The sequence below is a fragment of the Eucyclogobius newberryi genome, unplaced genomic scaffold (assembly GCF_026437365.1).
Source record: "Eucyclogobius newberryi isolate DKJ021-1_F unplaced genomic scaffold, fEucNew1.0.hap1 SCAF_53, whole genome shotgun sequence".
Taxonomy (NCBI): Eukaryota; Metazoa; Chordata; class Actinopteri; order Gobiiformes; family Gobiidae; genus Eucyclogobius; species Eucyclogobius newberryi.
In genome coordinates this window covers 1-135,000 of record NW_027316201.1, presented here as the reverse complement: position 1 = coordinate 135,000, position 135,000 = coordinate 1, and the positions used below count along the sequence as shown (strand labels likewise).

The following is a 135,000-nucleotide window of genomic DNA, read 5'->3' as shown; positions in this document are numbered from 1 at the left end:
CAACGATCTCCTCACCTCGGCAGACTCCGGGGCCCTCAACATCCTGTTACTACTGGACCTCAGCGCAGCCTTTGACACTATAAACCATTCCATCCTCCTACAAAGGCTGCGCCAACTGGGTGTTGAGGGCTCTGCACTTGACTGGCTCACATCCTACCTCACCAACAGGCAAGAGTTCATTTCCCTCTCCGGTCACTCATCCACCCTCTCCCCAGTAACGCAGGGGTCCCCCAGGGCTCAGTCCTCGGCCCCCTCCTCTTCATCTGCTACATCTTCCCCCTTGGTCACATCCTCCGCCAACTCAACCTGGACTTTCACTGCTACGCTGACGACACCCAGATATACCTCACCACCAAATCCACCCAAAACCCTCCCCTCAGCCACATTGAAACCTGCATCTCTACAATAAAATCATGGCTCACTCTCAACTTCCTCAAACTGAACAGTGACAAAACAGAGCTCCTCCTCATTGGCACCAAATCCACTCTCAATAAAACTGGTCCCTTTTCACTCAGCATCGACACCTCGACCTTCACCCCCTCTACCCTGGTACGCAATCTCGGTGTCATCATGGACCCCACCCTCTCCTTCACTCCCCATGTCAGCCACATTGTCAAGACCTCATACTTCCACCTCCGCCGCATCGCCAAAATCCAACACTGCCTCACCCTCCCCGCTGCTGAATCCCTCATCCAGGCCATCATCTCCTCCCGCCTCGACTACTGCACCTCCCTCCTCACTGGCATCTCCTCCCATTCCCTCCATAGACTCCAAATGGTCCAAAACTCCGCTGCCCGCCTCCTCACCCACACCCGCCTCCTCACCCACACCCGCCTCCTCACCCACACCCGCCTCCTCACCCACACCCTCCTCACACACACCCTCCTCCTCACCCACACCCTCCTCCTCACCCACACCCGCCTCCTCACCCACACCCTCCTCCTCACCCACACCCTCCTCACCCACACCCGCCTCCTCACCCACACCCGCCTCCTCACCCACACCCGCCTCCTCACCCACACCCACCTCCTCACCCACACCCTCCTCCTCACCCACACCCTCCTCCTCACCCACACCCTCCTCACCCACACCCTCCTCCTCACCCACACCCGGTCCCGTGATCACATCACTCCCGTTCTCCGCTCTCTCCACTCTCTCCCCATCAAGCAGCGCATAAACTTTAAAATACTCCTCCTCACCTTCAAAGCTCTTCACCACCTTGCCCCCCCCTACCTGTCTGACCTCCTCATCCCCCACCGCCCCACCCGAGCTCTCCGATCCTCCTCCTCTCTCACCCTGACTGCACCAACATCCCGACTCAAAACTTTTGGCGACAGAGCATTCTCCCGAACAGCACCCCGACTCTGGAACTCCCTCCCCCAACCTGTCCGCCACTCTCCCTCACTCACAAAATTCAAATCCCGCCTAAAAACATGACCTCTTCACCCAAGCCTATGACCTCCCCTACCCCTAGCCTCCTCTACCCCATTGCCTACACTTCTACCCCCTGTTACATCCCCATCTTTTTCTCTCTACTTCTTCTGTCTTGTTCATTTTATCTGTATATTAATGTGTTCTGTACGTGTTGTCCCCCCTGTCTGTAAATACCCCCCCTTTTTTTATTATGTTCAGCGTCTTTGGGTCACTGAAAAGCGCTATATAAATAAAAGTTATTATTATTATTATTATCCAAATATGTGCCAACTGTGCCAAACTGCTTTATTACAATTTTAGCTCCTCTATGATCATAAAACATACATTTTGATGTTTTGTAGGCCACTAATAGCAATTATAACTGCTAAAAACAATATATGTGAAAATGTGTAAATATGAGTTTACCCATGAATTTCCCATATAGAGGTTAAAAAAAAAAATAATATTTTAATTTTATTTTTGTATTGGTATAATAATACATATATCTAACAAAATGCACGTCCAAAAGGCTAATAAAATCAGAAAACGTTATGAGCAAAATCCTGCCGAGAAATCTGTCTCTTTACAGCCTTCCCAGGGATATGCACGAGAATACAGAAGATTCTGTGTCAATAAGGCCTTTGTCCCGCCCCTCTTTCTAAAGCTTGGACAGAAAAAATGGTGGATGGTCTCATTCTGTAGGAAACAGTCTGAAGAAAAGAAGGATATCCAACATTATCTTATAGGTCAAACAGGTCATTTGTTATGGACGGAGAAATGCGCCGGACAAGCGCATTCTCGTCCGGCGAGAAACGAAGGAAAAAAAAAAAAAAGCCGTTTCGTCCGTCATAAACACAAACAGGACATGCGTTTGTAAAAGTTGAGACTTTCTCACAAACTATTGTCAATTGCTTCTTGGGGCAAATTATTCAATGTAAATCAATGACATATTTGTTTTGTTGAGAAAATAAGCTTTAAAATGATGTATAACTTGCTGGTATTGACCACGGAAATAAAAGTGATGATGTAAGAGAATATTTGAGATATAGAAAATGCTCGCCGGCCACAGGTGGGTGGGAACAGGTTTTAAACAAGTTTAATGATGTTCCAGAGCCTTTAGAGCCTTTAGAGCCTTTAGAGCCTTTAGAGGGTTAGGCTCACCTTCTTGAGGAGTTGCACGGCGCTGCTCTTCTGCACCAGACTTTGAGGAGACACGGCAGGTTTAGGGCTGATGGTCTGGATCTGGACCCCTTTGGTCTGCGTTAGAGCCGGTCTGACCTGAGTGAGTCCAGGTCTGACCTGAGTGAGTCCAGGTCTGACCTGAGTGAGTCCAGGTCTGGTCTGGGTCTGGAGCAGGACTGGTTTGGGGCTCTGCTTTGCCACGTGCTGAGCCACAGTCTTGAGATGCTGCGAGGCTCCGGTCAGTCCGGTCAGTCCGCTCTGAGAGACCACCTGGATCTGAACCGGACCAGACTGGGCCTGGGCCTTGGACACCTGAGGACGAGGAGCAGAGTCAAGTCAGAACCTCTGGATTTCCCTGGAGACTGGACTGGTTCTGTTCTGACCTGGTTCAGAACCTGCTGCAGCTGCCCAGGGTCAAGGCCCGAGACCTGAGTCTGGACCTGCAACAAGAACAAGAGCAGAACGTCAGGTGCAGAACGTCAGGTGCAGAACGTCAGGTGCAGAACGTCAGGTGCAGAACGTCAGGTGCAACATCGAGTAGAGCTGCTGAGGTTTGTCAGGTTCATGTGCAATACTCATACGCAATAATGTCATATTCATGTGCATATAACAGTTGTAAATAAGAGCGTTTACTTTTGCCACTATTATTATTATTTTTGTCTTATGTTATCTTATTTTTATTTTATTTTTGAATTTGTTTCTCTTTATTCCTTATTAAGAATATGTGAGGTTTTGTCTTTAAGAGTTTTTCTATTAAGTGTTTTTTAAAGCTTCCTATAAGTTATCTGTTCTTTACTTCAGTTGCAATACCGAAATTTCCCCATGTGGGACAAATAAAGGCTTATCTCATCTCATATAGTAGACATTCTTTATTTTAGTGTTTGACTTTTTAAACACATTTCTGTGACTGAAGCTTCACAGAATATTTATGAATAAAGTGCTTTATTGTTGAAAATCAGATTTGTTTTAAAGTGAGTATTTCTCCCACACTCACCTGACTGTGTCCGGGCGTGGCCGTGCTCATGACCTGGGTCTGTGTCAGGGCCGGGCTCTCGGTCTGGGACGGGTTCTGGACCAGGGCTCCCTGAAGAAGAGCTGCAGCCTCCTGGTCCGACACCTGAGGAAGGCAAAGATCACCTTCTTCTAACACTGAGGACAAAGTGAAATGCTTCACTTTCACCATCTTGACTCAAAGATCACGTTCTTCTGGTCCAGTTGCCGTCCTCAAAACATTTATTTATTAACCTTTATTCAAGCAGGTAAGAACGGGGTCGGCTTTGGAATGATGGCTTAGTGTGGACGTGTCCGTCCGGCTGCGGTTCTTCCCGTGGAAATAATCTGTTTTTATCACGATGGAGAGATCGATATTTCCACGTGGGAGCGACATATGAAGAGACTGGAGGCTTATTTCACCAAGTGACCAAGAAAAATAAGAAAAACCACAGAGAGAAATTAGGCTAGCAGTGCTACGATCAAGCTAGCAGCCCCCGCGCCGGGCCCCCGCGGCAAGATTTTTTAAGAAAGATTTTGAAAAATGGACTTTTATCTCAGACTTAAGTCTATGTCAAAGGATTGAAACTACAAAAATGAATGTTTTGCCCAGATTTCTCTCTCTGTTCCAGACTCTGTTTGATGATGGAATAAAACTATGTCTAGATTTATACAGAAAGGAAAAAAAATTCAAATCCAATAAAAAAAAAAACTCTACAATTATCAATAGAAAAAGGGGGCGGGGTTTACCTTGTGTGAAAAATTACTGTATTTCAGGTGAAATGAGAGCGTTGCTGGTGTGATCCAGACTCTGAAGCTCAATGGTCTTATACTGAGAGTCATGTGGTGCCTGAGGTTCCTGTACAGGTCTTATACTGAGAGTCATGTGGTGCCGGGGGTTCCTGTACAGGTCTTATACTGAGAGTCATGTGGTGCCGGGGGTTCCTGTACAGGTCTTATACTGAGAGTCATGTGGTGCCTGAGGTTCCTGTACAGGTCTTATACTGAGAGTCATGTGGTGCCTGAGGTTCCTGTACAGGTCTTATACTGAGAGTCATGTGGTGCCGGGGGTTCCTGTACAGGTCTTATACTGAGAGTCATGTGGTGCCTGAGGTTCCTGTACAGGTCTTATACTGAGAGTCATGTGGTGCCTGAGGTTCCTGTACAGGTCTTATACTGAGAGTCATGTGGTGCCGGGGGTTCCTGTACAGGTCTTATACTGAGAGTCATGTGGTGCCGGGGGTTCCTGTACAGGTCTTATACTGAGAGTCATGTGGTGCCGGGGGTTCCTGTACAGGTCTTATACTGAGAGTCATGTGGTGCCGGGGGTTCCTGTACTGGTCTTATACTGAGAGTCATGTGGTGCCTGAGGTTCCTGTACAGGCCTTATACTGAGAGTCATGTGGTGCCTGAGGTTCCTGTACAGGCCTTATACTGAGAGTCATGTGGTGCCGGGGGTTCCTGTACTGGTCTTATACTGAGAGTCATGTGGTGCCTGAGGTTCCTGTACAGGTCTTATACTGAGAGTCATGTGGTGCCTGAGGTTCCTGTACAGGTCTTATACTGAGAGTCATGTGGTGCCGGGGGTTCCTGTACAGGTCTTATACTGAGAGTCATGTGGTGCCAGGGGTTCCTGTACAGGTCTTATACTGAGAGTCATGTGGTGCCGGGGGTTCCTGTACAGGTCTTATACTGAGAGTCATGTGGTGCCGGGGGTTCCTGTACAGGTCTTATACTGAGAGTCATGTGGTGCCTGAGGTTCCTGTACAGGTCTTATACTGAGAGTCATGTGGTGCCTGAGGTTCCTGTACAGGCCTTATACTGAGAGTCATGTGGTGCCGGGGGTTCCTGTACAGGTCTTATACTGAGAGTCATGTGGTGCCGGGGGTTCCTGTACAGGTCTTATACTGAGAGTCATGTGGTGCCGGGGGTTCCTGTACAGGTCTTATACTGAGAGTCATGTGGTGCCGGGGGTTCCTGTACAGGTCTTATACTGAGAGTCATGTGGTGCCGGGGGTTCCTGTACAGGTCTTATACTGAGAGTCATGTGGTGCCGGGGGTTCCTGTACAGGTCTTATACTGAGAGTCATGTGGTGCCGAGGGTTCCTGTACAGGTCTTATACTGATGTGTGTACAACGGTGACGTCATTTCCGGTGAGTGTGTCGCGTTTTCAGAGCTGTTCGTTCTTAGAGCCTTTTACCGATTAATCCACGAATTATACACACTATTTACGCATCATATACACAAAAGTGAACGTTTGATTTCTCCGCAAACAATCTGGAGCCTCAAGCCGCTCGCTTTTCAGTATTTCGTGGATTAAAAAGCCCTCCTCACTCTCTAGCTCCAGCCTGAACTAGCCTAGCGTAGCCTAGCCGCTAGCGTCATGGCTGGATCTACCTTTACCTGTTTGAGCTTTCATATGTCGAGTCAGAACCCTGGCTCCTTCTCTGATGATAGGTGCGTGAAGTGCAGTGTAGTGGTAGTTTTGGAGGCCAGGGTTACGGAGTTAGAAGCGCGGATCCGCTGTTTAGAGGAGCTTAAGTCCAGTTATAGTTCGGTTTTAGCGCGAGGGCTACCGGACCGCGCTGCAGGGCGTAGCATTAGCATTAGCAGTAGCAGTAAGGCCGAGCTCAGCCCCTCAGCGTCTCCCGTGCAGCCGGGACTAGACCAGGAACAGAATAGGGACCATTTTGTGACAGTTCGGAGGGGACAAGGCGCTAAACGCCGAACCTCAGAGCGCCGTGAGCTTCACGTCTATAATAGGTTTTCTCCCCTCAGCGATCACACGCCCGCTGAACACACGAGAGAAACTCTTGTAATCGGGAGTTCTATTGTTAGAGACGTGAAGCTGCCAGCTGCTAGCGTTAGGTGTTTCCCGGGGGCCAGAATGGGTGACATCGAAGGAAACCTTAGGATCTTAAAGCGGAGTAGGACCCGTTTCCGGCGAGTCGTGGTTCACGCAGGCGGTAACGACGCCCGGCGGAGACAATCAGAGGTGCTCAAAGTTCAAGTAGCCGCGGTGTGTGACCTAGCGAAGTCGATGTCAGACACTGTAATATTTTCAGGTCCCCTGCCCAATCGGATCAATGCTGAATTGTACAGCCGTCTCTCAGCATTCAACAACTGGTTATCCAGATGGTGCCCTCAAAACAACGTAGTCTTTATTGATAACTGGAGTGCGTTTTGGGGAAAGCCTGGGCTCATACGCAGGGATGGCATCCATCCGACTTCGGAGGGTACATCCCTATTAGTTCGGAATTTGACCGATAGTCTTAGTCGTGTTAAGTGACCATCTAGGGATGAGCCCCAGGTGCAGAGCAGCAGTTCAAGACGCTCCTCTGTCGCTGAACTCTCGCCCGTTCTGTCACATGTGAAGTGTTCAGATTCAAGACAGATAGAGACTGTGTGTGTCCCTCGTGTCCCTCGTACAAATAATGCCAAAAAGTCACATCTCAGAAAAAATATTTCAGGCTCAGACCAAATAACTTAAGGAAAATAACAATCACAAATGACACAAATACACAAATGAATAAACACGTAAAATGTGGACTGCTAAACATTAGAGCAATTTCCTCCAAATCGCTCTTAGTTAATGAATTAATTAGTGACTATAACATAGATCTTCTAGCTCTAACTGAAACATGGCTTCAACAAGACGACTACGTCAGACTAAATGAGTCCACCCCACCCACCCATGTAAACCCTGCCCACCCATGTAAACCCCACCCATGTTAACTTTCAGACTGCCAGGAGCACAGGCCGAGGTGGTGGTGTGGCAGTGATCTCCCACTCAAGCCTACTCATGAGCCCTAAAACTAACAATGCATTTCACTCATTTGAAAGCCTTATGCTGTCGATCACATGTCCAAATATGAAAAACCAAAAAGGAGTTTTGTTCATAGTTATCTACCGACCTCCTGGTCCCTATTCAGAGTTTTTAACAGAGTTTTCTGACTTTATATCAAACTTAGTGTTAGCCTGGGATAAAATAGTTATAGTTGGAGACTTTAATATCCACGTGAACATGAGTGATGACTCTCTCAGTAATGCCTTCAGCGCCTTGTTAGACAGCATTGGTTTCACTCAGAATGTAAATAAAGCGACTCACACTCACAAGAACACTCTGGATCTTGTCCTAACGTATGGAACAGAGATTAGTGACCTCATTGTCCTCCCTCAAAACCCTATATTGTCAGATCATTTCCTAATTACCTTTCAGTTTATTCTTAAAGATCATCCAGTCCCACAAAATAAAGTTATAATGAAAAGGACAATATCTGAAAAATCTATCTCAAAATTCAAAGAAATAATAGAGCCAATATTCAGTGACATGTCATGTGATCATGTCATGTGATCACGTCATGTGATCATGTCATGTGATCATGTCATGTGATGTCATGTGATCACGTCATGTGATCATGTCATGTGATCCTGCTGAGAACAGTTTTAGTCCCAGTTTAAGTGATCAATGTGTCGACTTGACCATGAATTCTCTGAAGTCTGCTCTTGACGTTGTCGCGCCGTTAAAACAGAAGGTCATTAGGCCAAAGCGCGCCTCCCCATGGTACAACCAAGAACTGCGTTCACATAAACAAAGAGTTAGAAAGTTAGAGGGATTATTTCGTCGCTCTCACACCGAAGAATCCCTAAAAGCATGGAAAAGTTGCCTGCTGTCCTATAAGCAGGCTCTGCGTAAGGCCCAAACCAGATATTATTCAAATCTAATAGAAGTCAACAAAAGTAACACTAAATTCCTTTTCAGCACTGTAGCTAGGCTAACAAACTGTCACAGTGCAGTAGAGCCCTCAATCCCAGCTACACTTAGCTCTGATGATTTCCTCCTATTTTTTAATAATAAAATAAAAACAATCAGAGATAAATTAGATGAAATTACCCCCGCTATTAGCCCTGAACTAGCCCAAGCTGTAAATCTAACGTCCCATATAAATCCACCTGTAAACCTAGAAAGGTTCACAGCTGTTGATCAAGCAGAGATAACTTCAGCCATTATGTCCTCTAAAAGCTCAACTTGTGTCCTAGACCCCATTCCAAGCTCCTCAAAGACATTCTTCCCCTAATTATAGACCCTATTCTTAATATAATAAATACTTCACTCCAAAGTGGCTATGTTCCACAGTCCTTCAAACATGCAGTTATTAAACCTCTTCTGAAAAAGCCTAATCTAGATCCCGACCTATTGGTAAACTACAGACCTATTTCAAATCTTCCCTTCGTCTCTAAAATCCTTGAAAAAGTTGTAGTAAAACAGCTTTGTCGCCACCTGCAGGACAATAACTTATTTGAAGTTTTCCAGTCAGGGTTCAGAGCCCACCACAGCACTGAAACTGCACTAGTTAAAGTCACAAATGATTTGTTATTAGCCGCTGATGATGGACTGGTCTCAATCCTGGTTCTGTTGGACCTCAGCGCAGCGTTTGACCATCGACCACAACATTCTACTGCAGAGGTTAGAATGTGATGTAGGTGTTGGAGGAACAGCCCTCAGCTGGTTTAAATCCTATCTATCTGATAGGTTCCAATTTGTTAATGTAAACCAGAGCTCCTCACCAAGCTCTAAAGTAATTTACGGTGTGCCACAGGGTTCGGTACTCGGTCCAATTCTGTTTACTCTTTATATGCTACCATTAGGCAACATTATCAGAAAGCATGACATTAACTTCCACTGCTATGCAGACGACACTCAGCTGTATTTATCAATGAAACCTGATCAGAGCGATCAAGTAGACAGACTTAGTACTTGTGTGAAGGAGATAAAAACCTGGATGACACTAAACTACCTGCTTCTTAACCCTGAAAAAACCGAGGTCATTGTGCTTGGCCCTAAGCATCTACGAGACGCTCTATCTGAGCAGATAGTCACACTGGACAATGTCAGTGTAGCCTCCAGTTCTACTGTAAGAAACCTTGGAGTCTTATTTGACCAGGAGCTCTCATTTAAAGCTCATATAAATCAAGCTTGTAAAACAGCCTATTTCCATTTGCGCAACATCGCCAAAATCAGAAGAATCCTGCCTAAAAGTGATGCCGAAAAACTTATCCATGCATTTGTAACGACTAGATTAGACTACTGTAACTCCTGCTTGCAGCGTGTCCTAAAAGCTCCATAAAAAGCTTTCAACTGGTTCAAAATGCAGCAGCAAGATTACTAACAGGAACAAAAAGAAGAGAGCACATTACGCCGGTGCTGAAGTCTCTTCACTGGCTCCCCGTCGAGTCCAGAATCAAATTTAAAATTCTACTCTTGACCTACAAAGCCATAAATGACATGGCCCCATCCTACCTCAAAGATGCTATAGAACCATATCATCCAAACAGAGCTCTTCACTCTCAGAATGCTGGCCTTCTGGTGGTGCCAAGAGTCTCTAAAAGTACTGTAGGAGGTAGAGCGTTTAGCTACCAAGCTCCTGTGTTATGGAATCAGCTCCCGACCCATGTTAAATATGCTGACACAGTCTCTTCATTTAAGTCCAGGCTTAAAACGTTCCTCTTTAAATCGCTTATGGTCAGACTAGTTAGGAACAGAAACATAAACCCACAGCTTCAGCTACGCTGCCCTAGGAGTAACTATGCTGGGGGAAGTATGACAGCTTGAGCACTATCCTCTTCTTCTTCTGACTACTTATGCTATCAAACAATATTTATTTTTTGATTCCACTTGTTCACCGCCTTCTTTTCTTTCTCTCACTCCTGAGGACCTGTGGACCCAGATGCCCCTCCCCTGGTGAAGTGGTCCCTGCCCTGTGTGGACGGTCCCTCTTCTGCCTGAAGAGTGGGTCCAGCTCGACTCAGACGGTCCCTCTTCTGCCTGAAGAGTGGGTCCAGCTCGACTCAGACGGTCCCTCTTCTGCCTGAAGAGTGGGTCCAGCTCCAGTCTCCTTGTGTCCGTCTGTCCGTCTGTGAGAGTCGGATCTCTCCTTCACTGGAACTCCTCCAGGTTTCTACGCTTTTTTCCCAAAGAGGTTTTTTTTGTAGTTTTTCCTGGCCGAGAAGGAGAGTCTAAGGACAGAGGACCCTGGGACATCGTCCCTCGCCACCACAGACATTGTTGATTCATTTCTCCCTGTGGCCCTCAGAGGCAACTGTTGTTGTGATTTTGGGCCTTACAAAAATAAATTGATTTGATTTTGATTTGAGAGTCATGTGGTGCCTGAGGTTCCTGTACAGGTCTTATACTGAGAGTCATGTGGTGCCGGGGGTTCCTGTACAGGTCTTATACTGAGAGTCATGTGGTGCCTGAGGTTCCTGTACAGGTCTTATACTGAGAGTCATGTGGTGCCTGAGGTTCCTGTACAGGTCTTATACTGAGAGTCATGTGGTGCCTGAGGTTCCTGTACAGGTCTTATACTGAGAGTCATGTGGTGCCTGAGGTTCCTGTACAGGTCTTATACTGAGAGTCATGTGGTGCCTGAGGTTCCTGTACAGGTCTTATACTGAGAGTCATGTGGGGCCTGAGGTTCCTGTACAGGTCTTACTGCAGATGACAGACGCTTTGGCCCTGTGCAACCATCGGCCCCTCACACTGGTCTGACCTGTGCGCACTGGTCAGACCTGTGCGCACTGGTCTGACCAGTGCGCACTGGTCAGACCTGTGCGCACTGGTCAGACCCACCTGTCATTGCTTCATAAAAGAGGATGTTACGTTCCACATGTGAGTGTGATGCATCATGGGAAAGCTTAGGCCTTCTAGTTTCTGCAGATGTGCACATGTCACACTGTCAGGGCTTCAGAACTTACACTATAGAAGCAGAAACATGAACAAAACATCCTTTTTTTAGTCTCGCCTGAATATTGTCCATGTGTAAAGGTCCTGAGCAGGACAGACTTCATTGTGTTTATGCTGTTCACTGCACATGCTGTTGTCATGACAACAACTGTGTCAAGTTTCACATCTCTAGAACAGAAGCATTTTGGTGCTTTGACCTTTTTGTATCAAAAAGTATATTCAAGTGATCCAAATATGTGCCAACTGTGCCAAACTGCTTTATTACAGTTTTAGCTCCTCTATGATCATAAAACATACATTTGATGTTTTGTAGAACCACTAATACTATTATAACTGCTAAAAACAAGGTATGTGAAAATGTGTCCCATATCGAGGTGAAAAAATAATATTTTTATTTTATTTTTGTATTGGTATAATACATATATCTAACAAAATGCGCATTCATAAGGCGAATAAAATCAAAAAACGTGATGCGTAAAATCTAGTCGCCTCCTGCCCAAAAATCTGGCTCTTGACCGTCTTTTACGCACGAGAATAGAGACGATTCTGTGTGAATAAGCCCTAAGTCCCACCCACCGTTCTAAAGCTTGGCTCATTGGCAAGAATATTATGTAAATCAAAGTGTTCTACGTCATCTCAATCACGTGCTATCTGGGTGTAAACAAAGAAGGCCGCGCGCATCGGAAGCGGCGCATTTTTCCCTCCGGAGGCTGTAGAGGACAAACCCGAGGACAGTGGACGGTCTCATTCTGTAGGAAACAGTCTGAAGAAAAGATCGATACAAACAGCATCTTATAAGTCAAACAGGTCGTTTGTTATGGACGAGCCTTAATCCTGACCATCGTCACAGAAGAAAACTTAGTTTACTTGACAATATCTGGAAATGTGAAAACTCCAGTAAAAATACAAGTGTATATTGTTTTTCTGTGGATTATTATGGACAGAACGAGTCGACACTGAAGGAGTGAACGTTGATGAGGCCGTCATAAGTCACAAAACAGGTCAGACATTTTGAAGAAAGTTGAGACTTTCTCACAAACTATTGGTAATTGCTTCTTGGGGCGTATTATTCAATCAATGACATATTCGTTTTGTTGAGAAAATAAGCTTTAAAATGATGTATAACTTATGGTATTGAGCACGGAAATAAGAGTGATGATGTAAGAGAACTTTTGAAGTATGTGATGGCCCGCGGGCAGGTGGGCGTGAACAGGTGAAGAAATTAATTACCGGTAATTAATTTCATCCAAATGTCATAAAAACAGAAAATACTTCTTTTAGGTTTAGTTTTTGGGAGATTAGATTGTCTGAAGGTCCCATTCTAAGACCCTTAGACCCTCACCAGCTTTAGAGACGGGGTCAAAGTTCAGAGAAGTCCATTCGGTCCTTTGACGGCCACATTTTGCTCCTAAAATTGTCCTTTGATTTAAATGTGAAATAATAATACTGCCTCAGATGCCCTCCTCCCGCCGCCTCAGATGCCCTCCTCCCGCCGCCTCAGATGCCCTCCTCCCGCCGCCTCAGATGCCCTCCCGCCGCCTCAGATGCCCTCCTCCCGCCGCCTCAGATGCCCTCCTCCCGCCTCAGATGCCCTCCTCCCGCCGCCTCAGATGCCCTCCCGCCGCCTCAGATGCCCTCCCGCCGCCTCAGATGCCCTCCCCCCGCCGCCTCAGATGCCCTCCTCCCGCCGCCTCAGATGCCCTCCTCCCGCCGCCTCAGATGCCCTCCTCCCGCCGCCTCAGATGCCCTCCTCCCACCGCCTCAGATGCCCTCCTCCCACCGCCTCAGATGCCCTCCTCCCGCCGCCTCAGATGCCCTCCTCCCGCCGCCTCAGATGCCCTCCCGCCGCCTCAGATGCCCTCCTCCCGCCGCCTCAGATGCCCTCCTCCCGCCGCCTCAGATGCCCTCCTCCCGCCGCCTCAGATGCCCTCCCGCCGCCCGCCTCAGATGCCCTCCCGCCGCCTCAGATGCCCTCCTCCCGCCGCCTCAGATGCCCTCCTCCCGCCGCCTCAGATGCCCTCCTCCCGCCGCCTCAGATGCCCTCCTCCCGCCGCCTCAGATGCCCTCCCGCCGCCCGCCTCAGATGCCCTCCCGCCGCCTCAGATGCCCTCCTCCCGCCGCCTCAGATGCCCTCCTCCCGCCGCCTCAGATGCCCTCCCGCCGCCTCAGATGCCCTCCCGCCGCATCAGATGCCCTCCTCCCGCCGCCTCAGATGCCCTCCCGCCGCATCAGATGCCCTCCCGCCGCATCAGATGCCCTCCCGCCGCCTCAGATGCCCTCCCGCCGCCTCAGATGCCCTCCCGCCGCCTCAGATGCCCTCCTCCCGCCGCCTCAGATGCCCTCCCGCCGCCTCAGATGCCCTCCTCCCGCCGCCTCAGATGCCCTCCTCCCGCCGCCTCAGATGCCCTCCTCCCGCCTCAGATGCCCTCCTCCCGCCGCCTCAGATGCCCTCCCGCCGCCTCAGATGCCCTCCTCCCGCCTCAGATGCCCTCCTCCCGCCGCCTCAGATGCCCTCCCGCCGCCTCAGATGCCCTCCTCCCGCCGCCTCAGATGCCCTCCTCCCGCCGCCTCAGATGCCCTCCTCCCGCCGCCTCAGATGCCCTCCTCCCACCGCCTCAGATGCCCTCCTCCCACCGCCTCAGATGCCCTCCCACCGCCTCAGATGCCCTCCTCCCACCGCCTCAGATGCCCTCCCGCCGCCTCAGATGCCCTCCTCCCGCCGCCTCAGATGCCCTCCTCCCGCCGCCTCAGATGCCCTCCTCCCGCCGCCTCAGATGCCCTCCTCCCGCCGCCTCAGATGCCCTCCTCCCGCCGCCTCAGATGCCCTCCTCCCGCCGCCTCAGATGCCCTCCTCCCGCCGCCTCAGATGCCCTCCTCCCGCCGCCTCAGATGCCCTCCCGCCGCCTCAGATGCCCTCCCGCCGCCTCAGATGCCCTCCTCCCGCCGCCTCAGATGCCCTCCTCCCGCCGCCTCAGATGCCCTCCTCCCGCCGCCTCAGATGCCCTCCTCCCGCCGCCTCAGATGCCCTCCCGCCGCCCGCCTCAGATGCCCTCCTCCCGCCGCCTCAGATGCCCTCCTCCCGCCGCCTCAGATGCCCTCCTCCCGCCGCCTCAGATGCCCTCCTCCCGCCGCCTCAGATGCCCTCCTCCCGCCGCCTCAGATGCCCTCCCGCCGCCTCAGATGCCCTCCTCCCGCCGCCTCAGATGCCCTCCCGCCGCCTCAGATGCCCTCCCGCCGCCTCAGATGCCCTCCTCCCGCCGCCTCAGATGCCCTCCTCCCGCCGCCTCAGATGCCCTCCTCCCGCCGCCTCAGATGCCCTCCTCCCGCCGCCTCAGATGCCCTCCTCCCGCCGCCTCAGATGCCCTCCTCCCGCCGCCTCAGATGCCCTCCCGCCGCCTCAGATGCCCTCCCGCCGCCTCAGATGCCCTCCCGCCGCCTCAGATGCCCTCCCGCCGCCTCAGATGCCCTCCTCCCGCCGCCTCAGATGCCCTCCTCCCGCCGCCTCAGATGCCCTCCTCCCGCCGCCTCAGATGCCCTCCCGCCGCCCGCCTCAGATGCCCTCCTCCCGCCGCCTCAGATGCCCTCCTCCCGCCGCCTCAGATGCCCTCCTCCCGCCGCCTCAGATGCCCTCCTCCCGCCGCCTCAGATGCCCTCCTCCCGCCGCCTCAGATGCCCTCCCGCCGCCTCAGATGCCCTCCCGCCGCCTCAGATGCCCTCCTCCCGCCTCAGATGCCCTCCCGCCGCCTCAGATGCCCTCCTCCCGCCGCCTCAGATGCCCTCCTCCCGCCGCCTCAGATGCCCTCCTCCCGCCGCCTCAGATGCCCTCCTCCCGCCGCCTCAGATGCCCTCCCGCCGCCTCAGATGCCCTCCTCCCGCTGCCTCAGATGCCCTCCTCCCGCCGCCTCAGATGCCCTCCTCCCGCCGCCTCAGATGCCCTCCTCCCGCCGCCTCAGATGCCCTCCCGCCGCCCGCCTCAGATGCCCTCCCGCCGCCTCAGATGCCCTCCTCCCGCCGCCTCAGATGCCCTCCTCCCGCCGCCTCAGATGCCCTCCCGCCGCCTCAGATGCCCTCCCGCCGCATCAGATGCCCTCCTCCCGCCGCCTCAGATGCCCTCCCGCCGCATCAGATGCCCTCCCGCCGCATCAGATGCCCTCCCGCCGCCTCAGATGCCCTCCCGCCGCCTCAGATGCCCTCCCGCCGCCTCAGATGCCCTCCTCCCGCCGCCTCAGATGCCCTCCCGCCGCCTCAGATGCCCTCCTCCCGCCGCCTCAGATGCCCTCCTCCCGCCGCCTCAGATGCCCTCCTCCCGCCGCCTCAGATGCCCTCCTCCCGCCGCCTCAGATGCCCTCCCGCCGCCTCAGATGCCCTCCCGCCGCCTCAGATGCCCTCCTCCCGCCGCCTCAGATGCCCTCCTCCCGCCGCCTCAGATGCCCTCCCGCCGCCCGCCTCAGATGCCCTCCCGCCGCCTCAGATGCCCTCCTCCCGCCGCCTCAGATGCCCTCCTCCCGCCGCCTCAGATGCCCTCCCGCCGCCTCAGATGCCCTCCTCCCGCCGCCTCAGATGCCCTCCTCCCGCCGCCTCAGATGCCCTCCTCCCGCCGCCTCAGATGCCCTCCCGCCGCCTCAGATGCCCTCCCGCCGCATCAGATGCCCTCCCGCCGCCTCAGATGCCCTCCCGCCGCCTCAGATGCCCTCCCGCCGCCTCAGATTGTCCTCACCTGGACCACGGTCTGCTTGGACAGCTGTTCCAGGATCAGTCGCTGCTCCTCTGCCGTTAGCCCCGCCCCTTCCACCAGGCTGCCGTCTGATTGGACATACAGGATGGTTGTGTTGGCAAACTCTGACCCCAGAAGCAGGTCTCCAGAGTCCAGAACTGTGATGGTCTGGTTCTGGTCCTGGTCCTGGGTTTGGACACTCTGTTCAGAGACAACCTGAAAGAGCAGAAAGCATGGGTATGACCACCTGACCACAGCACGGGTATGACCACCTGACCACAGCACGGGTATGACCACCTGACCACAGCACAGGTATGACCACCTGACCACAGCACGGGTATGACCACAGCACAGGTATGACCACCTGACCACAGCACGGGTATGACCCCAGCATGACCTCCACATAAATCCTTCATTATTCCAATAAAATAAAAGTGAACTATAAAAACTTTGGTCGCTGACAATGACATGTGGATTTAGAACAAACTCAAACCAAACACACAGAAGACCGGGTAAAGACCGGGTAAAGACCGGGTAAAGACCGGGTAAAGACCGGGTAAAGACCGGGTAAAGACCGGGTAAAGACCGGGGCGAATAACCTGGTGTTGCGTCTGGAGCTTTCTTTTAATCCGTTTACTTTATGTAAAATGTTTTAAATCCTGTGGTCAGACTTTAATAAAATATCCATCCGTCTTGGTCCCGTTTATCTGGGGCCGGGTCAGGGGGCCGGGTCCTGTTTGGTTTGGTGAATAAAACCTGATATTAATAATATTTAAATCATAGTTTTACTTCCGTTGCAGTTTGTGAAGAAATTTTTTGCTTAAAATGACAGGAAGTAGAGCTGGATCCCTCTGTGATGTCATCAGTGTGCGACAGAGACAGTTACACTTATGACACACTTTTCTGACAGTTTAAACCATCATTCAACAAAATAAAGGTGTTTCATGGTATTATTGTGTGTCAAATAATAACTGTTGTGTCATGTGTCATTCATAAGGAGTTTGGCTGTTGTTTACAGTCTGGTTGCTAGGTAACAACTGTGGAATTACCTCTACCTATGTCCTATTTGTGCTCATGTCCAACCACAAAGTACAATTATAAAATGTATAACAAATTTCAACCTGGGACAAATAGAATACATTTAAGTCGGATCTCAGCCTCAGGGTCACAAACCATCTGCCACAGGGTCACAAACCATCAGCCTCAGGGTCACAAACCATCTGCCTCAGGGTCACAAACCATCTGCCACAGGGTCACAAACCATCAGCCTCAGGGTCACAAACCATCTGCCTCAGGGTCACAAACCATCTGCCACAGGGTCACAAACCATCAGCCTCAGGGTCACAAACCATCAGCCTCAGGGTCACAAACCATCTGCCTCAGGGTCACAAACCATCAGCCTCAGGGTCACAAACCATCAGCCTCAGGGTCACAAACCATCTGCCTCAGGGTCACAAACCATCAGCCTCAGGGTCACAAACCATCAGCCTCAGGGTCACAAACCATCTGCCTCAGGGTCACAAACCATCAGCCTCAGGGTCACAAACCATCAGCCTCAGGGTCACAAACCATCTGCCTCAGGGTCACAAACCATCAGTTTTATCATCACAAACTCACAGTCGTCACATCTTATGAACACGTGAATATTCATGTTCTGATCCGAGACCCAAAACAAAGTGAGCACAGACCCTCCGATGCCACATTCAGATCAGGGGTAGGGGTTAAGGGGTAGGGGGTAGGGGTTAAGGGGTTAGGGGTTAAGGGTTAGGGGTTAAGGGGTTAGGGGTTAAGGGGTAAGGGGTAGGGGTTAAGGGGTTAGGGGTTAGGGGTTAAGGGTTAAGGGGTAGGGGTTAAGGGGTTAGGGGTTAGGGCACCTGGAAGCTCTCCCCGGGCCTGAAGCTCTCTCCGGGCCTCGCGTCCTGCACAGCGGCCACACTCTCGGAACCGTGGCCGGGGTCGGAGCTGTGCGAAGCGGGCGGAGCTGTCGCGACTTCCCGGGCCGTGGTGCCGCTCTGCCCGGTCTCCGCGCTCTGCTCTGCCGCTGGAGTTCCATCCCCAAGCTCGGTGCTCTGGTCAGCGGCTGCAGTACTGGTCAGGGCGTCGCTGCTCGGTTCGGGCGGGCTCTGGAGCGGGTCTGCGGCCGGTATTGTTCTGGTCGAACCGCCGTCATCCTCCGTGTCCGCCATTTTGGATGAGGCTTATGTGAAGCGGCGGGGCGAGCTGCGCGGCTCTCCGGGGAAATGCGGGGTAATAGCGGGTAAACGCGGGGTTTGTGGGGTTCAGGGTGGTGCTGGCGCGGGGCTGAAGCGGGAGTGAAGCGGCCCAAACGCGGGGACCGACGGGGGCATTCACGGGTGCGTGTATAAACGCGTAGATCGTGAGGAAAACGGTAACGGGTTAGCGGGGTAGTTTTGAACTAGCATTAGCATTAGCTTCAGCCTTCGGCAGCACAAGAAGCACGGACTGGAATCTGACTGAGTGGAGCCGGAGTCAGAACCCTTAGACCTGGTTTAGACCTGGTTTAGACCTGGTTTAGACCTGGTTAAGACCTGGTTTAGTCCTGGTTTAGTCCTGGTTTAGACCTGGTTAAGACCTGGTTTAGACCTGGTATAGTCCTGGTTTAGTCCTGGTTTAGTCCTGGTTTAGTCCTGGTATAGTCCTGGTTTAGTCCTGGTTTAGACCTGGTTTAGTCCTGGTTTAGTCCTGGTTTAGACCTGGTTTAGACCTGGTTTAGTCCTGGTTCAGTCCTGGTTTAGACCTGGTATAGTCCTGGTTTAGTCCTGGTTTAGTCCTGGTTTAGTCCTGGTTTAGTCCTGGTTTAGTCCTGGTTTAGACTTGGTTTAGTCCTGGTTTAGACCCGGTTTAGACCTGGTTTAGACCCGGTTTAGACCCGGTATAGACCCGGTATAGTCCTGGTTTAGACCTGGTTAAGTCCTGGTTTAGACCCGGTTTAGACCTGGTTTGGACCTGGTTTGGACCTGGTTTAGTCCTGGTTTAGTCCTGGTTTAGTCCTGGTTTAGTCCTGGTTTAGACCTGGTTTAGACCCGGTTTAGACCTGGTTTAGACCCGGTTTAGACCCGGTATAGTCCTGGTTTAGTCCTGGTTTAGTCCTGGTTTAGACCCGGTTTAGTCCTGGTTTAGACCCGGTTTAGTCCTGGTTTAGACCTGGTTAAGTCCTGGTTTAGACCTGGTTTAGACCCGGTTTAGACCTGGTTTAGACCCGGTTTAGACCCGGTTAAGTCCTGGTTTAGACCCGGTTTAGACCTGGTTTAGACCTGGTTTAGTCCTGGTTTAGACCCGGTTTAGTCCTGGTTTAGACCCGGTTTAGACCTGGTTTAGACCTGGTTTAGTCCTGGTTTAGACCCGGTTTAGTCCTGGTTTAGACCTGGTTAAGTCCTGGTTTAGACCCGGTTTAGACCCGGTTTAGTCCTGGTTTAGACCCGGTTTAGACCTGGTTTAGACCTGGTTTAGTCCTGGTTTAGACCCGGTTTAGTCCTGGTTTAGACCCGGTTTAGACCCGGTTTAGACCTGGTTTAGACCTGGTTAAGTCCTGGTATAGACCCGGTATAGTCCTGGTTTAGACCCGGTTTAGACCCGGTTTAGACCTGGTTTAGTCCTGGTTTAGACCCGGTTTAGACCTGGTTTAGACCTGGTTTAGACCCGGTTTAGACCTGGTTTAGACCTGGTTAAGTCCTGGTATAGACCCGGTATAGTCCTGGTTTAGACCCGGTTTAGACCCGGTTTAGACCTGGTTTAGACCTGGTTTAGACCTGGTTTAGACCCGGTTTAGACCTGGTTTAGACCTGGTTAAGTCCTGGTATAGACCCGGTATAGTCCTGGTTTAGACCTGGTTTAGTCCTGGTTTAGACCCGGTTTAGACCCGGTTTAGACCTGGTTTAGACCTGGTTTAGACCCGGTTTAGACCTGGTTTAGACCTGGTTAAGTCCTGGTATAGACCCGGTATAGTCCTGGTTTAGACCCGGTTTAGACCCGGTTTAGACCTGGTTTAGTCCTGGTTTAGACCCGGTTTAGACCTGGTTTAGACCTGGTTTAGACCCGGTTTAGACCTGGTTTAGACCTGGTATAGACCCGGTATAGTCCTGGTTTAGACCCGGTTTAGACCCGGTTTAGACCCGGTTTAGTCCTGGTTTAGTCCTGGTTTGGAGGCCACTCCCCTCAGACAGGAGGCCACGCCCCGCCCCTCAGACAGGAGGCCACGCCCCTCAGACTGGAGGACACGCCCCTCAGACAGGAGGCCACGCCCCTCAGGCAGGAGGCCACGCCCCTCAGACTGGAGGACACGCCCCTCAGGCAGGAGGCCACGCCCCTCAGACTGGAGGACACGCCCCTCAGGCAGGAGGCCACGCCCCTCAGACTGGAGGACACGCCCCTCAGGCAGGAGGCCACGCCCCTCAGACTGGAGGACACGCCCCTCAGGCAGGAGGCCACGCCCCTCAGACTGGAGGACACGCCCCTCAGGCAGGAGGCCACGCCCCTCAGACAGGACCAGAACCTCCTCCCCTCAGAACACTTCCTCTGCTGTTGGACTCTGAACACTTCTTAAACACTGTCATAATTAATCATAACTTAATCACTTTCTGCTCTACATATCTGTACAACTGTACATTTGTCTACATTTTAAGCCTATTTTTTAACTTTATATTTTGTATTATTATAGTTATGACTTCTTCATAGTGTCATTGTTTTGCGTCTGTCACGTGACAATGGAAATAAAGCTGTGATTGTGGTCCTGCCCTGCACCTCTCCTGCCCTGCACCTCTCCTGCCCTGCACCTCCTGCCCTGCACCTCCTGCCCTGCACCTCTCCTGCCCTGCACCACCTGCCCTGCACCTCCTGCCCTGCACCTCTCCTGCCCTGCACCTCCTGCCCTGCACCTCTCCTGCCCTGCACCTCCTGCCCTGCACCTCTCCTGCCCTGCACCTCCTGCCCTGCACCTCTCCTGCCCTGCACCACCTGCCCTGCACCTCCTGCCCTGCACCTCCTGCCCTGCACCTCTCCTGCCCTGCACCTCCTGCCCTGCACTTCTCCTGCCCTGCACCTCCTGCCCTGCACCACCTGCCCTGCACCTCTCCTGCCCTGCACCTCCTGCCCCGCACCTCCTGCCCTGCACCTCCTGCCCTGCACCACCTGCCCTGCACCTCTCCTGCCCTGCACCTCCTGCCCCGCACCACCTGCCCTGCACCTCCTGCCCTGCACCTCTCCTGCCCTGCACCTCCTGCCCTGCACCTCTCCTGCCCTGCACCTCTCCTGCCCTGCACCTCCTGCCCTGCACCTCTCCTGCCCTGCACCTCCTGCCCTGCACCTCCTGCCCTGCACCTCCTGCCCTGCACTTCTCCTGCCCTGCACCTCTCCTGCCCTGCACCACCTGCCCTGCACCTCCTGCCCTGCACCTCTCCTGCCCTGCACCTCCTGCCCTGCACCTCTCCTGCCCTGCACCTCCTGCCCTGCACCTCTCCTGCCCTGCACCTCCTGCCCTGCACCTCTCCTGCCCTGCACCACCTGCCCTGCACCTCCTGCCCTGCACCTCCTGCCCTGCACCTCTCCTGCCCTGCACCTCCTGCCCTGCACTTCTCCTGCCCTGCACCTCCTGCCCTGCACCACCTGCCCTGCACCTCTCCTGCCCTGCACCTCCTGCCCCGCACCTCCTGCCCTGCACCTCCTGCCCTGCACCACCTGCCCTGCACCTCTCCTGCCCTGCACCTCCTGCCCCGCACCACCTGCCCTGCACCTCCTGCCCTGCACCTCTCCTGCCCTGCACCTCCTGCCCTGCACCTCTCCTGCCCTGCACCTCTCCTGCCCTGCACCTCCTGCCCTGCACCTCTCCTGCCCTGCACCTCCTGCCCTGCACCTCCTGCCCTGCACCTCCTGCCCTGCACTTCTCCTGCCCTGCACCTCTCCTGCCCTGCACCACCTGCCCTGCACCTCCTGCCCTGCACCTCTCCTGCCCTGCACCTCCTGCCCTGCACCTCTCCTGCCCTGCACCTCCTGCCCTGCACCTCTCCTGCCCTGCACCTCCTGCCCTGCACCTCTCCTGCCCTGCACCACCTGCCCTGCACCTCCTGCCCTGCACCTCCTGCCCTGCACCTCTCCTGCCCTGCACCTCCTGCCCTGCACTTCTCCTGCCCTGCACCTCCTGCCCTGCACCACCTGCCCTGCACCTCTCCTGCCCTGCACCTCCTGCCCCGCACCTCCTGCCCTGCACCTCCTGCCCTGCACCACCTGCCCTGCACCTCTCCTGCCCTGCACTTCTCCTGCCCTGCACCTCCTGCCCCGCACCTCCTGCCCTGCACCTCCTGCTGCTGCCGCCCGGGGGCGCTGTTTGGTGACTCTTCGGGGCGATGGCAGGTGGATTTGCTCCGGGAGATGCTCCGCGGCCGTGGACCTTTCTGCCCGGACTCTAGAGCCTCTTGTGCGGCTTGTAGGTGCCCGGGACGCCGCTGCTGAAGCCTCCAGGAGCCGGTCGATCCCGCGTAAGCCCGGAAGCCTGCTTTAGCTTCAGAGCTAACAGTTAGCTACACTTAGCCTCACGGAAACGCTCACTTTGCGCACGTTTCCACCATAAACAACAACAACAACAGCTGTTTACGGCTCGTATGACGCACGTGTTCTTACAGTTTAAAGAGCGTTTCATTATGAGAGTGGAACTCTAGGGCCGTGTTTAGTGATGATGACAAGAGTCTAAACCGAACCCGCTCCAGCGCTGCGTCATTTCTCTCTTGCACGTGTGTTATTGTCGACTGTGGCTCATGTCCAGACTTTACATTTGACCAAACAGTTGAGGAGAATCTTCTGCGTGATTCGGCCTCGTGAATCATGAACGTTTCACCCGCGGAACTGAAGTGCACTTCATATTGTTTATGGTTTATCACGTTATAAACATCAAGAGCCCGGATGTGAGCTTCAGTCGGACTTTGCTTGAGTGAAATAAATGCGGATTCATAGTTTTCTGACTTCGTTCATAATTTAAAATCACGTGACTCTTAAAGTCACGTGATTTTAAAGCGAAATTACGTTTAGTTTCAGTTTTATAACCAGTGCGCCCTCTGCTGGTCAATCACAGACTGTACATCCAGTTTACCTCCCCAAGTTCATATTCTCACCTAGTTAATGGTCAGAGGAGAGGCTCAGAGGTCAGAGGAGAGGCTCAGAGGTCAGAGGAGAGGGTCAGAGGTCAGAGGAGAGGCTCAGAGGTCAGAGGAGAGGCTCAGAGGTCAGAGGAGAGGGTCAGAGGTCAGAGGAGAGGCTCAGAGGTCAGAGGAGAGGCTCAGAGGTCAGAAGAGTGACAGTTTTCTTCCTCTTCAGGAGACTCGTCATGGCATCGACCCAGGACTCTGTTCTGAGGGAGTTCTGTCCCTTATACAACCTCCTCAACGCCATCCCAGTCAAGGTACTAAACCAGGACTAAACCAGGACTAAACCAGGACTAAACCAGGACTAAACCAGGACTAAACCAGGACTAAACCAGGACAAAACCAGGACTAAACCAGGACTAAACCAGGACTAAACAGGGACTAAAGCAGGTCTAAAACAGGACAAAACCGGGTCTAAACTGGGTCTAAACCGGGTCTGAACTGGGTCTAAACCGGGTCTAAACTGGGTCAAAACCAGGTCTAAACCAGGTCTAAACCAGGACTAAACCAGGTCTAAACCAGGACTAAACCAGGTCTAAAGCAGGACTAAACCAGGACTAAACCAGGACTAAACCAGGTCTAAACCAGGACTAAACCAGGTCTAAAGCAGGACTAAACCGGGTCTAAACTGGTCTAAACCGGGTCTAAACTGGGTCTAAACCAGGTGAAAAGCAGGACTAAACTGGGACTAAACTGGGACTAAATTGGGTCTAAACTGGGTCTAAACTGGGTCTAAACTGGGTCTAAACTGGGTCTAAACCGGGTCTAAACCGGGTCTAAACTGGGTCTAAACCGGGTCTAAACTGGGTCTAAACTGGGTCTAAACTGGGTCTAAACTGGGTCTAAACTGGGTCTAAACCGGGTCTAAACCGGGTCTAAACTGGGTCTAAACTGGGTCTAAACCAAGCCTTCGCAAAAACAGAGCAATAAGGACAAGAAGCTGTTCAACCCTGTTCTGTCTCAGGTCCAGGACCAGGTCCAGGTCCAGGTCCAGGTCTAACCCTGTTCTGTCTCAGGTCCAGGACCAGGTCCAGGTCCAGGTCCAGGTCCAGGTCCACATCCAGGTCTAACCCTGTTCTGTCTCAGGTCCAGGACCAGGTCCAGGTCCAGGTCCAGGTCTAACCCTGTTCTGTCTCAGGTCCAGGACCAGGTCCAGGTCCAGGTCCAGGTCCAGGTCCACATCCAGGTCTAACCCTGTTCTGTCTCAGGTCCAGAGAGGGTTCCGCTCAGTCCTGGTTTACCTCACGGCTGTGGACTGCAGTCCGGACTTCGTTGCCGTGGGCAGCAGCATCGGCATGTTGTACCTGTACTGCCGACGCCAGGGTCACATGACCAAGTACAGCATCGAGGTAAGCCACGCCCCTTGGTTAGGTGTTAGGGTCAAGGGTCACATTCTTTTTTTTGCATAATTTTCCTCATTTAATCCTGCTGTGTGAGGCAGTAGAACATAAGGAACACTTATGATGAATGTTCTGCCTGTTCTCCTGTCTTTCCGTTCTCTTGTTACATGTTCTTTCTGTTCTCCTGTTACATGTTCTTTCTGTTCTCCTGTTACACGTTCTTTCCGTTCTCCTGTTACACGTTCTTTCTGTTCTCCTGTTACACGTTCTTTCTGTTCTCCTGTTACACGTTCTTTCCGTTCTCGTGTTACACGTTCTTTACGTTCTCTTGTTACACGTTCTGTCCGTTCTCGTGTTACACGTTCTTTCCGTTCTCGTGTTACACGTTCTTTCCGTTCTCGTGTTACACGTTCTTTCCGTTCTCGTGTTACACGTTCTCGTGTTACACGTTCTTTACGTTCTCGTGTTACACGTTCTCGTGTTACACGTTCTTTCCGTTCTCGTGTTACACGTTGTCGTGTTACACGTTCTTTACGTTCTTGTGTTACACGTTCTCGTGTTACACGTTCTTTACGTTCTTGTGTTACACGTTCTCGTGTTACACGTTCTTTACGTTCTCGTGTTACACGTTCTGTCCGTTCTCGTGTTACACGTTCTTTACGTTCTCGTGTTACACGTTCTTTACGTTCTCGTGTTACACGTTCTTTCCGTTCTCGTGTTACACGTGCTTTACGTTGTCGTGTTAAACGTTCTCGTGTTACACGTTCTTTCCGTTCTCGTGTTACACCTTCTTTCCGTTCTCGTGTTACACCTTCTTTCCGTTCTCGTGTTACACGTTCTTTACGTTTTCGTGTTACACGTTCTTTACGTTCTCGTGTTACACGTTCTTTCCGTTCTCGTGTTACATGTTCTTTCCGTTCTCGTGTTACACGTTCTTTACGTTGTCGTGTTAAACGTTCTTGTGTTACACGTTCTTTCCGTTCTCGTGTTACACCTTCTTTCCGTTCTCGTGTTACACGTTCTTTCCGTTCTCGTGTTACACGTTCTTTCCGTTCTCGTGTTACACGTTCTTTACGTTCTCGTGTTACACGTTCTTTACGTTCTCGTGTTACACGTTCTCATGTTACACGTTATTTACGTTCTCGTGTTACACGTTCTCGTGTTACACGTTCTCGTGTTACACGTTCTTTACGTTCTCATGTTACACGTTCTTTACGTTCTCCTGTTACACGTTCTCGTGTTACACGTTCTTTCCGTTCTCCTGTTACACGTTCTTTCTGTTCTCCTGTTACACGTTCTTTCCGTTCTCGTGTTACACGTTCTTTACGTTCTCTTGTTACACGTTCTGTCCGTTCTCGTGTTACACGTTCTTTACGTTCTCGTGTTACACGTTCTCGTGTTACACGTTCTTTCCGTTATCGTGTTACACGTTGTCGTGTTACACGTTCTTTACGTTATTGTGTTACACGTTCTCGTGTTACACGTTCTTTACGTTCTCCTGTTACACATTCTCATGTTACACGTTCTTTACGTTCTCGTGTTACACGTTCTGTCCGTTCTCGTGTTACACGTTCTTTACGTTCTCGTGTTACACGTTCTTTACGTTCTCGTGTTACACGTTCTTTCCGTTCTCGTGTTACACGTTCTTTACGTTGTCGTGTTAAACGTTCTCGTGTTACACGTTCTTTCCGTTCTCGTGTTACACCTTCTTTCCGTTCTCGTGTTACACCTTCTTTCCGTTCTCGTGTTACACGTTCTTTACGTTTTCGTGTTACACGTTCTTTACGTTCTCGTGTTACACGTTCTTTCCGTTCTCGTGTTACATGTTCTTTCCGTTCTCGTGTTACACGTTCTTTACGTTGTCGTGTTAAACGTTCTTGTGTTACACGTTCTTTCCGTTCTCGTGTTACACCTTCTTTCCGTTCTCGTGTTACACGTTCTTTCCGTTCTCTTGTTACACGTTCTGTCCGCTCTCGTGTTACACGTTCTTTCCGTTCTCGTGTTACACGTTCTTTACGTTCTCGTGTTACACGTTCTTTACGTTCTCGTGTTATACGTTCTCATGTTACACGTTATTTACGTTCTCGTGTTACACGTTCTCGTGTTACACGTTCTCGTGTTACACGTTCTTTACGTTCTCACGTTACACGTTCTTTACGTTCTCCTGTTACACGTTCTCGTGTTACACGTTCTTTCCGTTCTCGTGTTACACGTTCTTTACGTTCTCGTGTTACACGTTCTCGTGTTACACGTTCTTTCCGTTCTCGTGTTACACGTTCTTTACGTTCTCGTGTTACTTGTTCTTTACGTTCTCGTGTTGCACGTTCTTTCTGTTCTCCTGTTACACGTTCTTTCTGTTCTCCTGTTACACGTTCTTTCCGTTCTCGTGTTACACGTTCTTTCCGTTCTCGTGTTACACGTTCTTTACGTTCTCTTGTTACACGTTCTGTCCGTTCTCGTGTTACACGTTCTTTCCGTTCTCGTGTTACACGTTCTTTCCGTTCTCATGTTACACGTTCTCGTGTTACACGTTCTTTACGTTCTCGTGTTACACGTTCTTTACGTTCTCCTGTTACACGTTCTCCTGTTACACGTTCTCATGTTACACGTTCTGTCCGCTCTCGTGTTACACGTTCTTTACGTTCTCGTGTTACACGTTCTGTCCGTTCTCGTGTTACACGTTCTTTACGTTCTCGTGTTACACGTTCTTTACGTTCTTGTGTTACACGTTCGTTACGTTCTCGTGTTACACGTTCTCGTGTTACACGTTCTTTCCGTTCTCGTGTTACACGTTCTTTACGTTCTCGTGTTACACGTTCTTTACGTTCTCGTGTTGCACGTTCTTTCTGTTCTCCTGTTACACGTTCTTTCTGTTCTCCTGTTACACGTTCTTTCCGTTCTCGTGTTACACGTTCTTTCCGTTCTCGTGTTACACGTTCTTTACGTTCTCTTGTTACACGTTCTGTCCGTTCTCGTGTTACACGTTCTTTCCGTTCTCGTGTTACACGTTCTTTCCGTTCTCGTGTTACACGTTCTCGTGTTACACGTTCTGTACGTTCTCGTGTTACACGTTCTTTCCGTTCTCGTGTTACACGTTCTTTCCGTTCTCGTGTTACACGTTCTTTCCGTTCTCGTGTTACACGTTCTTTCCGTTCTCGTGTTACACGTTCTTTCCGTTCTCGTGTTACACGTTCTTTCCGTTCTCGTGTTACACGTTCTTTCCGTTCTCGTGTTACACGTTCTCGTGTTACACGTTCTTTACGTTCTCGTGTTACACGTTCTCGTGTTACACGTTCTTTACGTTCTCCTGTTACACGTTCTCATGTTACACGTTCTTTACGTTCTCGTATTACACGTTCTTTCCGTTCTCGTGTTACACGTTCTGTCCGTTCTCGTGTTACACGTTCTTTACGTTCTCGTGTTACACGTTCTCGTGTTACACGTTCTTTACGTTCTCGTGTTACACGTTCTCATGTTACACGTTCTTTACGTTCTCGTGTTACACGTTCTTTCCGTTCTCGTGTTACACGTTCTTTACGTTCTCGTGTTACACGTTCTCGTGTTACACGTTCTGTCCGTTCTCGTGTTACACGTTCTTTACGTTCTCCTGTTACACGTTCTCATGTTACACGTTCTTTCCGTTCTCGTGTTACACGTTCTTTCCGTTCTCGTGTTACACCTTCTTTCCGTTCTCGTGTTACACGTTCTTTCCGTTCTCGTGTTACACGTTCTTTACGTTCTCTTGTTACACGTTCTGTCCGCTCTCGTGTTACACGTTCTTTACGTTCTCGTGTTACATGTTCTTTCCGTTCTCGTGTTACACGTTCTTTACGTTGTCGTGTTAAACGTTCTTGTGTTACACGTTCTTTCCGTTCTCGTGTTACACCTTCTTTCCGTTCTCGTGTTACACGTTCTTTCCGTTCTCTTGTTACACGTTCTGTCCGCTCTCGTGTTACACGTTCTTTCCGTTCTCGTGTTACACGTTCTTTACGTTCTCGTGTTACACGTTCTTTACGTTCTCGTGTTACACGTTCTCATGTTACACGTTATTTACGTTCTCGTGTTACACGTTCTCGTGTTACACGTTCTCGTGTTACACGTTCTTTACGTTCTCGTGTTACACGTTCTTTACGTTCTCGTGTTACACGTTCTTTACGTTCTTGTGTTACACGTTCTCATGTTACACGTTATTTACGTTCTCGTGTTACACGTTCTCGTGTTACACGTTCTCGTGTTACACGTTCTTTACGTTCTCGTGTTACACTTTCTTTCCGTTCTCGTGTTACACGTTCTTTACGTTCTCGTGTTACACGTTCTCGTGTTACACGTTCTTTCCGTTCTCTTGTTACACGTTCTGTCCGCTCTCGTGTTACACGTTCTTTCCGTTCTCGTGTTACACGTTCTTTACGTTCTTGTGTTACACGTTCTTTACGTTCTCGTGTTACACGTTCTCATGTTACACGTTATTTACGTTCTCGTGTTACACGTTCTCGTGTTACACGTTCTCGTGTTACACGTTCTTTACGTTCTCGTGTTACACGTTCTTTCCGTTCTCGTGTTACACGTTCTTTACGTTCTCGTGTTACACGTTCTCGTGTTACACGTTCTTTACGTTCTCATGTTACACGTTCTTTACGTTCTCCTGTTACACGTTCTCGTGTTACACGTTCTTTCCGTTCTCGTGTTACACGTTCTTTACGTTCTCGTGTTACACGTTCTCGTGTTACACGTTCTTTCCGTTCTCGTGTTACACGTTCTTTCCGTTCTCGTGTTACTTGTTCTTTACGTTCTCGTGTTGCACGTTCTTTCTGTTCTCCTGTTACACGTTCTTTCTGTTCTCCTGTTACACGTTCTTTCCGTTCTCGTGTTACACGTTCTTTCCGTTCTCGTGTTACACGTTCTTTACGTTCTCGTGTTACACGTTCTGTCCGTTCTCTTGTTACACGTTCTGTCCGTTCTCGTGTTACACGTTCTTTCCGTTCTCGTGTTACACGTTCTTTCCGTTCTCGTGTTACACGTTCTCGTGTTACACGTTCTGTACGTTCTCGTGTTACACGTTCTCGTGTTACACGTTCTTTCCGTTCTCGTGTTACACGTTCTTTCCGTTCTCGTGTTACACGTTCTTTCCGTTCTCGTGTTACACGTTCTCGTGTTACACGTTCTTTACGTTCTCGTGTTACACGTTCTTTACGTTCTCCTGTTACACGTTCTCATGTTACACGTTCTTTACGTTCTCGTATTACACGTTCTTTCCGTTCTCGTGTTACACGTTCTGTCCGTTCTCGTGTTACACGTTCTTTACGTTCTCGTGTTACACGTTCTCGTGTTACACGTTCTTTACGTTCTCGTGTTACACGTTCTCATGTTACACGTTCTTTACGTTCTCGTGTTACACGTTCTTTCCGTTCTCGTGTTACACGTTCTTTACGTTCTCGTGTTACACGTTCTCGTGTTAAACGTTCTTTCCATTCTCGTGTTACACGTTCTTTACGTTCTCGTGTTACACGTTCTTTACGTTCTCGTGTTACACGTTCTTTCTGTTCTCCTGTTACACGTTCTTTCTGTTCTCCTGTTACACGTTCTTTCCGTTCTCGTGTTACACATTCTTTCCGTTCTCGTGTTACACGTTCTTTACGTTCTCTTGTTACACGTTCTGTCCGTTCTCGTGTTACACGTTCTTTCCGTTCTCGTGTTACACGTTCTTTCCGTTCTCGTGTTACACGTTCTCGTGTTACACGTTCTTTACGTTCTCGTGTTACACGTTCTCGTGTTACACGTTCTTTCCGTTCTTGTGTTACACGTTCTTTCCGTTCTTGTGTTACACGTTCTTTCCGTTCTCGTGTTACACGTTCTCGTGTTACACGTTCTTTACGTTCTCGTGTTACACGTTCTCGTGTTACACGTTCTTTACGTTCTCCTGTTACACGTTCTCATGTTACACGTTCTTTACGTTCTCGTGTTACACGTTCTTTCCGTTCTCGTGTTACACGTTCTGTCCGTTCTCGTGTTACACGTTCTTTACGTTCTCCTGTTACACGTTCTCATGTTACACGTTCTTTCCGTTCTCGTGTTACACGTTCTTTCCGTTCTCGTGTTACACCTTCTTTCCGTTCTCGTGTTACACGTTCTTTCCGTTCTCGTGTTACACGTTCTTTACGTTCTCTTGTTACACGTTCTGTCCGCTCTCGTGTTACACGTTCTTTACGTTCTCGTGTTACATGTTCTTTCCGTTCTCGTGTTACACGTTCTTTACGTTGTCGTGTTAAACGTTCTTGTGTTACACGTTCTTTCCGTTCTCGTGTTACACCTTCTTTCCGTTCTCGTGTTACACGTTCTTTCCGTTCTCTTGTTACACGTTCTGTCCGCTCTCGTGTTACACGTTCTTTCCGTTCTCGTGTTACACGTTCTTTACGTTCTCGTGTTACACGTTCTTTACGTTCTCGTGTTACACGTTCTCATGTTACACGTTATTTACGTTCTCGTGTTACACGTTCTCGTGTTACACGTTCTCGTGTTACACGTTCTTTACGTTCTCGTGTTACACGTTCTTTACGTTCTCGTGTTACACGTTCTTTACGTTCTTGTGTTACACGTTCTCATGTTACACGTTATTTACGTTCTCGTGTTACACGTTCTCGTGTTACACGTTCTCGTGTTACACGTTCTTTACGTTCTCGTGTTACACTTTCTTTCCGTTCTCGTGTTACACGTTCTTTACGTTCTCGTGTTACACGTTCTCGTGTTACACGTTCTCGTGTTACACGTTCTTTCCGTTCTCTTGTTACACGTTCTGTCCGCTCTCGTGTTACACGTTCTTTCCGTTCTCGTGTTACACGTTCTTTACGTTCTTGTGTTACACGTTCTTTACGTTCTCGTGTTACACGTTCTCATGTTACACGTTATTTACGTTCTCGTGTTACACGTTCTCGTGTTACACGTTCTCGTGTTACACGTTCTTTACGTTCTCGTGTTACACGTTCTTTCCGTTCTCGTGTTACACGTTCTTTACGTTCTCGTGTTACACGTTCTCGTGTTACACGTTCTCGTGTTACACGTTCTTTACGTTCTCATGTTACACGTTCTTTACGTTCTCCTGTTACACGTTCTCGTGTTACACGTTCTTTCCGTTCTCGTGTTACACGTTCTTTACGTTCTCGTGTTACACGTTCTCGTGTTACACGTTCTTTCCGTTCTCGTGTTACACGTTCTTTCCGTTCTCGTGTTACTTGTTCTTTACGTTCTCGTGTTGCACGTTCTTTCTGTTCTCCTGTTACACGTTCTTTCTGTTCTCCTGTTACACGTTCTTTCCGTTCTCGTGTTACACGTTCTTTCCGTTCTCGTGTTACACGTTCTTTACGTTCTCGTGTTACACGTTCTGTCCGTTCTCTTGTTACACGTTCTGTCCGTTCTCGTGTTACACGTTCTTTCCGTTCTCGTGTTACACGTTCTTTCCGTTCTCGTGTTACACGTTCTCGTGTTACACGTTCTGTACGTTCTCGTGTTACACGTTCTCGTGTTACACGTTCTTTCCGTTCTCGTGTTACACGTTCTTTCCGTTCTCGTGTTACACGTTCTTTCCGTTCTCGTGTTACACGTTCTCGTGTTACACGTTCTTTACGTTCTCGTGTTACACGTTCTTTACGTTCTCCTGTTACACGTTCTCATGTTACACGTTCTTTACGTTCTCGTATTACACGTTCTTTCCGTTCTCGTGTTACACGTTCTGTCCGTTCTCGTGTTACACGTTCTTTACGTTCTCGTGTTACACGTTCTCGTGTTACACGTTCTTTACGTTCTCATGTTACACGTTCTTTACGTTCTCGTGTTACACGTTCTTTCCGTTCTCGTGTTACACGTTCTTTACGTTCTCGTGTTACACGTTCTCGTGTTAAACGTTCTTTCCATTCTCGTGTTACACGTTCTTTACGTTCTCGTGTTACACGTTCTTTACGTTCTCGTGTTACACGTTCTTTCTGTTCTCCTGTTACACGTTCTTTCTGTTCTCCTGTTACACGTTCTTTCCGTTCTCGTGTTACACATTCTTTCCGTTCTCGTGTTACACGTTCTTTACGTTCTCTTGTTACACGTTCTGTCCGTTCTCGTGTTACACGTTCTTTCCGTTCTCGTGTTACACGTTCTTTCCGTTCTCGTGTTACACGTTCTCGTGTTACACGTTCTTTACGTTCTCGTGTTACACGTTCTCGTGTTACACGTTCTTTCCGTTCTTGTGTTACACGTTCTTTCCGTTCTTGTGTTACACGTTCTTTCCGTTCTCGTGTTACACGTTCTCGTGTTACACGTTCTTTACGTTCTCGTGTTACACGTTCTCGTGTTACACGTTCTTTACGTTCTCCTGTTACACGTTCTCATGTTACACGTTCTTTACGTTCTCGTGTTACACGTTCTTTCCGTTCTCGTGTTACACGTTCTGTCCGTTCTCGTGTTACACGTTCTTTACGTTCTCCTGTTACACGTTCTCATGTTACACGTTCTTTCCGTTCTCTTGTTACACCTTCTTTCCGTTCTCGTGTTACACCTTCTTTCCGTTCTCGTGTTACACGTTCTTTCCGTTCTCGTGTTACACGTTCTTTACGTTCTCTTGTTACACGTTCTGTCCGCTCTCGTGTTACACGTTCTTTACGTTCTCGTGTTACACGTTCTTTACGTTCTCCTGTTACACGTTCTCCTGTTACACGTTCTCATGTTACACGTTCTGTCCGCTCTCGTGTTACACGTTCTTTACGTTCTCGTGTTACACGTTCTTTACGTTCTCCTGTTACACGTTCTCATGTTACACGTTCTTTCCGTTCTCTTGTTACACCTTCTTTCCGTTCTCGTGTTACACCTTCTTTCCGTTCTCGTGTTACACGTTCTTTCCGTTCTCGTGTTGCACGTTCTTTCTGTTCTCCTGTTACACATTCTTTCTGTTCTCCTGTTACACGTTCTTTCCGTTCTCGTGTTACACGTTCTTTCCGTTCTCGTGTTACACGTTCTTTACGTTCTCTTGTTACACGTTCTGTCCGTTCTCGTGTTACACGTTCTTTCCGTTCTCGTGTTACACGTTCTCGTGTTACACGTTCTGTACGTTCTCGTGTTACACGTTCTCGTGTTACACGTTCTTTCCGTTCTCGTGTTACACGTTCTTTCCGTTCTCGTGTTACACGTTCTTTCCGTTCTCGTGTTACACGTTCTTTCCGTTCTCGTGTTACACGTTCTCGTGTTACACGTTCTTTACGTTCTCGTGTTACACGTTCTCGTGTTACACGTTCTTTACGTTCTCCTGTTACACGTTCTCATGTTACACGTTCTTTACGTTCTCGTATTACACGTTTTTTCCGTTCTCGTGTTACACGTTCTGTCCGTTCTCGTGTTACACGTTCTTTACGTTCTCGTGTTACACGTTCTCGTGTTACACGTTCTTTACGTTCTCGTGTTACACGTTCTCATGTTACACGTTCTTTACGTTCTCGTGTTACACGTTCTTTCCGTTCTCGTGTTACACGTTCTTTACGTTCTCGTGTTACACGTTCTCGTGTTACACGTTCTGTCCGTTCTCGTGTTACACGTTCTTTACGTTCTCCTGTTACACGTTCTCATGTTACACGTTCTTTCCGTTGTCGTGTTACACGTTCTTTACGTTCTCCTGTTACACGTTCTCATGTTACACGTTCTTTACGTTCTCGTGTTACACGTTCTTTCCGTTCTCGTGTTACACGTTCTGTCCGTTCTCGTGTTACACGTTCTTTACGTTCTCCTGTTACACGTTCTCATGTTACACGTTCTTTCCGTTCTCTTGTTACACCTTCTTTCCGTTCTCGTGTTACACCTTCTTTCCGTTCTCGTGTTACACGTTCTTTCCGATCTCGTGTTACACGTTCTTTACGTTCTCTTGTTACACGTTCTGTCCGCTCTCGTGTTACACGTTCTTTACGTTCTCCTGTTACACGTTCTCATGTTACACGTTCTTTCCGTTCTCTTGTTACACCTTCTTTCCGTTCTCGTGTTACACGTTCTTTCCGTTCTCTTGTTACACCTTCTTTCCGTTCTCGTGTTACACCTTCTTTCCGTTCTCGTGTTACACGTTCTTTACGTTCTCGTGTTACACGTTCTTTACGTTCTCCTGTTACACGTTCTCCTGTTACACGTTCTCATGTTACACGTTCTGTCCGCTCTCGTGTTACACGTTCTTTACGTTCTCGTGTTACACGTTCTGTCCGTTCTCGTGTTACACGTTCTTTACGTTCTCGTGTTACACGTTCTTTACGTTCTTGTGTTACACGTTCTTTACGTTCTCGTGTTACACGTTCTCGTGTTACACGTTCTTTCCGTTCTCGTGTTACACGTTCTTTACGTTCTCGTGTTACACGTTCTTTACGTTCTCGTGTTGCACGTTCTTTCTGTTCTCCTGTTACACATTCTTTCTGCTCTCCTGTTACACGTTCTTTCCGTTCTCGTGTTACACGTTCTTTCCGTTCTCGTGTTACACGTTCTTTACGTTCTCTTGTTACACGTTCTGTCCGTTCTCGTGTTACACGTTCTTTCCGTTCTCGTGTTACACGTTCTTTCCGTTCTCGTGTTACACGTTCTCGTGTTACACGTTCTGTACGTTCTCGTGTTACACGTTCTCGTGTTACACGTTCTTTCCGTTCTCGTGTTACACGTTCTTTCCGTTCTCGTGTTACACGTTCTTTCCGTTCTCGTGTTACACGTTCTTTACGTTCTCGTGTTACACGTTCTTTACGTTCTCGTGTTACACGTTCTTTCCGTTCTCGTGTTACACGTTCTCGTGTTACACGTTCTTTACGTTCTCGTGTTACACGTTCTCATGTTACACGTTCTTTACGTTCTCGTGTTACACGTTCTTTACGTTCTCGTGTTACACGTTCTCATGTTACACGTTCTTTACGTTCTCGTGTTACACGTTCTTTCCGTTCTCGTGTTACACGTTCTTTACGTTCTTGTGTTACACGTTCTTTACGTTCTCGTGTTACACGTTCTTTACGTTCTCGTGTTACACGTTCTTTACGTTCTCGTGTTACACGTTCTTTCCGTTCTCGTGTTACACGTTCTCGTGTTACACGTTCTTTACGTTCTCGTGTTACACGTTCTCATGTTACACGTTCTTTACGTTCTCGTGTTACACGTTCTTTCCGTTCTCGTGTTACACGTTCTCGTGTTACACGTTCTTTACGTTCTCGTGTTACACGTTCTCATGTTACACGTTCTTTACGTTCTCGTGTTACACGTTCTTTCCGTTCTCGTGTTACACGTTCTTTACGTTCTCGTGTTACACGTTCTTTACGTTCTCGTGTTACACGTTCTTTACGTTCTCGTGTTACACGTTCTCGTGTTACACGTTCTTTCCGTTCTCGTGTTATACGTTCTGTCCGTTCTCGTGTTACACGTTCTTTACGTTCTCGTGTTAAACGTTCTTTACGTTCTCGTGTTACACGTTCTCGTGTTACACGTTCTTTCCGTTCTCGTGTTACACGTTCTCGTGTTACAAGTTCTCGTGTTACACGTTCTTTACGTTCTCGTGTTACACGTTCTTTACGTTCTCGTGTTACACGTTCTTTACGTTCTCGTGTTACACGTTCTAGTGTTACACATTCTCGTGTTACACGTTCTTTACGTTCTCGTGTTACACGTTCTTTACGTTCTTGTGTTACACGTTCTTTACGTTCTCGTGTTACACGTTCTTTACGTTCTCGTGTTACACGTTCTCATGTTACACGTTATTTACGTTCTCGTGTTACACGTTCTTTCCGTTCTCGTGTTACACGTTCTCGTGTTACACGTTCTTTACGTTCTCGTGTTACACGTTCTCATGTTACACGTTCTTTACGTTCTCGTGTTAAACGTTCTTTCCGTTCTCGTGTTACACGTTCTTTACGTTCTCGTGTTACACGTTCTTTACGTTCTCGTGTTACACGTTCTCATGTTACACGTTCTTTACGTTCTCGTGTTACACGTTCTTTACGTTCTCGTGTTACACGTTCTGTCCGTTCTCGTGTTACACGTTCTTTACGTTCTCGTGTTACACATTCTTTACGTTCTCGTGTTACACGTTCTTTACGTTCTCGTGTTACACGTTCTTTACGTTCTTGTGTTACACGTTCTTTACGTTCTCGTGTTACACGTTCTCATGTTACACGTTCTTTACGTTCTTGTGTTACACGTTCTTTCCGTTCTCGTGTTACACGTTCTTTCCGTTCTCGTGTTACACGTTCTTTACGTTCTCGTCGTTCTCGTGTTACAAGTTCTCGTGTTACACGTTCTTTACGTTCTCGTGTTACACGTTCTTTACGTTCTCGTGTTACACGTTCTTTACGTTCTCGTGTTACACGTTCTTTCCGTTCTCGTGTTACACGTTCTCGTGTTACACGTTCTTTACGTTCTCGTGTTACACGTTCTCATGTTACACGTTCTTTCCGTTCTCGTGTTACACGTTCTTTCCGTTCTCGTGTTACACGTTCTTTACGTTCTCGTGTTACACGTTCTTTACGTTCTCGTGTTACACGTTCTTTACGTTCTCGTGTTACACGTTCTCGTGTTACACGTTCTTTCCGTTCTCGTGTTATACGTTCTGTCCGTTCTCGTGTTACACGTTCTTTACGTTCTCGTGTTAAACGTTCTTTACGTTCTCGTGTTACACGTTCTCGTGTTACACGTTCTTTCCGTTCTCGTGTTACACGTTCTCGTGTTACAAGTTCTCGTGTTACACGTTCTTTACGTTCTCGTGTTACACGTTCTTTACGTTCTCGTGTTACACGTTCTTTACGTTCTTGTGTTACACGTTCTTTACGTTCTCGTGTTACACGTTCTTTACGTTCTCGTGTTACACGTTCTCATGTTACACGTTATTTACGTTCTCGTGTTACACGTTCTTTCCGTTCTCGTGTTACACGTTCTCGTGTTACACGTTCTTTACGTTCTCGTGTTACATGTTCTCATGTTACACGTCCTTTACGTTCTCGTGTTACACGTTCTTTCCGTTCTCGTGTTACACGTTCTTTACGTTCTTGTTTTACACGTTCTTTACGTTCTCGTGTTACACGTTCTTTACGTTCTTGTGTTACACGTTCTTTACGTTCTCGTGTTACACGTTCTTTACGTTCTCGTGTTACACGTTCTCATGTTACACGTTATTTACGTTCTCGTGTTACACGTTCTTTCCGTTCTCGTGTTACACGTTCTCGTGTTACACGTTCTTTACGTTCTCGTGTTACACGTTCTCATGTTACACGTTCTTTACGTTCTCGTGTTAAACGTTCTTTCCGTTCTCGTGTTACACGTTCTTTACGTTCTCGTGTTACACGTTCTTTACGTTCTCGTGTTACACGTTCTCATGTTACACGTTCTTTACGTTCTCGTGTTACACGTTCTTTCCGTTCTCGTGTTACACGTTCTGTCCGTTCTCGTGTTACACGTTCTTTACGTTCTCGTGTTACACGTTCTTTACGTTCTCGTGTTACACGTTCTTTACGTTCTCGTGTTACACGTTCTTTACGTTCTTGTGTTACACGTTCTTTACGTTCTCGTGTTACACGTTCTCATGTTACACGTTCTTTACGTTCTTGTGTTACACGTTCTTTCCGTTCTCGTGTTACACGTTCTTTCCGTTCTCGTGTTACACGTTCTTTACGTTCTCGTCGTTCTCGTGTTACACGTTCTTTACGTTCTCGTGTTACACGTTCTTTCCGTTCTCGTGTTACACGTTCTCGTTTTACACGTTCTTTCCGTTCTCGTGTTACATTTTCTTTCCGTTCTCGTGTTACACGTTCTTTACGTTCTCGTGTTACACGTTCTTTACGTTCTCGTGTTACACGTTCTTTACGTTCTCCTGTTACACGTTCTCCTGTTACACGTTCTCCTGTTACACGTTCTCCTGTTACACATTCTTTACGTTCTCGTGTTACACGTTCTCGTGTTACACGTTCTTTCCGTTCTCGTGTTACACGTTCTTTACGTTCTCGTGTTACACGTTATTTACGTTCTCGTGTTACACGTTCTCGTGTTACACGTTCTTTCCGTTCTCGTGTCATACGTTCTGTCCGTTCTCGTGTTACACGTTCTTTCCGTTCTCGTGTTACACGTTCTTTACGTTCTCGTGTTACACGTTCTCGTGTTACACCTTCTTTCCGTTCTCCTGTTACACGTTCTTTACGTTCTCCTGTTACACGTTCTTTCCGTTCTCGTGTCACACGTTCTCGTGTTACACGTTCTTTACGTTCTCGTGTTACACGTTCTCATGTTACACGTTCTTTACGTTCTCGTGTTACACGTTCTTTCCGTTCTCGTGTTACACGTTCTTTACGTTCTTGTTTTACACGTTCTTTACGTTCTCGTGTTACACGTTCTTTACGTTCTTGTGTTACACGTTCTTTACGTTCTCGTGTTACACGTTCTTTACGTTCTCGTGTTACACGTTCTCATGTTACACGTTATTTACGTTCTCGTGTTACACGTTCTTTCCGTTCTCGTGTTACACGTTCTGTCCGTTCTCGTGTTACACGTTCTTTCCGTTCTCGTGTTACACGTTCTCGTGTTACACGTTCTTTACGTTCTCGTGTTACACGTTCTCATGTTACACGTTCTTTACGTTCTTGTGTTACACGTTCTCGTGTTACACGTTCTTTCCGTTCTCGTGTTACACGTTCTCGTGTTACAAGTTCTCGTGTTACACGTTCTTTACGTTCTCGTGTTACACGTTCTTTACGTTCTCGTGTTACACGTTCTTTACGTTCTCGTGTTACACGTTCTAGTGTTACACGTTCTCGTGTTACACATTCTTTACGTTCTCGTGTTACACGTTCTTTACGTTCTTGTGTTACACGTTCTTTACGTTCTCGTGTTACACGTTCTCATGTTACACGTTATTTACGTTCTCGTGTTACACGTTCTTTCCGTTCTCGTGTTACACGTTCTCGTGTTACACGTTCTTTACGTTCTCGTGTTACATGTTCTCATGTTACACGTTCTTTACGTTCTCGTGTTACACGTTCTTTCCGTTCTCGTGTTACACGTTCTTTACGTTCTTGTGTTACACGTTCTTTACGTTCTCGTGTTACACGTTCTTTACGTTCTCGTGTTACACGTTCTTTACGTTCTCGTGTTACACGTTCTTTACGTTCTCGTGTTACACGTTCTCGTGTTACACGTTCTTTACGTTCTCGTGTTACACGTTCTCATGTTACACGTTCTTTACGTTCTCGTGTTACACGTTCTTTCCGTTCTCGTGTTACACGTTCTCGTGTTACACGTTCTTTACGTTCTCGTGTTACACGTTCTCATGTTACACGTTCTTTACGTTCTCGTGTTACACGTTCTTTCCGTTCTCGTGTTACACGTTCTTTACGTTCTCGTGTTACACGTTCTTTACGTTCTCGTGTTACACGTTCTTTACGTTCTCGTGTTACACGTTCTCGTGTTACACGTTCTTTCCGTTCTCGTGTTATACGTTCTGTCCGTTCTCGTGTTACACGTTCTTTACGTTCTCGTGTTAAACGTTCTTTACGTTCTCGTGTTACACGTTCTCGTGTTACACGTTCTTTCCGTTCTCGTGTTACACGTTCTCGTGTTACAAGTTCTCGTGTTACACGTTCTTTACGTTCTCGTGTTACACGTTCTTTACGTTCTCGTGTTACACGTTCTCATGTTACACGTTATTTACGTTCTCGTGTTACACGTTCTTTCCGTTCTCGTGTTACACGTTCTCGTGTTACACGTTCTTTACGTTCTCGTGTTACACGTTCTCATGTTACACGTTCTTTACGTTCTCGTGTTACACGTTCTTTCCGTTCTCGTGTTACACGTTCTTTACGTTCTTGTTTTACACGTTCTTTACGTTCTCGTGTTACACGTTCTTTACGTTCTTGTGTTACACGTTCTTTACGTTCTCGTGTTACACGTTCTTTACGTTCTCGTGTTACACGTTCTCATGTTACACGTTATTTACGTTCTCGTGTTACACGTTCTTTCCGTTCTCGTGTTACACGTTCTCGTGTTACACGTTCTTTACGTTCTCGTGTTACACGTTCTCATGTTACACGTTCTTTACGTTCTCGTGTTAAACGTTCTTTACGTTCTCGTGTTACACGTTCTCATGTTACACGTTCTTTACGTTCTCGTGTTACACGTTCTCATGTTACACGCTCTTTACGTTCTCGTGTTACACGTTCTTTCCGTTCTCGTGTTACACGTTCTCGTGTTACACGTTCTTTACGTTCTCGTGTTACACGTTCTCATGTTACACGTTCTTTACGTTCTCGTGTTACACGTTCTTTCCGTTCTCGTGTTACACGTTCTTTACGTTCTCGTGTTACACGTTCTTTACGTTCTCGTGTTACACGTTCTTTACGTTCTCGTGTTACACGTTCTCGTGTTACACGTTCTTTCCGTTCTCGTGTTATACGTTCTGTCCGTTCTCGTGTTACACGTTCTTTACGTTCTCGTGTTAAACGTTCTTTATGTTCTCGTGTTACACGTTCTCGTGTTACACGTTCTTTCCGTTCTCGTGTTACACGTTCTCGTGTTACAAGTTCTCGTGTTACACGTTCTTTACGTTCTCGTGTTACACGTTCTTTACGTTCTCGTGTTACACGTTCTTTACGTTCTCGTGTTACACGTTCTTTCCGTTCTCGTGTTACACGTTCTCGTGTTACACGTTCTTTACGTTCTCGTGTTACACGTTCTCATGTTACACGTTCTTTACGTTCTCGTGTTACACGTTCTTTCCGTTCTCGTGTTACACGTTCTTTACGTTCTCGTGTTACACGTTCTTTACGTTCTCGTGTTACACGTTCTTTACGTTCTCGTGTTACACGTTCTCGTGTTACACGTTCTTTCCGTTCTCGTGTTATACGTTCTGTCCGTTCTCGTGTTACACGTTCTTTACGTTCTCGTGTTAAACGTTCTTTACGTTCTCGTGTTACACGTTCTCGTGTTACACGTTCTTTCCGTTCTCGTGTTACACGTTCTCGTGTTACAAGTTCTCGTGTTACACGTTCTTTACGTTCTCGTGTTACACGTTCTTTACGTTCTCGTGTTACACGTTCTTTACGTTCTTGTGTTACACGTTCTTTACGTTCTCGTGTTACACGTTCTCGTGTTACACGTTCTTTCCGTTCTCGTGTCATACGTTCTGTCCGTTCTCGTGTTACACGTTCTTTCCGTTCTCGTGTTACACGTTCTTTACGTTCTCGTGTTACACGTTCTCGTGTTACACCTTCTTTCCGTTCTCCTGTTACACGTTCTTTACGTTCTCCTGTTACACGTTCTTTCCGTTCTCGTGTCACACGTTCTCGTGTTACACGTTCTTTACGTTCTCGTGTTACACGTTCTCATGTTACACGTTCTTTACGTTCTCGTGTTACACGTTCTTTCCGTTCTCGTGTTACACGTTCTTTACGTTCTTGTTTTACACGTTCTTTACGTTCTCGTGTTACACGTTCTTTACGTTCTTGTGTTACACGTTCTTTACGTTCTCGTGTTACACGTTCTTTACGTTCTCGTGTTACACGTTCTCATGTTACACGTTATTTACGTTCTCGTGTTACACGTTCTTTCCGTTCTCGTGTTACACGTTCTGTCCGTTCTCGTGTTACACGTTCTTTCCGTTCTCGTGTTACACGTTCTCGTGTTACACGTTCTTTACGTTCTCGTGTTACACGTTCTCATGTTACACGTTCTTTACGTTCTTGTGTTACACGTTCTCGTGTTACACGTTCTTTCCGTTCTCGTGTTACACGTTCTCGTGTTACAAGTTCTCGTGTTACACGTTCTTTACGTTCTCGTGTTACACGTTCTTTACGTTCTCGTGTTACACGTTCTAGTGTTACACGTTCTCGTGTTACACATTCTTTACGTTCTCGTGTTACACGTTCTTTACGTTCTTGTGTTACACGTTCTTTACGTTCTCGTGTTACACGTTCTCATGTTACACGTTATTTACGTTCTCGTGTTACACGTTCTTTCCGTTCTCGTGTTACACGTTCTCGTGTTACACGTTCTTTACGTTCTCGTGTTACATGTTCTCATGTTACACGTTCTTTACGTTCTCGTGTTACACGTTCTTTCCGTTCTCGTGTTACACGTTCTTTACGTTCTTGTGTTACACGTTCTTTACGTTCTCGTGTTACACGTTCTTTACGTTCTCGTGTTACACGTTCTTTACGTTCTCGTGTTACACGTTCTTTCCGTTCTCGTGTTACACGTTCTCGTGTTACACGTTCTTTACGTTCTCGTGTTACACGTTCTCATGTTACACGTTCTTTACGTTCTCGTGTTACACGTTCTTTCCGTTCTCGTGTTACACGTTCTCGTGTTACACGTTCTTTACGTTCTCGTGTTACACGTTCTCATGTTACACGTTCTTTACGTTCTCGTGTTACACGTTCTTTCCGTTCTCGTGTTACACGTTCTTTACGTTCTCGTGTTACACGTTCTTTACGTTCTCGTGTTACACGTTCTTTACGTTCTCGTGTTACACGTTCTCGTGTTACACGTTCTTTCCGTTCTCGTGTTATACGTTCTGTCCGTTCTCGTGTTACACGTTCTTTACGTTCTCGTGTTAAACGTTCTTTACGTTCTCGTGTTACACGTTCTCGTGTTACACATTCTTTCCGTTCTCGTGTTACACGTTCTCGTGTTACAAGTTCTCGTGTTACACGTTCTTTACGTTCTCGTGTTACACGTTCTTTACGTTCTCGTGTTACACGTTCTCATGTTACACGTTATTTACGTTCTCGTGTTACACGTTCTTTCCGTTCTCGTGTTACACGTTCTCGTGTTACACGTTCTTTACGTTCTCGTGTTACACGTTCTCATGTTACACGTTCTTTACGTTCTCGTGTTACACGTTCTTTCCGTTCTCGTGTTACACGTTCTTTACGTTCTTGTTTTACACGTTCTTTACGTTCTCGTGTTACACGTTCTTTACGTTCTTGTGTTACACGTTCTTTACGTTCTCGTGTTACACGTTCTTTACGTTCTCGTGTTACACGTTCTCATGTTACACGTTATTTACGTTCTCGTGTTACACGTTCTTTCCGTTCTCGTGTTACACGTTCTCGTGTTACACGTTCTTTACGTTCTCGTGTTACACGTTCTCATGTTACACGTTCTTTACGTTCTCGTGTTAAACGTTCTTTACGTTCTCGTGTTACACGTTCTCATGTTACACGTTCTTTACGTTCTCGTGTTACACGTTCTCATGTTACACGCTCTTTACGTTCTCGTGTTACACGTTCTTTCCGTTCTCGTGTTACACGTTCTCGTGTTACACGTTCTTTACGTTCTCGTGTTACACGTTCTCATGTTACACGTTCTTTACGTTCTCGTGTTACACGTTCTTTCCGTTCTCGTGTTACACGTTCTTTACGTTCTCGTGTTACACGTTCTTTACGTTCTCGTGTTACACGTTCTTTACGTTCTCGTGTTACACGTTCTCGTGTTACACGTTCTTTCCGTTCTCGTGTTATACGTTCTGTCCGTTCTCGTGTTAAACGTTCTTTACGTTCTCGTGTTACACGTTCTCGTGTTACACGTTCTTTCCGTTCTCGTGTTACACGTTCTCGTGTTACAAGTTCTCGTGTTACACGTTCTTTACGTTCTCGTGTTACACGTTCTTTACGTTCTCGTGTTACACGTTCTTTACGTTCTCGTGTTACACGTTCTCATGTTACACGTTATTTACGTTCTCGTGTTACACGTTCTTTACGTTCTCGTGTTACACGTTCTCATGTTACACGTTCTTTACGTTCTCGTGTTAAACGTTCTTTCCGTTCTCGTGTTACACGTTCTTTACGTTCTCGTGTTACACGTTCTTTACGTTCTCGTGTTACACGTTCTCATGTTACACGTTCTTTACGTTCTCGTGTTACACGTTCTTTCCGTTCTCGTGTTACACGTTCTTTACGTTCTCGTGTTACACGTTCTTTACGTTCTCGTGTTACACGTTCTTTACGTTCTCGTGTTACACGTTCTCGTGTTACACGTTCTTTCCGTTCTCGTGTTATACGTTCTGTCCGTTCTCGTGTTACACGTTCTTTACGTTCTCGTGTTAAACGTTCTTTACGTTCTCGTGTTACACGTTCTCGTGTTACACGTTCTTTCCGTTCTCGTGTTACACGTTCTCGTGTTACAAGTTCTCGTGTTACACGTTCTTTACGTTCTCGTGTTACACGTTCTTTACGTTCTCGTGTTACACGTTCTTTACGTTCTTGTGTTACACGTTCTTTACGTTCTCGTGTTACACGTTCTCGTGTTACACGTTCTTTCCGTTCTCGTGTCATACGTTCTGTCCGTTCTCGTGTTACACGTTCTTTCCGTTCTCGTGTTACACGTTCTTTACGTTCTCGTGTTACACGTTCTCGTGTTACACCTTCTTTCCGTTCTCCTGTTACACGTTCTTTACGTTCTCCTGTTACACGTTCTTTCCGTTCTCGTGTCACACGTTCTCGTGTTACACGTTCTTTACGTTCTCGTGTTACACGTTCTCATGTTACACGTTCTTTACGTTCTCGTGTTACACGTTCTTTCCGTTCTCGTGTTACACGTTCTTTACGTTCTTGTTTTACACGTTCTTTACGTTCTCGTGTTACACGTTCTTTACGTTCTTGTGTTACACGTTCTTTACGTTCTCGTGTTACACGTTCTTTACGTTCTCGTGTTACACGTTCTCATGTTACACGTTATTTACGTTCTCGTGTTACACGTTCTTTCCGTTCTCGTGTTACACGTTCTGTCCGTTCTCGTGTTACACGTTCTTTCCGTTCTCGTGTTACACGTTCTCGTGTTACACGTTCTTTACGTTCTCGTGTTACACGTTCTCATGTTACACGTTCTTTACGTTCTTGTGTTACACGTTCTCGTGTTACACGTTCTTTCCGTTCTCGTGTTACACGTTCTCGTGTTACAAGTTCTCGTGTTACACGTTCTTTACGTTCTCGTGTTACACGTTCTTTACGTTCTCGTGTTACACGTTCTAGTGTTACACGTTCTCGTGTTACACATTCTTTACGTTCTCGTGTTACACGTTCTTTACGTTCTCGTGTTACACGTTCTTTACGTTCTCGTGTTACACGTTCTTTACGTTCTCGTGTTACACGTTCTTTCCGTTCTCGTGTTACACGTTCTCGTGTTACACGTTCTTTACGTTCTCGTGTTACACGTTCTCATGTTACACGTTCTTTACGTTCTCGTGTTACACGTTCTTTCCGTTCTCGTGTTACACGTTCTCGTGTTACACGTTCTTTACGTTCTCGTGTTACACGTTCTCGTGTTACACGTTCTTTCCGTTCTCGTGTCATACGTTCTGTCCGTTCTCGTGTTACACGTTCTTTCCGTTCTCGTGTTACACGTTCTTTACGTTCTCGTGTTACACGTTCTCGTGTTACACGTTCTTTCCGTTCTCGTGTCATACGTTCTGTCCGTTCTCGTGTTACACGTTCTTTACGTTCTCGTGTTACACGTTCTTTACGTTCTCGTGTTACACGTTCTCGTGTTACACGTTCTTTCCATTCTCGTGTTACACGTTCTCGTGTTACAAGTTCTCGTGTTACACGTTCTTTACGTTCTCGTGTTACACGTTCTTTACGTTCTCGTGTTACACGTTCTTTACGTTCTCGTGTTACACGTTCTAGTGTTACACGTTCTCGTGTTACACATTCTTTACGTTCTCGTGTTACACGTTCTTTACGTTCTTGTGTTACACGTTCTTTACGTTCTCGTGTTACACGTTCTCATGTTACACGTTCTTTCCGTTCTCGTGTTACACGTTCTGTCCGTTCTCGTGTTACATGTTCTTTCCGTTCTCGTGTTACACGTTCTTTCCGTTCTCGTGTTACACGTTCTTTACGTTCTCGTGTTACACGTTCTTTCCGTTCTCGTGTGACACGTTCTTTACGTTCTCGTGTTACACGTTCTCATGTTACACGTTCTTTACGTTCTCGTGTTACACGTTCTTTACGTTCTCCTGTTACACGTTCTCCTGTTACACGTTCTCCTGTTACACGTTCTCGTGTTAAACATTCTTTACGTTCTCGTGTTACACGTTCTTTCCGTTCTCGTGTTACACGTTCTTTACGTTCTCGTGTTACACGTTCTTTACGTTCTCGTGTTACACGTTCTCGTGTTACACGTTCTTTCCGTTCTCGTGTTACACGTTCTCGTGTTACAAGTTCTCGTGTTACACGTTCTTTACGTTCTCGTGTTACACGTTCTTTACGTTCTCGTGTTACACGTTCTTTACGTTCTCGTGTTACACGTTCTAGTGTTACACGTTCTCGTGTTACACATTCTTTACGTTCTCGTGTTACACGTTCTTTACGTTCTTGTGTTACACGTTCTTTACGTTCTCGTGTTACACGTTCTCATGTTACACGTTATTTACGTTCTCGTGTTACACGTTCTTTCCGTTCTCGTGTTACACGTTCTCGTGTTACACGTTCTTTACGTTCTCGTGTTACACGTTCTCATGTTACACGTTCTTTACGTTCTCGTGTTACACGTTCTTTCCGTTCTCGTGTTACACGTTCTTTACGTTCTCGTGTTACACGTTCTAGTGTTACACGTTCTCGTGTTACACATTCTTTACGTTCTCGTGTTACACGTTCTTTACGTTCTTGTGTTACACGTTCTTTACGTTCTCGTGTTACACGTTCTCATGTTACACGTTATTTACGTTCTCGTGTTACACGTTCTTTCCGTTCTCGTGTTACACGTTCTCGTGTTACACGTTCTTTACGTTCTCGTGTTACACGTTCTCATGTTACACGTTCTTTACGTTCTCGTGTTACACGTTCTTTCCGTTCTCGTGTTACACGTTCTTTACGTTCTTGTGTTACACGTTCTTTACGTTCTCGTGTTACACGTTCTTTACGTTCTCGTGTTACACGTTCTTTACGTTCTCGTGTTACACGTTCTTTCCGTTCACGTGTAACACGAGAACGTGTAACACGTTCTTTACGTTCTCGTGTTACACGTTCTCATGTTACACGTTCTTTACGTTCTCGTGTTACACGTTCTTTCCGTTCTCGTGTTACACGTTCTCGTGTTACACGTTCTTTACGTTCTCGTGTTACACGTTCTTTACGTTCTCGTGTTACACGTTCTTTACGTTCTCGTGTTACACGTTCTCGTGTTACACGTTCTTTCCGTTCTCGTGTTATACGTTCTGTCCGTTCTCGTGTTACACGTTCTTTACGTTCTCGTGTTAAACGTACTTTACGTTCTCGTGTTACACGTTCTCGTGTTACACGTTCTTTCCGTTCTCGTGTTACACGTTCTCGTGTTACAAGTTCTCGTGTTACACGTTCTTTACGTTCTCGTGTTACACGTTCTTTCCGTTCTCGTGTTACACGTTCTCGTGTTACACGTTCTCGTGTTACACGTTCTTTCCGTTCTCGTGTTATACGTTCTGTCCGTTCTCGTGTTACACGTTCTTTACGTTCTCGTGTTAAACGTACTTTACGTTCTCGTGTTACACGTTCTCGTGTTACACGTTCTTTCCGTTCTCGTGTTACACGTTCTCGTGTTACAAGTTCTCGTGTTACACGTTCTTTACGTTCTCGTGTTACACGTTCTTTACGTTCTCGTGTTACACGTTCTTTACGTTCTCGTGTTACACGTTCTAGTGTTACACATTCTCGTGTTACACGTTCTTTACGTTCTCGTGTTACACGTTCTTTACGTTCTTGTGTTACACGTTCTTTACGTTCTCGTGTTACACGTTCTTTACGTTCTCGTGTTACACGTTCTCATGTTACACGTTCTTTACGTTCTCGTGTTACACGTTCTTTCCGTTCTCGTGTTACACGTTCTTTACGTTCTTGTTTTACACGTTCTTTACGTTCTCGTGTTACACGTTCTTTACGTTCTTGTGTTACACGTTCTTTACGTTCTCGTGTTACACGTTCTTTACGTTCTCGTGTTACACGTTCTCATGTTACACGTTATTTACGTTCTCGTGTTACACGTTCTTTCCGTTCTCGTGTTACACGTTCTCGTGTTACACGTTCTTTACGTTCTCGTGTTACACGTTCTCATGTTACACGTTCTTTACGTTCTCGTGTTACACGTTCTCATGTTACACCTTCATTCCGTTCTCGTGTTACACGTTCTTTCCGTTCTCGTGTTACACGTTCTTTACGTTCTCTTGTTACACGTTCTGTCCGCTCTCGTGTTACACGTTCTTTACGTTCTCGTGTTACACGTTCTTTACGTTCTCGTGTTACACGTTCTTTACGTTCTCCTGTTACACGTTCTCCTGTTACACGTTCTCATGTTACACGTTCTGTCCGCTCTCGTGTTACACGTTCTTTACGTTCTCGTTTTACACGTTCTGTCCGTTCTCGTGTTACACGTTCTTTACGTTCTCGTGTTACACGTTCTTTACGTTCTTGTGTTACACGTTCTTTTCGTTCTCGTGTTACACGTTCTCGTGTTATACGTTTTTTCCGTTCTCGTGTTACACGTTCTTTACGTTCTCGTGTTACACGCTCTTTACGTTCTCGTGTTGCACGTTCTTTCTGTTCTCCTGTTACACGTTCTTTCTGTTCTCCTGTTACACGTTCTTTCCGTTCTCGTGTTACACGTTCTTTCCGTTCTCGTGTTACACGTTCTTTACGTTCTCTTGTTACACGTTCTGTCCGTTCTCGTGTTACACGTTCTTTCCGTTCTCGTGTTACACGTTCTTTCCGTTCTCGTGTTACACGTTCTCGTGTTACACGTTCTGTACGTTCTCGTGTTACACGTTCTCGTGTTACACGTTCTTTCCGTTCTCGTGTTACACGTTCTTTCCGTTCTCGTGTTACACGTTCTCGTGTTACACGTTCTTTACGTTCTCGTGTTACACGTTCTCGTGTTACACGTTCTTTACGTTCTCCTGTTACACGTTCTCATGTTACACGTTCTTTACGTTCTCGTATTACACGTTCTTTCCGTTCTCGTGTTACACGTTCTTTACGTTCTCGTGTTACACGTTCTCGTGTTACACGTTCTCGTGTTACACGTTCTTTACGTTCTCGTGTTACACGTTCTTTACGTTCTCGTGTTACACGTTCTTTACGTTCTCGTGTTACACGTTCTTTACGTTCTCGTGTTACACGTTCTTTACGTTCTCGTGTTACACGTTCTCGTGTTACACGTTCTTTCCGTTCTCGTGTTACACGTTCTTTACGTTCTCGTGTTACACGTTCTTTACGTTCTCGTGTTACACGTTCTTTACGTTCTCGTGTTACACGTTCTCATGTTACACGTTATTTACGTTCTCGTGTTACACGTTCTCGTGTTACACGTTCTTTACGTTCTCGTGTTACACGTTCTCATGTTACACGTTCTTTACGTTCTCGTGTTACACGTTCTTTACGTTCTCGTGTTACACGTTCTTTACGTTCTCGTGTTACACGTTCTCGCGTTACACGTTCTTTCCGTTCTCGTGTTACACGTTCTTTCCGTTCTCGTGTTACACGTTCTCGTGTTACACGTTCTTTACGTTCTCGTGTTACACGTTCTCGTGTTACACGTTCTTTCCGTTCTCGTGTTACACGTTCTTTTCGTTCTTGTGTTACACGTTCTTTCCGTTCTCGTGTTACACGTTCTCGTGTTACACATTCTTTACGTTCTCGTGTTACACGTTCTTGTGTTACACGTTCTTTACGTTCTCCTGTTACACGTTCTCATGTTACACGTTCTTTACGTTCTCGTGTTACACGTTCTTTCCGTTCTCGTGTTACACGTTCTGTCCGTTCTCGTGTTACACGTTCTTTACGTTCTCCTGTTACACGTTCTCATGTTACACGTTCTTTCCGTTCTCTTGTTACACCTTCTTTCCGTTCTCGTGTTACACCTTCTTTCCGTTCTCGTGTTACACGTTCTTTCCGTTCTCGTGTTACACGTTCTTTACGTTCTCGTGTTACACGTTCTCGTGTTACACGTTCTTTACGTTCTCCTGTTACACGTTCTTTACGTTCTCGTGTTACACGTTCTTTACGTTCTCGTGTTGCACGTTCTTTCTGTTCTCCTGTTACACGTTCTTTCTGTTCTCCTGCTACACGTTCTTTCCGTTCTCGTGTTACACGTTCTTTCCGTTCTCGTGTTACACGTTCTTTACGTTCTCTTGTTACACGTTCTGTCCGTTCTCGTGTTACACGTTCTTTCCGTTCTCGTGTTACACGTTCTTTCCGTTCTCGTGTTACACGTTCTCGTGTTACACGTTCTGTACGTTCTCGTGTTACACGTTCTCATGTTACACGTTCTTTCCGTTCTCGTGTTACACGTTCTTTCCGTTCTCGTGTTACACGTTCTTTCCGTTCTCGTGTTACACGTTCTTTCCGTTCTCGTGTTACACGTTCTCGTGTTACACGTTCTTTACGTTCTCGTGTTACACGTTCTCGTGTTACACGTTCTTTACGTTCTCCTGTTACACGTTCTCATGTTACACGTTCTTTACGTTCTCGTATTACACGTTCTTTACGTTCTCGTGTTACACGTTCTTGTGTTACACGTTCTTTACGTTCTCCTGTTACACGTTCTCGTGTTACACGTATTACACCTTCTTTCCGTTCTCGTGTTACACCTTCTTTCCGTTCTCGTGTTACACGTTCTTTCCGTTCTCGTGTTACACGTTCTTTACGTTCTCGTGTTACACGTTCTCGTGTTACACGTTCTTTACGTTCTCCTGTTACACGTTCTCGTGTTACACGTTTCTTTCCGTTCTCGTGTTACACGTTCTTTACGTTCTCGTGTTACACGTTCTCGTGTTACACGTTCTTTCCGTTCTCGTGTTACACGTTCTTTACGTTCTTGTGTTACACGTTCTTTACGTTCTCGTGTTACACGTTCTCATGTTACACGTTATTTACGTTCTCGTGTTACACGTTCTTTCCGTTCTCGTGTTACACGTTCTCATGTTACACGTTCTTTACGTTCTCGTGTTACACGTTCTTTCCGTTCTCGTGTTACACGTTCTTTACGTTCTTGTGTTACACGTTCTCGTGTTACACGTTCTCGTGTTACACATTCTTTACGTTCTCGTGTTACACGTTCTTTACGTTCTTGTGTTACACGTTCTTTACGTTCTCGTGTTACACGTTCTCATGTTACACGTTATTTACGTTCTCGTGTTACACGTTCTTTCCGTTCTCGTGTTACACGTTCTCGTGTTACACGTTCTTTACGTTCTCGTGTTACACGTTCTCATGTTACACGTTCTTTACGTTCTCGTGTTACACGTTCTTTCCGTTCTCGTGTTACACGTTCTTTACGTTCTTGTGTTACACGTTCTTTACGTTCTCGTGTTACACGTTCTTTACGTTCTCGTGTTACACGTTCTTTACGTTCTCGTGTTACACGTTCTTTCCGTTCACGTGTAACACGAGAACGTGTAACACGTTCTTTACGTTCTCGTGTTACACGTTCTCATGTTACACGTTCTTTACGTTCTCGTGTTACACGTTCTTTCCGTTCTCGTGTTACACGTTCTCGTGTTACACGTTCTTTACGTTCTCGTGTTACACGTTCTTTACGTTCTCGTGTTACACGTTCTTTACGTTCTCGTGTTACACGTTCTCGTGTTACACGTTCTTTCCGTTCTCGTGTTATACGTTCTGTCCGTTCTCGTGTTACACGTTCTTTACGTTCTCGTGTTAAACGTACTTTACGTTCTCGTGTTACACGTTCTCGTGTTACACGTTCTTTCCGTTCTCGTGTTACACGTTCTCGTGTTACAAGTTCTCGTGTTACACGTTCTTTACGTTCTCGTGTTACACGTTCTTTCCGTTCTCGTGTTACACGTTCTCGTGTTACACGTTCTCGTGTTACACGTTCTTTCCGTTCTCGTGTTATACGTTCTGTCCGTTCTCGTGTTACACGTTCTTTACGTTCTCGTGTTAAACGTACTTTACGTTCTCGTGTTACACGTTCTCGTGTTACACGTTCTTTCCGTTCTCGTGTTACACGTTCTCGTGTTACAAGTTCTCGTGTTACACGTTCTTTACGTTCTCGTGTTACACGTTCTTTACGTTCTCGTGTTACACGTTCTTTACGTTCTCGTGTTACACGTTCTAGTGTTACACATTCTCGTGTTACACGTTCTTTACGTTCTCGTGTTACACGTTCTTTACGTTCTTGTGTTACACGTTCTTTACGTTCTCGTGTTACACGTTCTTTACGTTCTCGTGTTACACGTTCTCATGTTACACGTTATTTACGTTCTCGTGTTACACGTTCTTTCCGTTCTCGTGTTACACGTTCTCGTGTTACACGTTCTTTACGTTCTCGTGTTACACGTTCTCATGTTACACGTTCTTTACGTTCTCGTGTTACACGTTCTTTCCGTTCTCGTGTTACACGTTCTCGTGTTACACGTTCTTTACGTTCTCGTGTTACACGTTCTCATGTTACACGTTCTTTACGTTCTCGTGTTACACGTTCTTTCCGTTCTCGTGTTACACGTTCTTTACGTTCTTGTTTTACACGTTCTTTACGTTCTCGTGTTACACGTTCTTTACGTTCTTGTGTTACACGTTCTTTACGTTCTCGTGTTACACGTTCTTTACGTTCTCGTGTTACACGTTCTCATGTTACACGTTATTTACGTTCTCGTGTTACACGTTCTTTCCGTTCTCGTGTTACACGTTCTCGTGTTACACGTTCTTTACGTTCTCGTGTTACACGTTCTCATGTTACACGTTCTTTACGTTCTCGTGTTACACGTTCTCATGTTACACCTTCATTCCGTTCTCGTGTTACACGTTCTTTCCGTTCTCGTGTTACACGTTCTTTACGTTCTCTTGTTACACGTTCTGTCCGCTCTCGTGTTACACGTTCTTTACGTTCTCGTGTTACACGTTCTTTACGTTCTCGTGTTACACGTTCTTTACGTTCTCCTGTTACACGTTCTCCTGTTACACGTTCTCATGTTACACGTTCTGTCCGCTCTCGTGTTACACGTTCTTTACGTTCTCGTGTTACACGTTCTGTCCGTTCTCGTGTTACACGTTCTTTACGTTCTCGTGTTACACGTTCTTTACGTTCTTGTGTTACACGTTCTTTTCGTTCTCGTGTTACACGTTCTCGTGTTATACGTTTTTTCCGTTCTCGTGTTACACGCTCTTTACGTTCTCGTGTTGCACGTTCTTTCTGTTCTCCTGTTACACGTTCTTTCTGTTCTCCTGTTACACGTTCTTTCCGTTCTCGTGTTACACGTTCTTTCCGTTCTCGTGTTACACGTTCTTTACGTTCTCTTGTTACACGTTCTGTCCGTTCTCGTGTTACACGTTCTTTCCGTTCTCGTGTTACACGTTCTTTCCGTTCTCGTGTTACACGTTCTCGTGTTACACGTTCTGTACGTTCTCGTGTTACACGTTCTCGTGTTACACGTTCTTTCCGTTCTCGTGTTACACGTTCTTTCCGTTCTCGTGTTACACGTTCTCGTGTTACACGTTCTTTACGTTCTCGTGTTACACGTTCTCGTGTTACACGTTCTTTACGTTCTCCTGTTACACGTTCTCATGTTACACGTTCTTTACGTTCTCGTATTACACGTTCTTTCCGTTCTCGTGTTACACGTTCTTTACGTTCTCGTGTTACACGTTCTCGTGTTACACGTTCTCGTGTTACACGTTCTTTACGTTCTCGTGTTACACGTTCTTTACGTTCTCGTGTTACACGTTCTTTACGTTCTCGTGTTACACGTTCTTTACGTTCTCGTGTTACACGTTCTCATGTTACACGTTCTTTACGTTCTCGTGTTACACGTTCTTTCCGTTCTCGTGTTACACGTTCTTTACGTTCTTGTTTTACACGTTCTTTACGTTCTCGTGTTACACGTTCTTTACGTTCTTGTGTTACACGTTCTTTACGTTCTCGTGTTACACGTTCTCATGTTACACGTTATTTACGTTCTCGTGTTACACGTTCTTTCCGTTCTCGTGTTACACGTTCTCGTGTTACACGTTCTTTACGTTCTCGTGTTACACGTTCTCATGTTACACGTTCTTTACGTTCTCGTGTTACACGTTCTCATGTTACACCTTCATTCCGTTCTCGTGTTACACGTTCTTTCCGTTCTCGTGTTACACGTTCTTTACGTTCTCTTGTTACACGTTCTGTCCGCTCTCGTGTTACACGTTCTTTACGTTCTCGTGTTACACGTTCTTTACGTTCTCGTGTTACACGTTCTTTACGTTCTCCTGTTACACGTTCTCCTGTTACACGTTCTCATGTTACACGTTCTGTCCGCTCTCGTGTTACACGTTCTTTACGTTCTCGTGTTACACGTTCTGTCCGTTCTCGTGTTACACGTTCTTTACGTTCTCGTGTTACACGTTCTTTACGTTCTTGTGTTACACGTTCTTTTCGTTCTCGTGTTACACGTTCTCGTGTTATACGTTTTTTCCGTTCTCGTGTTACACGTTCTTTACGTTCTCGTGTTACACGCTCTTTACGTTCTCGTGTTGCACGTTCTTTCTGTTCTCCTGTTACACGTTCTTTCTGTTCTCCTGTTACACGTTCTTTCCGTTCTCGTGTTACACGTTCTTTCCGTTCTCGTGTTACACGTTCTTTACGTTCTCTTGTTACACGTTCTGTCCGTTCTCGTGTTACACGTTCTTTCCGTTCTCGTGTTACACGTTCTTTCCGTTCTCGTGTTACACGTTCTCGTGTTACACGTTCTGTACGTTCTCGTGTTACACGTTCTCGTGTTACACGTTCTTTCCGTTCTCGTGTTACACGTTCTTTCCGTTCTCGTGTTACACGTTCTCGTGTTACACGTTCTTTACGTTCTCGTGTTACACGTTCTCGTGTTACACGTTCTTTACGTTCTCCTGTTACACGTTCTCATGTTACACGTTCTTTACGTTCTCGTATTACACGTTCTTTCCGTTCTCGTGTTACACGTTCTTTACGTTCTCGTGTTACACGTTCTCGTGTTACACGTTCTCGTGTTACACGTTCTTTACGTTCTCGTGTTACACGTTCTTTACGTTCTCGTGTTACACGTTCTTTACGTTCTCGTGTTACACGTTCTTTACGTTCTCGTGTTACACGTTCTTTACGTTCTCGTGTTACACGTTCTCGTGTTACACGTTCTTTCCGTTCTCGTGTTACACGTTCTTTACGTTCTCGTGTTACACGCTCTTTACGTTCTCGTGTTACACGTTCTTTACGTTCTCGTGTTACACGTTCTCATGTTACACGTTATTTACGTTCTCGTGTTACACGTTCTCGTGTTACACGTTCTTTACGTTCTCGTGTTACACGTTCTCATGTTACACGTTCTTTACGTTCTCGTGTTACACGTTCTTTACGTTCTCGTGTTACACGTTCTTTACGTTCTCGTGTTACACGTTCTCGCGTTACACGTTCTTTCCGTTCTCGTGTTACACGTTCTTTCCGTTCTCGTGTTACACGTTCTTTCCGTTCTCGTGTTACACGTTCTCGTGTTACACGTTCTTTACGTTCTCGTGTTACACGTTCTCGTGTTACACGTTCTTTCCGTTCTCGTGTTACACGTTCTTTTCGTTCTTGTGTTACACGTTCTTTCCGTTCTCGTGTTACACGTTCTCGTGTTACACGTTCTTTACGTTCTCGTGTTACACGTTCTTGTGTTACACGTTCTTTACGTTCTCCTGTTACACGTTCTCATGTTACACGTTCTTTACGTTCTCGTGTTACACGTTCTTTCCGTTCTCGTGTTACACGTTCTGTCCGTTCTCGTGTTACACGTTCTTTACGTTCTCCTGTTACACGTTCTCATGTTACACGTTCTTTCCGTTCTCTTGTTACACCTTCTTTCCGTTCTCGTGTTACACCTTCTTTCCGTTCTCGTGTTACACGTTCTTTCCGTTCTCGTGTTACACGTTCTTTACGTTCTCGTGTTACACGTTCTCGTGTTACACGTTCTTTACGTTCTCCTGTTACACGTTCTTTACGTTCTCGTGTTACACGTTCTTTACGTTCTCGTGTTGCACGTTCTTTCTGTTCTCCTGTTACACGTTCTTTCTGTTCTCCTGCTACACGTTCTTTCCGTTCTCGTGTTACACGTTCTTTCCGTTCTCGTGTTACACGTTCTTTACGTTCTCTTGTTACACGTTCTGTCCGTTCTCGTGTTACACGTTCTTTCCGTTCTCGTGTTACACGTTCTTTCCGTTCTCGTGTTACACGTTCTCGTGTTACACGTTCTGTACGTTCTCGTGTTACACGTTCTCATGTTACACGTTCTTTCCGTTCTCGTGTTACACGTTCTTTCCGTTCTCGTGTTACACGTTCTTTCCGTTCTCGTGTTACACGTTCTTTCCGTTCTCGTGTTACACGTTCTCGTGTTACACGTTCTTTACGTTCTCGTGTTACACGTTCTCGTGTTACACGTTCTTTACGTTCTCCTGTTACACGTTCTCATGTTACACGTTCTTTACGTTCTCGTATTACACGTTCTTTACGTTCTCGTGTTACACGTTCTTGTGTTACACGTTCTTTACGTTCTCCTGTTACACGTTCTCGTGTTACACGTATTACACCTTCTTTCCGTTCTCGTGTTACACCTTCTTTCCGTTCTCGTGTTACACGTTCTTTCCGTTCTCGTGTTACACGTTCTTTACGTTCTCGTGTTACACGTTCTCGTGTTACACGTTCTTTACGTTCTCCTGTTACACGTTCTCGTGTTACACGTTTCTTTCCGTTCTCGTGTTACACGTTCTTTCCGTTCTCGTGTTACACGTTCTTTACGTTCTTGTGTTACACGTTCTCGTGTTACACGTTCTTTACGTTCTCGTGTTACACGTTCTTTACGTTCTCGTGTTACACGTTCTCGTGTTACACGTTCTTTCCGTTCTCGTGTTACACGTTCTTTACGTTCTTGTGTTACACGTTCTTTACGTTCTCGTGTTACACGTTCTCATGTTACACGTTATTTACGTTCTCGTGTTACACGTTCTTTCCGTTCTCGTGTTACACGTTCTCATGTTACACGTTCTTTACGTTCTCGTGTTACACGTTCTTTCCGTTCTCGTGTTACACGTTCTTTACGTTCTTGTGTTACACGTTCTCGTGTTACACGTTCTTTCCGTTCTCGTGTTACAAGTTCTCGTGTTACACGTTCTTTCCGTTCTCGTGTTACACGTTCTTTCCGTTCTCGTGTTACACGTTCTTTACGTTCTTGTGTTACACGTTCTCGTGTTACACGTTCTTTCCGTTCTCGTGTTACACGTTCTCGTGTTACACGTTCTCATGTTACACGTTCTTTACGTTCTCGTGTTACACGTTCTTTCCGTTCTCGTGTTACACGTTCTTTACGTTCTCGTGTTACACGTTCTCGTGTTACACGTTCTTTCCGTTCTCCTGTTACACGTTCTTTACGTTCTCCTGTTACACGTTCTTTACGTTCTTGTGTTACACGTTCTTTACGTTCTCGTGTAACACGTTCTCGTGTTACACGTTCTTTACGTTCTTGTGTTACACGTTCTTTACGTTCTCGTGTAACACGTTCTCGTGTTACACGTTCTTTACGTTCTCGTGTAACACGTTCTCGTGTTACATGTTCTCTCCGTTCTCGTGTTACACGTTCTTTACGTTCTCGTGTAACACGTTCTCGTGTTACACGTTCTTTACGTTCTCGTGTTACACGTTCTCATGTTACACGTTCTTTACGTTCTCGTGTTACACGTTCTTTCCGTTCTCGTGTTACACGTTCTTTACCTTCTTGTGTTACACGTTCTCGTGTTACACGTTCTTTCCGTTCTCGTGTTACACGTTCTCGTGTTACAAGTTCTCGTGTTACACGTTCTTTACGTTCTCGTGTTACACGTTCTTTACGTTCTCGTGTTACACGTTCTTTACGTTCTCGTGTTACACGTTTTAGTGTTACACGTTCTCGTGTTACACATTCTTTACGTTCTCGTGTTACACGTTCTTTACGTTCTCGTGTTACACGTTCTCATGTTACACGTTATTTACGTTCTCGTGTTACACGTTCTTTCCGTTCTCGTGTTACACGTTCTCGTGTTACACGTTCTTTACGTTCTCGTGTTACACGTTCTCATGTTACACGTTCTTTACGTTCTCGTGTTACACGTTCTTTCCGTTCTCGTGTTACACGTTCTTTACGTTCTTGTGTTACACGTTCTTTACGTTCTCGTGTTACACGTTCTTTACGTTCTCGTGTTACACGTTCTTTACGTTCTCGTGTTACACGTTCTTTCCGTTCTCGTGTTACACGTTCTCGTGTTACACGTTCTTTACGTTCTCGTGTTACACGTTCTCATGTTACACGTTCTTTACGTTCTCGTGTTACACGTTCTTTCCGTTCTCGTGTTACACGTTCTCGTGTTACACGTTCTTTACGTTCTCGTGTTACACGTTCTCATGTTACACGTTCTTTACGTTCTCGTGTTACACGTTCTTTCCGTTCTCGTGTTACACGTTCTTTACGTTCTCGTGTTACACGTTCTTTACGTTCTCGTGTTACACGTTCTTTACGTTCTCGTGTTACACGTTCTCGTGTTACACGTTCTTTCCGTTCTCGTGTTATACGTTCTGTCCGTTCTCGTGTTACACGTTCTTTACGTTCTCGTGTTAAACGTTCTTTACGTTCTCGTGTTACACGTTCTCGTGTTACACGTTCTTTCCGTTCTCGTGTTACACGTTCTCGTGTTACAAGTTCTCGTGTTACACGTTCTTTACGTTCTCGTGTTACACGTTCTTTACGTTCTCGTGTTACACGTTCTTTACGTTCTCGTGTTACACGTTCTAGTGTTACACATTCTCGTGTTACACGTTCTTTACGTTCTCGTGTTACACGTTCTTTACGTTCTTGTGTTACACGTTCTTTACGTTCTCGTGTTACACGTTCTTTACGTTCTCGTGTTACACGTTCTCATGTTACACGTTATTTACGTTCTCGTGTTACACGTTCTTTCCGTTCTCGTGTTACACGTTCTCATGTTACACGTTCTTTACGTTCTCGTGTTACACGTTCTTTCCGTTCTCGTGTTACACGTTCTTTACGTTCTTGTGTTACACGTTCTCGTGTTACACGTTCTTTCCGTTCTCGTGTTACAAGTTCTCGTGTTACACGTTCTTTCCGTTCTCGTGTTACACGTTCTTTCCGTTCTCGTGTTACACGTTCTTTACGTTCTTGTGTTACACGTTCTCGTGTTACACGTTCTTTCCGTTCTCGTGTTACACGTTCTCGTGTTACACGTTCTCATGTTACACGTTCTTTACGTTCTCGTGTTACACGTTCTTTCCGTTCTCGTGTTACACGTTCTTTACGTTCTCGTGTTACACGTTCTCGTGTTACACGTTCTTTCCGTTCTCCTGTTACACGTTCTTTACGTTCTCCTGTTACACGTTCTTTACGTTCTTGTGTTACACGTTCTTTACGTTCTCGTGTAACACGTTCTCGTGTTACACGTTCTTTACGTTCTTGTGTTACACGTTCTTTACGTTCTCGTGTAACACGTTCTCGTGTTACACGTTCTTTACGTTCTCGTGTAACACGTTCTCGTGTTACATGTTCTCTCCGTTCTCGTGTTACACGTTCTTTACGTTCTCGTGTTACACGTTCTTTCCGTTCTCGTGTTACACGTTCTCGTGTTACACGTTCTCATGTTATACGTTCTTTACGTTCTCGTGTTACACGTTCTTTACGTTCTCGTGTTACACGTTCTTTACGTTCTCGTGTTACACGTTCTCGTGTTACACGTTCTTTCCGTTCTCGTGTTACACGTTCTCGTGTTACAAGTTTTCGTGTTACACGTTCTTTACGTTCTCGTGTTACACGTTCTTTACGTTCTCGTGTTACACGTTCTTTACGTTTTCGTGTTACACGTTCTAGTGTTACACGTTCTCGTGTTACACATTCTTTACGTTCTCGTGTTACACGTTCTTTACGTTCTTGTGTTACACGTTCTTTACGTTCTCGTGTTACACGTTCTCATGTTACACGTTATTTACGTTCTCGTGTTACACGTTCTTTCCGTTCTCGTGTTACACGTTCTCGTGTTACACGTTCTTTACGTTCTCGTGTTACACGTTCTCATGTTACACGTTCTTTACGTTCTCGTGTTACACGTTCTTTCCGTTCTCGTGTTACACGTTCTTTACCTTCTTGTGTTACACGTTCTCGTGTTACACGTTCTTTCCGTTCTCGTGTTACACGTTCTCGTGTTACAAGTTCTCGTGTTACACGTTCTTTACGTTCTCGTGTTACACGTTCTTTACGTTCTCGTGTTACACGTTCTTTACGTTCTCGTGTTACACGTTTTAGTGTTACACGTTCTCGTGTTACACATTCTTTACGTTCTCGTGTTACACGTTCTTTACGTTCTCGTGTTACACGTTCTCATGTTACACGTTATTTACGTTCTCGTGTTACACGTTCTTTCCGTTCTCGTGTTACACGTTCTCGTGTTACACGTTCTTTACGTTCTCGTGTTACACGTTCTCATGTTACACGTTCTTTACGTTCTCGTGTTACACGTTCTTTCCGTTCTCGTGTTACACGTTCTTTACGTTCTTGTGTTACACGTTCTTTACGTTCTCGTGTTACACGTTCTTTACGTTCTCGTGTTACACGTTCTTTACGTTCTCGTGTTACACGTTCTTTCCGTTCTCGTGTTACACGTTCTCGTGTTACACGTTCTTTACGTTCTCGTGTTACACGTTCTCATGTTACACGTTCTTTACGTTCTCGTGTTACACGTTCTTTCCGTTCTCGTGTTACACGTTCTCGTGTTACACGTTCTTTACGTTCTCGTGTTACACGTTCTCATGTTACACGTTCTTTACGTTCTCGTGTTACACGTTCTTTCCGTTCTCGTGTTACACGTTCTTTACGTTCTCGTGTTACACGTTCTTTACGTTCTCGTGTTACACGTTCTTTACGTTCTCGTGTTACACGTTCTCGTGTTACACGTTCTTTCCGTTCTCGTGTTATACGTTCTGTCCGTTCTCGTGTTACACGTTCTTTACGTTCTCGTGTTAAACGTTCTTTACGTTCTCGTGTTACACGTTCTCGTGTTACACGTTCTTTCCGTTCTCGTGTTACACGTTCTCGTGTTACAAGTTCTCGTGTTACACGTTCTTTACGTTCTCGTGTTACACGTTCTTTACGTTCTCGTGTTACACGTTCTTTACGTTCTCGTGTTACACGTTCTAGTGTTACACATTCTCGTGTTACACGTTCTTTACGTTCTCGTGTTACACGTTCTTTACGTTCTTGTGTTACACGTTCTTTACGTTCTCGTGTTACACGTTCTTTACGTTCTCGTGTTACACGTTCTCATGTTACACGTTATTTACGTTCTCGTGTTACACGTTCTTTCCGTTCTCGTGTTACACGTTCTCGTGTTACACGTTCTTTACGTTCTCGTGTTACACGTTCTCATGTTACACGTTCTTTACGTTCTCGTGTTACACGTTCTTTCCGTTCTCGTGTTACACGTTCTTTACATTCTTGTTTTACACGTTCTTTACGTTCTCGTGTTACACGTTCTTTACGTTCTTGTGTTACACGTTCTTTACGTTCTCGTGTTACACGTTCTTTACGTTCTCGTGTTACACGTTCTCATGTTACACGTTATTTACGTTCTCGTGTTACACGTTCTTTCCGTTCTCGTGTTACACGTTCTCGTGTTACACGTTCTTTACGTTCTCGTGTTACACGTTCTCATGTTACACGTTCTTTACGTTCTCGTGTTACACGTTCTTTACGTTCTCGTGTTACACGTTCTCATGTTACACGTTCTTTACGTTCTCGTGTTACACGTTCTTTCCGTTCTCGTGTTACACGTTCTGTCCGTTCTCGTGTTACACGTTCTTTACGTTCTCGTGTTACACATTCTTTACGTTCTCGTGTTACACGTTCTTTACGTTCTCGTGTTACACGTTCTTTACGTTCTTGTGTTACACGTTCTTTACGTTCTCGTGTTACACGTTCTCATGTTACACGTTCTTTACGTTCTTGTGTTACACGTTCTTTCCGTTCTCGTGTTACACGTTCTTTCCGTTCTCGTGTTACACGTTCTTTACGTTCTCGTCGTTCTCGTGTTACACGTTCTTTCCGTTCTCGTGTTACACGTTCTCGTGTTACACGTTCTTTCCGTTCTCGTGTTACATTTTCTTTCCGTTCTCGTGTTACACGTTCTTTACGTTCTCGTGTTACACGTTCTTTACGTTCTCGTGTTACACGTTCTTTACGTTCTCCTGTTACACGTTCTCCTGTTACACGTTCTCCTGTTACACGTTCTCCTGTTACACATTCTTTACGTTCTCGTGTTACACGTTCTCGTGTTACACGTTCTTTCCGTTCTCGTGTTACACGTTCTTTACGTTCTCGTGTTACACGTTCTTTCCGTTCTCGTGTTACACGTTCTCGTGTTACACGTTCTTTACGTTCTCGTGTTACACGTTCTCATGTTACACGTTCTTTACGTTCTCGTGTTACACGTTCTTTCCGTTCTCGTGTTACACGTTCTTTCCGTTCTCGTGTTACACGTTCTCGTGTTACACGTTCTTTACGTTCTCGTGTTACACGTTCTCATGTTACACGTTCTTTACGTTCTCGTGTTAAACGTTCTTTCCGTTCTCGTGTTACACGTTCTTTACGTTCTCGTGTTACACGTTCTTTACGTTCTCGTGTTACACGTTCTCATGTTACACGTTCTTTACGTTCTCGTGTTACACGTTCTTTCCGTTCTCGTGTTACACGTTCTGTCCGTTCTCGTGTTACACGTTCTTTACGTTCTCGTGTTACACATTCTTTACGTTCTCGTGTTACACGTTCTTTACGTTCTCGTGTTACACGTTCTTTACGTTCTTGTGTTACACGTTCTTTACGTTCTCGTGTTACACGTTCTCATGTTACACGTTCTTTACGTTCTTGTGTTACACGTTCTTTCCGTTCTCGTGTTACACGTTCTTTCCGTTCTCGTGTTACACGTTCTTTACGTTCTCGTCGTTCTCGTGTTACACGTTCTTTCCGTTCTCGTGTTACACGTTCTCGTGTTACACGTTCTTTCCGTTCTCGTGTTACATTTTCTTTCCGTTCTCGTGTTACACGTTCTTTACGTTCTCGTGTTACACGTTCTCATGTTACACGTTCTTTACGTTCTTGTGTTACACGTTCTTTCCGTTCTCGTGTTACACGTTCTTTACGTTCTCGTGTTACACGTTCTCATGTTACACGTTCTTTACGTTCTTGTGTTACACGTTCTTTCCGTTCTCGTGTTACACGTTCTTTCCGTTCTCGTGTTACACGTTCTTTACGTTCTCGTCGTTCTCGTGTTACACGTTCTTTCCGTTCTCGTGTTACACGTTCTCGTGTTACACGTTCTTTCCGTTCTCGTGTTACATTTTCTTTCCGTTCTCGTGTTACACGTTCTTTACGTTCTCGTGTTACACGTTCTTTACGTTCTCGTGTTACACGTTCTTTACGTTCTCCTGTTACACGTTCTCCTGTTACACGTTCTCCTGTTACACGTTCTCCTGTTACACATTCTTTACGTTCTCGTGTTACACGTTCTCGTGTTACACGTTCTTTCCGTTCTTGTGTTACACGTTCTTTACGTTCTCGTGTTACACGTTCTTTCCGTTCTCGTGTTACACGTTCTCGTGTTACACGTTCTTTACGTTCTCGTGTTACACGTTCTCATGTTACACGTTCTTTACGTTCTCGTGTTACACGTTCTTTCCGTTCTCGTGTTACACGTTCTTTACGTTCTTGTGTTACACGTTCTTTACGTTCTCTTGTTACACGTTCTTTACGTTCTCGTGTTACACGTTCTTTACGTTCTCGTGTTACACGTTCTTTCCGTTCTCGTGTTACACGTTCTCGTGTTACACGTTCTTTACGTTCTCGTGTTACACATTCTCATGTTACACGTTCTTTACGTTCTCGTGTTACACGTTCTTTCCGTTCTCGTGTTACACGTTCTCGTGTTACACATTCTTTACGTTCTCGTGTTACACGTTCTCATGTTACACGTTCTTTACGTTCTCGTGTTACACGTTCTTTCCGTTCTCGTGTTACACGTTCTTTACGTTCTCGTGTTACACGTTCTTTACGTTCTCGTGTTACACGTTCTTTACGTTCTCGTGTTACACGTTCTCGTGTTACACGTTCTTTCCGTTCTCGTGTTATACGTTCTGTCCGTTCTCGTGTTACACGTTCTTTACGTTCTCGTGTTAAACGTTCTTTACGTTCTCGTGTTACACGTTCTCGTGTTACACGTTCTTTCCGTTCTCGTGTTACACGTTCTCGTGTTACAAGTTCTCGTGTTACACGTTCTTTACGTTCTCGTGTTACACGTTCTTTACGTTCTCGTGTTACACGTTCTTTACGTTCTCGTGTTACACGTTCTAGTGTTACACATTCTCGTGTTACACGTTCTTTACGTTCTCGTGTTACACGTTCTTTACGTTCTTGTGTTACACGTTCTTTACGTTCTCGTGTTACACGTTCTTTACGTTCTCGTGTTACACGTTCTCATGTTACACGTTATTTACGTTCTCGTGTTACACGTTCTTTCCGTTCTCGTGTTACACGTTCTCGTGTTACACGTTCTTTACGTTCTCGTGTTACACGTTCTCATGTTACACGTTCTTTACGTTCTCGTGTTACACGTTCTTTCCGTTCTCGTGTTACACGTTCTTTACATTCTTGTTTTACACGTTCTTTACGTTCTCGTGTTACACGTTCTTTACGTTCTTGTGTTACACGTTCTTTACGTTCTCGTGTTACACGTTCTTTACGTTCTCGTGTTACACGTTCTCATGTTACACGTTATTTACGTTCTCGTGTTACACGTTCTTTCCGTTCTCGTGTTACACGTTCTCGTGTTACACGTTCTTTACGTTCTCGTGTTACACGTTCTCATGTTACACGTTCTTTACGTTCTCGTGTTACACGTTCTTTCCGTTCTCGTGTTACACGTTCTTTACATTCTTGTTTTACACGTTCTTTACGTTCTCGTGTTACACGTTCTTTACGTTCTTGTGTTACACGTTCTTTACGTTCTCGTGTTACACGTTCTTTACGTTCTCGTGTTACACGTTCTCATGTTACACGTTATTTACGTTCTCGTGTTACACGTTCTTTCCGTTCTCGTGTTACACGTTCTCGTGTTACACGTTCTTTACGTTCTCGTGTTACACGTTCTTTCCGTTCTCGTGTTACACGTTCTTTACGTTCTCGTGTTACACATTCTTTACGTTCTCGTGTTACACGTTCTTTACGTTCTCGTGTTACACGTTCTTTACGTTCTTGTGTTACACGTTCTTTACGTTCTCGTGTTACACGTTCTCATGTTACACGTTCTTTACGTTCTTGTGTTACACGTTCTTTCCGTTCTCGTGTTACACGTTCTTTCCGTTCTCGTGTTACACGTTCTTTACGTTCTCGTCGTTCTCGTGTTACACGTTCTTTCCGTTCTCGTGTTACACGTTCTCGTGTTACACGTTCGATCCGTTCTCGTGTTACATTTTCTTTCCGTTCTCGTGTTACACGTTCTTTACGTTCTCGTGTTACACGTTCTTTACGTTCTCGTGTTACACGTTCTTTACGTTCTCCTGTTACACGTTCTCCTGTTACACGTTCTCCTGTTACACGTTCTCCTGTTACACATTCTTTACGTTCTCGTGTTACACGTTCTCGTGTTACACGTTCTTTCCGTTCTCGTGTTACACGTTCTTTACGTTCTCGTGTTACACGTTCTTTACGTTCTCGTGTTACACGTTCTCGTGTTACACGTTCTTTCCGTTCTCGTGTCATACGTTCTGTCCGTTCTCGTGTTACACGTTCTTTCCGTTCTCGTGTTACACGTTCTTTACGTTCTCGTGTTACACGTTCTCGTGTTACACGTTCTTTCCGTTCTCCTGTTACACGTTCTTTACGTTCTCCTGTTACACGTTCTCCTGTCACACGTTCTCATGTTACACGTTCTTTCCGTTCTCGTGTTACACGTTCTTTCCGTTCTCATGTTACACGTTCTTTCCGTTCTCGTGTTACACGTTCTTTACGTTCTTGTGTTACACGTTCTTTACGTTCTCGTGTAACACGTTCTCGTGTTACACGTTCTTTACGTTCTCGTGTAACACGTTCTCGTGTTACATGTTCTCTCCGTTCTCGTGTTACACGTTCTTTACGTTCTCGTGTTACACGTTCTTTCCGTTCTCGTGTTACACGTTCTCGTGTTACACGTTCTCATGTTATACGTTCTTTACGTTCTCGTGTTACACGTTCTCATGTTACACGTTCTTTACGTTCTCGTGTTACACGTTCTTTCCGTTCTCGTGTTACACGTTCTTTCCGTTCTCGTGTTACACGTTCTTTACGTTCTCGTGTTACACGTTCTTTCCGTTCTCGTGTTACACGTTCTTTACGTTCTCGTGTTACACGTTCTCATGTTACACGTTCTTTACGTTCTCGTGTTACACGTTCTTTACGTTCTCCTGTTACACGTTCTCCTGTTACACGTTCTCCTGTTACACGTTCTCGTGTTACACATTCTTTACGTTCTCGTGTTACACGTTCTCGTGTTACACGTTCTTTCCGTTCTCGTGTTACACGTTCTTTACGTTCTCGTGTTACACGTTCTTTACGTTCTCGTGTTACACGTTCTCGTGTTACACGTTCTTTCCGTTCTCGTGTCATACGTTCTGTCCGTTCTCGTGTTACACGTTCTTTCCGTTCTCGTGTTACACGTTCTTTACGTTCTCGTGTTACACGTTCTCGTGTTACACGTTCTTTCCGTTCTCCTGTTACACGTTCTTTACGTTCTCCTGTTACACGTTCTCCTGTCACACGTTCTCATGTTACACGTTCTTTCCGTTCTCGTGTTACACGTTCTTTCCGTTCTCATGTTACACGTTCTTTCCGTTCTCGTGTTACACGTTCTTTACGTTCTCGTGTTACACGTTCTTTACGTTCTCGTGTTACACGTTCTCCTGTTACACGTTCTCCTGTTACACGTTCTCGTGTTACACATTCTTTACGTTCTCGTGTTACACGTTCTCGTGTTACACGTTCTTTCCGTTCTCGTGTTACACGTTCTTTACGTTCTCGTGTTACACGTTCTTTACGTTCTCGTGTTACACGTTCTCGTGTTACACGTTCTTTCCGTTCTCGTGTCATACGTTCTGTCCGTTCTCGTGTTACACGTTCTTTCCGTTCTCGTGTTACACGTTCTTTACGTTCTCGTGTTACACGTTCTTTCCGTTCTCGTGTCATACGTTCTGTCCGTTCTCGTGTTACACGTTCTTTACGTTCTCGTGTTACACGTTCTCGTGTTACACGTTCTTTCCGTTCTCGTGTTATACGTTCTGTCCGTTCTCGTGTTACACGTTCTTTACGTTCTCGTGTTAAACGTTCTTTACGTTCTCGTGTTACACGTTCTCGTGTTACACGTTCTTTCCGTTCTCGTGTTACACGTTCTCGTGTTACAAGTTCTCGTGTTACACGTTCTTTACGTTCTCGTGTTACACGTTCTTTACGTTCTCGTGTTACACGTTCTTTACGTTCTCGTGTTACACGTTCTAGTGTTACACATTCTCGTGTTACACGTTCTTTACGTTCTCGTGTTACACGTTCTTTACGTTCTCGTGTTACACGTTCTTTACGTTCTCGTGTTACACGTTCTCATGTTACACGTTATTTACGTTCTCGTGTTACACGTTCTTTCCGTTCTCGTGTTACACGTTCTCGTGTTACACGTTCTTTACGTTCTCGTGTTACACGTTCTCATGTTACACGTTCTTTACGTTCTCGTGTTACACGTTCTTTCCGTTCTCGTGTTACACGTTCTTTCCGTTCTCGTGTTACACGTTCTCGTGTTACACGTTCTTTACGTTCTCGTGTTACACGTTCTCATGTTACACGTTCTTTACGTTCTCGTGTTACACGTTCTTTCCGTTCTCGTGTTACACGTTCTTTACGTTCTTGTTTTACACGTTCTTTACGTTCTCGTGTTACACGTTCTTTACGTTCTTGTGTTACACGTTCTTTACGTTCTCGTGTTACACGTTCTTTACGTTCTCGTGTTACACGTTCTCATGTTACACGTTATTTACGTTCTCGTGTTACACGTTCTTTCCGTTCTCGTGTTACACGTTCTCGTGTTACACGTTCTTTACGTTCTCGTGTTACACGTTCTCATGTTACACGTTCTTTACGTTCTCGTGTTACACGTTCTCATGTTACACCTTCATTCCGTTCTCGTGTTACACGTTCTTTCCGTTCTCGTGTTACACGTTCTTTACGTTCTCTTGTTACACGTTCTGTCCGCTCTCGTGTTACACGTTCTTTACGTTCTCGTGTTACACGTTCTTTACGTTCTCGTGTTACACGTTCTTTACGTTCTCCTGTTACACGTTCTCCTGTTACACGTTCTCATGTTACACGTTCTGTCCGCTCTCGTGTTACACGTTCTTTACGTTCTCGTGTTACACGTTCTGTCCGTTCTCGTGTTACACGTTCTTTACGTTCTCGTGTTACACGTTCTTTACGTTCTTGTGTTACACGTTCTTTTCGTTCTCGTGTTACACGTTCTCGTGTTATACGTTTTTTCCGTTCTCGTGTTACACGCTCTTTACGTTCTCGTGTTGCACGTTCTTTCTGTTCTCCTGTTACACGTTCTTTCTGTTCTCCTGTTACACGTTCTTTCCGTTCTCGTGTTACACGTTCTTTCCGTTCTCGTGTTACACGTTCTTTACGTTCTCTTGTTACACGTTCTGTCCGTTCTCGTGTTACACGTTCTTTCCGTTCTCGTGTTACACGTTCTTTCCGTTCTCGTGTTACACGTTCTCGTGTTACACGTTCTGTACGTTCTCGTGTTACACGTTCTCGTGTTACACGTTCTTTCCGTTCTCGTGTTACACGTTCTTTCCGTTCTCGTGTTACACGTTCTCGTGTTACACGTTCTTTACGTTCTCGTGTTACACGTTCTCGTGTTACACGTTCTTTACGTTCTCCTGTTACACGTTCTCATGTTACACGTTCTTTACGTTCTCGTATTACACGTTCTTTCCGTTCTCGTGTTACACGTTCTTTACGTTCTCGTGTTACACGTTCTCGTGTTACACGTTCTCGTGTTACACGTTCTTTACGTTCTCGTGTTACACGTTCTTTACGTTCTCGTGTTACACGTTCTTTACGTTCTCGTGTTACACGTTCTTTACGTTCTCGTGTTACACGTTCTCATGTTACACGTTCTTTACGTTCTCGTGTTACACGTTCTTTCCGTTCTCGTGTTACACGTTCTTTACGTTCTTGTTTTACACGTTCTTTACGTTCTCGTGTTACACGTTCTTTACGTTCTTGTGTTACACGTTCTTTACGTTCTCGTGTTACACGTTCTCATGTTACACGTTATTTACGTTCTCGTGTTACACGTTCTTTCCGTTCTCGTGTTACACGTTCTCGTGTTACACGTTCTTTACGTTCTCGTGTTACACGTTCTCATGTTACACGTTCTTTACGTTCTCGTGTTACACGTTCTCATGTTACACCTTCATTCCGTTCTCGTGTTACACGTTCTTTCCGTTCTCGTGTTACACGTTCTTTACGTTCTCTTGTTACACGTTCTGTCCGCTCTCGTGTTACACGTTCTTTACGTTCTCGTGTTACACGTTCTTTACGTTCTCGTGTTACACGTTCTTTACGTTCTCCTGTTACACGTTCTCCTGTTACACGTTCTCATGTTACACGTTCTGTCCGCTCTCGTGTTACACGTTCTTTACGTTCTCGTGTTACACGTTCTGTCCGTTCTCGTGTTACACGTTCTTTACGTTCTCGTGTTACACGTTCTTTACGTTCTTGTGTTACACGTTCTTTTCGTTCTCGTGTTACACGTTCTCGTGTTATACGTTTTTTCCGTTCTCGTGTTACACGTTCTTTACGTTCTCGTGTTACACGCTCTTTACGTTCTCGTGTTGCACGTTCTTTCTGTTCTCCTGTTACACGTTCTTTCTGTTCTCCTGTTACACGTTCTTTCCGTTCTCGTGTTACACGTTCTTTCCGTTCTCGTGTTACACGTTCTTTACGTTCTCTTGTTACACGTTCTGTCCGTTCTCGTGTTACACGTTCTTTCCGTTCTCGTGTTACACGTTCTTTCCGTTCTCGTGTTACACGTTCTCGTGTTACACGTTCTGTACGTTCTCGTGTTACACGTTCTCGTGTTACACGTTCTTTCCGTTCTCGTGTTACACGTTCTTTCCGTTCTCGTGTTACACGTTCTCGTGTTACACGTTCTTTACGTTCTCGTGTTACACGTTCTCGTGTTACACGTTCTTTACGTTCTCCTGTTACACGTTCTCATGTTACACGTTCTTTACGTTCTCGTATTACACGTTCTTTCCGTTCTCGTGTTACACGTTCTTTACGTTCTCGTGTTACACGTTCTCGTGTTACACGTTCTCGTGTTACACGTTCTTTACGTTCTCGTGTTACACGTTCTTTACGTTCTCGTGTTACACGTTCTTTACGTTCTCGTGTTACACGTTCTTTACGTTCTCGTGTTACACGTTCTTTACGTTCTCGTGTTACACGTTCTCGTGTTACACGTTCTTTCCGTTCTCGTGTTACACGTTCTTTACGTTCTCGTGTTACACGTTCTTTACGTTCTCGTGTTACACGTTCTTTACGTTCTCGTGTTACACGTTCTCATGTTACACGTTATTTACGTTCTCGTGTTACACGTTCTCGTGTTACACGTTCTTTACGTTCTCGTGTTACACGTTCTCATGTTACACGTTCTTTACGTTCTCGTGTTCCACGTTCTTTACGTTCTCGTGTTACACGTTCTTTACGTTCTCGTGTTACACGTTCTCGCGTTACACGTTCTTTCCGTTCTCGTGTTACACGTTCTTTCCGTTCTCGTGTTACACGTTCTTTCCGTTCTCGTGTTACACGTTCTCGTGTTACACGTTCTTTACGTTCTCGTGTTACACGTTCTCGTGTTACACGTTCTTTCCGTTCTCGTGTTACACGTTCTTTTCGTTCTTGTGTTACACGTTCTTTCCGTTCTCGTGTTACACGTTCTCGTGTTACACGTTCTTTACGTTCTCGTGTTACACGTTCTTGTGTTACACGTTCTTTACGTTCTCCTGTTACACGTTCTCATGTTACACGTTCTTTACGTTCTCGTGTTACACGTTCTTTCCGTTCTCGTGTTACACGTTCTGTCCGTTCTCGTGTTACACGTTCTTTACGTTCTCCTGTTACACGTTCTCATGTTACACGTTCTTTCCGTTCTCTTGTTACACCTTCTTTCCGTTCTCGTGTTACACCTTCTTTCCGTTCTCGTGTTACACGTTCTTTCCGTTCTCGTGTTACACGTTCTTTACGTTCTCGTGTTACACGTTCTCGTGTTACACGTTCTTTACGTTCTCCTGTTACACGTTCTTTACGTTCTCGTGTTACACGTTCTTTACGTTCTCGTGTTGCACGTTCTTTCTGTTCTCCTGTTACACGTTCTTTCTGTTCTCCTTCTACACGTTCTTTCCGTTCTCGTGTTACACGTTCTTTCCGTTCTCGTGTTACACGTTCTTTACGTTCTCTTGTTACACGTTCTGTCCGTTCTCGTGTTACACGTTCTTTCCGTTCTCGTGTTACACGTTCTTTCCGTTCTCGTGTTACACGTTCTCGTGTTACACGTTCTGTACGTTCTCGTGTTACACGTTCTCATGTTACACGTTCTTTCCGTTCTCGTGTTACACGTTCTTTCCGTTCTCGTGTTACACGTTCTTTCCGTTCTCGTGTTACACGTTCTTTCCGTTCTCGTGTTACACGTTCTCGTGTTACACGTTCTTTACGTTCTCGTGTTACACGTTCTCGTGTTACACGTTCTTTACGTTCTCCTGTTACACGTTCTCATGTTACACGTTCTTTACGTTCTCGTATTACACGTTCTTTACGTTCTCGTGTTACACGTTCTTGTGTTACACGTTCTTTACGTTCTCCTGTTACACGTTCTCGTGTTACACGTATTACACCTTCTTTCCGTTCTCGTGTTACACCTTCTTTCCGTTCTCGTGTTACACGTTCTTTCCGTTCTCGTGTTACACGTTCTTTACGTTCTCGTGTTACACGTTCTCGTGTTACACGTTCTTTACGTTCTCCTGTTACACGTTCTCGTGTTACACGTTTCTTTCCGTTCTCGTGTTACACGTTCTTTCCGTTCTCGTGTTACACGTTCTTTACGTTCTTGTGTTACACGTTCTCGTGTTACACGTTCTTTACGTTCTCGTGTTACACGTTCTTTACGTTCTCGTGTTACACGTTCTCGTGTTACACGTTCTTTCCGTTCTCGTGTTACACGTTCTTTACGTTCTTGTGTTACACGTTCTTTACGTTCTCGTGTTACACGTTCTCATGTTACACGTTATTTACGTTCTCGTGTTACACGTTCTTTCCGTTCTCGTGTTACACGTTCTCATGTTACACGTTCTTTACGTTCTCGTGTTACACGTTCTTTCCGTTCTCGTGTTACACGTTCTTTACGTTCTTGTGTTACACGTTCTCGTGTTACACGTTCTTTCCGTTCTCGTGTTACAAGTTCTCGTGTTACACGTTCTTTCCGTTCTCGTGTTACACGTTCTTTCCGTTCTCGTGTTACACGTTCTTTACGTTCTTGTGTTACACGTTCTCGTGTTACACGTTCTTTCCGTTCTCGTGTTACACGTTCTCGTGTTACACGTTCTCATGTTACACGTTCTTTACGTTCTCGTGTTACACGTTCTTTCCGTTCTCGTGTTACACGTTCTTTACGTTCTCGTGTTACACGTTCTCGTGTTACACGTTCTTTCCGTTCTCCTGTTACACGTTCTTTACGTTCTCCTGTTACACGTTCTTTACGTTCTTGTGTTACACGTTCTTTACGTTCTCGTGTAACACGTTCTCGTGTTACACGTTCTTTACGTTCTTGTGTTACACGTTCTTTACGTTCTCGTGTAACACGTTCTCGTGTTACACGTTCTTTACGTTCTCGTGTAACACGTTCTCGTGTTACATGTTCTCTCCGTTCTCGTGTTACACGTTCTTTACGTTCTCGTGTTACACGTTCTTTCCGTTCTCGTGTTACACGTTCTCGTGTTACACGTTCTCATGTTATACGTTCTTTACGTTCTCGTGTTACACGTTCTTTACGTTCTCGTGTTACACGTTCTTTACGCTCTCGTGTTACACGTTCTCGTGTTACACGTTCTTTCCGTTCTCGTGTTACACGTTCTCGTGTTACAAGTTCTCGTGTTACACGTTCTTTACGTTCTTGTGTTACACGTTCTTTACGTTCTCGTGTTACACGTTCTCATGTTACACGTTATTTACGTTCTCGTGTTACACGTTCTTTCCGTTCTCGTGTTACACGTTCTCGTGTTACACGTTCTTTACGTTCTCGTGTTACACGTTCTCATGTTACACGTTCTTTACGTTCTCGTGTTACACGTTCTTTCCGTTCTCGTGTTACACGTTCTTTACCTTCTTGTGTTACACGTTCTCGTGTTACACGTTCTTTCCGTTCTCGTGTTACACGTTCTCGTGTTACAAGTTCTCGTGTTACACGTTCTTTACGTTCTCGTGTTACACGTTCTTTACGTTCTCGTGTTACACGTTCTTTACGTTCTCGTGTTACACGTTTTAGTGTTACACGTTCTCGTGTTACACATTCTTTACGTTCTCGTGTTACACGTTCTTTACGTTCTCGTGTTACACGTTCTCATGTTACACGTTATTTACGTTCTCGTGTTACACGTTCTTTCCGTTCTCGTGTTACACGTTCTCGTGTTACACGTTCTTTACGTTCTCGTGTTACATGTTCTCATGTTACACGTTCTTTACGTTCTCGTGTTACACGTTCTTTCCGTTCTCGTGTTACACGTTCTTTACGTTCTTGTGTTACACGTTCTTTACGTTCTCGTGTTACACGTTCTTTACATTCTCGTGTTACACGTTCTTTACGTTCTCGTGTTACACGTTCTTTCCGTTCTCGTGTTACACGTTCTCGTGTTACACGTTCTTTACGTTCTCGTGTTACACGTTCTCATGTTACACGTTCTTTACGTTCTCGTGTTACACGTTCTTTCCGTTCTCGTGTTACACGTTCTCGTGTTACACGTTCTTTACGTTCTCGTGTTACACGTTCTCATGTTACACGTTCTTTACGTTCTCGTGTTACACGTTCTTTCCGTTCTCGTGTTACACGTTCTTTACGTTCTCGTGTTACACGTTCTTTACGTTCTCGTGTTACACGTTCTTTACGTTCTCGTGTTACACGTTCTCGTGTTACACGTTCTTTCCGTTCTCGTGTTATACGTTCTGTCCGTTCTCGTGTTACACGTTCTTTACGTTCTCGTGTTAAACGTTCTTTACGTTCTCGTGTTACACGTTCTCGTGTTACACGTTCTTTCCGTTCTCGTGTTACACGTTCTCGTGTTACAAGTTCTCGTGTTACACGTTCTTTACGTTCTCGTGTTACACGTTCTTTACGTTCTCGTGTTACACGTTCTTTACGTTCTCGTGTTACACGTTCTAGTGTTACACATTCTCGTGTTACACGTTCTTTACGTTCTCGTGTTACACGTTCTTTACGTTCTTGTGTTACACGTTCTTTACGTTCTCGTGTTACACGTTCTTTACGTTCTCGTGTTACACGTTCTCATGTTACACGTTATTTACGTTCTCGTGTTACACGTTCTTTCCGTTCTCGTGTTACACGTTCTCATGTTACACGTTCTTTACGTTCTCGTGTTACACGTTCTTTCCGTTCTCGTGTTACACGTTCTTTACGTTCTTGTGTTACACGTTCTCGTGTTACACGTTCTTTCCGTTCTCGTGTTACAAGTTCTCGTGTTACACGTTCTTTCCGTTCTCGTGTTACACGTTCTTTCCGTTCTCGTGTTACACGTTCTTTACGTTCTTGTGTTACACGTTCTCGTGTTACACGTTCTTTCCGTTCTCGTGTTACACGTTCTCGTGTTACACGTTCTCATGTTACACGTTCTTTACGTTCTCGTGTTACACGTTCTTTCCGTTCTCGTGTTACACGTTCTTTACGTTCTCGTGTTACACGTTCTCGTGTTACACGTTCTTTCCGTTCTCCTGTTACACGTTCTTTACGTTCTCCTGTTACACGTTCTTTACGTTCTTGTGTTACACGTTCTTTACGTTCTCGTGTAACACGTTCTCGTGTTACACGTTCTTTACGTTCTTGTGTTACACGTTCTTTACGTTCTCGTGTAACACGTTCTCGTGTTACACGTTCTTTACGTTCTCGTGTAACACGTTCTCGTGTTACATGTTCTCTCCGTTCTCGTGTTACACGTTCTTTACGTTCTCGTGTTACACGTTCTTTCCGTTCTCGTGTTACACGTTCTCGTGTTACACGTTCTCATGTTATACGTTCTTTACGTTCTCGTGTTACACGTTCTTTACGTTCTCGTGTTACACGTTCTTTACGTTCTCGTGTTACACGTTCTCGTGTTACACGTTCTTTCCGTTCTCGTGTTACACGTTCTCGTGTTACAAGTTCTCGTGTTACACGTTCTTTACGTTCTCGTGTTACACGTTCTTTACGTTCTCGTGTTACACGTTCTTTACGTTTTCGTGTTACACGTTCTAGTGTTACACGTTCTCGTGTTACACATTCTTTACGTTCTCGTGTTACACGTTCTTTACGTTCTTGTGTTACACGTTCTTTACGTTCTCGTGTTACACGTTCTCATGTTACACGTTATTTACGTTCTCGTGTTACACGTTCTTTCCGTTCTCGTGTTACACGTTCTCGTGTTACACGTTCTTTACGTTCTCGTGTTACACGTTCTCATGTTACACGTTCTTTACGTTCTCGTGTTACACGTTCTTTCCGTTCTCGTGTTACACGTTCTTTACCTTCTTGTGTTACACGTTCTCGTGTTACACGTTCTTTCCGTTCTCGTGTTACACGTTCTCGTGTTACAAGTTCTCGTGTTACACGTTCTTTACGTTCTCGTGTTACACGTTCTTTACGTTCTCGTGTTACACGTTCTTTACGTTCTCGTGTTACACGTTTTAGTGTTACACGTTCTCGTGTTACACATTCTTTACGTTCTCGTGTTACACGTTCTTTACGTTCTCGTGTTACACGTTCTCATGTTACACGTTATTTACGTTCTCGTGTTACACGTTCTTTCCGTTCTCGTGTTACACGTTCTCGTGTTACACGTTCTTTACGTTCTCGTGTTACACGTTCTCATGTTACACGTTCTTTACGTTCTCGTGTTACACGTTCTTTCCGTTCTCGTGTTACACGTTCTTTACGTTCTTGTGTTACACGTTCTTTACGTTCTCGTGTTACACGTTCTTTACGTTCTCGTGTTACACGTTCTTTACGTTCTCGTGTTACACGTTCTTTCCGTTCTCGTGTTACACGTTCTCGTGTTACACGTTCTTTACGTTCTCGTGTTACACGTTCTCATGTTACACGTTCTTTACGTTCTCGTGTTACACGTTCTTTCCGTTCTCGTGTTACACGTTCTCGTGTTACACGTTCTTTACGTTCTCGTGTTACACGTTCTCATGTTACACGTTCTTTACGTTCTCGTGTTACACGTTCTTTCCGTTCTCGTGTTACACGTTCTTTACGTTCTCGTGTTACACGTTCTTTACGTTCTCGTGTTACACGTTCTTTACGTTCTCGTGTTACACGTTCTCGTGTTACACGTTCTTTCCGTTCTCGTGTTATACGTTCTGTCCGTTCTCGTGTTACACGTTCTTTACGTTCTCGTGTTAAACGTTCTTTACGTTCTCGTGTTACACGTTCTCGTGTTACACGTTCTTTCCGTTCTCGTGTTACACGTTCTCGTGTTACAAGTTCTCGTGTTACACGTTCTTTACGTTCTCGTGTTACACGTTCTTTACGTTCTCGTGTTACACGTTCTTTACGTTCTCGTGTTACACGTTCTAGTGTTACACATTCTCGTGTTACACGTTCTTTACGTTCTCGTGTTACACGTTCTTTACGTTCTTGTGTTACACGTTCTTTACGTTCTCGTGTTACACGTTCTTTACGTTCTCGTGTTACACGTTCTCATGTTACACGTTATTTACGTTCTCGTGTTACACGTTCTTTCCGTTCTCGTGTTACACGTTCTCGTGTTACACGTTCTTTACGTTCTCGTGTTACACGTTCTCATGTTACACGTTCTTTACGTTCTCGTGTTACACGTTCTTTCCGTTCTCGTGTTACACGTTCTTTACATTCTTGTTTTACACGTTCTTTACGTTCTCGTGTTACACGTTCTTTACGTTCTTGTGTTACACGTTCTTTACGTTCTCGTGTTACACGTTCTTTACGTTCTCGTGTTACACGTTCTCATGTTACACGTTATTTACGTTCTCGTGTTACACGTTCTTTCCGTTCTCGTGTTACACGTTCTTTACATTCTTGTTTTACACGTTCTTTACGTTCTCGTGTTACACGTTCTTTACGTTCTTGTGTTACACGTTCTTTACGTTCTCGTGTTACACGTTCTTTACGTTCTCGTGTTACACGTTCTCATGTTACACGTTATTTACGTTCTCGTGTTACACGTTCTCATGTTACACGTTCTTTACGTTCTCGTGTTACACGTTCTTTCCGTTCTCGTGTTACACGTTCTTTACCTTCTTGTGTTACACGTTCTCGTGTTACACGTTCTTTCCGTTCTCGTGTTACACGTTCTCGTGTTACAAGTTCTCGTGTTACACGTTCTTTACGTTCTCGTGTTACACGTTCTTTACGTTCTCGTGTTACACGTTCTTTACGTTCTCGTGTTACACGTTTTAGTGTTACACGTTCTCGTGTTACACATTCTTTACGTTCTCGTGTTACACGTTCTTTACGTTCTCGTGTTACACGTTCTCATGTTACACGTTATTTACGTTCTCGTGTTACACGTTCTTTCCGTTCTCGTGTTACACGTTCTCGTGTTACACGTTCTTTACGTTCTCGTGTTACACGTTCTCATGTTACACGTTCTTTACGTTCTCGTGTTACACGTTCTTTCCGTTCTCGTGTTACACGTTCTTTACGTTCTTGTGTTACACGTTCTTTACGTTCTCGTGTTACACGTTCTTTACGTTCTCGTGTTACACGTTCTTTACGTTCTCGTGTTACACGTTCTTTCCGTTCTCGTGTTACACGTTCTCGTGTTACACGTTCTTTACGTTCTCGTGTTACACGTTCTCATGTTACACGTTCTTTACGTTCTCGTGTTACACGTTCTTTCCGTTCTCGTGTTACACGTTCTCGTGTTACACGTTCTTTACGTTCTCGTGTTACACGTTCTCATGTTACACGTTCTTTACGTTCTCGTGTTACACGTTCTTTCCGTTCTCGTGTTACACGTTCTTTACGTTCTCGTGTTACACGTTCTTTACGTTCTCGTGTTACACGTTCTTTACGTTCTCGTGTTACACGTTCTCGTGTTACACGTTCTTTCCGTTCTCGTGTTATACGTTCTGTCCGTTCTCGTGTTACACGTTCTTTACGTTCTCGTGTTAAACGTTCTTTACGTTCTCGTGTTACACGTTCTCGTGTTACACGTTCTTTCCGTTCTCGTGTTACACGTTCTCGTGTTACAAGTTCTCGTGTTACACGTTCTTTACGTTCTCGTGTTACACGTTCTTTACGTTCTCGTGTTACACGTTCTTTACGTTCTCGTGTTACACGTTCTAGTGTTACACATTCTCGTGTTACACGTTCTTTACGTTCTCGTGTTACACGTTCTTTACGTTCTTGTGTTACACGTTCTTTACGTTCTCGTGTTACACGTTCTTTACGTTCTCGTGTTACACGTTCTCATGTTACACGTTATTTACGTTCTCGTGTTACACGTTCTTTCCGTTCTCGTGTTACACGTTCTCGTGTTACACGTTCTTTACGTTCTCGTGTTACACGTTCTCATGTTACACGTTCTTTACGTTCTCGTGTTACACGTTCTTTCCGTTCTCGTGTTACACGTTCTTTACATTCTTGTTTTACACGTTCTTTACGTTCTCGTGTTACACGTTCTTTACGTTCTTGTGTTACACGTTCTTTACGTTCTCGTGTTACACGTTCTTTACGTTCTCGTGTTACACGTTCTCATGTTACACGTTATTTACGTTCTCGTGTTACACGTTCTTTCCGTTCTCGTGTTACACGTTCTCGTGTTACACGTTCTTTACGTTCTCGTGTTACACGTTCTCATGTTACACGTTCTTTACGTTCTCGTGTTACACGTTCTTTACGTTCTCGTGTTACACGTTCTCATGTTACACGTTCTTTACGTTCTCGTGTTACACGTTCTTTCCGTTCTCGTGTTACACGTTCTGTCCGTTCTCGTGTTACACGTTCTTTACGTTCTCGTGTTACACGTTCTTTACGTTCTCGTGTTACACGTTCTTTACGTTCTTGTGTTACACGTTCTTTACGTTCTCGTGTTACACGTTCTCATGTTACACGTTCTTTACGTTCTTGTGTTACACGTTCTTTCCGTTCTCGTGTTACACGTTCTTTCCGTTCTCGTGTTACACGTTCTTTACGTTCTCGTCGTTCTCGTGTTACACGTTCTTTCCGTTCTCGTGTTACACGTTCTCGTGTTACACGTTCTTTCCGTTCTCGTGTTACATTTTCTTTCCGTTCTCGTGTTACACGTTCTTTACGTTCTCGTGTTACACGTTCTTTACGTTCTCGTGTTACACGTTCTTTACGTTCTCCTGTTACACGTTCTCCTGTTACACGTTCTCCTGTTACACGTTCTCCTGTTACACATTCTTTACGTTCTCGTGTTACACGTTCTCGTGTTACACGTTCTTTACCTTCTTGTGTTACACGTTCTCGTGTTACACGTTCTTTCCGTTCTCGTGTTACACGTTCTCGTGTTACAAGTTCTCGTGTTACACGTTCTTTACGTTCTCGTGTTACACGTTCTTTACGTTCTCGTGTTACACGTTCTTTACGTTCTCGTGTTACACGTTTTAGTGTTACACGTTCTCGTGTTACACATTCTTTACGTTCTCGTGTTACACGTTCTTTACGTTCTCGTGTTACACGTTCTCATGTTACACGTTATTTACGTTCTCGTGTTACACGTTCTTTCCGTTCTCGTGTTACACGTTCTCGTGTTACACGTTCTTTACGTTCTCGTGTTACACGTTCTCATGTTACACGTTCTTTACGTTCTCGTGTTACACGTTCTTTCCGTTCTCGTGTTACACGTTCTTTACGTTCTTGTGTTACACGTTCTTTACGTTCTCGTGTTACACGTTCTTTACGTTCTCGTGTTACACGTTCTTTACGTTCTCGTGTTACACGTTCTTTCCGTTCTCGTGTTACACGTTCTCGTGTTACACGTTCTTTACGTTCTCGTGTTACACGTTCTCATGTTACACGTTCTTTACGTTCTCGTGTTACACGTTCTTTCCGTTCTCGTGTTACACGTTCTTTACGTTCTCGTGTTACACGTTCTTTACGTTCTCGTGTTACACGTTCTCATGTTACACGTTCTTTACGTTCTCGTGTTACACGTTCTTTCCGTTCTCGTGTTACACGTTCTCGTGTTACACGTTCTTTACGTTCTCGTGTTACACGTTCTCATGTTACACGTTCTTTACGTTCTCGTGTTACACGTTCTTTCCGTTCTCGTGTTACACGTTCTTTACGTTCTCGTGTTACACGTTCTTTACGTTCTCGTGTTACACGTTCTTTACGTTCTCGTGTTACACGTTCTCGTGTTACACGTTCTTTCCGTTCTCGTGTTATACGTTCTGTCCGTTCTCGTGTTACACGTTCTTTACGTTCTCGTGTTAAACGTTCTTTACGTTCTCGTGTTACACGTTCTCGTGTTACACGTTCTTTCCGTTCTCGTGTTACACGTTCTCGTGTTACAAGTTCTCGTGTTACACGTTCTTTACGTTCTCGTGTTACACGTTCTTTACGTTCTCGTGTTACACGTTCTTTACGTTCTCGTGTTACACGTTCTAGTGTTACACATTCTCGTGTTACACGTTCTTTACGTTCTCGTGTTACACGTTCTTTACGTTCTTGTGTTACACGTTCTTTACGTTCTCGTGTTACACGTTCTTTACGTTCTCGTGTTACACATTCTCATGTTACACGTTATTTACGTTCTCGTGTTACACGTTCTTTCCGTTCTCGTGTTACACGTTCTCGTGTTACACGTTCTTTACGTTCTCGTGTTACACGTTCTCATGTTACACGTTCTTTACGTTCTCGTGTTACACGTTCTTTCCGTTCTCGTGTTACACGTTCTTTACATTCTTGTTTTACACGTTCTTTACGTTCTCGTGTTACACGTTCTTTACGTTCTTGTGTTACACGTTCTTTACGTTCTCGTGTTACACGTTCTTTACGTTCTCGTGTTACACGTTCTCATGTTACACGTTATTTACGTTCTCGTGTTACACGTTCTTTCCGTTCTCGTGTTACACGTTCTCGTGTTACACGTTCTTTACGTTCTCGTGTTACACGTTCTCATGTTACACGTTCTTTACGTTCTCGTGTTACACGTTCTTTACGTTCTCGTGTTACACGTTCTCATGTTACACGTTCTTTACGTTCTCGTGTTACACGTTCTTTCCGTTCTCGTGTTACACGTTCTGTCCGTTCTCGTGTTACACGTTCTTTACGTTCTCGTGTTACACGTTCTTTACGTTCTCGTGTTACACGTTCTTTACGTTCTTGTGTTACACGTTCTTTACGTTCTCGTGTTACACGTTCTCATGTTACACGTTCTTTACGTTCTTGTGTTACACGTTCTTTCCGTTCTCGTGTTACACGTTCTTTCCGTTCTCGTGTTACACGTTCTTTACGTTCTCGTCGTTCTCGTGTTACACGTTCTTTCCGTTCTCGTGTTACACGTTCTCGTGTTACACGTTCTTTCCGTTCTCGTGTTACATTTTCTTTCCGTTCTCGTGTTACACGTTCTTTACGTTCTCGTGTTACACGTTCTTTACGTTCTCGTGTTACACGTTCTTTACGTTCTCCTGTTACACGTTCTCCTGTTACACGTTCTCCTGTTACACGTTCTCCTGTTACACATTCTTTACGTTCTCGTGTTACACGTTCTCGTGTTACACGTTCTTTCCGTTCTCGTGTTACACGTTCTTTACGTTCTCGTGTTACACGTTCTTTCCGTTCTCGTGTTACACGTTCTCGTGTTACACGTTCTTTACGTTCTCGTGTTACACGTTCTCATGTTACACGTTCTTTACGTTCTCGTGTTACACGTTCTTTCCGTTCTCGTGTTACACGTTCTTTCCGTTCTCGTGTTACACGTTCTCGTGTTACACGTTCTTTACGTTCTCGTGTTACACGTTCTCATGTTACACGTTCTTTACGTTCTCGTGTTAAACGTTCTTTCCGTTCTCGTGTTACACGTTCTTTACGTTCTCGTGTTACACGTTCTTTACGTTCTCGTGTTACACGTTCTCATGTTACACGTTCTTTACGTTCTCGTGTTACACGTTCTTTCCGTTCTCGTGTTACACGTTCTGTCCGTTCTCGTGTTACACGTTCTTTACGTTCTCGTGTTACACATTCTTTACGTTCTCGTGTTACACGTTCTTTACGTTCTCGTGTTACACGTTCTTTACGTTCTTGTGTTACACGTTCTTTACGTTCTCGTGTTACACGTTCTCATGTTACACGTTCTTTACGTTCTTGTGTTACACGTTCTTTCCGTTCTCGTGTTACACGTTCTTTCCGTTCTCGTGTTACACGTTCTTTACGTTCTCGTCGTTCTCGTGTTACACGTTCTTTCCGTTCTCGTGTTACACGTTCTCGTGTTACACGTTCTTTCCGTTCTCGTGTTACATTTTCTTTCCGTTCTCGTGTTACACGTTCTTTACGTTCTCGTGTTACACGTTCTCATGTTACACGTTCTTTACGTTCTTGTGTTACACGTTCTTTCCGTTCTCGTGTTACACGTTCTTTACGTTCTCGTGTTACACGTTCTCATGTTACACGTTCTTTACGTTCTTGTGTTACACGTTCTTTCCGTTCTCGTGTTACACGTTCTTTCCGTTCTCGTGTTACACGTTCTTTACGTTCTCGTCGTTCTCGTGTTACACGTTCTTTCCGTTCTCGTGTTACACGTTCTCGTGTTACACGTTCTTTCCGTTCTCGTGTTACATTTTCTTTCCGTTCTCGTGTTACACGTTCTTTACGTTCTCGTGTTACACGTTCTTTACGTTCTCGTGTTACACGTTCTTTACGTTCTCCTGTTACACGTTCTCCTGTTACACGTTCTCCTGTTACACGTTCTCCTGTTACACATTCTTTACGTTCTCGTGTTACACGTTCTCGTGTTACACGTTCTTTCCGTTCTTGTGTTACACGTTCTTTACGTTCTCGTGTTACACGTTCTTTCCGTTCTCGTGTTACACGTTCTCGTGTTACACGTTCTTTACGTTCTCGTGTTACACGTTCTCATGTTACACGTTCTTTACGTTCTCGTGTTACACGTTCTTTCCGTTCTCGTGTTACACGTTCTTTACGTTCTTGTGTTACACGTTCTTTACGTTCTCTTGTTACACGTTCTTTACGTTCTCGTGTTACACGTTCTTTACGTTCTCGTGTTACACGTTCTTTCCGTTCTCGTGTTACACGTTCTCGTGTTACACGTTCTTTACGTTCTCGTGTTACACATTCTCATGTTACACGTTCTTTACGTTCTCGTGTTACACGTTCTTTCCGTTCTCGTGTTACACGTTCTCGTGTTACACGTTCTTTACGTTCTCGTGTTACACGTTCTCATGTTACACGTTCTTTACGTTCTCGTGTTACACGTTCTTTCCGTTCTCGTGTTACACGTTCTTTACGTTCTCGTGTTACACGTTCTTTACGTTCTCGTGTTACACGTTCTTTACGTTCTCGTGTTACACGTTCTCGTGTTACACGTTCTTTCCGTTCTCGTGTTATACGTTCTGTCCGTTCTCGTGTTACACGTTCTTTACGTTCTCGTGTTAAACGTTCTTTACGTTCTCGTGTTACACGTTCTCGTGTTACACGTTCTTTCCGTTCTCGTGTTACACGTTCTCGTGTTACAAGTTCTCGTGTTACACGTTCTTTACGTTCTCGTGTTACACGTTCTTTACGTTCTCGTGTTACACGTTCTTTACGTTCTCGTGTTACACGTTCTAGTGTTACACATTCTCGTGTTACACGTTCTTTACGTTCTCGTGTTACACGTTCTTTACGTTCTTGTGTTACACGTTCTTTACGTTCTCGTGTTACACGTTCTTTACGTTCTCGTGTTACATGTTCTCATGTTACACGTTATTTACGTTCTCGTGTTACACGTTCTTTCCGTTCTCGTGTTACACGTTCTCGTGTTACACGTTCTTTACGTTCTCGTGTTACACGTTCTCATGTTACACGTTCTTTACGTTCTCGTGTTACACGTTCTTTCCGTTCTCGTGTTACACGTTCTTTACATTCTTGTTTTACACGTTCTTTACGTTCTCGTGTTACACGTTCTTTACGTTCTTGTGTTACACGTTCTTTACGTTCTCGTGTTACACGTTCTTTACGTTCTCGTGTTACACGTTCTCATGTTACACGTTATTTACGTTCTCGTGTTACACGTTCTTTCCGTTCTCGTGTTACACGTTCTCGTGTTACACGTTCTTTACGTTCTCGTGTTACACGTTCTCATGTTACACGTTCTTTACGTTCTCGTGTTACACGTTCTTTCCGTTCTCGTGTTACACGTTCTTTACATTCTTGTTTTACACGTTCTTTACGTTCTCGTGTTACACGTTCTTTACGTTCTTGTGTTACACGTTCTTTACGTTCTCGTGTTACACGTTCTTTACGTTCTCGTGTTACACGTTCTCATGTTACACGTTATTTACGTTCTCGTGTTACACGTTCTTTCCGTTCTCGTGTTACACGTTCTCGTGTTACACGTTCTTTACGTTCTCGTGTTACACGTTCTTTCCGTTCTCGTGTTACACGTTCTTTACGTTCTCGTGTTACACATTCTTTACGTTCTCGTGTTACACGTTCTTTACGTTCTCGTGTTACACGTTCTTTACGTTCTTGTGTTACACGTTCTTTACGTTCTCGTGTTACACGTTCTCATGTTACACGTTCTTTACGTTCTTGTGTTACACGTTCTTTCCGTTCTCGTGTTACACGTTCTTTCCGTTCTCGTGTTACACGTTCTTTACGTTCTCGTCGTTCTCGTGTTACACGTTCTTTCCGTTCTCGTGTTACACGTTCTCGTGTTACACGTTCGATCCGTTCTCGTGTTACATTTTCTTTCCGTTCTCGTGTTACACGTTCTTTACGTTCTCGTGTTACACGTTCTTTACGTTCTCGTGTTACACGTTCTTTACGTTCTCCTGTTACACGTTCTCCTGTTACACGTTCTCCTGTTACACGTTCTCCTGTTACACATTCTTTACGTTCTCGTGTTACACGTTCTCGTGTTACACGTTCTTTCCGTTCTCGTGTTACACGTTCTTTACGTTCTCGTGTTACACGTTCTTTACGTTCTCGTGTTACACGTTCTCGTGTTACACGTTCTTTCCGTTCTCGTGTCATACGTTCTGTCCGTTCTCGTGTTACACGTTCTTTCCGTTCTCGTGTTACACGTTCTTTACGTTCTCGTGTTACACGTTCTCGTGTTACACGTTCTTTCCGTTCTCCTGTTACACGTTCTTTACGTTCTCCTGTTACACGTTCTCCTGTCACACGTTCTCATGTTACACGTTCTTTCCGTTCTCGTGTTACACGTTCTTTCCGTTCTCATGTTACACGTTCTTTCCGTTCTCGTGTTACACGTTCTTTACGTTCTTGTGTTACACGTTCTTTACGTTCTCGTGTAACACGTTCTCGTGTTACACGTTCTTTACGTTCTCGTGTAACACGTTCTCGTGTTACATGTTCTCTCCGTTCTCGTGTTACACGTTCTTTACGTTCTCGTGTTACACGTTCTTTCCGTTCTCGTGTTACACGTTCTCGTGTTACACGTTCTCATGTTATACGTTCTTTACGTTCTCGTGTTACACGTTCTCATGTTACACGTTCTTTACGTTCTCGTGTTACACGTTCTTTCCGTTCTCGTGTTACACGTTCTTTCCGTTCTCGTGTTACACGTTCTTTACGTTCTCGTGTTACACGTTCTTTCCGTTCTCGTGTTACACGTTCTTTACGTTCTCGTGTTACACGTTCTCATGTTACACGTTCTTTACGTTCTCGTGTTACACGTTCTTTACGTTCTCCTGTTACACGTTCTCCTGTTACACGTTCTCCTGTTACACGTTCTCGTGTTACACATTCTTTACGTTCTCGTGTTACACGTTCTCGTGTTACACGTTCTTTCCGTTCTCGTGTTACACGTTCTTTACGTTCTCGTGTTACACGTTCTTTACGTTCTCGTGTTACACGTTCTCGTGTTACACGTTCTTTCCGTTCTCGTGTCATACGTTCTGTCCGTTCTCGTGTTACACGTTCTTTCCGTTCTCGTGTTACACGTTCTTTACGTTCTCGTGTTACACGTTCTCGTGTTACACGTTCTTTCCGTTCTCCTGTTACACGTTCTTTACGTTCTCCTGTTACACGTTCTCCTGTCACACGTTCTCATGTTACACGTTCTTTCCGTTCTCGTGTTACACGTTCTTTCCGTTCTCATGTTACACGTTCTTTCCGTTCTCGTGTTACACGTTCTTTACGTTCTCGTGTTACACGTTCTTTACGTTCTCGTGTTACACGTTCTCCTGTTACACGTTCTCCTGTTACACGTTCTCGTGTTACACATTCTTTACGTTCTCGTGTTACACGTTCTCGTGTTACACGTTCTTTCCGTTCTCGTGTTACACGTTCTTTACGTTCTCGTGTTACACGTTCTTTACGTTCTCGTGTTACACGTTCTCGTGTTACACGTTCTTTCCGTTCTCGTGTCATACGTTCTGTCCGTTCTCGTGTTACACGTTCTTTCCGTTCTCGTGTTACACGTTCTTTACGTTCTCGTGTTACACGTTCTTTCCGTTCTCGTGTCATACGTTCTGTCCGTTCTCGTGTTACACGTTCTTTACGTTCTCGTGTTACACGTTCTCGTGTTACACGTTCTTTCCGTTCTCGTGTTATACGTTCTGTCCGTTCTCGTGTTACACGTTCTTTACGTTCTCGTGTTAAACGTTCTTTACGTTCTCGTGTTACACGTTCTCGTGTTACACGTTCTTTCCGTTCTCGTGTTACACGTTCTCGTGTTACAAGTTCTCGTGTTACACGTTCTTTACGTTCTCGTGTTACACGTTCTTTACGTTCTCGTGTTACACGTTCTTTACGTTCTCGTGTTACACGTTCTAGTGTTACACATTCTCGTGTTACACGTTCTTTACGTTCTCGTGTTACACGTTCTTTACGTTCTCGTGTTACACGTTCTTTACGTTCTCGTGTTACACGTTCTCATGTTACACGTTATTTACGTTCTCGTGTTACACGTTCTTTCCGTTCTCGTGTTACACGTTCTCGTGTTACACGTTCTTTACGTTCTCGTGTTACACGTTCTCATGTTACACGTTCTTTACGTTCTCGTGTTACACGTTCTTTCTGTTCTCATGTTACACGTTATTTACGTTCTCGTGTTACACGTTCTTTCCGTTCTCGTGTTACACGTTCTCGTGTTACACGTTCTTTACGTTCTCGTGTTACACGTTCTCATGTTACACGTTCTTTACGTTCTCGTGTTAAACGTTCTTTCCGTTCTCGTGTTACACGTTCTTTATGTTCTCGTGTTACACGTTCTTTTCGTTCTCGTGTTACACGTTCTCATGTTACACGTTCTTTACGTTCTCGTGTTACACGTTCTTTCCGTTCTCGTGTTACACGTTCTGTCCGTTCTCGTGTTACACGTTCTTTACGTTCTCGTGTTACACATTCTTTACGTTCTCGTGTTACACGTTCTTTACGTTCTCGTGTTACACGTTCTTTACGTTCTTGTGTTACACGTTCTTTACGTTCTCGTGTTACACGTTCTCATGTTACACGTTCTTTACGTTCTTGTGTTACACGTTCTTTCCGTTCTCGTGTTACACGTTCTTTCCGTTCTCGTGTTACACGTTCTTTACGTTCTCGTCGTTCTCGTGTTACACGTTCTTTCCGTTCTCGTGTTACACGTTCTCGTGTTACACGTTCTTTCCGTTCTCGTGTTACATTTTCTTTCCGTTCTCGTGTTACACATTCTTTACGTTCTCGTGTTACACGTTCTTTACGTTCTCGTGTTACACGTTCTTTACGTTCTCCTGTTACACGTTCTCCTGTTACACGTTCTCCTGTTACACGTTCTCCTGTTACACATTCTTTACGTTCTCGTGTTACACGTTCTCGTGTTACACGTTCTTTCCGTTCTCGTGTTACACGTTCTTTCCGTTCTCGTGTTACACGTTCTTTACGTTCTCTTGTTACACGTTCTGTCCGCTCTCGTGTTACACGTTCTTTACGTTCTCGTGTTACACGTTCTTTACGTTCTCGTGTTACACGTTCTTTACGTTCTCCTGTTACACGTTCTCCTGTTACACGTTCTCATGTTACACGTTCTGTCCGCTCTCGTGTTACACGTTCTTTACGTTCTCGTGTTACACGTTCTGTCCGTTCTCGTGTTACACGTTCTTTACGTTCTCGTGTTACACGTTCTTTACGTTCTTGTGTTACACGTTCTTTTCGTTCTCGTGTTACACGTTCTCGTGTTATACGTTTTTTCCGTTCTCGTGTTACACGTTCTTTACGTTCTCGTGTTACACGCTCTTTACGTTCTCGTGTTGCACGTTCTTTCTGTTCTCCTGTTACACGTTCTTTCTGTTCTCCTGTTACACGTTCTTTCCGTTCTCGTGTTACACGTTCTTTCCGTTCTCGTGTTACACGTTCTTTACGTTCTCTTGTTACACGTTCTGTCCGTTCTCGTGTTACACGTTCTTTCCGTTCTCGTGTTACACGTTCTTTCCGTTCTCGTGTTACACGTTCTCGTGTTACACGTTCTGTACGTTCTCGTGTTACACGTTCTCGTGTTACACGTTCTTTCCGTTCTCGTGTTACACGTTCTTTCCGTTCTCGTGTTACACGTTCTCGTGTTACACGTTCTTTACGTTCTCGTGTTACACGTTCTCGTGTTACACGTTCTTTACGTTCTCCTGTTACACGTTCTCATGTTACACGTTCTTTACGTTCTCGTATTACACGTTCTTTCCGTTCTCGTGTTACACGTTCTTTACGTTCTCGTGTTACACGTTCTCGTGTTACACGTTCTCGTGTTACACGTTCTTTACGTTCTCGTGTTACACGTTCTTTACGTTCTCGTGTTACACGTTCTTTACGTTCTCGTGTTACACGTTCTTTACGTTCTCGTGTTACACGTTCTCATGTTACACGTTCTTTACGTTCTCGTGTTACACGTTCTTTCCGTTCTCGTGTTACACGTTCTTTACGTTCTTGTTTTACACGTTCTTTACGTTCTCGTGTTACACGTTCTTTACGTTCTTGTGTTACACGTTCTTTACGTTCTCGTGTTACACGTTCTCATGTTACACGTTATTTACGTTCTCGTGTTACACGTTCTTTCCGTTCTCGTGTTACACGTTCTCGTGTTACACGTTCTTTACGTTCTCGTGTTACACGTTCTCATGTTACACGTTCTTTACGTTCTCGTGTTACACGTTCTCATGTTACACCTTCATTCCGTTCTCGTGTTACACGTTCTTTCCGTTCTCGTGTTACACGTTCTTTACGTTCTCTTGTTACACGTTCTGTCCGCTCTCGTGTTACACGTTCTTTACGTTCTCGTGTTACACGTTCTTTACGTTCTCGTGTTACACGTTCTTTACGTTCTCCTGTTACACGTTCTCCTGTTACACGTTCTCATGTTACACGTTCTGTCCGCTCTCGTGTTACACGTTCTTTACGTTCTCGTGTTACACGTTCTGTCCGTTCTCGTGTTACACGTTCTTTACATTCTCGTGTTACACGTTCTTTACGTTCTTGTGTTACACGTTCTTTTCGTTCTCGTGTTACACGTTCTCGTGTTATACGTTTTTTCCGTTCTCGTGTTACACGTTCTTTACGTTCTCGTGTTACACGCTCTTTACGTTCTCGTGTTGCACGTTCTTTCTGTTCTCCTGTTACACGTTCTTTCTGTTCTCCTGTTACACGTTCTTTCCGTTCTCGTGTTACACGTTCTTTCCGTTCTCGTGTTACACGTTCTTTACGTTCTCTTGTTACACGTTCTGTCCGTTCTCGTGTTACACGTTCTTTCCGTTCTCGTGTTACACGTTCTTTCCGTTCTCGTGTTACACGTTCTCGTGTTACACGTTCTGTACGTTCTCGTGTTACACGTTCTCGTGTTACACGTTCTTTCCGTTCTCGTGTTACACGTTCTTTCCGTTCTCGTGTTACACGTTCTCGTGTTACACGTTCTTTACGTTCTCGTGTTACACGTTCTCGTGTTACACGTTCTTTACGTTCTCCTGTTACACGTTCTCATGTTACACGTTCTTTCCGTTCTCGTGTTACACGTTCTTTACGTTCTCGTGTTACACGTTCTTTACGTTCTCGTGTTACACGTTCTCCTGTTACACGTTCTCCTGTTACACGTTCTCGTGTTACACATTCTTTACGTTCTCGTGTTACACGTTCTCGTGTTACACGTTCTTTCCGTTCTCGTGTTACACGTTCTTTACGTTCTCGTGTTACACGTTCTTTACGTTCTCGTGTTACACGTTCTCGTGTTACACGTTCTTTCCGTTCTCGTGTCATACGTTCTGTCCGTTCTCGTGTTACACGTTCTTTCCGTTCTCGTGTTACACGTTCTTTACGTTCTCGTGTTACACGTTCTTTCCGTTCTCGTGTCATACGTTCTGTCCGTTCTCGTGTTACACGTTCTTTACGTTCTCGTGTTACACGTTCTCGTGTTACACGTTCTTTCCGTTCTCGTGTTATACGTTCTGTCCGTTCTCGTGTTACACGTTCTTTACGTTCTCGTGTTAAACGTTCTTTACGTTCTCGTGTTACACGTTCTCGTGTTACACGTTCTTTCCGTTCTCGTGTTACACGTTCTCGTGTTACAAGTTCTCGTGTTACACGTTCTTTACGTTCTCGTGTTACACGTTCTTTACGTTCTCGTGTTACACGTTCTTTACGTTCTCGTGTTACACGTTCTAGTGTTACACATTCTCGTGTTACACGTTCTTTACGTTCTCGTGTTACACGTTCTTTACGTTCTCGTGTTACACGTTCTTTACGTTCTCGTGTTACACGTTCTCATGTTACACGTTATTTACGTTCTCGTGTTACACGTTCTTTCCGTTCTCGTGTTACACGTTCTCGTGTTACACGTTCTTTACGTTCTCGTGTTACACGTTCTCATGTTACACGTTCTTTACGTTCTCGTGTTACACGTTCTTTCTGTTCTCATGTTACACGTTATTTACGTTCTCGTGTTACACGTTCTTTCCGTTCTCGTGTTACACGTTCTCGTGTTACACGTTCTTTACGTTCTCGTGTTACACGTTCTCATGTTACACGTTCTTTACGTTCTCGTGTTAAACGTTCTTTCCGTTCTCGTGTTACACGTTCTTTATGTTCTCGTGTTACACGTTCTTTTCGTTCTCGTGTTACACGTTCTCATGTTACACGTTCTTTACGTTCTCGTGTTACACGTTCTTTCCGTTCTCGTGTTACACGTTCTGTCCGTTCTCGTGTTACACGTTCTTTACGTTCTCGTGTTACACATTCTTTACGTTCTCGTGTTACACGTTTTTTACGTTCTCGTGTTACACGTTCTTTACGTTCTTGTGTTACACGTTCTTTACGTTCTCGTGTTACACGTTCTCATGTTACACGTTCTTTACGTTCTTGTGTTACACGTTCTTTCCGTTCTCGTGTTACACGTTCTTTCCGTTCTCGTGTTACACGTTCTTTACGTTCTCGTCGTTCTCGTGTTACACGTTCTTTCCGTTCTCGTGTTACACGTTCTCGTGTTACACGTTCTTTCCGTTCTCGTGTTACATTTTCTTTCCGTTCTCGTGTTACACATTCTTTACGTTCTCGTGTTACACGTTCTTTACGTTCTCGTGTTACACGTTCTTTACGTTCTCCTGTTACACGTTCTCCTGTTACACGTTCTCCTGTTACACGTTCTCCTGTTACACATTCTTTACGTTCTCGTGTTACACGTTCTCGTGTTACACGTTCTTTCCGTTCTCGTGTTACACGTTCTTTCCGTTCTCGTGTTACACGTTCTTTACGTTCTCTTGTTACACGTTCTGTCCGCTCTCGTGTTACACGTTCTTTACGTTCTCGTGTTACACGTTCTTTACGTTCTCGTGTTACACGTTCTTTACGTTCTCCTGTTACACGTTCTCCTGTTACACGTTCTCATGTTACACGTTCTGTCCGCTCTCGTGTTACACGTTCTTTACGTTCTCGTGTTACACGTTCTGTCCGTTCTCGTGTTACACGTTCTTTACGTTCTCGTGTTACACGTTCTTTACGTTCTTGTGTTACACGTTCTTTTCGTTCTCGTGTTACACGTTCTCGTGTTATACGTTTTTTCCGTTCTCGTGTTACACGTTCTTTACGTTCTCGTGTTACACGCTCTTTACGTTCTCGTGTTGCACGTTCTTTCTGTTCTCCTGTTACACGTTCTTTCTGTTCTCCTGTTACACGTTCTTTCCGTTCTCGTGTTACACGTTCTTTCCGTTCTCGTGTTACACGTTCTTTACGTTCTCTTGTTACACGTTCTGTCCGTTCTCGTGTTACACGTTCTTTCCGTTCTCGTGTTACACGTTCTTTCCGTTCTCGTGTTACACGTTCTCGTGTTACACGTTCTGTACGTTCTCGTGTTACACGTTCTCGTGTTACACGTTCTTTCCGTTCTCGTGTTACACGTTCTTTCCGTTCTCGTGTTACACGTTCTCGTGTTACACGTTCTTTACGTTCTCGTGTTACACGTTCTCGTGTTACACGTTCTTTACGTTCTCCTGTTACACGTTCTCATGTTACACGTTCTTTACGTTCTCGTATTACACGTTCTTTCCGTTCTCGTGTTACACGTTCTTTACGTTCTCGTGTTACACGTTCTCGTGTTACACGTTCTCGTGTTACACGTTCTTTACGTTCTCGTGTTACACGTTCTTTACGTTCTCGTGTTACACGTTCTTTACGTTCTCGTGTTACACGTTCTTTACGTTCTCGTGTTACACGTTCTCATGTTACACGTTCTTTACGTTCTCGTGTTACACGTTCTTTCCGTTCTCGTGTTACACGTTCTTTACGTTCTTGTTTTACACGTTCTTTACGTTCTCGTGTTACACGTTCTTTACGTTCTTGTGTTACACGTTCTTTACGTTCTCGTGTTACACGTTCTCATGTTACACGTTATTTACGTTCTCGTGTTACACGTTCTTTCCGTTCTCGTGTTACACGTTCTCGTGTTACACGTTCTTTACGTTCTCGTGTTACACGTTCTCATGTTACACGTTCTTTACGTTCTCGTGTTACACGTTCTCATGTTACACCTTCATTCCGTTCTCGTGTTACACGTTCTTTCCGTTCTCGTGTTACACGTTCTTTACGTTCTCTTGTTACACGTTCTGTCCGCTCTCGTGTTACACGTTCTTTACGTTCTCGTGTTACACGTTCTTTACGTTCTCGTGTTACACGTTCTTTACGTTCTCCTGTTACACGTTCTCCTGTTACACGTTCTCATGTTACACGTTCTGTCCGCTCTCGTGTTACACGTTCTTTACGTTCTCGTGTTACACGTTCTGTCCGTTCTCGTGTTACACGTTCTTTACGTTCTCGTGTTACACGTTCTTTACGTTCTTGTGTTACACGTTCTTTTCGTTCTCGTGTTACACGTTCTCGTGTTATACGTTTTTTCCGTTCTCGTGTTACACGTTCTTTACGTTCTCGTGTTACACGCTCTTTACGTTCTCGTGTTGCACGTTCTTTCTGTTCTCCTGTTACACGTTCTTTCTGTTCTCCTGTTACACGTTCTTTCCGTTCTCGTGTTACACGTTCTTTCCGTTCTCGTGTTACACGTTCTTTACGTTCTCTTGTTACACGTTCTGTCCGTTCTCGTGTTACACGTTCTTTCCGTTCTCGTGTTACACGTTCTTTCCGTTCTCGTGTTACACGTTCTCGTGTTACACGTTCTGTACGTTCTCGTGTTACACGTTCTCGTGTTACACGTTCTTTCCGTTCTCGTGTTACACGTTCTTTCCGTTCTCGTGTTACACGTTCTCGTGTTACACGTTCTTTACGTTCTCGTGTTACACGTTCTCGTGTTACACGTTCTTTACGTTCTCCTGTTACACGTTCTCATGTTACACGTTCTTTACGTTCTCGTATTACACGTTCTTTCCGTTCTCGTGTTACACGTTCTTTACGTTCTCGTGTTACACGTTCTCGTGTTACACGTGCTCGTGTTACACGTTCTTTACGTTCTCGTGTTACACGTTCTTTACGTTCTCGTGTTACACGTTCTTTACGTTCTCGTGTTACACGTTCTTTACGTTCTCGTGTTACACGTTCTTTACGTTCTCGTGTTACACGTTCTCGTGTTACACGTTCTTTCCGTTCTCGTGTTACACGTTCTTTACGTTCTCGTGTTACACGTTCTTTACGTTCTCGTGTTACACGTTCTTTACGTTCTCGTGTTACACGTTCTCATGTTACACGTTATTTACGTTCTCGTGTTACACGTTCTCGTGTTACACGTTCTTTACGTTCTCGTGTTACACGTTCTCATGTTACACGTTCTTTACGTTCTCGTGTTACACGTTCTTTACGTTCTCGTGTTACACGTTCTTTACGTTCTCGTGTTACACGTTCTCGCGTTACACGTTCTTTCCGTTCTCGTGTTACACGTTCTTTCCGTTCTCGTGTTACACGTTCTTTCCGTTCTCGTGTTACACGTTCTCGTGTTACACGTTCTTTACGTTCTCGTGTTACACGTTCTCGTGTTACACGTTCTTTCCGTTCTCGTGTTACACGTTCTTTTCGTTCTTGTGTTACACGTTCTTTCCGTTCTCGTGTTACACGTTCTCGTGTTACACGTTCTTTACGTTCTCGTGTTACACGTTCTTGTGTTACACGTTCTTTACGTTCTCCTGTTACACGTTCTCATGTTACACGTTCTTTACGTTCTCGTGTTACACGTTCTTTCCGTTCTCGTGTTACACGTTCTGTCCGTTCTCGTGTTACACGTTCTTTACGTTCTCCTGTTACACGTTCTCATGTTACACGTTCTTTCCGTTCTCTTGTTACACCTTCTTTCCGTTCTCGTGTTACACCTTCTTTCCGTTCTCGTGTTACACGTTCTTTCCGTTCTCGTGTTACACGTTCTTTACGTTCTCGTGTTACACGTTCTCGTGTTACACGTTCTTTACGTTGTCCTGTTACACGTTCTTTACGTTCTCGTGTTACACGTTCTTTACGTTCTCGTGTTGCACGTTCTTTCTGTTCTCCTGTTACACGTTCTTTCTGTTCTCCTGCTACACGTTCTTTCCGTTCTCGTGTTACACGTTCTTTCCGTTCTCGTGTTACACGTTCTTTACGTTCTCTTGTTACACGTTCTGTCCGTTCTCGTGTTACACGTTCTTTCCGTTCTCGTGTTACACGTTCTTTCCGTTCTCGTGTTACACGTTCTCGTGTTACACGTTCTGTACGTTCTCGTGTTACACGTTCTCATGTTACACGTTCTTTCCGTTCTCGTGTTACACGTTCTTTCCGTTCTCGTGTTACACGTTCTTTCCGTTCTCGTGTTACACGTTCTTTCCGTTCTCGTGTTACACGTTCTCGTGTTACACGTTCTTTACGTTCTCGTGTTACACGTTCTCGTGTTACACGTTCTTTACGTTCTCCTGTTACACGTTCTCATGTTACACGTTCTTTACGTTCTCGTATTACACGTTCTTTACGTTCTCGTGTTACACGTTCTTGTGTTACACGTTCTTTACGTTCTCCTGTTACACGTTCTCGTGTTACACGTATTACACCTTCTTTCCGTTCTCGTGTTACACCTTCTTTCCGTTCTCGTGTTACACGTTCTTTCCGTTCTCGTGTTACACGTTCTTTACGTTCTCGTGTTACACGTTCTCGTGTTACACGTTCTTTACGTTCTCCTGTTACACGTTCTCGTGTTACACGTTTCTTTCCGTTCTCGTGTTACACGTTCTTTCCGTTCTCGTGTTATACGTTCTGTCCGTTCTCGTGTTACACGTTCTTTACGTTCTCGTGTTACACGTTCTTTACGTTCTCGTGTTACACGTTCTCGTGTTACACGTTCTTTCCGTTCTCGTGTTACACGTTCTTTACGTTCTTGTGTTACACGTTCTTTACGTTCTCGTGTTACACGTTCTCATGTTACACGTTATTTACGTTCTCGTGTTACACGTTCTTTCCGTTCTCGTGTTACACGTTCTCATGTTACACGTTCTTTACGTTCTCGTGTTACACGTTCTTTCCGTTCTCGTGTTACACGTTCTTTACGTTCTTGTGTTACACGTTCTCGTGTTACACGTTCTTTCCGTTCTCGTGTTACAAGTTCTCGTGTTACACGTTCTTTCCGTTCTCGTGTTACACGTTCTTTCCGTTCTCGTGTTACACGTTCTTTACGTTCTTGTCTTACACGTTCTCGTGTTACACGTTCTTTCCGTTCTCGTGTTACACGTTCTCGTGTTACACGTTCTCATGTTACACGTTCTTTACGTTCTCGTGTTACACGTTCTTTCCGTTCTCGTGTTACACGTTCTTTACGTTCTCGTGTTACACGTTCTCGTGTTACACGTTCTTTCCGTTCTCCTGTTACACGTTCTTTACGTTCTCCTGTTACACGTTCTTTACGTTCTTGTGTTACACGTTCTTTACGTTCTCGTGTAACACGTTCTCGTGTTACACGTTCTTTACGTTCTTGTGTTACACGTTCTTTACGTTCTCGTGTTACACGTTCTCGTGTTACACGTTCTTTACGTTCTCCTGTTACACGTTCTCATGTTACACGTTCTTTACGTTCTCGTATTACACGTTCTTTACGTTCTCGTGTTACACGTTCTTGTGTTACACGTTCTTTACGTTCTCCTGTTACACGTTCTCGTGTTACACGTATTACACCTTCTTTCCGTTCTCGTGTTACACCTTCTTTCCGTTCTCGTGTTACACGTTCTTTCCGTTCTCGTGTTACACGTTCTTTACGTTCTCGTGTTACACGTTCTCGTGTTACACGTTCTTTACGTTCTCCTGTTACACGTTCTCGTGTTACACGTTTCTTTCCGTTCTCGTGTTACACGTTCTTTCCGTTCTCGTGTTATACGTTCTGTCCGTTCTCGTGTTACACGTTCTTTACGTTCTCGTGTTACACGTTCTTTACGTTCTCGTGTTACACGTTCTCGTGTTACACGTTCTTTCCGTTCTCGTGTTACACGTTCTTTACGTTCTTGTGTTACACGTTCTTTACGTTCTCGTGTTACACATTCTCATGTTACACGTTATTTACGTTCTCGTGTTACACGTTCTTTCCGTTCTCGTGTTACACGTTCTCATGTTACACGTTCTTTACGTTCTCGTGTTACACGTTCTTTCCGTTCTCGTGTTACACGTTCTTTACGTTCTTGTGTTACACGTTCTCGTGTTACACGTTCTTTCCGTTCTCGTGTTACAAGTTCTCGTGTTACACGTTCTTTCCGTTCTCGTGTTACACGTTCTTTACGTTCTCGTGTTACACGTTCTCGTGTTACACGTTCTTTACGTTCTCGTGTTACACGTTCTTTCCGTTCTCGTGTTACACGTTCTCATGTTACACGTTCTTTACGTTCTCGTGTTACACGTTCTTTCCGTTCTCGTGTTACACGTTCTTTACGTTCTTGTGTTACACGTTCTTGTGTTACACGTTCTTTACGTTCTCGTGTTACACGTTCTCATGTTACACGTTCTTTACGTTCTCGTGTTACACGTTCTTTCCGTTCTCGTGTTACACGTTCTGTCCGTTCTCGTGTTACACGTTCTTTACGTTCTCGTGTTACACGTTCTCATGTTACACGTTATTTATGTTCTCGTGTTACACGTTCTTTCCGTTCTCGTGTTACACGTTCTCGTGTTACACGTTCTTTACGTTCTCGTGTTACACGTTCTCATGTTACACGTTCTTTACGTTCTGTGTTACACGTTCTTTCCGTTCTCGTGTTACACGTTCTTTACGTTCTTGTGTTACACGTTCTTTACGTTCTCGTGTTACACGTTCTTTACGTTCTCGTGTTACACGTTCTTTACGTTCTCGTGTTACACGTTCTTTCCGTTCTCGTGTTACACGTTCTCGTGTTACACGTTCTTTACGTTCTCGTGTTACACGTTCTCATGTTACACGTTCTTTACGTTCTCGTGTTACACGTTCTTTCCGTTCTCGTGTTACACGTTCTCGTGTTACACGTTCTTTACGTTCTCGTGTTACACGTTCTCATGTTACACGTTCTTTACGTTCTCGTGTTACACGTTCTTTCCGTTCTCGTGTTACACGTTCTTTACGTTCTCGTGTTACACGTTCTTTACGTTCTCGTGTTACACGTTCTTTACGTTCTCGTGTTACACGTTCTCGTGTTACACGTTCTTTCCGTTCTCGTGTTATACGTTCTGTCCGTTCTCGTGTTACACGTTCTTTACGTTCTCGTGTTAAACGTTCTTTACGTTCTCGTGTTACACGTTCTCGTGTTACACGTTCTTTCCGTTCTCGTGTTACACGTTCTCGTGTTACAAGTTCTCGTGTTACACGTTCTTTACGTTCTCGTGTTACACGTTCTTTACGTTCTCGTGTTACACGTTCTTTACGTTCTCGTGTTACACGTTCTAGTGTTACACATTCTCGTGTTACACGTTCTTTACGTTCTCGTGTTACACGTTCTTTACGTTCTTGTGTTACACGTTCTTTACGTTCTCGTGTTACACGTTCTTTACGTTCTCCTGTTACACGTTCTCCTGTTACACGTTCTCCTGTTACACGTTCTCGTGTTACACATTCTTTACGTTCTCGTGTTACACGTTCTCGTGTTACACGTTCTTTCCGTTCTCGTGTTACACGTTCTTTACGTTCTCGTGTTACACGTTCTTTACGTTCTCGTGTTACACGTTCTCGTGTTACACGTTCTTTCCGTTCTCGTGTCATACGTTCTGTCCGTTCTCGTGTTACACGTTCTTTCCGTTCTCGTGTTACACGTTCTTTACGTTCTCGTGTTACACGTTCTTTCCGTTCTCGTGTCATACGTTCTGTCCGTTCTCGTGTTACACGTTCTTTACGTTCTCGTGTTACACGTTCTTTCCGTTCTCGTGTTACACGTTCTCGTGTTACACGTTCTTTACGTTCTCGTGTTACACGTTCTCATGTTACACGTTCTTTACGTTCTCGTGTTACACGTTCTTTCTGTTCTCATGTTACACGTTATTTACGTTCTCGTGTTACACGTTCTTTCCGTTCTCGTGTTACACGTTCTCGTGTTACACGTTCTTTACGTTCTCGTGTTACACGTTCTCATGTTACACGTTCTTTACGTTCTCGTGTTAAACGTTCTTTCCGTTCTCGTGTTACACGTTCTTTATGTTCTCGTGTTACACGTTCTTTTCGTTCTCGTGTTACACGTTCTCATGTTACACGTTCTTTACGTTCTCGTGTTACACGTTCTTTCCGTTCTCGTGTTACACGTTCTGTCCGTTCTCGTGTTACACGTTCTTTACGTTCTCGTGTTACACATTCTTTACGTTCTCGTGTTACACGTTCTTTACGTTCTCGTGTTACACGTTCTTTACGTTCTTGTGTTACACGTTCTTTACGTTCTCGTGTTACACGTTCTCATGTTACACGTTCTTTACGTTCTTGTGTTACACGTTCTTTCCGTTCTCGTGTTACACGTTCTTTCCGTTCTCGTGTTACACGTTCTTTACGTTCTCGTCGTTCTCGTGTTACACGTTCTTTCCGTTCTCGTGTTACACGTTCTCGTGTTACACGTTCTTTCCGTTCTCGTGTTACATTTTCTTTCCGTTCTCGTGTTACACATTCTTTACGTTCTCGTGTTACACGTTCTTTACGTTCTCGTGTTACACGTTCTTTACGTTCTCCTGTTACACGTTCTCCTGTTACACGTTCTCCTGTTACACGTTCTCCTGTTACACATTCTTTACGTTCTCGTGTTACACGTTCTCGTGTTACACGTTCTTTCCGTTCTCGTGTTACACGTTCTTTCCGTTCTCGTGTTACACGTTCTTTACGTTCTCTTGTTACACGTTCTGTCCGCTCTCGTGTTACACGTTCTTTACGTTCTCGTGTTACACGTTCTTTACGTTCTCGTGTTACACGTTCTTTACGTTCTCCTGTTACACGTTCTCCTGTTACACGTTCTCATGTTACACGTTCTGTCCGCTCTCGTGTTACACGTTCTTTACGTTCTCGTGTTACACGTTCTGTCCGTTCTCGTGTTACACGTTCTTTACGTTCTCGTGTTACACGTTCTTTACGTTCTTGTGTTACACGTTCTTTTCGTTCTCGTGTTACACGTTCTCGTGTTATACGTTTTTTCCGTTCTCGTGTTACACGTTCTTTACGTTCTCGTGTTACACGCTCTTTACGTTCTCGTGTTGCACGTTCTTTCTGTTCTCCTGTTACACGTTCTTTCTGTTCTCCTGTTACACGTTCTTTCCGTTCTCGTGTTACACGTTCTTTCCGTTCTCGTGTTACACGTTCTTTACGTTCTCTTGTTACACGTTCTGTCCGTTCTCGTGTTACACGTTCTTTCCGTTCTCGTGTTACACGTTCTTTCCGTTCTCGTGTTACACGTTCTCGTGTTACACGTTCTGTACGTTCTCGTGTTACACGTTCTCGTGTTACACGTTCTTTCCGTTCTCGTGTTACACGTTCTTTCCGTTCTCGTGTTACACGTTCTCGTGTTACACGTTCTTTACGTTCTCGTGTTACACGTTCTCGTGTTACACGTTCTTTACGTTCTCCTGTTACACGTTCTCATGTTACACGTTCTTTACGTTCTCGTATTACACGTTCTTTCCGTTCTCGTGTTACACGTTCTTTACGTTCTCGTGTTACACGTTCTCGTGTTACACGTTCTCGTGTTACACGTTCTTTACGTTCTCGTGTTACACGTTCTTTACGTTCTCGTGTTACACGTTCTTTACGTTCTCGTGTTACACGTTCTTTACGTTCTCGTGTTACACGTTCTCATGTTACACGTTCTTTACGTTCTCGTGTTACACGTTCTTTCCGTTCTCGTGTTACACGTTCTTTACGTTCTTGTTTTACACGTTCTTTACGTTCTCGTGTTACACGTTCTTTACGTTCTTGTGTTACACGTTCTTTACGTTCTCGTGTTACACGTTCTCATGTTACACGTTATTTACGTTCTCGTGTTACACGTTCTTTCCGTTCTCGTGTTACACGTTCTCGTGTTACACGTTCTTTACGTTCTCGTGTTACACGTTCTCATGTTACACGTTCTTTACGTTCTCGTGTTACACGTTCTCATGTTACACCTTCATTCCGTTCTCGTGTTACACGTTCTTTCCGTTCTCGTGTTACACGTTCTTTACGTTCTCTTGTTACACGTTCTGTCCGCTCTCGTGTTACACGTTCTTTACGTTCTCGTGTTACACGTTCTTTACGTTCTCGTGTTACACGTTCTTTACGTTCTCCTGTTACACGTTCTCCTGTTACACGTTCTCATGTTACACGTTCTGTCCGCTCTCGTGTTACACGTTCTTTACGTTCTCGTGTTACACGTTCTGTCCGTTCTCGTGTTACACGTTCTTTACGTTCTCGTGTTACACGTTCTTTACGTTCTTGTGTTACACGTTCTTTTCGTTCTCGTGTTACACGTTCTCGTGTTATACGTTTTTTCCGTTCTCGTGTTACACGTTCTTTACGTTCTCGTGTTACACGCTCTTTACGTTCTCGTGTTGCACGTTCTTTCTGTTCTCCTGTTACACGTTCTTTCTGTTCTCCTGTTACACGTTCTTTCCGTTCTCGTGTTACACGTTCTTTCCGTTCTCGTGTTACACGTTCTTTACGTTCTCTTGTTACACGTTCTGTCCGTTCTCGTGTTACACGTTCTTTCCGTTCTCGTGTTACACGTTCTTTCCGTTCTCGTGTTACACGTTCTCGTGTTACACGTTCTGTACGTTCTCGTGTTACACGTTCTCGTGTTACACGTTCTTTCCGTTCTCGTGTTACACGTTCTTTCCGTTCTCGTGTTACACGTTCTCGTGTTACACGTTCTTTACGTTCTCGTGTTACACGTTCTCGTGTTACACGTTCTTTACGTTCTCCTGTTACACGTTCTCATGTTACACGTTCTTTACGTTCTCGTATTACACGTTCTTTCCGTTCTCGTGTTACACGTTCTTTACGTTCTCGTGTTACACGTTCTCGTGTTACACGTGCTCGTGTTACACGTTCTTTACGTTCTCGTGTTACACGTTCTTTACGTTCTCGTGTTACACGTTCTTTACGTTCTCGTGTTACACGTTCTTTACGTTCTCGTGTTACACGTTCTTTACGTTCTCGTGTTACACGTTCTCGTGTTACACGTTCTTTCCGTTCTCGTGTTACACGTTCTTTACGTTCTCGTGTTACACGTTCTTTACGTTCTCGTGTTACACGTTCTTTACGTTCTCGTGTTACACGTTCTCATGTTACACGTTATTTACGTTCTCGTGTTACACGTTCTCGTGTTACACGTTCTTTACGTTCTCGTGTTACACGTTCTCATGTTACACGTTCTTTACGTTCTCGTGTTACACGTTCTTTACGTTCTCGTGTTACACGTTCTTTACGTTCTCGTGTTACACGTTCTCGCGTTACACGTTCTTTCCGTTCTCGTGTTACACGTTCTTTCCGTTCTCGTGTTACACGTTCTTTCCGTTCTCGTGTTACACGTTCTCGTGTTACACGTTCTTTACGTTCTCGTGTTACACGTTCTCGTGTTACACGTTCTTTCCGTTCTCGTGTTACACGTTCTTTTCGTTCTTGTGTTACACGTTCTTTCCGTTCTCGTGTTACACGTTCTCGTGTTACACGTTCTTTACGTTCTCGTGTTACACGTTCTTGTGTTACACGTTCTTTACGTTCTCCTGTTACACGTTCTCATGTTACACGTTCTTTACGTTCTCGTGTTACACGTTCTTTCCGTTCTCGTGTTACACGTTCTGTCCGTTCTCGTGTTACACGTTCTTTACGTTCTCCTGTTACACGTTCTCATGTTACACGTTCTTTCCGTTCTCTTGTTACACCTTCTTTCCGTTCTCGTGTTACACCTTCTTTCCGTTCTCGTGTTACACGTTCTTTCCGTTCTCGTGTTACACGTTCTTTACGTTCTCGTGTTACACGTTCTCGTGTTACACGTTCTTTACGTTGTCCTGTTACACGTTCTTTACGTTCTCGTGTTACACGTTCTTTACGTTCTCGTGTTGCACGTTCTTTCTGTTCTCCTGTTACACGTTCTTTCTGTTCTCCTGCTACACGTTCTTTCCGTTCTCGTGTTACACGTTCTTTCCGTTCTCGTGTTACACGTTCTTTACGTTCTCTTGTTACACGTTCTGTCCGTTCTCGTGTTACACGTTCTTTCCGTTCTCGTGTTACACGTTCTTTCCGTTCTCGTGTTACACGTTCTCGTGTTACACGTTCTGTACGTTCTCGTGTTACACGTTCTCATGTTACACGTTCTTTCCGTTCTCGTGTTACACGTTCTTTCCGTTCTCGTGTTACACGTTCTTTCCGTTCTCGTGTTACACGTTCTTTCCGTTCTCGTGTTACACGTTCTCGTGTTACACGTTCTTTACGTTCTCGTGTTACACGTTCTCGTGTTACACGTTCTTTACGTTCTCCTGTTACACGTTCTCATGTTACACGTTCTTTACGTTCTCGTATTACACGTTCTTTACGTTCTCGTGTTACACGTTCTTGTGTTACACGTTCTTTACGTTCTCCTGTTACACGTTCTCGTGTTACACGTATTACACCTTCTTTCCGTTCTCGTGTTACACCTTCTTTCCGTTCTCGTGTTACACGTTCTTTCCGTTCTCGTGTTACACGTTCTTTACGTTCTCGTGTTACACGTTCTCGTGTTACACGTTCTTTACGTTCTCCTGTTACACGTTCTCGTGTTACACGTTTCTTTCCGTTCTCGTGTTACACGTTCTTTCCGTTCTCGTGTTATACGTTCTGTCCGTTCTCGTGTTACACGTTCTTTACGTTCTCGTGTTACACGTTCTTTACGTTCTCGTGTTACACGTTCTCGTGTTACACGTTCTTTCCGTTCTCGTGTTACACGTTCTTTACGTTCTTGTGTTACACGTTCTTTACGTTCTCGTGTTACACGTTCTCATGTTACACGTTATTTACGTTCTCGTGTTACACGTTCTTTCCGTTCTCGTGTTACACGTTCTCATGTTACACGTTATTTACGTTCTCGTGTTACACGTTCTTTCCGTTCTCGTGTTACACGTTCTTTACGTTCTTGTGTTACACGTTCTCGTGTTACACGTTCTTTCCGTTCTCGTGTTACAAGTTCTCGTGTTACACGTTCTTTCCGTTCTCGTGTTACACGTTCTTTCCGTTCTCGTGTTACACGTTCTTTACGTTCTTGTGTTACACGTTCTCGTGTTACACGTTCTTTACGTTCTCGTGTTACACGTTCTTTACGTTCTCCTGTTACACGTTCTCCTGTTACACGTTCTCATGTTACACGTTCTGTCCGCTCTCGTGTTACACGTTCTTTACGTTCTCGTGTTACACGTTCTGTCCGTTCTCGTGTTACACGTTCTTTACGTTCTCGTGTTACACGTTCTTTACGTTCTTGTGTTACACGTTCTTTTCGTTCTCGTGTTACACGTTCTCGTGTTATACGTTTTTTCCGTTCTCGTGTTACACGTTCTTTACGTTCTCGTGTTACACGCTCTTTACGTTCTCGTGTTGCACGTTCTTTCTGTTCTCCTGTTACACGTTCTTTCTGTTCTCCTGTTACACGTTCTTTCCGTTCTCGTGTTACACGTTCTTTCCGTTCTCGTGTTACACGTTCTTTACGTTCTCTTGTTACACGTTCTGTCCGTTCTCGTGTTACACGTTCTTTCCGTTCTCGTGTTACACGTTCTTTCCGTTCTCGTGTTACACGTTCTCGTGTTACACGTTCTGTACGTTCTCGTGTTACACGTTCTCTCCGTTCTCGTGTTACACGTTCTTTCCGTTCTCGTGTTACACGTTCTCGTGTTACACGTTCTTTACGTTCTCGTGTTACACGTTCTCGTGTTACACGTTCTTTACGTTCTCCTGTTACACGTTCTCATGTTACACGTTCTTTACGTTCTCGTATTACACGTTCTTTCCGTTCTCGTGTTACACGTTCTTTACGTTCTCGTGTTACACGTTCTCGTGTTACACGTTCTCGTGTTACACGTTCTTTACGTTCTCGTGTTACACGTTCTTTACGTTCTCGTGTTACACGTTCTTTACGTTCTCGTGTTACACGTTCTTTACGTTCTCGTGTTACACGTTCTCATGTTACACGTTCTTTACGTTCTCGTGTTACACGTTCTTTCCGTTCTCGTGTTACACGTTCTTTACGTTCTTGTTTTACACGTTCTTTACGTTCTCGTGTTACACGTTCTTTACGTTCTTGTGTTACACGTTCTTTACGTTCTCGTGTTACACGTTCTCATGTTACACGTTCTTTACGTTCTCGTATTACACGTTCTTTCCGTTCTCGTGTTACACGTTCTTTACGTTCTCGTGTTACACGTTCTCGTGTTACACGTTCTCGTGTTACACGTTCTTTACGTTCTCGTGTTACACGTTCTTTACGTTCTCGTGTTACACGTTCTTTACGTTCTCGTGTTACACGTTCTTTACGTTCTCGTGTTACACGTTCTCATGTTACACGTTCTTTACGTTCTCGTGTTACACGTTCTTTCCGTTCTCGTGTTACACGTTCTTTACGTTCTTGTTTTACACGTTCTTTACGTTCTCGTGTTACACGTTCTTTACGTTCTTGTGTTACACGTTCTTTACGTTCTCGTGTTACACGTTCTCATGTTACACGTTATTTACGTTCTCGTGTTACACGTTCTTTACGTTCTCGTGTTACACGTTCTCATGTTACACGTTCTTTACGTTCTCGTGTTACACGTTCTCATGTTACACCTTCATTCCGTTCTCGTGTTACACGTTCTTTCCGTTCTCGTGTTACACGTTCTTTACGTTCTCTTGTTACACGTTCTGTCCGCTCTCGTGTTACACGTTCTTTACGTTCTCGTGTTACACGTTCTTTACGTTCTCGTGTTACACGTTCTTTACGTTCTCCTGTTACACGTTCTCCTGTTACACGTTCTCATGTTACACGTTCTGTCCGCTCTCGTGTTACACGTTCTTTACGTTCTCGTGTTACACGTTCTGTCCGTTCTCGTGTTACACGTTCTTTACGTTCTCGTGTTACACGTTCTTTACGTTCTTGTGTTACACGTTCTTTTCGTTCTCGTGTTACACGTTCTCGTGTTATACGTTTTTTCCGTTCTCGTGTTACACGTTCTTTACGTTCTCGTGTTACACGCTCTTTACGTTCTCGTGTTGCACGTTCTTTCTGTTCTCCTGTTACACGTTCTTTCTGTTCTCCTGTTACACGTTCTTTCCGTTCTCGTGTTACACGTTCTTTCCGTTCTCGTGTTACACGTTCTTTACGTTCTCTTGTTACACGTTCTGTCCGTTCTCGTGTTACACGTTCTTTCCGTTCTCGTGTTACACGTTCTTTCCGTTCTCGTGTTACACGTTCTCGTGTTACACGTTCTGTACGTTCTCGTGTTACACGTTCTCGTGTTACACGTTCTTTCCGTTCTCGTGTTACACGTTCTTTCCGTTCTCGTGTTACACGTTCTCGTGTTACACGTTCTTTACGTTCTCGTGTTACACGTTCTCGTGTTACACGTTCTTTACGTTCTCCTGTTACACGTTCTCATGTTACACGTTCTTTACGTTCTCGTATTACACGTTCTTTCCGTTCTCGTGTTACACGTTCTTTACGTTCTCGTGTTACACGTTCTCGTGTTACACGTGCTCGTGTTACACGTTCTTTACGTTCTCGTGTTACACGTTCTTTACGTTCTCGTGTTACACGTTCTTTACGTTCTCGTGTTACACGTTCTTTACGTTCTCGTGTTACACGTTCTTTACGTTCTCGTGTTACACGTTCTCGTGTTACACGTTCTTTCCGTTCTCGTGTTACACGTTCTTTACGTTCTCGTGTTACACGTTCTTTACGTTCTCGTGTTACACGTTCTTTACGTTCTCGTGTTACACGTTCTCATGTTACACGTTATTTACGTTCTCGTGTTACACGTTCTCGTGTTACACGTTCTTTACGTTCTCGTGTTACACGTTCTCATGTTACACGTTCTTTACGTTCTCGTGTTACACGTTCTTTACGTTCTCGTGTTACACGTTCTTTACGTTCTCGTGTTACACGTTCTCGCGTTACACGTTCTTTCCGTTCTCGTGTTACACGTTCTTTCCGTTCTCGTGTTACACGTTCTTTCCGTTCTCGTGTTACACGTTCTCGTGTTACACGTTCTTTACGTTCTCGTGTTACACGTTCTCGTGTTACACGTTCTTTACGTTCTCCTGTTACACGTTCTCATGTTACACGTTCTTTACGTTCTCGTATTACACGTTCTTTCCGTTCTCGTGTTACACGTTCTTTACGTTCTCGTGTTACACGTTCTCGTGTTACACGTGCTCGTGTTACACGTTCTTTACGTTCTCGTGTTACACGTTCTTTACGTTCTCGTGTTACACGTTCTTTACGTTCTCGTGTTACACGTTCTTTACGTTCTCGTGTTACACGTTCTTTACGTTCTCGTGTTACACGTTCTCGTGTTACACGTTCTTTCCGTTCTCGTGTTACACGTTCTTTACGTTCTCGTGTTACACGTTCTTTACGTTCTCGTGTTACACGTTCTTTACGTTCTCGTGTTACACGTTCTCATGTTACACGTTATTTACGTTCTCGTGTTACACGTTCTCGTGTTACACGTTCTTTACGTTCTCGTGTTACACGTTCTCATGTTACACGTTCTTTACGTTCTCGTGTTACACGTTCTTTACGTTCTCGTGTTACACGTTCTTTACGTTCTCGTGTTACACGTTCTCGCGTTACACGTTCTTTCCGTTCTCGTGTTACACGTTCTTTCCGTTCTCGTGTTACACGTTCTTTCCGTTCTCGTGTTACACGTTCTCGTGTTACACGTTCTTTACGTTCTCGTGTTACACGTTCTCGTGTTACACGTTCTTTCCGTTCTCGTGTTACACGTTCTTTTCGTTCTTGTGTTACACGTTCTTTCCGTTCTCGTGTTACACGTTCTCGTGTTACACGTTCTTTACGTTCTCGTGTTACACGTTCTTGTGTTACACGTTCTTTACGTTCTCCTGTTACACGTTCTCATGTTACACGTTCTTTACGTTCTCGTGTTACACGTTCTTTCCGTTCTCGTGTTACACGTTCTGTCCGTTCTCGTGTTACACGTTCTTTACGTTCTCCTGTTACACGTTCTCATGTTACACGTTCTTTCCGTTCTCTTGTTACACCTTCTTTCCGTTCTCGTGTTACACCTTCTTTCCGTTCTCGTGTTACACGTTCTTTCCGTTCTCGTGTTACACGTTCTTTACGTTCTCGTGTTACACGTTCTCGTGTTACACGTTCTTTACGTTGTCCTGTTACACGTTCTTTACGTTCTCGTGTTACACGTTCTTTACGTTCTCGTGTTGCACGTTCTTTCTGTTCTCCTGTTACACGTTCTTTCTGTTCTCCTGCTACACGTTCTTTCCGTTCTCGTGTTACACGTTCTTTCCGTTCTCGTGTTACACGTTCTTTACGTTCTCTTGTTACACGTTCTGTCCGTTCTCGTGTTACACGTTCTTTCCGTTCTCGTGTTACACGTTCTTTCCGTTCTCGTGTTACACGTTCTCGTGTTACACGTTCTGTACGTTCTCGTGTTACACGTTCTCATGTTACACGTTCTTTCCGTTCTCGTGTTACACGTTCTTTCCGTTCTCGTGTTACACGTTCTTTCCGTTCTCGTGTTACACGTTCTTTCCGTTCTCGTGTTACACGTTCTCGTGTTACACGTTCTTTACGTTCTCGTGTTACACGTTCTCGTGTTACACGTTCTTTACGTTCTCCTGTTACACGTTCTCATGTTACACGTTCTTTACGTTCTCGTATTACACGTTCTTTACGTTCTCGTGTTACACGTTCTTGTGTTACACGTTCTTTACGTTCTCCTGTTACACGTTCTCGTGTTACACGTATTACACCTTCTTTCCGTTCTCGTGTTACACCTTCTTTCCGTTCTCGTGTTACACGTTCTTTCCGTTCTCGTGTTACACGTTCTTTACGTTCTCGTGTTACACGTTCTCGTGTTACACGTTCTTTACGTTCTCCTGTTACACGTTCTCGTGTTACACGTTTCTTTCCGTTCTCGTGTTACACGTTCTTTCCGTTCTCGTGTTATACGTTCTGTCCGTTCTCGTGTTACACGTTCTTTACGTTCTCGTGTTACACGTTCTTTACGTTCTCGTGTTACACGTTCTCGTGTTACACGTTCTTTCCGTTCTCGTGTTACACGTTCTTTACGTTCTTGTGTTACACGTTCTTTACGTTCTCGTGTTACACGTTCTCATGTTACACGTTATTTACGTTCTCGTGTTACACGTTCTTTCCGTTCTCGTGTTACACGTTCTCATGTTACACGTTCTTTACGTTCTCGTGTTACACGTTCTTTCCGTTCTCGTGTTACACGTTCTTTACGTTCTTGTGTTACACGTTCTCGTGTTACACGTTCTTTCCGTTCTCGTGTTACAAGTTCTCGTGTTACACGTTCTTTCCGTTCTCGTGTTACACGTTCTTTCCGTTCTCGTGTTACACGTTCTTTACGTTCTTGTGTTACACGTTCTCGTGTTACACGTTCTTTCCGTTCTCGTGTTACACGTTCTCGTGTTACACGTTCTCATGTTACACGTTCTTTACGTTCTCGTGTTACACGTTCTTTCCGTTCTCGTGTTACACGTTCTTTACGTTCTCGTGTTACACGTTCTCGTGTTACACGTTCTTTCCGTTCTCCTGTTACACGTTCTTTACGTTCTCCTGTTACACGTTCTTTACGTTCTTGTGTTACACGTTCTTTACGTTCTCGTGTAACACGTTCTCGTGTTACACGTTCTTTACGTTCTTGTGTTACACGTTCTTTACGTTCTCGTGTTACACGTTCTCGTGTTACACGTTCTTTACGTTCTCCTGTTACACGTTCTCATGTTACACGTTCTTTACGTTCTCGTATTACACGTTCTTTACGTTCTCGTGTTACACGTTCTTGTGTTACACGTTCTTTACGTTCTCCTGTTACACGTTCTCGTGTTACACGTATTACACCTTCTTTCCGTTCTCGTGTTACACCTTCTTTCCGTTCTCGTGTTACACGTTCTTTCCGTTCTCGTGTTACACGTTCTTTACGTTCTCGTGTTACACGTTCTCGTGTTACACGTTCTTTACGTTCTCCTGTTACACGTTCTCGTGTTACACGTTTCTTTCCGTTCTCGTGTTACACGTTCTTTCCGTTCTCGTGTTATACGTTCTGTCCGTTCTCGTGTTACACGTTCTTTACGTTCTCGTGTTACACGTTCTTTACGTTCTCGTGTTACACGTTCTCGTGTTACACGTTCTTTCCGTTCTCGTGTTACACGTTCTTTACGTTCTTGTGTTACACGTTCTTTACGTTCTCGTGTTACACGTTCTCATGTTACACGTTATTTACGTTCTCGTGTTACACGTTCTTTCCGTTCTCGTGTTACACGTTCTCATGTTACACGTTCTTTACGTTCTCGTGTTACACGTTCTTTCCGTTCTCGTGTTACACGTTCTTTACGTTCTTGTGTTACACGTTCTCGTGTTACACGTTCTTTCCGTTCTCGTGTTACAAGTTCTCGTGTTACACGTTCTTTCCGTTCTCGTGTTACACGTTCTTTACGTTCTCGTGTTACACGTTCTCGTGTTACACGTTCTTTACGTTCTCGTGTTACACGTTCTTTCCGTTCTCGTGTTACACGTTCTCATGTTACACGTTCTTTACGTTCTCGTGTTACACGTTCTTTCCGTTCTCGTGTTACACGTTCTTTACGTTCTTGTGTTACACGTTCTTGTGTTACACGTTCTTTACGTTCTCGTGTTACACGTTCTCATGTTACACGTTCTTTACGTTCTCGTGTTACACGTTCTTTCCGTTCTCGTGTTACACGTTCTGTCCGTTCTCGTGTTACACGTTCTTTACGTTCTCGTGTTACACGTTCTCATGTTACACGTTATTTATGTTCTCGTGTTACACGTTCTTTCCGTTCTCGTGTTACACGTTCTCGTGTTACACGTTCTTTACGTTCTCGTGTTACACGTTCTCATGTTACACGTTCTTTACGTTCTGTGTTACACGTTCTTTCCGTTCTCGTGTTACACGTTCTTTACGTTCTTGTGTTACACGTTCTTTACGTTCTTGTGTTACACGTTCTTTACGTTCTCGTGTTACACGTTCTTTACGTTCTCGTGTTACACGTTCTTTCCGTTCTCGTGTTACACGTTCTCGTGTTACACGTTCTTTACGTTCTCGTGTTACACGTTCTCATGTTACACGTTCTTTACGTTCTCGTGTTACACGTTCTTTCCGTTCTCGTGTTACACGTTCTCGTGTTACACGTTCTTTACGTTCTCGTGTTACACGTTCTCATGTTACACGTTCTTTACGTTCTCGTGTTACACGTTCTTTCCGTTCTCGTGTTACACGTTCTTTACGTTCTCGTGTTACACGTTCTTTACGTTCTCGTGTTACACGTTCTTTACGTTCTCGTGTTACACGTTCTCGTGTTACACGTTCTTTCCGTTCTCGTGTTATACGTTCTGTCCGTTCTCGTGTTACACGTTCTTTACGTTCTCGTGTTAAACGTTCTTTACGTTCTCGTGTTACACGTTCTCGTGTTACACGTTCTTTCCGTTCTCGTGTTACACGTTCTCGTGTTACAAGTTCTCGTGTTACACGTTCTTTACGTTCTCGTGTTACACGTTCTTTACGTTCTCGTGTTACACGTTCTTTACGTTCTCGTGTTACACGTTCTAGTGTTACACATTCTCGTGTTACACGTTCTTTACGTTCTCGTGTTACACGTTCTTTACGTTCTTGTGTTACACGTTCTTTACGTTCTCGTGTTACACGTTCTTTACGTTCTCCTGTTACACGTTCTCCTGTTACACGTTCTCCTGTTACACGTTCTCGTGTTACACATTCTTTACGTTCTCGTGTTACACGTTCTCGTGTTACACGTTCTTTCCGTTCTCGTGTTACACGTTCTTTACGTTCTCGTGTTACACGTTCTTTACGTTCTCGTGTTACACGTTCTCGTGTTACACGTTCTTTCCGTTCTCGTGTCATACGTTCTGTCCGTTCTCGTGTTACACGTTCTTTCCGTTCTCGTGTTACACGTTCTTTACGTTCTCGTGTTACACGTTCTTTCCGTTCTCGTGTTACACGTTCTTTACGTTCTCGTGTTACACGTTCTCGTGTTACACGTTCTTTCCGTTCTCGTGTTACACGTTCTCGTGTTACAAGTTCTCGTGTTACACGTTCTTTACGTTCTCGTGTTACACGTTCTTTACGTTCTCGTGTTACACGTTCTTTACGTTCTCGTGTTACACGTTCTAGTGTTACACGTTCTCGTGTTACACATTCTTTACGTTCTCGTGTTACACGTTCTTTACGTTCTTGTGTTACACGTTCTTTACGTTCTCGTGTTACACGTTCTCATGTTACACGTTCTTTCCGTTCTCGTGTTACACGTTCTGTCCGTTCTCGTGTTACACGTTCTTTCCGTTCTCGTGTTACACGTTCTTTCCGTTCTCGTGTTACACGTTCTTTACGTTCTCGTGTTACACGTTCTTTCCGTTCTCGTGTTACACGTTCTTTACGTTCTCGTGTTACACGTTCTCATGTTACACGTTCTTTACGTTCTCGTGTTACACGTTCTTTACGTTCTCCTGTTACACGTTCTCCTGTTACACGTTCTCCTGTTACACGTTCTCGTGTTACACATTCTTTACGTTCTCGTGTTACACGTTCTTTCCGTTCTCGTGTTACACGTTCTTTACGTTCTCGTGTTACACGTTCTTTACGTTCTCGTGTTACACGTTCTTTCCGTTCTCGTGTTACACGTTCTTTCCGTTCTCGTGTTATACGTTCTGTCCGTTCTCGTGTTACACGTTCTTTACGTTCTCGTGTTACACGTTCTTTACGTTCTCGTGTTACACGTTCTCGTGTTACACGTTCTTTCCGTTCTCGTGTTACACGTTCTCGTGTTACAAGTTCTCGTGTTACACATTCTTTACGTTCTCGTGTTACACGTTCTTTACGTTCTCGTGTTACACGTTCTTTACGTTCTCGTGTTACACGTTCTAGTGTTACACGTTCTCGTGTTACACATTCTTTACGTTCTCGTGTTACACGTTCTTTACGTTCTTGTGTTACACGTTCTTTACGTTCTCGTGTTACACGTTCTCATGTTACACGTTATTTACGTTCTCGTGTTACACGTTCTCGTGTTACACGTTCTTTACGTTCTCGTGTTACACGTTCTCATGTTACACGTTCTTTACGTTCTCGTGTTACACGTTCTTTCCGTTCTCGTGTTACACGTTCTTTACGTTCTTGTGTTACACGTTCTCGTGTTACACGTTCTTTCCGTTCTCGTGTTACACGTTCTCGTGTTACAAGTTCTCGTGTTACACGTTCTTTACGTTCTCGTGTTACACGTTCTTTACGTTCTCGTGTTACACGTTCTTTACGTTCTCGTGTTACACGTTCTAGTGTTACACGTTCTCGTGTTACACATTCTTTACGTTCTCGTGTTACACGTTCTTTACGTTCTTGTGTTACACGTTCTTTACGTTCTCGTGTTACACGTTCTCATGTTACACGTTCTTTCCGTTCTCGTGTTACACGTTCTCGTGTTACACGTTCTTTACGTTCTCGTGTTACACGTTCTCATGTTACACGTTCTTTACGTTCTCGTGTTACACGTTCTTTCCGTTCTCGTGTTACACGTTCTTTACGTTCTTGTGTTACACGTTCTTTACGTTCTCGTGTTACACGTTCTTTACGTTCTCGTGTTACACGTTCTTTACGTTCTCGTGTTACACGTTCTTTCCGTTCTCGTGTTACACGTTCTCGTGTTACACGTTCTTTACGTTCTCGTGTTACACGTTCTCATGTTACACGTTCTTTACGTTCTCGTGTTACACGTTCTTTACGTTCTCGTGTTACACGTTCTCATGTTACACGTTCTTTACGTTCTCGTGTTACACGTTCTTTCCGTTCTCGTGTTACACGTTCTTTACGTTCTTGTGTTACACGTTCTTTACGTTCTCGTGTTACACGTTCTTTACGTTCTCGTGTTACACGTTCTTTACGTTCTCGTGTTACACGTTCTTTACGTTCTCGTGTTACACGTTCTCGTGTTACACGTTCTTTACGTTCTCGTGTTACACGTTCTCATGTTACACGTTCTTTACGTTCTCGTGTTACACGTTCTTTCCGTTCTCGTGTTACACGTTCTCGTGTTACACGTTCTTTACGTTCTCGTGTTACACGTTCTCATGTTACACGTTCTTTACGTTCTCGTGTTACACGTTCTTTCCGTTCTCGTGTTACACGTTCTTTACGTTCTCGTGTTACACGTTCTTTACGTTCTCGTGTTACACGTTCTTTCCGTTCTCGTGTTATACGTTCTGTCCGTTCTCGTGTTACACGTTCTTTACGTTCTCGTGTTAAACGTTCTTTACGTTCTCGTGTTACACGTTCTCGTGTTACACGTTCTTTCCGTTCTCGTGTTACACGTTCTCGTGTTACAAGTTCTCGTGTTACACGTTCTTTACGTTCTCGTGTTACACGTTCTTTACGTTCTCGTGTTACACGTTCTTTACGTTCTCGTGTTACACGTTCTAGTGTTACACATTCTCGTGTTACACGTTCTTTACGTTCTCGTGTTACACGTTCTTTACGTTCTCGTGTTACACGTTCTCATGTTACACGTTATTTACGTTCTCGTGTTACACGTTCTTTCCGTTCTCGTGTTACACGTTCTCGTGTTACACGTTCTTTACGTTCTCGTGTTACACGTTCTCATGTTACACGTTCTTTACGTTCTCGTGTTAAACGTTCTTTCCGTTCTCGTGTTACACGTTCTTTACGTTCTCGTGTTACACGTTCTTTACGTTCTCGTGTTACACGTTCTCATGTTACACGTTCTTTACGTTCTCGTGTTACACGTTCTTTCCGTTCTCGTGTTACACGTTCTGTCCGTTCTCGTGTTACACGTTCTTTACGTTCTCGTGTTACACATTCTTTACGTTCTCGTGTTACACGTTCTTTACGTTCTCGTGTTACACGTTCTTTACGTTCTTGTGTTACACGTTCTTTACGTTCTCGTGTTACACGTTCTCATGTTACACGTTCTTTACGTTCTTGTGTTACACGTTCTTTCCGTTCTCGTGTTACACGTTCTTTCCGTTCTCGTGTTACACGTTCTTTACGTTCTCGTCGTTCTCGTGTTACACGTTCTTTCCGTTCTCGTGTTACACGTTCTCGTGTTACACGTTCTTTCCGTTCTCGTGTTACATTTTCTTTCCGTTCTCGTGTTACACGTTCTTTACGTTCTCGTGTTACACGTTCTTTACGTTCTCGTGTTACACGTTCTTTACGTTCTCCTGTTACACGTTCTCCTGTTACACGTTCTCCTGTTACACGTTCTCCTGTTACACATTCTTTACGTTCTCGTGTTACACGTTCTCGTGTTACACGTTCTTTCCGTTCTTGTGTTACACGTTCTTTACGTTCTCGTGTTACACGTTCTTTCCGTTCTCGTGTTACACGTTCTCGTGTTACACGTTCTTTACGTTCTCGTGTTACACGTTCTCATGTTACACGTTCTTTACGTTCTCGTGTTACACGTTCTTTCCGTTCTCGTGTTACACGTTCTTTACGTTCTTGTGTTACACGTTCTTTACGTTCTCTTGTTACACGTTCTTTACGTTCTCGTGTTACACGTTCTTTACGTTCTCGTGTTACACGTTCTTTCCGTTCTCGTGTTACACGTTCTCGTGTTACACGTTCTTTACGTTCTCGTGTTACACATTCTCATGTTACACGTTCTTTACGTTCTCGTGTTACACGTTCTTTCCGTTCTCGTGTTACACGTTCTCGTGTTACACGTTCTTTACGTTCTCGTGTTACACGTTCTCATGTTACACGTTCTTTACGTTCTCGTGTTACACGTTCTTTCCGTTCTCGTGTTACACGTTCTTTACGTTCTCGTGTTACACGTTCTTTACGTTCTCGTGTTACACGTTCTTTACGTTCTCGTGTTACACGTTCTCGTGTTACACGTTCTTTCCGTTCTCGTGTTATACGTTCTGTCCGTTCTCGTGTTACACGTTCTTTACGTTCTCGTGTTAAACGTTCTTTACGTTCTCGTGTTACACGTTCTCGTGTTACACGTTCTTTCCGTTCTCGTGTTACACGTTCTCGTGTTACAAGTTCTCGTGTTACACGTTCTTTACGTTCTCGTGTTACACGTTCTTTACGTTCTCGTGTTACACGTTCTTTACGTTCTCGTGTTACACGTTCTAGTGTTACACATTCTCGTGTTACACGTTCTTTACGTTCTCGTGTTACACGTTCTTTACGTTCTTGTGTTACACGTTCTTTACGTTCTCGTGTTACACGTTCTTTACGTTCTCGTGTTACACGTTCTCATGTTACACGTTATTTACGTTCTCGTGTTACACGTTCTTTCCGTTCTCGTGTTACACGTTCTCGTGTTACACGTTCTTTACGTTCTCGTGTTACACGTTCTCATGTTACACGTTCTTTACGTTCTCGTGTTACACGTTCTTTCCGTTCTCGTGTTACACGTTCTTTACATTCTTGTTTTACACGTTCTTTACGTTCTCGTGTTACACGTTCTTTACGTTCTCGTGTTACACGTTCTTTACGTTCTCGTGTTACACGTTCTTTACGTTCTCGTGTTACACGTTCTCATGTTACACGTTATTTACGTTCTCGTGTTACACGTTCTTTCCGTTCTCGTGTTACACGTTCTCGTGTTACACGTTCTTTACGTTCTCGTGTTACACGTTCTCATGTTACACGTTCTTTACGTTCTCGTGTTACACGTTCTTTCCGTTCTCGTGTTACACGTTCTTTACATTCTTGTTTTACACGTTCTTTACGTTCTCGTGTTACACGTTCTTTACGTTCTTGTGTTACACGTTCTTTACGTTCTCGTGTTACACGTTCTTTACGTTCTCGTGTTACACGTTCTCATGTTACACGTTATTTACGTTCTCGTGTTACACGTTCTTTCCGTTCTCGTGTTACACGTTCTCGTGTTACACGTTCTTTACGTTCTCGTGTTACACGTTCTTTCCGTTCTCGTGTTACACGTTCTTTACGTTCTCGTGTTACACATTCTTTACGTTCTCGTGTTACACGTTCTTTACGTTCTCGTGTTACACGTTCTTTACGTTCTTGTGTTACACGTTCTTTACGTTCTCGTGTTACACGTTCTCATGTTACACGTTCTTTACGTTCTTGTGTTACACGTTCTTTCCGTTCTCGTGTTACACGTTCTTTCCGTTCTCGTGTTACACGTTCTTTACGTTCTCGTCGTTCTCGTGTTACACGTTCTTTCCGTTCTCGTGTTACACGTTCTCGTGCTACACGTTCGATCCGTTCTCGTGTTACATTTTCTTTCCGTTCTCGTGTTACACGTTCTTTACGTTCTCGTGTTACACGTTCTTTACGTTCTCCTGTTACACGTTCTCCTGTTACACGTTCTCCTGTTACACGTTCTCCTGTTACACATTCTTTACGTTCTCGTGTTACACGTTCTCGTGTTACACGTTCTTTCCGTTCTCGTGTTACACGTTCTTTACGTTCTCGTGTTACACGTTCTTTACGTTCTCGTGTTACACGTTCTCGTGTTACACGTTCTTTCCGTTCTCGTGTCATACGTTCTGTCCGTTCTCGTGTTACACGTTCTTTCCGTTCTCGTGTTACACGTTCTTTACGTTCTCGTGTTACACGTTCTCGTGTTACACGTTCTTTCCGTTCTCCTGTTACACGTTCTTTACGTTCTCCTGTTACACGTTCTCCTGTCACACGTTCTCATGTTACACGTTCTTTCCGTTCTCGTGTTACACGTTCTTTCCGTTCTCATGTTACACGTTCTTTCCGTTCTCGTGTTACACGTTCTTTACGTTCTTGTGTTACACGTTCTTTACGTTCTCGTGTAACACGTTCTCGTGTTACACGTTCTTTACGTTCTCGTGTAACACGTTCTCGTGTTACATGTTCTCTCCGTTCTCGTGTTACACGTTCTTTACGTTCTCGTGTTACACGTTCTTTCCGTTCTCGTGTTACACGTTCTCGTGTTACACGTTCTCATGTTATACGTTCTTTACGTTCTCGTGTTACACGTTCTCATGTTACACGTTCTTTACGTTCTCGTGTTACACGTTCTTTCCGTTCTCGTGTTACACGTTCTTTCCGTTCTCGTGTTACACGTTCTTTACGTTCTCGTGTTACACGTTCTTTCCGTTCTCGTGTTACACGTTCTTTACGTTCTCGTGTTACACGTTCTCATGTTACACGTTCTTTACGTTCTCGTGTTACACGTTCTTTACGTTCTCCTGTTACACGTTCTCCTGTTACACGTTCTCCTGTTACACGTTCTCGTGTTACACATTCTTTACGTTCTCGTGTTACACGTTCTCGTGTTACACGTTCTTTCCGTTCTCGTGTTACACGTTCTTTACGTTCTCGTGTTACACGTTCTTTACGTTCTCGTGTTACACGTTCTCGTGTTACACGTTCTTTCCGTTCTCGTGTCATACGTTCTGTCCGTTCTCGTGTTACACGTTCTTTCCGTTCTCGTGTTACACGTTCTTTACGTTCTCGTGTTACACGTTCTCGTGTTACACGTTCTTTCCGTTCTCCTGTTACACGTTCTTTACGTTCTCCTGTTACACGTTCTCCTGTCACACGTTCTCATGTTACACGTTCTTTCCGTTCTCGTGTTACACGTTCTTTCCGTTCTCATGTTACACGTTCTTTCCGTTCTCGTGTTACACGTTCTTTACGTTCTCGTGTTACACGTTCTTTACGTTCTCGTGTTACACGTTCTCCTGTTACACGTTCTCCTGTTACACGTTCTCGTGTTACACATTCTTTACGTTCTCGTGTTACACGTTCTCGTGTTACACGTTCTTTCCGTTCTCGTGTTACACGTTCTTTACGTTCTCGTGTTACACGTTCTTTACGTTCTCGTGTTACACGTTCTCGTGTTACACGTTCTTTCCGTTCTCGTGTCATACGTTCTGTCCGTTCTCGTGTTACACGTTCTTTCCGTTCTCGTGTTACACGTTCTTTACGTTCTCGTGTTACACGTTCTTTCCGTTCTCGTGTCATACGTTCTGTCCGTTCTCGTGTTACACGTTCTTTACGTTCTCGTGTTACACGTTCTCGTGTTACACGTTCTTTCCGTTCTCGTGTTATACGTTCTGTCCGTTCTCGTGTTACACGTTCTTTACGTTCTCGTGTTAAACGTTCTTTACGTTCTCGTGTTACACGTTCTCGTGTTACACGTTCTTTCCGTTCTCGTGTTACACGTTCTCGTGTTACAAGTTCTCGTGTTACACGTTCTTTACGTTCTCGTGTTACACGTTCTTTACGTTCTCGTGTTACACGTTCTTTACGTTCTCGTGTTACACGTTCTAGTGTTACACATTCTCGTGTTACACGTTCTTTACGTTCTCGTGTTACACGTTCTTTACGTTCTCGTGTTACACGTTCTTTACGTTCTCGTGTTACACGTTCTCATGTTACACGTTATTTACGTTCTCGTGTTACACGTTCTTTCCGTTCTCGTGTTACACGTTCTCGTGTTACACGTTCTTTACGTTCTCGTGTTACACGTTCTCATGTTACACGTTCTTTACGTTCTCGTGTTACACGTTCTTTCCGTTCTCGTGTTACACGTTCTTTACATTCTTGTTTTACACGTTCTTTACGTTCTCGTGTTACACGTTCTTTACGTTCTCGTGTTACACGTTCTCATGTTACACGTTATTTACGTTCTCGTGTTACACGTTCTTTCCGTTCTCGTGTTACACGTTCTCGTGTTACACGTTCTTTACGTTCTCGTGTTACACGTTCTCATGTTACACGTTCTTTACGTTCTCGTGTTAAACGTTCTTTCCGTTCTCGTGTTACACGTTCTTTATGTTCTCGTGTTACACGTTCTTTTCGTTCTCGTGTTACACGTTCTCATGTTACACGTTCTTTACGTTCTCGTGTTACACGTTCTTTCCGTTCTCGTGTTACACGTTCTGTCCGTTCTCGTGTTACACGTTCTTTACGTTCTCGTGTTACACATTCTTTACGTTCTCGTGTTACACGTTCTTTACGTTCTCGTGTTACACGTTCTTTACGTTCTCGTGTTACACGTTCTCATGTTACACGTTCTTTACGTTCTTGTGTTACACGTTCTTTCCGTTCTCGTGTTACACGTTCTTTACGTTCTCGTCGTTCTCGTGTTACACGTTCTTTCCGTTCTCGTGTTACACGTTCTCGTGTTACACGTTCTTTCCGTTCTCGTGTTACATTTTCTTTCCGTTCTCCTGTTACACATTCTTTACGTTCTCGTGTTACACGTTCTCGTGTTACACGTTCTTTCCGTTCTCGTGTTACACGTTCTTTACGTTCTCGTGTTACACGTTCTTTACGTTCTCGTGTTACACGTTCTCGTGTTACACGTTCTTTCCGTTCTCGTGTCATACGTTCTGTCCGTTCTCGTGTTACACGTTCTTTCCGTTCTCGTGTTACACGTTCTTTACGTTCTCGTGTTACACGTTCTCGTGTTACACGTTCTTTCCGTTCTCCTGTTACACGTTCTTTACGTTCTCCTGTTACACGTTCTCCTGTCACACGTTCTCATGTTACACGTTCTTTCCGTTCTCGTGTTACACGTTCTTTCCGTTCTCATGTTACACGTTCTTTCCGTTCTCGTGTTACACGTTCTTTACGTTCTTGTGTTACACGTTCTTTACGTTCTCGTGTAACACGTTCTCGTGTTACACGTTCTTTACGTTCTCGTGTAACACGTTCTCGTGTTACATGTTCTCTCCGTTCTCGTGTTACACGTTCTTTACGTTCTCGTGTTACACGTTCTTTCCGTTCACGTGTTACACGTTCTCGTGTTACACGTTCTCATGTTATACGTTCTTTACGTTCTCGTGTTACACGTTCTCATGTTACACGTTCTTTACGTTCTCGTGTTACACGTTCTTTCCGTTCTCGTGTTACACGTTCTTTACGTTCTCGTGTTACACGTTCTTTCCGTTCTCGTGTTACACGTTCTTTACGTTCTCGTGTTACACGTTCTCATGTTACACGTTCTTTACGTTCTCGTGTTACACGTTCTTTACGTTCTCCTGTTACACGTTCTCCTGTTACACGTTCTCCTGTTACACGTTCTCGTGTTACACATTCTTTACGTTCTCGTGTTACACGTTCTCGTGTTACACGTTCTTTCCGTTCTCGTGTTACACGTTCTTTACGTTCTCGTGTTACACGTTCTTTACGTTCTCGTGTTACACGTTCTCGTGTTACACGTTCTTTCCGTTCTCGTGTCATACGTTCTGTCCGTTCTCGTGTTACACGTTCTTTCCGTTCTCGTGTTACACGTTCTTTACGTTCTCGTGTTACACGTTCTCGTGTTACACGTTCTTTCCGTTCTCCTGTTACACGTTCTTTACGTTCTCCTGTTACACGTTCTCCTGTCACACGTTCTCATGTTACACGTTCTTTCCGTTCTCGTGTTACACGTTCTTTCCGTTCTCATGTTACACGTTCTTTCCGTTCTCGTGTTACACGTTCTTTACGTTCTCGTGTTACACGTTCTTTACGTTCTCCTGTTACACGTTCTCCTGTTACACGTTCTCCTGTTACACGTTCTCGTGTTACACATTCTTTACGTTCTCGTGTTACACGTTCTCGTGTTACACGTTCTTTCCGTTCTCGTGTTACACGTTCTTTACGTTCTCGTGTTACACGTTCTTTACGTTCTCGTGTTACACGTTCTCGTGTTACACGTTCTTTCCGTTCTCGTGTCATACGTTCTGTCCGTTCTCGTGTTACACGTTCTTTCCGTTCTCGTGTTACACGTTCTTTACGTTCTCGTGTTACACGTTCTTTCCGTTCTCGTGTCATACGTTCTGTCCGTTCTCGTGTTACACGTTCTTTACGTTCTCGTGTTACACGTTCTTTACGTTCTCGTGTTACACGTTCTCGTGTTACACGTTCTTTCCGTTCTCGTGTTACACGTTCTCGTGTTACAAGTTCTCGTGTTACACGTTCTTTACGTTCTCGTGTTACACGTTCTTTACGTTCTCGTGTTACACGTTCTTTACGTTCTCGTCGTTCTCGTGTTACACGTTCTTTCCGTTCTCGTGTTACACGTTCTCGTGTTACACGTTCTTTCCGTTCTCGTGTTACATTTTCTTTCCGTTCTCGTGTTACACATTCTTTACGTTCTCGTGTTACACGTTCTTTACGTTCTCGTGTTACACGTTCTTTACGTTCTCCTGTTACACGTTCTCCTGTTACACGTTCTCCTGTTACACGTTCTCCTGTTACACGTTCTTTCCGTTCTCGTGTTACACGTTCTTTCCGTTCTCGTGTTACACGTTCTTTACGTTCTCGTCGTTCTCGTGTTACACGTTCTTTCCGTTCTCGTGTTACACGTTCTCGTGTTACACGTTCTTTCCGTTCTCGTGTTACATTTTCTTTCCGTTCTCGTGTTACACATTCTTTACGTTCTCGTGTTACACGTTCTTTACGTTCTCGTGTTACACGTTCTTTACGTTCTCCTGTTACACGTTCTCCTGTTACACGTTCTCCTGTTACACGTTCTCCTGTTACACATTCTTTACGTTCTCGTGTTACACGTTCTCGTGTTACACGTTCTTTCCGTTCTCGTGTTACACGTTCTTTACGTTCTCGTGTTACACGTTCTTTACGTTCTCGTGTTACACGTTCTCGTGTTACACGTTCTTTCCGTTCTCGTGTCATACGTTCTGTCCGTTCTCGTGTTACACGTTCTTTCCGTTCTCGTGTTACACGTTCTTTACGTTCTCGTGTTACACGTTCTCGTGTTACACGTTCTTTCCGTTCTCCTGTTACACGTTCTTTACGTTCTCCTGTTACACGTTCTCCTGTCACACGTTCTCATGTTACACGTTCTTTCCGTTCTCGTGTTACACGTTCTTTCCGTTCTCATGTTACACGTTCTTTCCGTTCTCGTGTTACACGTTCTTTACGTTCTTGTGTTACACGTTCTTTACGTTCTCGTGTAACACGTTCTCGTGTTACACGTTCTTTACGTTCTCGTGTAACACGTTCTCGTGTTACATGTTCTCTCCGTTCTCGTGTTACACGTTCTTTACGTTCTCGTGTTACACGTTCTTTCCGTTCACGTGTTACACGTTCTCGTGTTACACGTTCTCATGTTATACGTTCTTTACGTTCTCGTGTTACACGTTCTCATGTTACACGTTCTTTACGTTCTCGTGTTACACGTTCTTTCCGTTCTCGTGTTACACGTTCTTTACGTTCTCGTGTTACACGTTCTTTCCGTTCTCGTGTTACACGTTCTTTACGTTCTCGTGTTACACGTTCTCATGTTACACGTTCTTTACGTTCTCGTGTTACACGTTCTTTACGTTCTCCTGTTACACGTTCTCCTGTTACACGTTCTCCTGTTACACGTTCTCGTGTTACACATTCTTTACGTTCTCGTGTTACACGTTCTCGTGTTACACGTTCTTTCCGTTCTCGTGTTACACGTTCTTTACGTTCTCGTGTTACACGTTCTTTACGTTCTCGTGTTACACGTTCTCGTGTTACACGTTCTTTCCGTTCTCGTGTCATACGTTCTGTCCGTTCTCGTGTTACACGTTCTTTCCGTTCTCGTGTTACACGTTCTTTACGTTCTCGTGTTACACGTTCTCGTGTTACACGTTCTTTCCGTTCTCCTGTTACACGTTCTTTACGTTCTCCTGTTACACGTTCTCCTGTCACACGTTCTCATGTTACACGTTCTTTCCGTTCTCGTGTTACACGTTCTTTCCGTTCTCGTGTTACACGTTCTTTACGTTCTCGTGTTACACGTTCTTTACGTTCTCCTGTTACACGTTCTCCTGTTACACGTTCTCCTGTTACACGTTCTCGTGTTACACATTCTTTACGTTCTCGTGTTACACGTTCTCGTGTTACACGTTCTTTCCGTTCTCGTGTTACACGTTCTTTACGTTCTCGTGTTACACGTTCTTTACGTTCTCGTGTTACACGTTCTCGTGTTACACGTTCTTTCCGTTCTCGTGTCATACGTTCTGTCCGTTCTCGTGTTACACGTTCTTTCCGTTCTCGTGTTACACGTTCTTTACGTTCTCGTGTTACACGTTCTTTCCGTTCTCGTGTCATACGTTCTGTCCGTTCTCGTGTTACACGTTCTTTACGTTCTCGTGTTACACGTTCTTTACGTTCTCGTGTTACACGTTCTCGTGTTACACGTTCTTTCCGTTCTCGTGTTACACGTTCTCGTGTTACAAGTTCTCGTGTTACACGTTCTTTACGTTCTCGTGTTACACGTTCTTTACGTTCTCGTGTTACACGTTCTTTACGTTCTCGTGTTACACGTTCTAGTGTTACACGTTCTCGTGTTACACATTCTTTACGTTCTCGTGTTACACGTTCTTTACGTTCTTGTGTTACACGTTCTTTACGTTCTCGTGTTACACGTTCTCATGTTACACGTTCTTTCCGTTCTCGTGTTACACGTTCTGTCCGTTCTCGTGTTACACGTTCTTTCCGTTCTCGTGTTACACGTTCTTTCCGTTCTCGTGTTACACGTTCTTTACGTTCTCGTGTTACACGTTCTTTCCGTTCTCGTGTTACACGTTCTTTACGTTCTCGTGTTACACGTTCTCATGTTACACGTTCTTTACGTTCTCGTGTTACACGTTCTTTACGTTCTCCTGTTACACGTTCTCCTGTTACACGTTCTCCTGTTACACGTTCTCGTGTTACACATTCTTTACGTTCTCGTGTTACACGTTCTTTCCGTTCTCGTGTTACACGTTCTTTACGTTCTCGTGTTACACGTTCTTTACGTTCTCGTGTTACACGTTCTTTCCGTTCTCGTGTTACACGTTCTTTCCGTTCTCGTGTTATACGTTCTGTCCGTTCTCGTGTTACACGTTCTTTACGTTCTCGTGTTACACGTTCTTTACGTTCTCGTGTTACACGTTCTCGTGTTACACGTTCTTTCCGTTCTCGTGTTACACGTTCTCGTGTTACAAGTTCTCGTGTTACACATTCTTTACGTTCTCGTGTTACACGTTCTTTACGTTCTCGTGTTACACGTTCTTTACGTTCTCGTGTTACACGTTCTAGTGTTACACGTTCTCGTGTTACACATTCTTTACGTTCTCGTGTTACACGTTCTTTACGTTCTTGTGTTACACGTTCTTTACGTTCTCGTGTTACACGTTCTCATGTTACACGTTATTTACGTTCTCGTGTTACACGTTCTCGTGTTACACGTTCTTTACGTTCTCGTGTTACACGTTCTCATGTTACACGTTCTTTACGTTCTCGTGTTACACGTTCTTTCCGTTCTCGTGTTACACGTTCTTTACGTTCTTGTGTTACACGTTCTCGTGTTACACGTTCTTTCCGTTCTCGTGTTACACGTTCTCGTGTTACAAGTTCTCGTGTTACACGTTCTTTACGTTCTCGTGTTACACGTTCTTTACGTTCTCGTGTTACACGTTCTAGTGTTACACGTTCTCGTGTTACACATTCTTTACGTTCTCGTGTTACACGTTCTTTACGTTCTTGTGTTACACGTTCTTTACGTTCTCGTGTTACACGTTCTCATGTTACACGTTATTTACGTTCTCGTGTTACACGTTCTCGTGTTACACGTTCTTTACGTTCTCGTGTTACACGTTCTCATGTTACACGTTCTTTACGTTCTCGTGTTACACGTTCTTTCCGTTCTCGTGTTACACGTTCTTTACGTTCTTGTGTTACACGTTCTCGTGTTACACATTCTTTACGTTCTCGTGTTACACGTTCTTTACGTTCTCGTGTTACACGTTCTTTACGTTCTCGTGTTACACGTTCTAGTGTTACACGTTCTCGTGTTACACATTCTTTACGTTCTCGTGTTACACGTTCTTTACGTTCTTGTGTTACACGTTCTTTACGTTCTCGTGTTACACGTTCTCATGTTACACGTTATTTACGTTCTCGTGTTACACGTTCTCGTGTTACACGTTCTTTACGTTCTCGTGTTACACGTTCTCATGTTACACGTTCTTTACGTTCTCGTGTTACACGTTCTTTCCGTTCTCGTGTTACACGTTCTTTACGTTCTTGTGTTACACGTTCTCGTGTTACACGTTCTTTCCGTTCTCGTGTTACACGTTCTCGTGTTACAAGTTCTCGTGTTACACGTTCTTTACGTTCTCGTGTTACACGTTCTTTACGTTCTCGTGTTACACGTTCTTTACGTTCTCGTGTTACACGTTCTAGTGTTACACGTTCTCGTGTTACACATTCTTTACGTTCTCGTGTTACACGTTCTTTACGTTCTTGTGTTACACGTTCTTTACGTTCTCGTGTTACACGTTCTCATGTTACACGTTCTTTACGTTCTCGTGTTACACGTTCTTTCCGTTCTCGTGTTACACGTTCTCGTGTTACACGTTCTCATGTTACACGTTCTTTACGTTCTCGTGTTACACGTTCTTTCCGTTCTCGTGTTACACGTTCTTTACGTTCTCGTGTTACACGTTCTTTACGTTCTCGTGTTACACGTTCTTTACGTTCTCGTGTTACACGTTCTCGTGTTACACGTTCTTTCCGTTCTCGTGTTATACGTTCTGTCCGTTCTCGTGTTACACGTTCTTTACGTTCTCGTGTTAAACGTACTTTACGTTCTCGTGTTACACGTTCTCGTGTTACACGTTCTTTCCGTTCTCGTGTTACACGTTCTCGTGTTACAAGTTCTCGTGTTACACGTTCTTTACGTTCTCGTGTTACACGTTCTTTACGTTCTCGTGTTACACGTTCTCGTGTTACACGTTCTTTACGTTCTCGTGTTACAAGTTCTCGTGTTACACGTTCTTTACGTTCTCGTGTTACACGTTCTTTACGTTCTCGTGTTACACGTTCTAGTGTTACACATTCTCGTGTTACACGTTCTTTACGTTCTCGTGTTACACGTTCTTTACGTTCTTGTGTTACACGTTCTTTACGTTCTCGTGTTACACGTTCTTTACGTTCTCGTGTTACACGTTCTCATGTTACACGTTATTTACGTTCTCGTGTTACACGTTCTTTCCGTTCTCGTGTTACACGTTCTCGTGTTACACGTTCTTTACGTTCTCGTGTTACACGTTCTCATGTTACACGTTCTTTACGTTCTCGTGTTACACGTTCTTTCCGTTCTCGTGTTACACGTTCTTTACGTTCTTGTGTTACACGTTCTTTACGTTCTCGTGTTACACGTTCTTTACGTTCTCGTGTTACACGTTCTCATGTTACACGTTATTTACGTTCTCGTGTTACACGTTCTTTCCGTTCTCGTGTTACACGTTCTCGTGTTACACGTTCTTTACGTTCTCGTGTTACACGTTCTTTCCGTTCTCGTGTTACACGTTCTTTACGTTCTCGTGTTACACGTTCTTTACGTTCTCGTGTTACACGTTCTCATGTTACACGTTCTTTACGTTCTCGTGTTACACGTTCTTTCCGTTCTCGTGTTACACGTTCTGTCCGTTCTCGTGTTACACGTTCTTTACGTTCTCGTGTTACACGTTCTTTACGTTCTCGTGTTACACGTTCTTTACGTTCTCGTGTTACACGTTCTTTACGTTCTTGTGTTACACGTTCTTTACGTTCTCGTGTTACACGTTCTCATGTTACACGTTCTTTACGTTCTTCTGTTACACGTTCTTTCCGTTCTCGTGTTACACGTTCTTTCCGTTCTCGTGTTACACGTTCTCGTGTTACACGTTCTCGTGTTACACGTTCTTTACGTTCTCGTGTTACACGTTCTTTCCGTTCTCGTGTTACACGTTCTTTACGTTCTCGTCGTTCTCGTGTTACACGTTCTTTACGTTCTCGTGTTACACGTTCTTTCCGTTCTCGTGTTACACGTTCTCGTGTTACACGTTCTTTCCGTTCTCGTGTTACATTTTCTTTCCGTTCTCGTGTTACACGTTCTTTACGTTCTCGTGTTACACGTTCTTTACGTTCTCGTGTTACACGTTCTCATGTTACACGTTCTTTACGTTCTCGTGTTACACGTTCTTTACGTTCTCGTGTTACACGTTCTTTCCGTTCTCGTGTTACACGTTCTCGTGTTACACGTTCTTTCCGTTCTCGTGTTACACGTTCTATACGTTCTCGTGTTACACGTTCTGTCCGTTCTCGTTTTACACATTCTTGTGTTACACGTTCTTTCCGTTCTCGTTTTACACGTTCTTTACGTTCTCGTGTTACACGTTCTCGTGTTACACGTTCTTTCCGTTCTCGTGTTACACGTTCTTTCTGTTCTCGTGTTACACGTTCTTTACATTCTCGTGTTAAAAGTTCTTTACGTTCTCGTGTTACACGTTCTTTACGTTCTCGTGTTACACGTTCTTTACGTTCTCGTGTTACACGTTCTCATGTTACACGTTCTTTACGTTCTCGTGTTACACGTTCTTTACGTTCTCGTGTTACACGTTCTCGTGTTACACGTTCTGTCCGTTCTCGTGTTTCACGTTCTTGTGTTACACGTTCTCATGTTACACGTTCTTTACGTTCTCGTGTTACACGTTCTTTACGTTCTCGTGTTACACGTTCTCGTGTTACACGTTCTGTCCGTTCTCGTGTTACACGTTCTTGTGTTACACGTTCTCGTGTTACACGTCCTTTCCGTTCTCGTGTTACACGTTCTCGTGTTACACGTTCTGTCCGTTCTCGTGTTACACGTTCTTTACGTTCTCGTGTTACACGTTCTTTACGTTCTCGTGTTACACGTTCTTTACGTTCTCTGTTGCTCAGGGAAAGACGGACTCTCTTACGGCCGTGAAGCTGCTCTCCTGTTTTGACGACCTGGTTGCCGTGGGAACAGCCTCGGGGCGTGTCGCCGTCTTCCAGTTGGTCTCACCTTTACCTGGACGTAACAAACAGGTCAGTCACATGAATCTGCCCCGGGGCGGCTACGACTGATCTGGTTTTATTCTGTGTCAAATCTTCAAGTCTGAAGTTACTGCAGTAAATATACACAGACCAACTCTGTTACCGCAGTAATAATACACAGACCAACTCTGTTACTGCAGTAATAATACACAGACCAACTCTGTTACTGCAGTAATAATACACAGACCAACTCTGTTACTGCAGTAATAATACACAGACCAACTCTGTTACTGCAGTAATAATACACAGACCAACTCTGTTACTGCAGTAATAATACACAGACCAACTCTGTTACTGCAGTAATAATACACAGACCAACTCTGTTACTGCAGTAATAATACACAGACCAACTCTGTTACTGCAGTAATAATACACAGACCAACTCTGTTACTGCAGTAATAATACACAGAACAAATAACCAGAAGTTCAAACTCTTCCAATTTTCATCCTCCATCGACTGAAATATTTTTTAAATATAATCTTATACATCTGAAATTTCAAAATGATTTATATCTAAATAATACAAATGTATGAAGAGTCTGAACAGTCACATGACACATGAAGAGGCAGACTGTTGGAGAGGATGTGGCAGCAGGAGACAGACATCCATCCATCTTCTTCGGCTTATCCGGGGCCGGGTCGCGGGGGCAGCAGTCTGAGCAGGGACTCCCACACTTTTCTCTCCCCAGACACTTCCTCCAACTCCTCCGGGGTGACCCCGAGGCGTTTCCAGGCCAGCCGAGAGATATAGTCCCTCCAGCGTGTCCTGGGTCTTCATAGGCTTGGGACTCTGTATTTGGCCCTTACCAAAATGGCTGACACAAAACACAGCGTCAATCAAGGACTGGACGGACATTATTCTGGACATTCATGAAATGGAAAATAATTAATTTGAAAATGGAGACATTTGACAGACGTTGGTCCTTTGGGTTCTGTGTGCCATGACAGGCCGCGAAATAGACGGGGGCCCGGGGTTTGAATAAGGAGGGGCCCCTCGTGCCCCTGTATCAAAATTCCTACAAAAAAAATCTGTAGTAATTTGTCCATATTTGGGGCATTTTCATTGCTTAAGTTTGGTTTTGACGGACATGCCACTTCGCAGTATTCTCGCTTCTCAATGGCCGAGCGGGGTCCGTGTAAGCGGGCATCTGATTGGCCGCTGCGTTCGGTCATGTTCATGTGTCCTCGGAAATGCTCGCTTTAATTTTGCGGCAAAAGTGAAGTCTGAGTAAAGTTGTTTGCAACAAAAACTGTGTCGATGTGGAAGTAACCCCTAACTTTGAAAATCTATTTCTCAGCCAGTATGATTTGTCTCTTTTTTGTTCTTGTTGGTGTATATTGTGGTGTATATTGTGGTGTATATGTGGTGTATATGTGGTGTATATGTGGTGTATATTTGGTGTATATGTGGTGTATATTGTGGTGTATATGTGGTGTATATGTGGTGTATATGTGGTGTATATGTGGTGTATATTTGGTGTATATTTGGTGTATATTGTGGTGTATATGTGGTGTATATGTGGTGTATATTTGGTGTATATGTGGTGTATATTGTGGTGTATATTTGGTGTATATTTGGTGTATATGTGGTGTATATTGTGGTATATATTTGGTGTATATGTGGTGTATATTGTGGTGTATATTGTGTGTATATTGTGGTGTATATGTGGTGTATATGTGGTGTATATTGTGTGTATATTGTGTGTATATTGTGTGTATATTGTGTGTATATTGTGTGTATATGTGGTGTATATTGTGTGTATATTGTGTGTATATTGTGTGTATATGTGGTGTATATTGTGTGTATATTGTGTGTATATTGTGTGTATATTGTGTGTATATGTGGTGTATATTGTGTGTATATGTGGTGTATATTGTGTGTATATTGTGTGTATATTGTGTGTATATTGTGTGTATATTGTGTGTATATGTGGTGTATATTGTGTGTATATGTGGTGTATATTGTGTGTATATTGTGTGTATATTGTGTGTATATTGTGTGTATATGTGGTGTATATTGTGTGTATATGTGGTGTATATTGTGTGTATATTGTGTGTATATTGTGTGTATATTGTGTGTATATTGTGTGTATATGTGGTGTATATTGTGTGTATATTGTGTGTATATTGTGTGTATTGTGTGTATATGTGGTGTATATTGTGTGTATATTGTGTGTATATTGTGTGTATATTGTGTGTATATGTGGTGTATATTGTGTGTATATTGTGTGTATATTGTGTGTATATGTGGTGTATATTTGGTGTATATGTGGTGTATATGTGGTGTATATTGTGTATATTGTGTGTATATTGTGTGTATATGTGGTGTATATTGTGTGTATATTGTGTGTATATGTGGTGTATATTGTGTGTATATTGTGTGTATATTGTGTGTATATGTGGTGTATATTGTGTGTATATTGTGTGTATATGTGGTGTATATTGTGTGTATAAGTGGTGTATATTGTGTGTATATTGTGTGTATATTGTGTGTATATTGTGTGTATAAGTGGTGTATATTGTGTGTATATATGGTGTATATTGTGTGTATATTGTGTGTATATTGTGTGTATATATGGTGTATATTGTGTGTATATTGTGTGTATATTGTGTGTATATTGTGTGTATATTGTGTGTATATGTGGTGTATATTGTGTGTATATATGGTGTATATTGTGTGTATATTGTGTGTATATTGTGTGTATATATGGTGTATATTGTGTGTATATTGTGTGTATATTGTGTGTATATTGTGTGTATATGTGGTGTATATTGTGTGTATATTGTGTGTATATTGTGTGTATATTGTGTGTATATTGTGTGTATATTGTGTGTATATTGTGTGTATATTGTGTGTATATGTGGTGTATATTGTGTGTATATTGTGTGTATATTGTGTGTATATTGTGTGTATATTGTGTGTATATGTGGTGTATATTGTGTGTATATGTGGTGTATATTGTGTGTATATTGTGTGTATATTGTGTGTATATGTGGTGTATATTGTGTGTATATTGTGTGTATATGTGGTGTATATTGTGTGTATATTGTGTGTATATTGTGTGTATATGTGGTGTATATTGTGTGTATTGTGTGTATATGTGGTGTATATTGTGTGTATATTGTGTGTATATTGTGTGTATATTGTGTGTATATTGTGTGTATATTGTGTGTATATGTGGTGTATATTGTGTGTATATGTAGTGTATATTGTGTGTATATTGTGTGTATATTGTGTGTATATTGTGTGTATATTGTGTGTATATTGTGTGTATATTGTGTGTATATTGTGTGTATATTGTGTGTATATGTGGTGTATATTGTGTGTATATTGTGTGTATATTGTGTGTATATTGTGTGTATATTGTGTGTATATTGTGTGTATATTGTGTGTATATGTGGTGTATATTGTGTGTATATTGTGTGTATATTGTGTGTATATTGTGTGTATATGTGGTGTATATTGTGTGTATATTGTGTGTATATGTGGTGTATATTGTGTGTATATTGTGTGTATATGTGGTGTATATTGTGTGTATATTGTGTGTATATGTGGTGTATATTGTGTGTATATTGTGTGTATATTGTGTGTATATGTGGTGTATATTGTGTGTATATTGTGTGTATATGTGGTGTATATTGTGTGTATATTGTGTGTATATGTGGTGTATATTGTGTGTATATTGTGTGTATATTGTGTGTATATGTGGTGTATATTGTGTGTATATGTGGTGTATATTGTGTGTATATTGTGTGTATATTGTGTGTATATTGTGTGTATATTGTGTGTATATGTGGTGTATATTGTGTGTATATGTGGTGTATATTGTGTGTATATTGTGTGTATATGTGGTGTATATTGTGTGTATATTGTGTGTATATGTGGTGTATATTGTGTGTATATTGTGTGTATATTGTGTGTATATTGTGTGTATATGTGGTGTATATTGTGTGTATATTGTGTGTATATTGTGTGTATGTCTCGCTCTGGTCTTCATTTGAAAAAGGAAAGAAATATTTCAAAAGAAGAAAATGATGTGAGAAGAAGTGATTCCAGGTCATGGGAAGTTGGGAAATGTTTATGGAAATATCATGGAAAATGTGAAATGTGTCTGATCCTGACTCGTCTTTGTCACTGCAGCTGCGGCGACTGGATGTGCAGGGCCTTCATCGAGGGCCCGTCACCGCTCTGGCCTGGAGCACCAACGGCATGAAGCTCTTCTCTGGAGACCACAAAGGACGAGTGGTCTTCACTGCGCTCGACCTGGACCAGGTACAAGCCCAGATCCATGTCCAGAAGTGACCTGTGCCCCCTGTGGCCCCTGTGCCCCCTGTGGCCCCTGTGCCCCCTGTGGCCCCTGTGGCCCCTGTGGCCCCTGTGCCCCCTGTGGCCCTGTGACGCCTGTGCCCCCTGTGGCCCCTGTGGCCCCTGTGACGCCTGTGCCCCCTGTGGCCCCTGTGCCCCCTGTGGCCCCTGTGCCCCCTGTGGCCCCTGTGCCCCTGTGACGCCTGTGCCCCCTGTGGCCCCTGTGCCCCCTGTGCCCCTGTGGCCCTGTGGCCCCTGTGGCCCCTGTGACGCCTGTGCCCCCTGTGGCCCCTGTGCCCCCTGTGCCCCCTGTGCCCCTGTGGCCCTGTGCCCCCTGTGGCCCCTGTGCCCCCTGTGGCCCCTGTGGCCCCTGTGGCCCCTGTGGCCCCTGTGACGCCTGTGCCCCCTGTGGCCCCTGTGGCCCCTGTGGCCCCTGTGACGCCTGTGCCCCCTGTGGCCCCTGTGGCCCCTGTGACGCCTGTGGCCCTGTGGCCCCTGTGACGCCTGTGCCCCCTGTGGCCCCTGTGACGCCTGTGCCCCCTGTGGCCCCTGTGGCCCCTGTGACGCCTGTGCCCCCTGTGCCCCCTGTGGCCCTGTGACGGCTGTGCCCCCTGTGACACCTGTGGCCCCTGTGACGCCTGTGCCCCCTGTGCCCCCTGTGGCCCTGTGACGGCTGTGCCCCCTGTGACACCTGTGGCCCCTGTGAC

At 44.7% G+C, this 135,000-nt stretch overlaps 2 protein-coding genes across 2 annotated transcripts in view; one reads left to right on the top strand and one right to left on the bottom strand.

Moving 5' to 3' along the window:
* LOC140383541 (uncharacterized) overlaps positions 1 to 18,230 on the bottom strand; it is a 37,949-nt gene extending 19,719 nt beyond the window's left edge. Inside the window, exons 1-5 of the mRNA XM_072465986.1 lie at positions 17,919 to 18,230; positions 16,048 to 16,260; positions 3,590 to 3,712; positions 2,979 to 3,035; positions 2,575 to 2,907 (exon numbers count right to left, since the gene is read on the bottom strand). Coding sequence (XP_072322087.1) covers positions 2,575 to 2,907; positions 2,979 to 3,035; positions 3,590 to 3,712; positions 16,048 to 16,260; positions 17,919 to 18,230 — 1,038 coding nt within the window. The remainder of the gene's footprint in view (positions 1 to 2,574; positions 2,908 to 2,978; positions 3,036 to 3,589; positions 3,713 to 16,047; positions 16,261 to 17,918) is intronic.
* Positions 18,231 to 22,353: 4,123 nt separating this feature from the next.
* LOC140383540 (tectonin beta-propeller repeat-containing protein 2-like) lies at positions 22,354 to 134,260 on the top strand (the record flags this gene model as incomplete). The annotated part of the gene is made up of 5 exons (XM_072465985.1): positions 22,354 to 22,535; positions 23,368 to 23,452; positions 24,404 to 24,544; positions 129,850 to 129,978; positions 134,129 to 134,260. Coding segments are annotated over exons 2-5 (477 nt in total), but the record flags the coding sequence as incomplete, so codon positions are not given.
* Between the last annotated feature and the right edge of the window lie 740 nt (positions 134,261 to 135,000).